We start from the raw sequence: 144,179 nt of genomic DNA, 5'->3' as shown, positions 1-144,179 counted from the left end.
AGTATGATTGTGGTTCGATGAACCCTCTGCCAAGCACTTAAATGTGAATTGCAGAGTAGTCATGTAGATGTAGATGTAGATGAATAGTATGTAGAATTTTGGGTCCCTTTCTGTTGTTCTATACATGAAAGAACCCTGGAGATACTAAAAAGGTATCAGATAGATTATATAATGGTAAGACATTTCCAGGGGCAGATACGGACTCTGACCACAATCTATTGCTTATGACCTGTAGATTAAAACTGAAGAAACTGCGAAAAGATGGGAATTTAAGGAGATGGATAAACTGAAAGAACCAGAGGTTGTACAGAGTTTCACGGAGACAATAAAGGAATAATTGACAAGAATGGAGGAAAAAATACAGTAGAAGAAGAATGGGTAGCTTTGAGGGATGAAAAAGTGATGGCAGTAGAGTAGGTAAAAAGACGAGGGCTAGTAGAAATCCTTGGGTAACAGAAGAAATATTGAATTTAATTGATGAAAGGAGAAAATATAAAAATGCAGTAAATGAAGTACGGAAAAAGGAATACAAACGTCTCAAAAATGAGATCGACAGGAAGTGCAAAATGGCTAAGCATGGATGGCTAGAGGTCAAATGTAAGGATGTAGAGGCTTATCTCAGTAGGGGTAAGATAGATGCTGCCTACAGAAAAATTGAAGAGACCTTTGGAGAAAAGAGAGCCACTTGTATGAATATCAAGAGCTCAGATGGAAACCCAGTTCTAAGCAAAGAAATGAAATCAGAAAGGTGAAAGGAGTGTATAGAGGGTCTATACAAGGGCGATGTACTTGAGGCCAGTATTATGGAAATGGAAGAGGATGTATATGAAGATGAAATGGAGATACCGTACTGCGTGAAGAGTTTGACAGAGCACCGAAAGACCTGAGTCGAAACATGGCCCCCGGAGTTGACAACATTCCATTGGAACTACTGACGGATTTGGGAGAGCCGTTCCTGACAAAACTCTACCATCTCGTAAGCAAGATATATGAAACAGACGAAATACCCTCAGACTTCAAGAAGAATATAATAATTCTAATCCCAAAGAAAGCAGGTTTGGACAGATGTGAAAATTACCGAACAATCAGTTTAATAAGCCACAACTTCAAAATACTAACACGAATTCTTTACAGACGAATGGAAAAAACTAGTAGTGGTCGACCTCGGGGTAGATCAGTTTGGATTCCGCAGAAATACTGGAACACGTGAGGCAATACTGACCCTACGACTTATCTTAGAAAATAGATTAAGGAAAGGCAAACCTACGTTTCTAGCATTTGTAGACTTAGAGAACGCTTTTGACAATGTTGACTGAAATAAACTCTTTCAAATTCTAAAGGTGGCAGGGGTAAAATACTGGGAGTGAAAGGACGTTTACAATTTGTACAGAAACCATATGGTAGTTATAAAGAGTCGAGGGACATCAAAGGGAAGCAGTGGTTGGGAAGGGAGTGAGACAGGGTTGTAGCCTCTCCCCGATGTTATTCAATCTGTATATTGAGCAAGCAGTAAAGGAAACAATAGAAAAATTCGGAGTAGGTATTGAAATCCATGGAGAAGAAATAAAAATTTGAGGTTCTCCGATGACATTGTAATTCTGTCAGAGACAGCAAAGGACTTGGAAGAGCAGAATGGAATGAACAGTGTCTTGAAAGGAGGATATAAGATTAACATCAACAAAAGCAAAACGAGAATAATGGAATGTAATCGAATTAAATCGGGTGATGCTGAGGGAACTAGATTAGGAAATGGGACACTTAAAGTAGTAAAGGAATTTTGCTATTTGGGGAGCAAAATAACTGATGATAGTCGAAGTAGAGAGAATATAAAATGTAGACTGGTAATGGCCAGGAAAGTGTTTCCGAAGAAGAGAAACTTGTTAACATCGAGTGTAGATTTAAGTGTCATTAAGTCATTTCCGAAAGCATTTGTATGGAGTGTAGCCATGTATGGAAGTGAAACATGGACGATAAATAGTTTGGACAAGAAGGGAATAGAAGCTTTCGAAATGTGGTGCTATAAAAGAATGCTGAAGATGGGAGGGGTAGATCACATAACTAATGAGGAATAATTGAATATAATTGGGGAGAAGATAAGTTTGTGGCACAACTTGACCAGACGAAGGGATCGGTTGGTAGGACATGTTCTGAGTCATCGAAGGATAACCAATTTAGTATTGGAGTGCAGCGTGGAAGGTAAAAATCGTAGAGGGAGACAAAGAGATGAATACACTAAGCAGATTCAGAAGGATGTAGGTTGTAGTAGGTACTGGGAGATGAAGAAGCTTGCACATGATAGAGTATCATGGAGAGCTGTATCAAACCAGTCTCAGGACTGAAGACCACAACATCAACATTCTGTTGTTGATTTCTGATAACAATTACTTTTACATTGTTTGTTTTGTACTTGTGATCCCTAACGCAGTGCATTAATCTGAATCAAAATATTTTAAGGCAAAACTTAATTTGACGTTTTCCGTTTACATTTATACGTTTTACTAAAGAATTGTGTATAGTTAGTTTCGAACCACCAAGAATGCATTTTGTGTTGTTTGTGGTGCTCTTGTGATCCCTACTCTACTGCATATCTCAGAAATAAAACAGTTTCATACTATCATTTCACATCTTACTCGTTTTTTGTATACATTGCAGCCCTGAATTGTGTGCAATTACTTTTGAATCACTATCTATATGACCAAACAATTTGCACAGGTGTCGAGCATTTTACTGAACACAAGCGACCGAAAGGGAGACTGACAAAGGGAGCTTGACAAATTGGCAAAAGCTGAGCGTCGCCGGAAAATGGACACAAAATTAAAAGAGAAGAGTCTTATCTCACACGTCAACATATTAGGATTACATTATAAAGGAGGCGGCCGAGACTAGGATAAATAGCAACAATTTTAAGTTACTGGTGGTACATACTTCGCTGGGCGTAGGGGCGGGCTATGGATATTGAAAGAAAGCAAAGACGGTGACTTAGGACTTCTAGGGAGGCGGGAGCGGCAGTGCTTACATGAAGACATAAGAAAGAAGGGCGAAGAGAGTAAGATATCTCATGCTTCAATTACTTAAAAAACGAAAAAGGAAATTACTTAAACCGTGACATACATTAGGAGTAGTATAGGGTACTATTTACAGTACAAATAAATCTCAGTTGCGATAAAGGTTCAAAGGCTTTATATCAGTTGCACCTTTCAGATATAACCTGGAGATTGAATAACCTACTTTAAATGACTACGTCGTTTTATGTGGAGATAACAATAAGGAAATTATCGACGGCCATTTTGGTACCCACAGACGTCATCACATGTATTGGTAGTATCGGGAAACAATTGAAAACTTCAGGCAGCAACGTGCAACTGAAGACCGACAAATGATATATTGTGTCAATTGTGCGAATTATTCATTTTTGGGTGAGGAGTTTTTCCCTTTACTATAAAGGACACATGATAGTGTATCAGCGCCAATGTCAATAGAAGGGTAGCAACTAACCCCGTAACAATCTCATTTTCCAATATAGAATAATGTCATTCATCTAGCATAATTAATTCATTAGGTTGTTCATTGATATGCCTCGATGCTGATCATTGCTTATTTTTGAATGTTATCTTTCCATATTGCAGCGAGGCGAGGTCGTTCGTCTGTATTGTTCTTGGTAACCCTGTCGTTCAGTCCACCTACCGCGATAGGATTCTTCCCGGTGTCCCATCACTCTGTGGTAGCAGATACGTGCTAGGGAGTGTGAAGCAGTGTTGATGAAACCACTATCTAATAGCTGCTACACAGAAGCCGCATAAATCTAGTTCAAATCAGTTCCTGAAATTTCATAATTAAAAAAGCGGGCGTTCGGGATATTCAGTCTACTTCCAAAAATGCGTTTAAAATTAGCTTAAGTCTGTTTTCTATTTATATTGAAACACATGAAATGGCTATGAAGTTGGTATTTAAAATGATGAAATGTTATCATTGAAAGCGCACTATCTGTATAACAAATAATCACTAGAAAAGCAGGCAGAATTTTAGCTAGTTCAAGCCGACTAATTCCCACATTCTACCAGTCACAGACCCACAACTATTCGGTCGTTTCAGTGGTCTTCTTCGTAATAAGTGCTCCCCAAAGTATTCCGTACAGAGCCAGAAACACCCCACACGGAGGTGCTACTACGACCAGAAAGTACACACGCTCATATATTTCAAACTATTTAACTTAGAAACAGCAAACTTTCATTAAATGCTCATAACTCCAATCGCTTCAGTCACAATATATTCGAATCGAAATAAGCTCACTATTTCCTCATTAGAGAGTATTTTTAAAGAGCGATCTCACATAATAATATCCGTAGGCTGGCTAGCAAGTGACTCCCTCGAGGTACTCTCCTCTCTGCCCACTCCTCTACTTGCGTGGAAACGGGTTGATTCTGATTGGCTGTTGATCTAAACGACCAATCAAAACGTTCCTTCCTGGTCATTCTCGTGGCAAATCTGACCTTATCGGTCAATAATTTGACGGTAACTAATGTCAGCAAAACTTCAATTCCTTGCTTTATGTTTAATCAAATTAAGCAAAGAGCGAAATATTCTTCAAATTGATAAATAAACCTATTCTGCCACTAACCTCCATTTTTGCTCCTTCTGTCTAAAAGCTGCTCACACAGACATATGTTACCTGAATTCTGGTTAAAACATAACTTTCCGACAGTTTGTTTCTACAAGGTTTCACCTAATATGAAATATTAAATTTTTATGTATGTCCCACATCCATTCTCTGAATCATTCCACTCGTGCTCACACAGCAAAACATAATCAAATAACAATTTTGACCCATTTTTCTACTACATAATCCAATGAAACACAAGTATTAAAAATAAAATTCTAATTAATTGATATTTAATGGACTGACAACTTTGTAATGGCTAAAAATGATAATGAAAGTCAATTAGTTGCTATTCATAACTTTGTTTTAATGAACAAGCGTAGGTCTTAGGACTTTTAGGTAATTTTCTTTATCTCCTTAAGTATAATAAACAAAAATCCGAAATTTTGACAGCATCACTCCATTTATAAAAAAAGGATGTGTACCAAATTTGAACAAAATCGGACTATAAATAATATGTATTATTTAGATTCGTAGAGGCTGTGATCTTCGTATTGACTGAATGTTACACTATGCAGTTCTCAAGCCAGGCAGTGTCAGCTGTGCTGTGAGGAAAGTGCAAAATAAAAACATAGTCATCATGCACCCACAATGCTAGATGGCTGCATGCCTTACTACAGCAAATGTGATCTGGTAGTAACTTGCTGTGTTGCACGCCCGCTACGAATCTAAAATTACCTTTAAGTGCGTTTTAGGTTCATATAACGGCAATGTTATCACTGAATTCCTTAACTGAACCGACAAATTTAGCTATGGGATTTTTAATGAAAGTTGTTCCTACCTACAATTTTTTCAGATGAATGAAATATCGAAAATACATTATAGTTTTACAATTGCATATCAGATTGCAAGGGCTTCGACTTGATATTGATTTATATTAGCAAATATTTGTGTTTTCCTCTAAATTAAATTTTACTTTAAACAATTACTTTACAAATTTCTATATCGTTTTGAAATGAAATAAACCATTTAATGCCCTTTGTGGTCACAATGTTAGCATTCATGAAACCTAATATATTATTGTACAAGATTCGACTTAATCAGTGTTATTCCACAAAATTTTCTAGCAGAATAAGACTAGTTTTAATCATCGTTGTGGATAAAATGTTTCTTTCGTTGTATTATTAAAATCAAATTTTATTCTATTATTCTTAACTTTCTCCCTTTGGGGAGCGTCTTTATTACATACTTTAGCAAGAAAACACTTACTTTCTGTAGCAGCACTGGGTTAGAACATTTTTCTTCCTCATATATACATTTCGGTTGCTTCAAAGGCACTTCACTGTGATACAGCCTTCAGTAATCTGTCCTAGACCTGGTTTCTTATAGTCTGGCATCAGGTTTATCAAAATTTCGCACCTGCAAAATACAGTACGTCTAAGCCACCATTCTCAATTTCTGCACCCTAACTTCACACATATACACGTATCATAAATCGTATTTTTGTTCTCACATATAAAGGGGAAACTTTCGAGGAGTTTTCCAGAATTTTTGTGTAGTCAATATTTACTGCTTATTTTCACAAGACTCTTTCCCAAGCAAATTCATTATTCGTGGAAATTCAACATTTTGCATCAAATAGTCTTATACAGTACTAATTATTCTGAGTAAAGAGTGATTGCCACTATTACTTTATTCTTTTTCAAAAATCTTATATGCATTTTATAGTAGGAGAAGGCCTACGCCAGTTCTTGCTGAAAATAATGCTTATTCGTATGCAAGCAAGCCAAGAAAAAAACTTTCTTTTTAAAAAATGTACATACATTTCCTTTAAATTTTACTAAATATCTCATGACTTTACATAAACGAAGCTATTGTCCAAATAGAATGCAAAATTAATGGAAATGTTGAAAATATTTAACTTATGTGGCTCTCAAGTAAACTTCAGATACATAATCTATTTACTTACTTATACTAGGTACTTTCCTTGTGCCTCTTACCACTAACATCTTCTAACATCATTTCTACATGTTCTGAAAATGGCTTAGAAATCACATGTTAAGGAGTCACATTACATTATTTTTTCTTTAGACCTTTTTACATCACTTTCACTCCTCATTCATTCGTGTTAGCCTTTAGTAGTCATACACCTCCAAAAATATCTTTCTTTTATCAGTTCTCTTATTTTCTGATGGTATTCATTCTCTATGTACATTTTATATACATTATTTAGTACGATAGAGAAAGAAAATAACAAAGAAGTTCCGAATGATGAAGAGTTTGTATGAATGCAGAGTCTCGCGGCGATAACATAGAATAAAATGTTCTCGGGTTTCCAACCGCGTCAATTGGTTAAGCTTTCGGCCAAGCACTCCTTGGCCATTGTCAAGTGTTATGACTGCTAGTGGGCTGTTGGTGCGCCATTATATACGCTAGCGGCCGGCTGTGACGTCACTGGTGCCCGTGACATTGCCCTCTTAAACCGCGCGTTCGCTTAATCCCGCGCAGCGCTGAGCTGTAAGCCACCGTCTCTATTCAGGGCGTTTGTGGTGATTTTTTTTAAAATAGCTTCCTCTATTAAATTGCCCCATAAGCCGTTTGTGGGAGCCACGACAGAGGTATCGTCAAATTTCATGTGGTGACCGTTTTCTAATGCAGGCTGAGCTAACGCATATTTCACTGGAAGGCCGTTGAGCTCAGCCCTGGTTGGATGCTGGTACCTTCGCCTTTGTCAGTATACGGCTGGTTTCTCGCCGTATTTCGTCATCTGTTTCATGTGGGAGCTTGTGGACTGCCTGTTCAACACCGCTTATTATTTCAGACAGGAATTTCCCACAGTGAAGGTGCGAAATTAAGTTCTTTCTTAAGTGCCGACATTGCACCCGCGTCTATATGTCTCGCCGTCAAGTTGATGACGGTGCGTTCTGAAGATCTGTGGTCGGCACCATGTTGTTTTTGCGAAAGGCGGCCGAACTTTCCTTTCTGCTTCTCCGTAGTTCGTTTCTGTGCAGACAGGGACGCGAGAAATTAGACGACTTTTCGGAACACCTCAATGGCATCAACATTAATATCCAGTTCACCATGGACGTGGAAAAAGATAATGCATTGAACTTCCTCGACGTCCTTGGCCACCGTAAGCGGAATGTGTGCCTCGGCCACAACGTCTTAAGAAAACCCACCCACACACACCTGTACCTGCATGCCACCGGCCATCATCCAGCACAGAAGCGCAGTGTTACAAACATTGGTGCACCGTGCGAGAGTAATAACAGACAACGACAACCTGCCCCACGAACTGAGCCACCTGCGCAAGGTTTTCAGGAAGAACGGCTACATGGCCCACCAAGTGAAAGAAGTGATTTCTGGGAAATATCAGAATAAGACCAGCGACGAAGAGCAGGAAAAGAAACTACCTTTTCTGCCATTCTGTGGCTCTGTGTCGGGCAAGATAAGCCGCCTGTTGAAACGACACAAGATCAAATCGATCTTCAGGCCTTCAACGAAAATCCGCCAATTACTGAGACCAGTTAAAGACTCTGTAGGTCTCAGAACACCTGGAGTCTACGAAATACGTTGTGAGTGTGGCCAGGAGTACATCGGACAAACAGTGCGCACCGTGGAACGACGCAGGAAAGAACATGAGAGGTATTATCGCCTACGCTATCCAGTGAAGTATGCGTTAGCTGAGCCTGCATTAGAAAACGGTCGCCACATGTAATTTGACGATACCTCTGTCGTGGCTCGCACAAACGGCTTATGGGGCAGTTTAATAGAGGAAGCTATTTAAAAAAAAATCACCACAAACGCCCTGAATAGAGACGGTGGCTTACAGCTCAGCGCTGCGTGGGATCAAGCGAACGCGCGGTTGAAGAGGGCAATGTCACGGCACCAGTGACGTCACAGCAGGCAGCTAGCGTATATAATGGCGCACCAACAGCCCACTGGCAGTCAGAACACTTGACAATGGCCAAGGAGTGCTTGGCCGAAAGCTCGTGTAGTTTTAACCAATTGACGCGGTTGTAAACCCGAGAACTTTTTATTCGATGAAGAGTTTGGTTGACAAAAAAGAAATAATACTGCCAACAACTCGAGATGCCTGTTGTTTGTCATACACCTGACGACGCTAAAATGCGCGCCCCTTGAGACCTATTAGCTATTTATATGCATTGGCATGACGCTTGGCTACAATTGTAAAGGGTTCCACCTTTTCATTTGTATACTTTTAGGCCTCTGCAATAAGCTTCTTAGATTTATCCTGGGTTTTCACCAGCACTAAATCGTCTACTTGAATACTTGTAGAACACCCTCTCACATCGTGTCTTCTTTTCATTCCCACAGCCTTTTTTTCTAATATTTGCTGTGCTATCCTCTTTTTCTGCTCCATGGTCCCTTCAGTAAGAGTGGGAAGTTCAATTAAGTCAAATAATAAGTTATTTGGTCAGATTCCACACATTAACTCTACAGGTGCAAAACCAGTTGCTTCATATTTCAGGTAATTAATCACTTCTTCAAAATATTCTAAGTAGTTTGCCCTAACTCAGTGCTTCTCGTGATAATACGTCCTACACAGACGATTTAGTTCCCTCATTATTCTTTCGCACATATTTCCCTCGGGAAAATAGGCTGAAATCTTTATATGTTCTATATTCCTATTGTTTAAACATTCCTCAAACGTCCTGGATAACATGGCTTTCGGCACCCCCGTGTTTACTAAATAACATATCCCTAGTTTACTGACAATTATTTTGGAGGAGTTTGCCTTTTTTATAGGATACAATCTAAAATACCTTGTAAATCCACCTACCAGTACAAAGACATATTCACAACCCCATTCCACCCTTCCCCCCTTCAAACAGGTAGAGTGCCAAAAGGGTGCACGGCTACGAGATCTAACCGATTTTGGGCTTCTACAGAATTCATTTGTCCCTGTACGATCCTACTATTATTTTCGCGCATCTTCTGACATGTATCACAAGATTCCAGCTTTTTCTGTACCCTGCGCCACATGTTATCGAAAATTACCACCTCATTCAATTTCGCAATACATTTTCTGGCTCCATCATGCCCATACTTCCTATGCACATAATATATCAGCAGGTCCACTTATTGTTCTGTGATAAAGTTGCGCCGTTTCTTTCTTCGCCTAAATAAGCTCATGTTCATAAATTAAGGATAATTGCAGAATGTGGCACCACACAACTTGGCACTACACAAAATTGGCCCTAATAGCATAGGCACGTAGGGAACACACGCGACACAAATCTATAACTCCACGGTATTGGTGATAAGTTGAGAAAACCATCCAAAAACACTTCTGCTACCAAAGGCCACTGTATCCTGTGTATGTATCACGGCAACAATATGATCACCATGCACACACACACACACACAGGCAGCGACTGGGATATAGCCTCCCAGTCAGGCACCAGTGCTTGTCGGAGCTCCTGAAGTGCCGTAGGGGTTTGAAGACGTGCAGCGATACGTCGACCGAGAGCATCGGAGATGTCCTCGATTGGTTTACGTCTGGAGAACAGGCCTCATATCTTCTGTTTCAAGGTACTCCTCCCCGATGGCAGCTCGATGGGGCCGTGCATTATAATCCATCAGGAGGATGCACCAATGAAAAGGCAGATATACTGTTGAAAAATGACGTCCCGATACACCTGACCTGTTATAGTTCCTCTGTCAGACAAGCGTGGGTGTATGTGCACCAATCATAATCCCATACCACACCATCAAACCACGACCTCCATACAGGTTCCTTTCAAGGACATTATGGGGTTGTTATCTGGTTCCTGGTTCACACCAGATTAAAACCCGACGAGAATCACCGTTCAGACTATACCTGGACTCGTCTGTGAACATAACCTGGGACCACTGTTCCAATGACCACGTACTGTTTTCTTGACGTCAGCCTCTACGGTCTCTCATGTGACGGGGGTCAGTGGAATGCACCTTGTAGGTCTCCGGGAGAATAAACCATGTCTGTTCAGTCGTCTGTAGACTGTGCGTCTGGAGACAACTGTCCCAGTGGCTACGGTAAAGTCCCGAGCAAGGCTACCTGCAGTACTCCGTCGTCGTCTGATGGCACTGATGGTGAGATATCGGTCTTTTTGTGGTGCTGTACACTGTAGACGTCCCGTACTGTAGCGCCTGGACATGTTTAGTGCCTGCTGGAATCATTGGCATAATCTTGAGGTCACACTTTGTGGCACACGGAGGGCCCGTGCTACGACATGCTGCGTTTGGCCAGTTTCCAGTCGCCCTAATGTTCTACCCCTCATAATATCATCATGTTCTTTGAGCCGTTTGCAACACACAGTTACTACTAGCACATCTGAAAACGTCTGCACACTTACTTGCTGCACTGTAATGTCAAATGCACAAACACACGTCTGCGTATGTGGGCTGCTGCCAGCGCCCCAGTGCGACGACCGCAGGTCAAATGCACCGCATGGTCATACTCCGATTTCATTTTAACCCGCACCCCGCCCATCAGAGCGTTGTTTCACTATGTATCAGCATAATCCTTCGTTTTTGAACATGTGGTATTTCTTCATGTATTTTGTAATATTCCGCTTCTTTTCGGAAGATCTGGATGATCTAGCGGGCTTTTTACCTGTTTAATATTGTCATCTCGATTTTGTTCACTCCTGAGGTTCTTACAAATGCGTTTAAGCCGTCCTTCTCCCTCTAATTGTTTTGTTGGCAGCAAAATATTACTCAAATCCCGTTGCCCTAAAGGATATACATCCTGCCCGTTTTCTTTCACATTTCTAGGCAATACATCGGCTACAATGTTGTCCGAGCCCTTGAAGTACATTATCTCTATATCAAATTGCCGGAGATACATTGACCACCTCCTCAGTCTACCGTGTCTTAGTTGACAAGTCAGCAAATATGTTAAGACCCGATGGTCACCGTAAACTATTACATTGTGGCCTAGCAGGTAATGTTCAAATTTCTGTAGCCCAAATATAATTGCTAGAGCTTCCAGCTCCGAAATGCCACAGTTCTTTTCAGCCTGTTGCAACGACTGACTAGCAAACGCCTTCGTTTTGTGATCTTGCTTTTCTCCTTCTGTTTCTATATGGAATAGTTCCTACGCCAGACCAGAACCACATGAATGTGCTCCAAGACATGAAGGCTTGGGAATTTCAGAATCGTTTAAGATCTGACTTCTTAGCAGCGCCTCTTTAAAATCTTCAAAGGCCGTCTGACACTCATTAGTCCATGCAAACGGTACATTTTTCAATGATACAAAGTCTGTTTTGCCTAGTTTGAGTTTCACTCCACTCCTTTCTATTGCTTCTAAAAACTTACGCAACAACATACAGTGTTCTTCCCCATTGGAAGTGGAAGTTAACAGATCACCGACATAAACTGTAATTCTTCTTAATAACTGGTCACCAAGCAGTTGGGACATTGCCCTAACAAATACAGAAACGCTGATGTATAACACAAAGGACATAACCTTGTAGAGACAGCACCTTCCCTCGAACAGGAAGCTGTGTATTTCCTAGATTCTTTCGCTAAGGCTAGCTTCCAGTAACCACAATTTAAATTTTACATGTTAAAATATTTGCAATAATTCTTCTTTATTTTCAGGCCTCTTACTTTCTTGCAATATTATTTTGTTCAAAGCTCTATCGTCCAAAACGAGCCTAATTGAACCATCCTTTATAGGCACACAACCAATTCCCATTTCTATAACGTCCCATTTACGCAATTTCTGAATCATATCTCTCCGCAAAAGCGATTGGCTTTCGGAAGAAATGAGAAGCCTCTTTTACACTTACATAATATTCGTAATCTCGAACTAGTCCTGGCTGGTCAGCAAACACTTCCTGATGCCTGCTAAAAATTTGTTTTTGCTCATAGTTTTGTATTTCGCTCAAATCCGACAATCTCTGTACTTTTTCGTTATTCTTATTCGGATGTTTTCTATCTCTAAAGGATCTACTTCCTTCCTTTCGCCATACTCATTTTACCCCACAATATCATCTATCTTTCTGCAATAACGTATGGGCTTGTCACTTTGCTCGTCGTATTCACATTGCCTTTACCAATAAAAGAAACAGCTACCTTTCTTACCTGCACCACAACGACCGCTTCATTACGTCCAAAATCCACTTTTCTTTTGTAATTTTGTGAGATATTTGCTCGCACCAGCATTTCCAAGCTTAGGCCATTTATTATCAGAAAATTCTCGTCCAACTGTACATCACCGATCATGGCAGTTAGTATAACTTCATGTTTAACAAGTTTCATACTTTTCCCTGTGGCTGTGCAATAGTTGTTATGACCTTTTCTCTTGCAAAAATCTACTAGACTTCCCTGAAAAACACATATTTTAACAGTGTAACTCTCCTCCGCAACATCCGTTTCCACTATACCAACCTCAAGATTTTCAGCTGGTGGCTGCCATACAAAAGGTTTTGCTAGTGGATTTAGCCTATGCTGCCAGACTGCCATTAGTTTTCCCCCTCTCCTAACCGGTCACTGCCACTCACTTTTCTTTCTGCTGGTGGTCTACACCACTCCACTCGGTCAGCGGATTTGTCTACTTCCAACAGGACCACCTTGTCCTCGGAACCCGCCTCTGTAATTACTGGATTTTTGCACTCCTGTTCTGTTTACATGTGCCTCGGCTCTGTTATCATTTTGCTTAACGGGAAACAAATATTGACTCCTAACATTTTGCTCCACCTTTAGAAGAATTTCTACCTTCTGAAGATAATGAATAAATTAATAATATCATCCCTAGTTACCGAGATTATTTTATTACGCCAGTACAAAGGCAACTTTTTCTCAATCCTCATAATAATCTGTTCCGTCAAATGTGAAAAAAATGTGGCCCATTTTTGCACAAACCTCTTAATGGTATCATTCTTTGAATTGTATTGTTCACCTGACCAGAATTTGTTCTAAACTTCCATCTGCTTTCGTTTGCCCCAATATTCCTCAAAAAATACCTCTTTAAAAATCCTATATCTTGTTATACTTATATACTGCCCAGTAGAGTACCTCGAGGGAGTCGCTTGCTAGCCGGCCTATAGACAGAACTGTGTTAGATCGCTCTTTAAAAATATGAGGAAATAGTCAGCCAAATTCGATTCGAATATATCGTGACTAAAGCGACTGGAATAATGAGCATTTTAATGAAACTTTGCTGCTTGTAAGTTAAATAGTTTGAGAGATATGAGCGTGTGTACTTGCTGGTCGCAGTAACTCCTTGTTGCGTGTTTTGAGCTCTATACCGAATAATTTGGCAAGAACATGGCATCCTGTAGCCACCGTATTAGACGGCTGCGTGCCTTACTGCAACGAATGTTATCTCTTAATAACTAGCTGCATTAAAATATTACATTGGGTCATCGCAAAAATTTTTCTTTGTTTCTGACAGAGTCAAAGAGTACATTCTTGCAGTCGCCTTTAGAGGAGTCCTATCCAACTTCGTTTCAGATTTGTTATAGCCTTAGATTGGTTTTCCACACCACTCCCTTCTCTGATCGATTAGTTTTTTTTCTACAAATCTCTCAGTAGTTCTTATCATGTATGTCGCAAATGCACGCACAATGTCTTCAATTTTTTATTGATTTTTGGTTCAAAATTTACTTCCTACTGATAGAAGTAAATATTGCTAGAACTCAACAAGTGTAAAATTTCAATTTCCCTCTCATCGGTGTCTTAGTTTTGAAAACTCTAGTTAGATTACTAAAATACGCTAGAACACTTTCAATGCGATGGTTAGTCCTTTACCTACCTATCATGTCCACGATGCCCCTAAATGTAAATCCTGTACAACTGAGTCTAAAGATTCATTGTTTACATGTACTATGTTCTTTTCGTTGTGTTGGTTGTACTTTGAATCTTAGTGCAACTGATTGTCAGTCCCATTTTCAAACTTTTCCCATTAAGATCACCCCTCGTTTCATCAAATTTATGTGTAGTGGAACAAAATGTATAATAGGTACCATGGCGTATTTCTGGCAAATTTGAATGTCATTCTACCTATTCATACAACAGGCAACACAAGGAACAATGTAGAGAATAATATTTGAGGAAGATAATTCAATCCATTCTGAGCTCTAACATGGGTAGTATATGGCATTGTGCGGAGATGTGCTTGTAGAATAACTACTCTCATCTCAGTAGCAATACTTTGCAAAGATTATCGACACAACCGTCAGGTGTAATTATTACCACCTAACACACGGTTTAAAATATAGAAACGTAATCTACTCAGCAAGCTTAGGTGTTTCATAACACACATGCCCTACATGAAGTGAAGTGATGCTAATTTGCATAGTACGAAGAGTAATCATGCATACTTGGCCAAAATGAACTCGATACTAACAAGCATTCCCTACTTTGCATGTTAATAGTCACATAGTGTGGCAATCACTTTGAAGTGAAGTGGATGCAGCGAGTTCCCAGCTGTAAAGAAGTAGAACATGGAACTCATTTCAAGAGGGGCAATAATAGCCGACGCTTTCCAGCGGGGAGGTAGGCAAAATTAGGTTACAATAAGCAATTACACGTTGTCTAACGCTTTATTCAGATCGGCAAATCCTGGCATCGTCTACATACCCGAAAAACCACGCAGGTTTCAAACCCATTATTACAAGACATGTTCCACGAAGTGCTCCATAAACAAATTTGCAAAATACACGAAAACGGGTTTCCCATAGCAACTCTCTGCTCACAGTACTGTCATTGAATAAAAATTAAGTGGAAGACACCACATGTCGAAATAGATTCTTTAATTCATCACCAAACCTAATCTCAGCCAACCGTAAAGAATCAGACAGCAGAAGTCGAGTGAAGAGAAAGACCACATCAGAACATATTGGAATAAAAAATCATTCAAACTAATTCCCTCTAGTAGACTATGAAATTTGTGTAGCTGTTAATGTGATGCTCCCACCAACCTGCTATTGTGCTCAACAGAGTAGAAAGGTATTTTGCTACGCGAGAGCCCCTGTTACTCATAATTGCCCTGTGAGGAATTTTTGCTTGTGGACTTTCGGAAGGTCATATCACATAGGCGGTAGCATTCCCGTAAGGTATTTGAACATTGTGTATGCTTTAAGAAACTCAGGTCTCACATAGTTTCTCATTCTTATTAAATATAAATTAATGAGCAGTTTTGTAACCTATAAATATGCATATATAGCAGTAATCACATAAAAATCATTTACGCAGTCTGTAAACTGACTCATTTCATATTATTTCGATAATATTTATTGAAATTATCTATGGAAGATGTATTTAAATACATAACAGTATTTTCACGGTATCTGTGTCTCCTGAATACTGCATGTCTTCATTACCATATAACAGTGTCTTCCTGAGTTTGGAGATGTTTTTGGAGGAGGTAAGAGAGTTTTATCTAGGGAAAAAGATTTATTTCACGACGTTTGAGAATAATAACTCATCTCTTATCAAGGAAACTACGAGGGACGTTTGAAAAGTCTGAGCAGAAATAAAAACTACTTACGTGTTTGGGGTAAACCGTTTTGATTTTTCGCGTAGTCTGCCTCTAGCCTTATGAACTCCGTCCAACGCTGTTCTAATTTGTTGATGCCTTCCGAATAATAGGAATTGTCGAAGTCTGCAAAATAGCTGTTGGTTGCTGCAATCACCTCCCCGTTTGAATAAAATCTTTGTCCCTCCAGCCATTTCTTCAAATTGGGGGAAAAACTGTAGTCCGAGGGAGCCAAGTCTGGAGAATAGGGGGGATGTGGAACGAGTGGGAATCCTATTTCCATTAACTTTGTGACCACAACTGCTGAGGTGTGTGCTGGTGCATTGTCGTGATGGGAAATGACTTTTTTGCGTTTTTATTGCAGCTCGGGTTTCAAACGGTCTAATAACGATGAATAATATGCATTTGTAATAGTTTTACTCATTTCCAGACAGTCGATGAGGATTATCCCTTGCGAATCCCAAAGTACAGTCGCCATGACCTTTCCCTCCGAAGGACTGGTCTCCGCTTCTTTTCGTAACCCATTTTTTAGACTGTTGTTTGGTCTCAGGAGTACAGTAATGTATCCATTTTTCATCCACAGTGTCGAAACGATGCTGAAAGTCCTGCGGATCTTCATGAACAGCTGCAAATCACCCTTGCAACACTTTACACGATTCCGTTTTTGCTCAAGCGTGAGCAGTAGTGGAACCCATCTTGTGGATAGCTTTCTGATGTCCGAATATTTATGTAAAATATTATTGGCCCGTTCATTCGAGATGCCAACAGCACTACCAATCTCACGCACATTAAATCTTCTGTCATCCATCACCATATCATGGATTTTATCAATGATTTCTGGAGTGATAACCTCCAAAGGCTTCAAGAACATTCAGCATCACTAACGCCCATATGGCCACTCCGAAAATTCTGAAACCACTTATAAGCTGTTCTATTAGAAGGTGCAGAGTCCACGGAATGTTTATCACGCTTCTCTTTAGTCTCCTGATGCGTTTTGCCTTTCAAGAAGTAATGTTTAATCACCACACGAAATTCTTCTTCGTTCGTTTTTTGACAATCACTCGACTTCCTTGAGTCACACGAATACTAAACACAAAGAAATAGACCGTTATGGCTGAAACTTGGTGTGCGTTCTTTCCACAGATACTACTAACTAAATATGACCTCGATACACGCTGGTGGTACCATCTCTCGAACTCTGCACGGACTTTTCAAACGCCCTCGCATGCGCATCAACTGTGTCTAAATTATTGTTCAAATGAAGATGAAAACTAAGTCTCACGGAAGGAGCAGTTACTAGTTTATCAGCAGAAAACTTAATGTACTAGGAACCGTCACAGATTGACTACGTGGTCACACAGCAACACCATGCCCAGAGGGTATTCGACGGGGTGCACTTGGAAACTAGCATTGCCCATTATCAACAATCTGCTAATTATATTTGTGTACATGCAGGACCGTTATTTACTCAGGCAAGCTTCTCGTAATCAGGTACACAACGGAACATGGCACAGTTCGCAAACAGTATACGCATAACACAGAAACGCATTTTCTGGCAGTTTTAATGACGTTGAGTGTTGATGTTATTATTAACGTTGATTAAATTGTGATAACACCTTTGACGGTCAGTTTCACAATCTTAAAACTCCTGTCGCGGAGCGTGATGTTTCTCACTAACTGTCGAAGAAGGGAAAGAAGCAACACAAGAACTGGCTTGTGGAATGAATGCTGCCAAGATAATCTGCTACCAGATAATTCACAAAAACTTAAAATTTATCGGTTTAAATTAATTTAGTATTCTGCATTTCACTGCAAGTAGTTTGTCAAGTTTCGAGGAATTTTTGTGTAAGTTTGCTAGAAAATTATGAAATTCCCCCTCAAATGTGTCTCTCGCTCTTTTCTCTTTATCTAAACAGTTTACGCAGAACATCTCCGTCACGCTCATCTTACTAATTATAATTACAAAACTGAAACGATGAGATGACATGTAAAGACTGAACCAAATCAACATGGAAGCGAGAACTGGACGTTGAAGTCATTAATGAACCACGTTTGTCGGTTAGTAACTTCAAGCATTCATATTGCTTTCCGGCTACGGAAACGAATAGCAGATGTGCCTCTGCCCTGAAGTGGACCGTTGCTACTAGGTCGAAACGTCGGCACATTTTAGTATTTTAAGCACACTACTGGCCATTAAAATCGCTACACCACGAAGATGACGCAAGATTTAGCCGACAGGAAGAAGATGCAGTGATATGCAAATGATTAGCTTTTCCGAGCATTCACACAAGGCTGGCACCGGTGACGGCACCTACAACGTGCTAACATGAGGAAAGTTTCAAACCAATTTCTAATACACAAACAGCAGTTGACCTGCGTTGCCTGGTGAAACGTTGTTGTGATGCCTTGTGTAAGGAGGAGAAATGCGTACCATCACGTTTCCGACTATGATAAAGGTCGGATTGGGGCCTATCGCTATTGCGGTTTATCGTATCGCCACATTGCTGCTCGCGTTGGTCGAGATCCAATGACTGTTATCAGAATATGGAATCGGTGGGTTCAGGACGGTAATACGGAACGCCATGCTGGATACCAACGGCCTCTTATCATTAGTAGTCGACATGACATGTATCTTATCCGCATGGCTGTAACGGATCGTGCAGCCACGTCTCGATCCCTGAGTCAGCAGATGGGGATGCTTGCAAGACAACAACCATCTGCATGAACAGTTCGACGACGTTTGCAGCAGCATGGACTATCAGCTCGGAGGCCATAGCTGCGGTTACCCTTGACGCTGCATCACAGACAGGAGCCTGCGATGGTGTACTCAACGACGAACCTGGGTGCACGAATGTCAAAACGTCATTTTTTTTTTTTGAGGAATCCAGGTTCTGTTTACAGCATCATGATGGTTGCATCCGTATTTGGCGACATCGTGGTGAACGCACATTGGAAGCGAGTACTCGTCATCGCCATACTGGCGTATCACCCGGCTTGTTGGTATGGGGTGCCATTGGTTACACGTCTCGGTCACCTCTTGTTCGCATTGACGGCACATTGAACAGTGGACGTTACATTGCAGATACGTTACGACCCATGGCCCTACCCTTCATTCGATCCCTGCGAAACCCTACATTTCAGCAGGATAATGCACGACCGAATGTTGCAGGTCCTGTACGGGCCATTCTGGATACAAAAAATGTTCGACTGCTTCCCTGGCCAGCACATTCTCCAGATCTCTCACCAACATCTGGTCAATGGTGGCCGAGTAGCTGGCTCGTCACAATACGCCAGTCACCACTATTATTGAACTGTGGTGTCGTGTTGAAGCTACATGGGCAGCTGTACCTGTACACGCCATCCAAGCTCTGTTTGACTCAATTCCCAGGCGTATCACGGCTGTTATTACGACCAGAGGTGGTTGTTCTGGGTACTGATTTTCAGGACCTATGCTTCCAAACTGTGTGAAAATGTAATCACATGTCAGTTCAAGTATAATATATTTGTCCAATGAATACTCGTTTATCATCTGCATTTCTTCTTGGTGCACTAATTTTAATGGCCAGTAGTGTATTTTGTAAGATGATGCTGCAACATACCCAGAATCCTTTTTGTGACACTGGCACAGGAAGCAGGAGAGCATAAATCTATATCATTTGCTGATAGTGTGCGGACGCCGTTAGCAGGACAGATGCACACTGTGATACGTGACTACTTCCTTCACTGTGATTTCTATCTCGAGACCGATCGAACATTAGTAAACGAACAGTCCTCGTATAAACGTTGGGCACGTCGTGCGATAACTATATCAGTCACTGATAGGCTTCCCAAGGAGGTGATCTAGAAAGGTCCTCAAGTAAAACGCTTTCTTCTATCACAAAACAAATGAAATGATTTCAAACCAGAATGGCAATATGACAACATACGTGGATTAGGAAGAAATTAGCATTTTTTTTCCATTTGGGGGCTTCCGAGGACATTCCTGCAATTAGTGAGACAGGCTGCGTCATGTATTAGAACACCTGGCGCTTGGAAAATACTCTGCTGGTGCTGCCAATCTTATATTCGACAAGCAGTGAGCAGCATAGTGCAGTGGAGGAGCATGACTGGTTTTTTTGCCATGTCTACCACGAAAATGGTCCTTAGATCATGTCTGACATCACCTGTGTTTTGTCTCGCACTAAAAACGTTTGGGAAATTGTGGTTAATAGAGCATTTCATATGTGACTGTCAAAAACTGTTGGATAATTAGAAAGAAGTATATATACGCCGTTAGCAGTAAAAACTATATGTTTATTCCCTAACCGTTTCGGTTATTACAGTCACCTTCAAAGGAAAGAAATAGTGTACATCAACGGATGAAAAATACATGTTTTTGATAAATACGCCAACCTAAAAGAACGTACAGGATCCTCACAACCATCTAGGTACACTGTTTTTCTTCAGTGAAGATGATTGTATTAATAGATACCGGTATAGTATAAACATACAATTGTACAGCTGATGGAACAAATATGCTTTCTTCACACTGTAATTAAGGAAGCTGTGGTAAAAACCACTGGCAACGCTCTTGAAAGGGTTAGTGGGCTACAGCTCGGAGCAGCGTGAGATTAGGCGACCGTTAAGCTCAGGAGAATGTCTTAGACGTGAAATCAATGTATGTCCATAAATGGCGATACCGATTGCCCCAGTAACGTCACAGCCGGCAGCTGTATAATGGCGTACCAGCAGCCCACTAGGAGCCATTTCTCATGACATTGCTCAACGAGTAGTTGGTCGAAAGCTCGTGGCCTTTTAAGCACCTGAAGCTGCTAGTAGCCCGAGACTTCTTCATTGTTAGCGCTGTGACACTCAGCATTATTATAGCCTTCTAATTAGAAGTCACTTCGCACACTGAGCAAGCACAAAGTGCAGTGGCGTGCGGGGCGGCATAACAGTCTTCATAAATGACAGCAGCCTAGATTTTCAAGCCTCAGTTTTCCTGAAATACGCCAGTGAGGACGTCAGACTCGTCACGTGCGAGCGGCCTGGCCGCTGACAGGTGGAGCCCCGAAGCCGGAGGCGGCACCTGCGGCTTGGCGCGGCTCGCAGACCGCAGCGGCGGCGGCGGTGGCGGCGACGGCGCCGGGACGGTCCATGTGTGCAGCCGGCGGAAGGCGGAACAAATCAAACTGACTGCAGCCGCTCTGCCGGAACGAAAATTTTCCACTCGGCAGCACGGACAGAATCCTGGTTACAACAGTTGGCTGCGTGCTAATAAATTGCGGATTTTCCGCTCAGGCGACGTAGTTGATAGCCATTCATCCGTTCCGTTAAGAGTATGCACCGACCCTGGCTCTATATGGAGTTCTTCGAGCAGTATTTCTTCCTTAGCGCATCTTTTGTACAGAAAATTTCTGTTTTAGAGGACAGTTTTGTTACTGGACCGTATTATGGCGGTTACCCTATTTTTTGGAGATTCCCAGTAACTTATTGTGGTAACCACCACTCTGTTCTTGCATTATGAACTATCTTTGCAAACGTTTCTGCTCTTTCCTTGTCTTCGAGGCTGTCAGCTTCACCAGTGATGTTTTTTCAACATTTCTGGTCCACAGTACTGATAGCAACTGTGGTTCTAATAGAGTTACAGGCTACAATGATTCGGGGTTCTACTTAAGACATAAATCTTTTATACGGAAAAATTCGTGTGTTGTTAAGAATTATTCGTTCAACGTTCTCGTATAGAGGAACAAAACGCCTGTTATGGTGGTGATAATACATACTAATCACGGAAAAGGAAAATAAACTATTCGTGTCTGTACATGTGTCATATATGAATCACTTAGTTGGAAAAAATATATCTTTGTAGCGTACTCAGTTTTGCACAGTGATTTCAAAACACACCCTCAGTCTCAAGGAAGTAACACGATTAAAATGTGCACATAATTATGCGAACACCGCTTGAATATTAATATGTGGCTAGTTCCGCTAATTGCAAGAAGTAAAAGTATAAACATAGCACAGGAATTTTTATCCTCGCCCTTCGTTTCTCTGGGCGGCAACTAAATAAATCGCACATTGTTCTACGATGCCTACCAAACCTACTGGAACACAAGATTAATGTGAAATAAACATCTATGAAGGTACCATAGATAACGGAACTTAAAATTACTTAGTATTCGATGAAACTATTCAGTTCACTGGAACCTCTTGGGATAACGTATTCTACTCATCTTTTTGTAGTTCTTTTGCAACTTCAGAGGCTACTGTTCTTGTAATTACCTTACTAGAAGCAGTGGTGGTGGTGCAGTGCAAATAACGAAGTAAATTATTCATAGAGTTAAGGGACACGGAAATTTATTTATGACAAATGAACAGGATTCGGCAGTACAGAAACAGTATAATGAAAAAAAAGCAGTTAGAGGAAATGGACTAGGAATGAAAGAGGGATACCGCATGGCACAATTTACCACAATGGATAATTTCGCCATCGCTACCGCTTGATTTAACCCCTTGACCGTGCTGAATGAACTGAGTTCGAGCTGCCTGGCTTTCAAATTCGTTTTTTACCACAGGTTGTTAACAATAACAATTAGTTAGACAAATAAATATGCTGAACAGTTTCTAAATTCTAATGTGGGTCCACTGAAACAACGATCGATGTGCAGAGATGGATATGAACCAACAATTGAGGTTCCCATTCTTTCTTTGCAGTGTTATTTCTACGAGACATAGCTGAGACTCTCTATTTTGAAATCCATTTTCTTAAAATATGCGCTCGCTCTTCTACTAAGAACCTCCATGAATATCTCAAAATAAATCAATTGTAATAAACGTGGTATTCAAGGAAAGGCAGGATTCGGTTACGGTTGTAGACGGGGCGGTAGCCAGTTACTATTGGTGGCCTTTTGCAGTTTCACACAATTTCTTTTAAACCAGTAATTCCAGATTCAACAATAAAGAAAAATACCACACGTTATTAATGAAGGAATAAACAACGGTGTAAATAACAGTGTTTTCAATAAGTTACAATTTAGCAAATCACCATTAAATACAGATACAGCAGATAATGTTTTAAAAGCAAGCCACTGTGATCTGGGCAGAAGGCTTTACACGCCAGGAATGGCAATAAATAAAGAACTGTTTAAAACTCGCTGCAACTTACAAATTACAGATATTGAAATATTAAAAGCAAGTCGGCACAAATACAGCAGAAGGCATCAGACGCCAGGAATGGCAGTAAAGATAGTTTTAAGGCTTACTGCTAAACTAAAAAATACCAAATTGGAATTGTAAGGCAAATAACCACAATGCCAGGAACGGCAATAAAACAAAAAAATTAAGAAACCTTCCGTCAAAGAACAAATACAAAAGCAAAGATTAGTTAAAAAACAAGCAACTGATCACCAAATGGGTGAAATAAGATGGTGGTTAATTTTGTAACACAACCCAATAGATCCACTGAACACTACACTACAAAGCGACCAGAACTATTAACTAGATATATATAACCATTAATGTAGGTATTACAAGGTATTTTAATAAATAATACAATAACAAAACACAAGCAACAATACATAAGTTCCTTAAAGGGCTGTGGCAGATTATACCCGCAGAAGGCGTGGGCTGAAGGAACTTTACACTAAACTACTGGCCATCAGACCTCCGTTTAGAACACATATGTCTTACAAGAACCAAGGGGCCATAGACGGAGCTCCAGCAATCGACCCCTGAGAAGGTCTGGCAACAAACACTTTCGCGATGAGATAGGCAAGCAAGAGTTGCATTCTCTTCACAAGATGGTAACTCACACTAGTGGCAGTCTAACGAACGACTAATGATAAACTTACTAAAGCTACCTGACGTCAGATAAACCAAATGGAACGATGGAACAATACGCCAAAGCTGGAACCGGAGGCCTGCACTAGGTCCCCAGAATACTAGAGCGTCCGGAACGAGAAAGGAATCCCTACCACCAGAGTAGAAGAATCACAAACCGGCCTACAATCAAGAATGCTGTAAAAACTGCACGCCTCACTGGGCAGCAGCGGCAAGGCGAGGACATGTACACTGCCATTACATTTACTAACCCCCATGGCAGGTAACTGGGCAATTAGCGGTTACCAGGCAAGAAAAATTACCGCTGGTTGAACTTTACAAATTGTAACAAGTTGAACGCAGTAAACAGTAATAAGAAGTCAAGGGAAGCTAATCAGATCCGCCTTCCTCAAGTACTCCACTTTCTGCTCTTCGCCTCGGCGACTACGAGCAGCAACACTAACCCAGGTCACTGGAGAATCGCGAGATATCACAATGGTGGAGTTACTCTACTTGGATTGAAATATACTCATCTTAAAGCTTGCTGAATCTGGTTTACAACGAGGTCGTGCACCTTTGTGACCACAGACCTTCCATCCGGCAGTCCATGCGTGCCGCCAGCGGTCCCGGCTGTTCTGCCACTCAGCGGACCTGGCTCCTCCTGAATCCCCAACCGAACTGGCCCACTCACACGATCCGGAAAAAAAAACTACGTCGCCCCAAAGATTGGGCAATATTTACTACACATCGATAATCGCCGCTGATGCCACTAGCGCACAGGCAACGTTTGCGAAACCGAGTGGCGCGAGTCAACACGAGAAAAGGCAAACAACCGCAGCCATGCCAACTAAACGATACCGTGTGGTCACCAACTGAGGGCGGAAACCTACAAACAGCACCAATGCGAGCAGCAGCACGACTTATGTGAAGTGCCTATTTTCATAGTACACATTCCTACTGCAAAAAGCATTGAATTGACAACTTACAGTCGCAACCATCGTTTGATCCCAGAAAATTGGCCGAAACGTGTCAGACGACGTCCCGCTGCAAGAAACCGTCGCGACACGCGCCTGGGAACACATGGACGCTCAAGCAAGAGTCTAGTCAAGAGGTTAACAATCATGAAACAAGATGGGAGATACCTAGGGATTTTGGATGGTTTTAGGTTGTTCACGTAATCGTAAAACAGAATATTCGAAACCTGATTTTAAAGTTTAAGATATTCCCTCGGGCAAATGAGAACACTGATTAGAATAAATTGGTTAGGAATTGCAGATTAAAACTGAATAAATTCGAGAAATTGGAAATTTACGGAGTAGGGGATGGAAGTTTAATGACGGACATCAGGCACTATTCATTGCCGGACCGAAAAGGGGTAGCTCTAAGAAATGAAATAGTGAAGGCAGCAAAAAATGGTTCAAACGGCTCTGAGCACTAAGGGACTTAACATCTGTGGTCATCAGTCCCCTAGAACTTAGAACTACTTAAACCTAACTAACCTAAGGACATCATCACATCCATGCCCGATGCAGGAGTCGAACCGGCGACCGTAGCAGTCGCGTGGTTCCGGACTGAGCGCCTAGAACCGCAAGACCACGGCGGCCGGCAGTGAAGGCAGCAGAGCATCACAAGCGAAATATAAACGTCAAAACGAGACTGACAGAAAATGCAAAACGGCGAAGCAGGAACAGCTTGAGGATAAATGAAACACTTTAGAAACGTGCATGGTTGGGGGATGACACATACTGGATAAGTAAGAGACCTTTGGGGCAAAGAATAGAAGCTATATGAACATAAATACCTCTTATGCCAAACCAGTACCGAACAATGAAGAGAAAACTGATAGATGGAAGGAAACACACTCTGAGGTATGTTACAAAAAGAGAAGATGATGAGGCAGATGTAAAATATGATGTTGAGAGAGTATTTGACAGAGCATTCATATACATAAGTAAAAACAAGGCCCTTTGAGTAAATGACATCCCACAGAGTTATTGGCATCTTTATAAGAATTAGCGATGACCTACCTATGAAACAGGTAAAATAACCTCTGGCTTGAAAAAGAATGTAATAATGGTGGTTCCAAAGAAACGCTGGCGCCAATGCTGGCACTTATTTTCTTCTTTTTTTTTTTCATGCGTCCCAGCACGAATTCCTCTCTTGTGCTAACCGCTTCATCTTAGAGTAGCACTTGCAACCTACGTCCTCAATTATTTGACGCTACACCATTTATAAGAAAACAGTTTGAAGAGCGGCAAACATATCATTTATAGACTGATTGGACTGGACTACATAAACTCTCTGAAATTTTTAAGCTTATGGGGAAAAAATGCAAGTAGCGAAGGGCTATTTACAACTGCTAGAGAAACGATATTGGAGTTAAGAGAGTCAGTTGATACAAAAGGGAACTACTAACTGAGAAGGGAGGGACACAGGATTGTAGCATATCCCCGATGTTACTATATCTGAACATTGAGCTAGCAGTGGAAAAAAACCAAAGAGAAAATTTGAAACGGAATTAAAGTTCAGGTAGAAGAAACAAAGTCTTAGAGGTTTGATGATACTGTAAAGGAAAGGTCATGGAAGAACAATTGAACCGATGTCTCGAAAAGCGGTTGTTAGGCGAAAATCAACGAAAGGCAAACAAAATGGTGTATTGTAGTCACATGAAATCAGGCGATTCTGAGGAAGTTCAATTAGTAGTGGGATGTGAAAAGTAGTACCTCCGTTCTCCTATACTATATTTTATGAAGGTGGAACACTAGGCACTGCCCCTTATCTCAGATCTCACTTATCATCCTTTCCTATCACTAATTAGTGGCAGCCTATATCCGCAGTCTAAATCAACAATGCTGATCTTCTTCAATAGAAGAATACTTCATCGTTTGCTTAAAGATGTATCACACTTAACCACGTTCCCACAGTCTCCTAATCAACTCCTCTAAACAAAACTTTTCCCAAGTCTTCCCTTGCATGTTTTTCAACATTCTTCTTGGATCAAATTAATACTTGAGATCAAGTTCTCACGTAACCAGATTAAAGTTTATGACCTTAGCAAGCACCATTTCACTGCAGCTTTCACGCGCCAATACAGTTACCAACAGTCTGTTACTTTGTGTTGCTGTTACAATGTAATTTTTCACATCTTAGCAAAATATGCTACATTACTAGGTCATCGTATTACATTAAATGCTGAGTAGAACTTTTCCATCATACATTACATGCAATAAAAACGGACTTTACTGGATTCCAATACACGACACTATTTCACAATCTACTTTCTGAAAAACCGTGTTTGTCAACACAAACTCTGTGCAATCCGACGGCCTTACACCAACTTCCTGGGAGGGCTGGAGTGCCCACATGGTACCACTCCACTAGTCGACGTTGCAGACACGTTATTTTCTGTATCAATTAACATCCCCATCATAGAAGTTGTGCTGCCTATGGAGTGCATCCTTCATTGAGCTATGTAGATAGAAGTCGAAAGATGCAAGATTCAGGCTGTAGGTTGGATGAAGAACAGTCCAATGAAGTTTTGAGAACTCTTCTCGCATGTTCATACTAGTGTCAGAAACTGCGTAGTCATGAAGAACACGAAGTTCGTTTGCATTTTTGTAGCGACGAACATGATTAAGTCGTTTCTTTAATTTACAGAGGATGGCACAATACATTTCAGAGTTGATCGTTACGCCATGAGGGATGACATAAAACAAAATAACTCCTTCAGAGTTCCACAGGGCCGTCACCACGACTTCTCCGGATTAGAGTGTGATTTCGAACATTTTCTCTTGAGGAGAGGTGTTGCGGCGCCGCTCCATGGACTGCTGCTTTGCTTCCTGCTCGAAGTGCGAACCCGCGTTTCACTCCCTGTGTCACGATCAATGTCTCAACGCGCAAGAAACTGCGCTCAGCTGGTCCTTCGTTTATCTTTACGGGTTCTTGTCAGGCGACAAGGAATCCAGGGGGCACATACGTTAGAGTACCCCAAGTGGTGAACGCGTGTGTCAGCACTACCAACAGATACGTCCTGTCGTGTAGTAAGGTATCTGACTGTGATCGTACTCGTATGAAAGAGTCAGCACGTTCCAATATTTCAGTAGACACAGCTACGGTGAGGCCGGATGGCACGCGGAAGACTGGACACATTAGATCGACCTTGTAGCAATGACACATGAGTCGGTCAACGACTCACTCTGCTTTTGTTCACTGACAGGTCTCCGTAGACATCCTACAAGCGTCTTTCCTATGATTTTCCGCCAAAATAAACTCTATGTCAGCTCTCTGCTTGGAACACACCTCTTTACAGACGCCATTTTGAACGCAATGTACAGTGCTGCCACCTGCCGCTACTTAATGAAACCATAGGGGCTGACACAGGAATATCCCATGACATACCACAACGCATACCGCATTTTTATCCTAAACTGGACTAGAAAAGAATGTGTTGCATTAGTTATTGAACGCTCCTCGGATATATAATGTACATAACAGATTTAAAAACTGGAGACATGAACAGGGTAACACATAAAAATGTTTTCTGCAATGAAATGAGAGCAAAAGAATAAAACACATATGAAGACAAATGGTTAATTAGATGCAAACATATGTTTAAAAAAATTATCTCCCTTAAGGACCACTTTTTGAGACAGTCACCATATACGTGGGGATGTTTTGTGCCTCAGATACATCCTATTACTTTAAAAAAAAGGATATATAGAGTTCTGAAGTGCCTTAAGAAGCAATTTGAAGTTCGTGCCTCTCTCGTTCTAGCCTCCTCCAATGGAATGTGAAGAGTGAAAAACGGTTTACAGGACACTGAGTGATACTGGAATTGCCAGTCGTGATACAATTAAGAAACTAGAGTGAAAGCCGTCACCGGTGTAGGCCTTTGTGAGGTGCAGGCCTGATGGCGGTGCACCTCGTGGCACTGCGCTGGGTGGTGCCGCATGCCGCGGGCTCAGCGTCCACTCCCTGCCGAGATTTAGCCTGGGCTGTATGTAGTCGGGCGGTCACAGCTGGGTGCCACACAGCGCCGCTGTCCACAGACGCCCTGCTGTCACCGGACACAGCGCAATCAATCACGACGCCCTGACGTCACGTTACACCCAGGGGCTTCGGGGCGCTGTCCGCGACCCCTAAAACCCCTTCCACTGGCGCCGCCTGCCTCGCAGACAGGTGCCTGCTCTGCGCAAATGTGATGCGACTAGCTCCACTAACGCTGCTGTTATTTCAGACCACTAAAGCTGAATCACTAACTGCTATTTGATTACATTGACAAGATCACTTGTGCCTGCTGTAAAATGTGTTATCCCACCACAAATAGGAGTAAAATCTGCGCTGAAGTGACAAAAGTTATTGGACAGCGATATGCACACATGCAGAGGGCAATGTATCCTGTACACAAGGTGTAAAAGAACAATGCACTGGCAGAGTTGTCAACTGCACACAGGTGATTCGTGTGAAAAGGTTCAGAAGTGACAAAGGCTGCACCACGGGAATTCGCAACTATAAATGCGGGATGGTAGTGGAGCTAGGCACATGGGGCATTCCATTTCGGAAATCGTCAGGAAATTCAGTATTCTGAGAGCAAGAGTGTCAAAGGCCACAGTGTACTAGAAAACCAAATTTCAGGCATTACCGCTAACCTAGCGCAAAACAACAGCCGAAGGACTTACTTAATGACCGAGAGCAGAGTTAACAAACAACATTTCATGAAATAGCCACAGAAATCGATGTGAGGGGTTCGACGAACGTGTCCGTTAGGACGTTGTAATGCAATTTGGCTTAAATGGACTATTACTCGAGTGCCTTTGCCGACAGCACGATATTGCGTACAGCACCTCCCCTTGACCCGACTGATCGGATAAGTCCAGATTTGAGTAGGTGCGAACTGAAGTTAGGGTTCGGGTATGGCGCAGACCCCAAGAATCCATGGACCCAAGTCGCCAACAAGCCACAGTGAAAGCTTTGGTCCAGCCAAACCGAATATTGACTGTAAATGTTCGGGTAATTGTAGACCGTTTGCAGATATTCATGGGCTTCCTTTTTATGGAAGACAGTGCGCCATTTCACTGGGCCACAACTTTCCGCGATTTATCTGAAGAACTTTCTGGACAGTTCGAGCGAATGGTTCGGCCACCGACATCACCCGACGTGAGGCCCATGGAACATTTGTGGGACACATTCGTGAGGTCAACTCATGTACAAAATCCTGCATCGGCAATACTTCCGCAATTATGGGTGGATATAGAGACAGCAAGGATCAATATTCTCTGAATATACATGTAGACCACATAATGCTCAGGGTGTATTAACCAAAAATCCACCAGATCACAGCGGTAAGATGCCTGGTCTCAACAATGTTCGCGATGTGGCGTGTACCTGACGCAATTAGATGCGGCATCTCACCCCTTGCTGACACCATTAGACGCTGCATATCGTTCCATTCCCTTCCTCCTCTGAAAAAGAATTCAAATCTCCCTGGGGGACATCAATGCATTGCTCTTTGCCTCCCTTCTCAACCTGGCTCATCGTGGACCGAATACTCTGCAGAAAATATCATATTCTAAACAGACACTAGGAAAAAGAAGGAATTAACATAAGAGTAGATGGCTTGTTCCTCACTAAAACTGACATTTTTTGTTATAATCATTATATACATTACTGACAGGAATAGAATTCAGATAGTAATTAATGTATCTGCATAGGTGGCACGAAGAAAACACACCCATGTAAAATACGCTTTAAAATATTGTTAAACAATCAACTCGAAAGAGAGGAGCTGTTAAACACAAAGACTTCAGTAAGTTCCGTCTTGAAAAGTAATCGACTACAAAAAACTCTCCAACATTGAATACTGAACTTATCAAATATACAGCCTTAAGGCAATAAATTATGTTATCTTGATTATGTTATCTTGACAAAAGAAAAAAGGCAACTGTCTCCATCTGAGATTTTCATGAAACACTTATGGAACCAAACTACTTCTTTGATAATTAAAGGAGACAAGGTTTTTGCCACTGATATTTTCACAGTATTGTAGAAAATTTCTCATTGTGAACTTAGCGGGGAAAACATCGAGTAGGAATATCACAAAAATACAGGCAGTAGGAATCGTAAGCTCGGTTAAGGGTGCAAGAAGACGAGCTACTGTCAATGTTCAGAATTTATGACAACAGTCTAATTCGTGCGTGATGTGATTGGTCAGCAAGAGAAAATATTATAGAATCCGATGGCCAGTCAAGGTGAATGTGTCCGTGCCTGCTGCATTAACACATCGAAGATTCTGGGTTATCGCGACTTATGCAGGCAGCAGTGATGGCGTAGTGCTGTCTCTGAGTGAGTACCTCATAGGTGAATTGCAAGGGTATTTGGCTCCTGGCCTAGAAAGCTCACTCTGAGTGAACTGGTTCCTACAGCGCAGGCACAAGTCTAAGTGCAGCCGTTGGCCGTGTTTAGTGTGGCAGACCTTGAGTGTCATCTGCTAGGAAGTCAGTTGCTGTGTTACTAGGATATAATTAGGTTGCTGACCGGTAGGTGTAAGCCCATGACGCTGCATACCGCCCCTCCCCCAAAATGGGAGGAGAAATGATGGCAGTGCCAGACATAAATGGATGGTGTAGAAGGCCCGCCAGTGGCCGGGATGGCAAAGAAGGTGAGGTCCACCTCCACTCGCACCAGTACTAGACAGGTTGACAGAGCTGAAGAAGGCCCGTCCTCGGAAATGGCGGCAGTCTAGAGATGTTTCCCGAGAAGGCGCCGCCGAAATTTGGCAGTTTCCCATGGCTACATCGCCAGACATCCCCAAATAGGTTAACAATGCCCACTGCACAATGGACGAGGGTGGCTCCAGTGAACCTGGCAAGATATCAGGAGTGGTCCAACTGGAGCCATTCTGGAAGGGGACCACACAGAGTAAGAAACTAACGGAGCTGACCAAGCCAGTCATTGTGTAAAGGCTCTTCGAAATGGGTATGTAAGAATCTAAGACTGATCACCTTGGGACGTATCGGTCGGTGGGAATCAGGTATGAAAGAGTGTGACAGAACATGAGACATTCATGATTGAAGCCTGAGAGAGTGCACAAGAAATGGAGAAAGAAGGATCTGGGGGCAGGCCACATCAGGGATATGCAGTCATGATACCCATAGGACAGAGTCGATTGTGGGAGCCCATGAGAGGGAAAAGGAATATGCCAGATGACGTAGATGATCGCAGTCCTTTTTGAGGGTGCATCCCTGAGGCCCAAGCGGTTATCTCCAGCAACAGCTATGGCCAGCAAAGAAAGACAGATGATCCAGGAGGTTTTAGAAGCAGCAGCCAGAGAAGAAGTCTTGGAATGGAACCAGAGCCTGAGAGCCACAGGCTGACAGAGAGTCATGACAAGCCATCCTTGGGTTAAACAAAAGGTTCCGAACGCGTTGCACATTTTTTTGATTTTACTAAGGAATTTGATTGTGTTTATCACAAAGGTGGGGGGGGGGGGGGGGGTGCCCCAGCGGTCAGTGTTGGGGCCACTAATGTTCCTTATTTAGACAAATGATATTCCCTCTAGTATTACAGGTAACTCTAATAAAATATTTCTGTTTCCTGATGACACTTCCTTGGTAGTAAAGGATGTTGTGAGCAACATTGGCTCGTTTTCAAATACTGCAATTGAAGACTTAAGTTCATGGCTTGCAGAAAATAAACTAAATCACAGTAGGACAAAATTTTTACAGTTTCTAACACACAATTCAACCAAATCTTACGTTATAATATCACAGGATGGGCATATGATTAGTGAAACTGGACAGTTCAAAGTTGTAGATGTTCACTTAGATAATAAGCTGTCGTGGAAAGCCCACGTTCAGGGTCTTGTTCAAAGACATAATACTGTCATTTTTACTATTCGAACGGAATCTGAAGTAAGTGACGGTTTGAGACTAAAATTAGTCTACTTTGCTTATTTTAATTCACTTATGTCGTATGGTATTATATTTTGGGCTACCTCTTTCCATTCTAAAAGGATATTTTTGACTCAGAAACGGCGGTTCGGGCAATAAGTGGTGTACATTCACGAACCCTTGTCATGAGCTGTCATCGAAGATCAGGATGGCGCCCCTGTGAAAGTCTAACGCACGAATCACATACTGCACCTGGCCTAACTAGCCTTTCCTGATGGGCCAAAGAAGTCATCAGTGGAACCACAGCTGGAGACCGGAGAGCGAAATCAGTAGGCCGAAAAGCCACATGTGACAAGCTGTAGACTCATCACCCATGGCTTCCTAAGTGGGCTGCACACACTGAAGCATTGGGAGGCCAATCGTCCTGTGTCACTTGTCACTGTCAGAGAATGGGTGCTGGGTGAATGACTCAATAATCCCATCACCCCAGTTTACAAGCTGCAGGAATAAGGACCAGAAAGGTAGCTGCACCACAAGAAAACTCATGAGCGACAAACCTGAACACAAAAAGGGACAGTCTGTCATAGTCATTTTACGTGGAATAAGACACATCATTCCAGACATGAGTGGGGCTGAGATAATGGATATATGTGAATTTGGGACCAAAATCAAGACAATGATTGAAGACAATGACGATGTAAAGAAACTGCACACCACGGATGCAGGCAATGGTGCGACCAGGGAGGTATATGATGGGAAATAAGCAGCCCTAGTACCCTCAGGTAAGGAGGCAATGTGGGTGCACTAGCAGGGCGAACGAAAAGAACCATGATCTGAAAAGTGGTGAACTTGACACACATAGGGGGTGTGTGGCAGCCTATAGCAGCTGAATGCTCCCTAAATTTTTGTTAGCACAAAAAAGTGCTGTAAAGTGAATCAGCATAATGTTTGCCACTGATCATTTTCATATTCCTTGCGAGTCAAGAGTTTCTTGTAGGATTTAAGCGGCTACATCAGACCGCTAATGCATTCCAGTTCGTTGGTCATCTCCACTTGTCATTCATTTTATCAAATTTTTACTTTTCTTGCAAAAAACTTTATCTCTTTCTATTTATTCTCCTTTTTATTCTCATAATTAATTTTTAGAGTTCCTTCTCTCTATCTCCATTCTTCTTCCATTTGTCTATCTAAAATTATCTCATCCCTTTCTCGATATGACTCGGAGATTGATAGTTTCACTTTATCTGTTTTCTATGAGCGTATGTTTTCCCACGGGTACGACACCTACTGATGTTTCCTGTTTCTTGCACTGCATCAACATTGTCAATTGTCGCATGACACCAGCCACATGTGGGCCTTATCTTTGTCTTTCCACTTACATTTTAATATGAATACTTTATGCTTCGCCCAACATCCATGGCAATATTTTTAATGCAGTTTATCTGGTTTTACTAACGGTTACATGTTAATTGATGTGATCCTCTTGACACTGAAATTTGTAGTCGCTAATAAGTGCTTTTAAGTGTAAGCATTTTTAATTTTTTATATCTTTGTCAAGTGGTTTTGTACAACATTTACATCTTGATAATTTTTTAACTATGGTGTTAAAAGTATCCTCGGCAGGTCCATTATGAATAAGGCGATTTTACAGTTGGTGAAACCACGGCCAAGGGTTGTTAATAAACCTTTATTGCCGCAACTGGTTGGCTGATTTTCTAAAATAATTCATTTAGTTTGTAATGTTCTACAGTTCCTTGCCATTTGTTTTCTTTCTACACCATTTTATGAAAATTATCTGTGGAACGTGGTAAGTGAGAACCACAAATATATATACTTTCATTAAAAAGTTCTAAGGGTGGGGGGGGGGGGGGGCGGGGCGTATTCTGACCCCCATGACGTGTCACGACCCTCCCCATAGGGTCCGACTATTGTACGAAGTTTTCGATGTGAACAATGACCGCTCAAATGTACGTAATGTGCAAGTATATTGTGGAGAGGATACATAGCTTCGTGTACTGTAATTGCGACTTGAAGTCGTGCATTAAGTATGACCTTTGTAATTAATCCAATAAATATATACAATGCTGATTGGTCGCTAATAACAGATCTTGAGTGTGCCATGTGTATATAATAAACTTGCATAAGCACTGACAGACACGAAATATCATAGAGAAAAGCAGTCAAGTGCAATGGTTGAACATGAAAACTAAAGCGAACAAATCATGCTAACCAGAGCGAAGTAAACTAAAAGCCCGCCAAATGTCGTGCCGAAGTCAGCGCTCCAAACGATGTGAATTACAAGAAAAATTACAGAAAGTAACAAAAAGGCTGAAGTTAGCCATGTGTGACAATAAATAACATCAAAATTCACAACATCAATAGGAATAACCCGTATAGTCAGTAAAATACATTAAAATAAGTAAGTATTAAAGGGGAATAACGAATAGTAACAGTAGCTTATACAGACTACATGATTCAAGCTAGAGTCAGGGATACAAGGGCTTGGAGGGAAGAGGATGATTTACAAACGTTTTATTTTTACGCAAGTAGACGTAAAATCTCTTCCTTCCTCCATATTCTTTTATCCTTGGCTCAAGTTGAAACAAGTATTCCGTGTATGATGCTGCTATGATTTGTTATTGCTATTTAATACATATGTATTGTAATTTATTTTATTGTACTAAACGGGTTGTGGCCGCTAATGTTATGAGTTTCGAAGATATTCATTGTCACACATGGCTGATTTTAGTGTTTTTATTACTTTCTGTAATTTTTCTTGTATTTCATATCGTTCGGAGAGCTGAGTTCGGCACGCTATCTGGCAGGCCTTTAGTTTACTTCTCTCTGGTCAGCATAATTTGTTCGCTTTAGTTTCTATGTTCAACCCTTGCAGTTGACTGATTTTCTCTGTGAAATCGCGTGCCCTATATATCAGGGCTTACACAACTTTATTATGTGCACTGGTATGTATTCTATAAATCTGTGTGTCACTCATTTTGCTTTGTTGGCTGAGTGGGTTTTGAAGTTCTTTTGTGATCATGAGGTATATATTTTTTAACACTTTGTTCGATGATGGACGCCCCCCCCCCCTCCCCAAATTCTGTAAGTCCCTCCAGATCCTCGAGTGCCATGCACTCTGCCTTGCTTTTCGTGTACGCCTCCCCTCCCCCAGATGGATCCTCTATGACATCATTCCTTTCCCCCATCTACTCCTCTTCCTCGAACATATCCACATACTCTACACCTCCCGCCACCTTGTTCCCCCTCCGCCCCCCCCCCCCCCTGGTAGCTCTTCTCAATCCCCACCCTCTGCCTTGCCTTTACTGTTGTGTAACCACTACCCTCCATCTGTACACCGTTCATGTCGTGTCCCAAGAACGCTTCCGTCAACTCCCCCTTCCAGATGGTTCCCTCTGTCCCTCCATTTATCCCTCCTATCAACCCTGATCCTCACTCCCCTCTTTTCCTGTCCTTTCCCTGGGCTCCCTCTTCCCCTCCCCCCTTCCTTCCTGTTTTCTCCCCACATAACCTCTCCCTGCCTCCATTCTACCCCTTCCCCAAGTCGTTTGGCATTCCCCTCCTCAGCCTTTCCCCACTCCCTGTCACGTCTGCCCAGCGCCCGCCCCCCTGTTATGGGTCTTCGTCATCCATCGGCTCCTGCCACTAAGATGCTGCCAGCTCGCTCCCTTTGGGGGGAATCGAACTTCAATAAAAGAAAAAAAAAAAAAATGATGATGGGCTACGTACGACAATCGTAGTAAAGAGTTTGGATACGATACAATATATCTCTGACACAAGCAAGATCTGTTATTAGCGACAAACCATAATTGTATACGTTTACATAACTAATCTTCATCACTATCCGTCGTAGATACCAAGTTACATTACTCATAGTAGTGCATTAAAAGGTTGGGAAATCTGCTAAGCGATTCTGAATAATTGTTGGCGCGTTAGGTTTTACACACAGACTAAGCCGCTCGCAGCGCTGCAATTAACGGACGGACGGCCGCTGAAATATTTATTAGACGGCAGGCAACTGGCGGCTGGCTGGCTTGGGCGGGCGGTCGGCGCGGCGGTCGCAGTGAATGAGAAAGCGCCCGCTCGTTCGCTCGCTCGCTCGGCCACCTTTCGCAGTTCGCGCTCAATTAGCCGCAATTTACTGTCGTCTGGCAGCCGGCTTAATTGAAGCGCGTCCGTCTGCTGCAGGCCTCGCTCGCGCGTACACGCACACTCTCTGCTGCCGCGCCCCACTGCAGGTCCTGATGCGTGTAAATCAGCCCAGCCGCATCTACAAATCCCCGCGCATGGAGCAAATTAAACCTTTTTATGCGTTCGACACGAAAGTAATGGAGTGAAATCACAAGCTATCTGTATGTACCTCCATACTGCGCGTGTTGTGTGACGCACTATGCTACGACAAGGTGTAGAGCTCTTTGCAGTCATTGCAGTGATCACGTTGACTTAGATGAATTCCTTTCATGTTGATATGTGTTACACAATAACATAAACCGTTACTTTGATCTGCAAACATGTTTGTGTGTCTCATTAAACTAACCGAATTTTGTGTGTTTGTTTACAAAGATGAATTGGTTCAAAAATGGCTCTGAGCACTATGAGACATAACTTCAGAGGTCATCAGTCCTCTAGAACTTAGAACTACGTAAACCTAACTAACCTAAGAATATTCGTAGCGGTCACTCGGTTCCAGACTGCACCGCCTAGACCCTCTCGGACACTCAGGCCGGCAATGATGAATTGGAATATGTAGTAGTTAACTAAAATTAAAATAAAAAGAAAAAAAAACTTTGTCAAATACTTTGTGAAATGGTTTGTGTAACAGCAAGAAATGGAATAGGTTGGAGAAATGTTTGGCACCCATCAATGATGTTCGTAATCGTTTACAGCAAATGAGATCCTTCAAACGTTTCTATAAGCTACTTTCTTATTTTTAGACATCGAATTCCAAAACATTTGATAATTTCTTTTTAAATTTTTGCTTTTAATTTCCGAGTTTTATTCAGAGAGTATGTTGTTATTGACACCTCATCTGATTTCCTTGCGTCATCTGCTCCCGAAAAGTCTTCAAAGCAGTGATTCACTCGATTGACAGTTAAACCATTTTAAAATTAAATATGACACCAGTCTAACATTCCATGAGCAGAGCAGCTACACATTGAAAAAGATTAATTTTGGAAACATTGTTTGTCTTCCTTTTGTCTCCTCATCTAGAAAGGTCTAAATTTATAACTTGATTCGAAGGAAATCTGTTTAAAAGTCAAACAGTTCATCATTGTAGTTTTTATAAGCGAAATAACTGCTCCTTGAAGAGATGAACACCTTTGTAACCAAGCGTAGCGAGAGTAAGGACGGATTGGTTATTTGGGCGTTCTTATGAACCCTTATTAAAACGAAACATAGAAATCTGTAAATATCTCGCATTGTTTCTTAAATAACAGTAATTGATACAGGAAATGAATTCGCAGTTGCGGACATCAATCATCTTCGGCCATATGCTGGAATGGCGACAACGAAGATGGCGATAAAATATTAGACTTTCTGGTGACAAACAGACCAGAACTGTTTGAAACAGTTAACGCAGAACAGGGAATCAGCGATCATAAAGCGGTTACTTCATCGATGATTTCAGCCGTAAATAGAAATATTAAAAAAGATAGGAAGATTTTTCTGTTTAGCAAAAGTGGCAGAAAGCAGATTTCAGAGTAGTTGACGGCTCAACAGAAAAGTTTTGTCTCAAGTACAGGTAGTTCAAAACCATCATGTAATATGCATTAGATGAGTATGTGCCAAGGAAGATCGTAAAGGATGGAAAACAGCCACCGTGGTACAACAACCGAGTTAGAAAACTGCTGCGGAAGCAAAGGGAACTTCACAGCAAACATAAACATAGCAAAAGTCTTGCAGACAAATAAAAATTACACGAAGGGAAATATAGTGTGAGGAGGGCTTTGCGAGAGCGTTCAATGAAATTGAAAGTAAAGTTCTATGTACTGACATGGCACAAAAGCCTAAGAAATTTTGCTCTTATGTCAAAGCTGTAGGTGGATCAAAACAAAATGTCCAGGCACTCTCTGACCAAACTGGCACTGAAACGCAGGATGACAGACTAAAGGCCGAAATACTAAATCTATTTCTCTAAAGCTGTTTCACAGAGGAAGACTGCAATGTAGTTCCTTCTCTAGATTGTCACACATATGACCAAATAGCAGGTATCGAAATGGATGACAGAGGGATGGAAAAACAATTGAAATTGCTCAAAAAAGGAAAGAGTTCCTAGATAACAGAACACAGCATTTCATTCTCAATGGGGAGAAGTATTCCGAGGTAAGAGTGATTTCAGGTGTGCAGCAGGAGACTGTCGTAGAACCGTTGCTATTCACAATACACATAAATGACCAGGTGGATAGCATCGGAAGTTCACTGAGGCTCTTTGCGGATGATGCTGTAGTGTATCGAGTGGTTGTAACAATGGAAAATTGTACTGAAATGCAGGAGGGACTACAACGAACTGACGCATGGTGCAGGGAATAGCAATTGAATCGAAATGTAGACAAGTACAATGTGCAGCGAGTACATAGAAAGAAAGATCCCTTACCATTTGGCTAAAATATAGCAGGTCAGCAATTGGAAGCAGTTAATTTCATAAATTATATGAGAGTAGGCATTAGGAGTGATTTAAAATGGAATGACCATATAAAACTAATTGTCGGTAAAGCAGATGCCAGACTGAGATTCATTGGAAGAATCCTAAGGAAATGCAATCCGAAAACAAAGGCAGTAGGTTGCAGTGCACTTGCTCGCCCACTGCTTGAATAGTATTGATAGAAGAGATAAGGAAGATTCAACGGAGAGCAGCGCGCTTCGTTACAGGATCATTTAGTAATCGCGAAAGCGTGACTGAGATGATAGATAAACTCCAGCGGAAGACTCTACAAGAGAGACGCTCAATACCCCGGTACGGATCTTTGTAGAAGTTTCGAGAACATACCTTCACCGCGGAGTCAAGCAGTATATTGCTCCCTCCTACGTATATCTCGCGAAGAGACCATGAGGATAAGAGCAGCGAGATTAGATCTCACGCAGAGGCATACCGACAGTCTTTCTTTTCACGGAGAATACGAGACTGGAACAAAAAGGAGAACTGATAGAGGTACTCAAAGTACCCTCCGCCACACACCGTCTGGTGGCTTGCGGAATATGGATGTAGATGTAGATGTCGAAAGTTTGTGCCAGACCGGGAGTCGAATTCGAATTTCTTGCTTTACGCGATCGGATTCTTTAACCGCTTTGTCTCTCCGTGCATGAACCACGGCCACTTCCAAGCCTCCTATGCCACCGTGATTGTGTCGAGACCTGCAACCGTAAGTTACACGTATTCCCGTCCAGGAAGGTCATTTATACTGAGAATCGAGGTCCTGATAATGGCAATAACTACAGTCTGGAACCGCGTGACCGCTACGGTCGCAGGTTCGAATCCTGCCTCGGGCATGGATGTGTGTGATGTCCTGAGGTTAGTTAAGTTTAATTAGTTCTAAGTTCTAGGGGAATAATGACCTCAGTAGTTAAGTCCCATAGTGCTCAGAGCCATTTGAACCATTTGAATGGCAATAAATATGGCATAAAAGTGCGTGTGTTATTATGAAGTGCGAGGCAATGCACGCAACCAAGCATGCCTGTCCGAAGCATCATTACATTGCACTTCTTCATAACACAGGCACTGCTATTCCGTACTCGTTAAAGTAAATGAGTGTAATTTTGACTGATTAGTCGCGACAGCCATTTTAAATAACCAAGTGTTAGGGTTACCCATATTTACAACAACAAAAAGTAAAACTGTGTAAGTGGCCAAGCATTATGGCAACTTCACTGAAGCGCTGAAGAAACTGGTGTAGGAATGCCTATTCAAATACAGAGATATGTAAACACTGTAAGTAGGCTGTTTAGGTTTTTTTATTGGTAACGCCGCCGCCACGTAGCGCTCTGTAAGAAAATCACTGGCTGTGCCGTGTGCAGTCTGTGGCTGGTTGGCATTTGTTGTAATACTCGCCATTTTAGTGTTGGGCAGCGGCAGCTTGATGCTAACAGCGCGTAGCGTTGGCAGTTGGAGGTGAGCCGCCAGCAGTGGTGGACGTGGGGAGAGAGATGGGAGAGTTTTGAAACTTGTAAGAATTGGTGTCATGAACTGATATATATATTATGACTATTAAGGTAAATACATTGTTTGTTCCAACAGGCAGAATACGGCGCTGTGGTCGGTAACGCCTATAGAGGACCACAAGTTGTTGGATCGGTTACTGCTGCTACAATGGCAGATTTTTAAGATTTAAGTGACTTTGAACGTGGTGTTATAGTCGGCGCAAGAGCGATGATACACAGCATCTCCGAGGTAGCGAAGAGGTGGGGATTTTCCCGTACGACAATTTCACGAGTGTACTGTGAATATCAGGAATCCGGCAAAACATGAAATCTCCGACATCGCTACGGCCGGAAAAAGATCCTGCAAGAACGGGACTAATAACAACTGAAGAGAAGACTTCAACGTCCCAGAAGTGCAGTCCTTCTTCAAATTTCAGTACTGGGCCATCAACAAGTGTGAGCGTGCGAACCATTCAACGAAATATCAGCGATTTGGGTTTTCGGATCCGAAGGCCCACTCGTGTGCCCTTGATGACTGCACGACACAGAGTTTTAATCATCGCCTGGGCTTGTCAACACCTACACTAGACTTCTGGATGATTGGAAACATGTTGCTTGTTCGGACGAGTCTCATTTCAAATTCCGTCGAGCGGATAGACGTGTACGGGCAAGAGACAACCTCATAAATCTATAGATCCTGCATGTCAGCAGCTAACTGTACAAGCTGGAGGAGACTCTGTAATGGTGTGGAGCGTGTGCAGTTGGAGTGATATGAGACCCCTGATCCGTCTAGATACGACTCTGACAGGTGACACGTATGTAAGCAGCATGTCTGATCACTTGCATCCATTCGTGTCCATCATGCATTCTGACGGATTTGGGCAATTGCAACAGCACAATGCGATGTCCCATACGTCCAGAACGTGTACAGAGTGGCTACAGTAACTCTCTTCTGAGTTTAAAAACTGCTCCTTGCCACCAAACTCCTGAGACATGAACATTATTGAGCATATCTGGGATGCCTTGCAACATGCTCTTCAAAGGAGATCTCTCCCCCTCGTAGTCCTACGGATTTATGGACAGCCCTGGAGGATTCATGTTGTATGTTCCTCTCAGCACTACTGCTGACAGTAATCGAGACCAAACGAGGCCGTCTTGCGTCTCTTCTGAGTGCTCGTGGTGGCCTACACGATGTTAGGCAGATGTACCAGTCTCTTCCGCTCCTCAGTGTATAACTAGAACAGCAATACAGGAGGTTACGCCAACCGTTAAATTTTATCGGTTTGCATTTACACGATTAGGCGGAAAAAAGTAAACAAGAAGGACGATGGTTAGTTCAAAAATGTTCAAGTGTGTGAGAAATCTTAAGGGTCTTAACTGCTAAGGTCATCAGTCCCCAAGCCTACACACTACTTAACCTAAATTATCTTAAGGACAAACACACACACCCATGCCCGAGGAGGACTCGAATCTCCGCCGGGACAAGCCGCGCAGTCCATGACTGCAGCGTCTAAGACTGCTCGGCTAAGCCCGAGCGGCATGGTCAATTCGATAGCTGGAATCATAGCAGATGAGATCTTAGCAGACTAAATTTTCAATTGCTACAGCAATGTGATCGAAAAGAACGAAAGTAGACTTCTGGGTTTCCAAAATTTACCTCAGGGTTCCTGCTGACCAGCAGCGCAGAAAGATCCCGTCATATTTGGTAACACGTCCAAGTGTGACCAGCGATCACGGAGGGCCGCCTAAACAATGATGACGATGAGCTCGATCGCAAGTGTAATTCTCGGTTTGTCACAAATATTGAGCTTTCTCCCTGATGTATTTCAATGCCATCTTGCATCTAATGTCATTATTTTCCTTCGTCAATATTCATCCACGATATTGGAGGTTTGATGTTTTATTAGATTAATAATATTCACGTTACACTCGTGAAATGGTCCTAAGGAATAATCCCCACTTCATCTCTACCTCGAAGATGCTGTGACCCATCTCTCGTTCGCTGACTATAACATCACTTTCAATTCATTTAAATTTTGATAATCTGCCATTGTATCAGCATTAACCAATCTGGCAACTGCGCCAAACCCGTAGGTCTTATGTAGGCGTTGTCGAACGCAGCACCGTATTCTGGCTATTTAAATATCTTTGCATTTGAATATGGATGCCTGCACCAGTTTCTTTGACGCCAAATTGGGTACTGAAACATTTACTGCAGGTAAAATGCCAACGTCTTTACAGTTAAAACAAAGCTAATACCAAAATTAGTAATGCAAATACAATTACCATAAAAGCGGAGATACGAACTGCCCATCTAGCCTTGGTCTTTCCAGGATACAGTTAACGCTTGCTTAATACCTTTTAGAACAAATGCACAGTGTTCCAGTTCCTCAACTGCAAACAACACGGCCAATGCTTCCAATGCTTTAATCGATAATTTAGTGTATAATCTTGACAGACCGCGATAGGAACAACCTATGGTTTTTCTCCCAGGTTCTTCCTTTTATAAAGGAACAGTCGACACACCTGATATACAAACATTTGTCTCAATTACAAATCCTATAGTGAAGCCAGTGGTCTCTTGCACGTGTACTTTTGCAAACGCCGTGTTAAGACCCTCAGAGGCGGCGTTTTGGGAAGGACCCCATTGAAATTTCCTTCCGGAGCTGCCATTAGTTAGGTAATAACTTACGAAAAGATTTGATCATGCAGGTGAACTTGCAACAGCCTTTGGGATCTTAGGCAGTAGAGAATTCTGAAGAGCGTTATTGCGACTCTGATCTACAGCAATATCGTGGGCAGAAACTGTGTGTCCAAAAACGGCACTAGTTGCTAATTAAATTTTATCTTATAAGGGTTAAATGTGAGACCTTTCCCCCTTAACCGGCACAACGTTTCAAACGTCCTCGAAAATCTCACACTGAAGATGACGAAGATATGCAGGTACTGATCGACGATTTTAAGTGTGACATTTGGAAAAATATTATCCTGGAGACAGGACAATACCGTCTTCCCATTCAAGAGCTAAAATGGGACGTGGTTAAACTAACATGGATTGCTATCGGTTGCAAATTTTGCTACCGGGTTGGGACCTGCGGAAAACGAAATCAGATAATATGCCTGGTTGTGATCGAGAGTAGTGTTAAATTCAGCTTCATGAAGCCACGAGAAACAGGAATCTAAATTGGGTAACGGAATGTACCGGAAAACTATCTTTTTGTTCAGTGCACAGCACTCTACAGCAGGCCAAATTTCCTTTGAGAAAAAAAAAATTATTTCGTTATTAAGCTGCTCATCAACAACCAACTCCATCTAATTGGTACTCGGAGGAGAAAGCGCGTAGGGTTGATGCCTTAGAGGAATACAGTCGGTAAGTTTGATATTGTATTCGCCGAATTTAACAAATTCCAAAACATTAGTAAGCACATCCGGATATGCCCGGCAAACGCGACGCGGCCTGTTCGTAAGGATTGGGTAAAATTATCTCTCTCCAGCTCCTCCGTTTCCGTGACCGTGCTAATCAGCGCCAGCGGTTACAAAATTATAAGCTCGCTCCCTAGCGTAACGGAATGAAAATTCCCGTTTCGACCAATTAATAATGAGGCACATGTGTTGGATTAAGTCAGAAACAAAAATCACAGGAACAACTAATCGATACGCTACCTCCACCTTAAATTTCCAAGTGAAACCCTAGATACTCAGTTTAGTGGGGTATTACCGCCCCCAACCACTCACCCCGCACGCCCTCGCACGCTGATTACAAGAGTTGGACACCCTTGAGTTGCCAACTCAATGGAGGAAACCTACACGGTGATTAGCATTTGTTTTACCACCCTTCACGAATTATTGATAATGATCTATGCATGTTAAGTAGTACACAAACCGGTTCTTCGTTGACACAACTGCAAAAAAAAAGAAATAAATGGAAACGAAAAATAGGCAAAGCCACTATCCTACACACTACAGGTCCTGTCCCCTACTCCTGTCCTCTAGTCAGTCAGAATTTTCTCTGTTGATTGGAAGCCTCGACTGTCGCGTTTAAAATAGACAGGACTCTCACATCTAAATCACCAACACGGCGCCCCATTTGATACCCCAATTGTCTATTTCTCTTTTTTCGTTTGATTATGAAAATTTTGACAAACACCTATTGCGTAATATATAGGGAGTGATGTTTTCGTTCCGGTAAAGCATTTGTCAAAAACAGGCCTTATTACCTCTCCGGAACTTTATTTATATAGTAACTGTATGCTAGATGCTAACATCGCTACAGTTAAAATAGATCAAAGTATTGCAGTTACTAATGAAAGTGGTACCACCTTAAGGAATTTTGTTGCTACTGGCCGTGACGCTTGTAGTGAAGCCTTCCTTCTCGTCTATTTGCGGGGCGTCCAGAATCAAAGCACTCACAACGCCTATCTGTGCGTGAGAGAAGTTATGCGACCTACTGCTAGGTCATCTACGTTGCAAGGATTGTTGCTGATGAGCATAATTCCTCTGCACTGATAGAAATATACAATCAATGTAAGTCCCTCTCTCGCTCCCTCTCCGTTTGGCGGCCACGTAACCAGGTACAAGTCTTCTTATGCGACGCCATTTAGACGACTTACGTGTCAGTGATGTTAGAACGATCATGAGTACAATACAAGTGGGAAAAATCTCTGAACCGGTCCAGAATGCCACCCTGAGTCCCTCGGCTAGAATCTGCCAAACTGACCTCACAGCTACGGAGTCATATGTCACTCTAAGTAAAGTGAACGACCCTCTAATGTATGCCGTTGTTGTGTTTTCGTTTCTTTTTTCGGTTTTCCGAAAACAAAGGAAGTACGTTGCAGTATACTTGTTCGCCCACTGCTTGAATATTGCTCACCAGAGTGGGATCCGTACCAGATAGAGTTGATAGAGGAGATACAGAAGATCCAACCGAGAGCAGCGCGCTTCGTTACAGGATTGTTTACTAATCGCGAAAGCGTGACGGAGATGATAGATAAACTCCAGTGGAAGACTCAGCAAGAGAGACGCTCAGTATTCGGTACGGGCTCTTGTTGAATCGAGAACATACCTTAACCGAGGACTCAAGCAGTATATCGCTCCCTCCTACGTATATCTCGCGAAGAGACCATGAGGATAAGATCAGAGAGATTAGAGCCCACACATAGGCATACCGACAATCTTTCTTTCCACGAACAATACGAGTCTGGAATAGAAGGGAGAACCGACAGAAGTACTCAAAGTACCCTCCGGATTATCGATGTAGGTATATGTAGATGTTGTATTTGGTGTACTGAACAGAACTGGGCGGAAGGGGAAATTGTGGCACTGTAAGTAGGCTGTTTAGGTTTTCTTATTGGCATGCATGTAGCGCTATGTATGAAGATCACTGGTTGTGCTGTGTGCAGTCTGTGGCTGGTTGGCATTGTTGTAATTCTTGCCATTGTAGTGTTGGGCGGCTGGATGTTAACAGCGCGTAGCGTTGCACAGTTGGAGGTGAACTGCCAGCAGTGGTGGATGTGGGGAGAGAGATGCGGAGTTTTGAAATTTGTAAGAATCGATGTCATGAACTGCTATATATAATATGACTACTAAGGTAAATACATTGTTTGTTCTCTATTAAAATCTTTCATTTGCTAACTATACCTATCAGTAGTTAGGGCCTTCCGTAGTTTGAATCTTTTATTTAGCTAGCAGTATTGGCGCTCTCTGTATTGCAGTAGTTTGAGTAACGAAGATTTTTGTGAGGTAAGTGATTTCTGAAACGTATAGGTTAATGTTAGTCAGGGCCATTCTTTCGTAGAGATTTTTGAAAGTCAGATTACGTTGCGCAAAAAATATTGTGTGTCAGTTTAAGCACAGTCATGTATAATTGTTCGAAGGGCACGTTTCATATGTCGACCCTTAGCCGCGGGTACCTCATTGGAATATTCTGATTTTGTTCTTGTACTTTGTGTGATTAATGTAGCTATTGTTTCTTGCTAGCGCGTAATCATAGAGAGAATTTCCTTTGTAGTTGCAGTTTTTCATTGTTGTACAGTAAAACAGTTGTGGCATGTATGTAGTTTTGTGCGAAGTATTTCGCAGCTGCGCTTGCAATTAAGTAGATATTATTTTCAGTGCTATGTTAATGTGTTCTCTTATTTTTGCTCTTCAAATTGTGTTTTTCTGTGTTGTCGTGTGAAATATTATGACAATAATGGTGTGTGAAAAACGTAATACTAGGCTCCAAAGTAAACTGAGAAATGACAGTGAAGACGAAAGCAGTGGGTTAGCGCCACCATGTAATGAATTAACTAATGTTCAAAGTAGTAATTTGGTAATAGTGCATAGGCAAATAGAGCGGGCTGCAAATAAAGGTGTAGGCAGTGAAACAATTAGTGAACAGTTAAGCATTATCGATCGATCGGTCGGCAACAGCTCGCCTCATGTTTCCGAAATGACAGGACACAATCTTGCAAATACTGTAGATTCAGATTTTGCATCCTCGCCGTTTTCTCAAATAAATCAAGACACATTTTCTGCTTTTCAAAATGCGAATATTGCCGGTTCAAATGCAATGCCGAATAGCACTGAGGAGCATGTTTCAGACACGAGTGCACTGTTATTACAGTTAATGCGAGAAATGGGACAAAGGCTACAAAAGTTAGACACAACGCTTGAACAAAATCAGAAACAAATGGGACGAAATCTTCAAAAGTTAGACACAATGGAACAAAATCAGAGACAAACACAGCAAAAGCTTCAAAAATTAGAGACAATGGAACAAAATCTTCAAAAGTTGGACACCTTGTAACAAAATCAGAGACAAACACAGCAAAAGCTTCAAAAGTTAGACAGAATGGAACAAAATGTTCGGAAGTTAGACACCACACTTGAACATGCACGTGAAGATTTAACTACTGAGTTATATAACATTGGTTCGAAATGTAAAAAAATCTGTAATGACGTAAATACACAAGTTTTGTGAGCATTTTCAACCTATTTTTTCGCGGCATGAAGATGCATTACAGAATCACGAAGCAGCCATAAAAGAACTGCAAACTATTGTTCGTAAAAATCACGACACATTGCAAGCTAAAATGGACTCACCGATTCGGTTACGCAACTTGCAAGAACTCAGGAAAACTTAAAGGACACAGTAGATTCGATTTCAACACAAATAGGCACCCTGAAACTTGGTTCAATAAGATACACTGAGGAAATGTGTTCACTATCGGAGAAAGTAGCCGATCTTTCGGATCAGTTCACTAATTTATCTGCAAATGTAGATGATGATCTGAATGACACAAGACCCGTAGCCTTCACTGACACAGAAGAGCATAAAAAAATTTGAAAATTCAAACAAAATCAAAATCAAATCAATACTCAATACAAAAGAGAAATACGGGATGTACAAGATCAGTTGACGCAGGTAATACAAAAATTACATATTTTAGAGGACACTCGCGCTCCAACACAAAAGACGAACTTATAAATACGGAAAAGCCACAAAATTATAACATAGGGCATTTCAGAAATCATGAAAGAAATTGGCAAGGTTCACCACATTTTGAAATGGAGCCGCCGATACGACGTAACAATGACCGATATGCTACTCGCCGACACAATGATTTTGACTATAAGCTGTTCATTACTGCACGTAAATTCAAAACATTTCAGAATTCTGGCAACGACATTCATCCACAAGTTTGGCTCCATCAATTCTCTCATTGTTTTCCTCCCAACTGGTCATTAGAGCAATCATTAGAATTTATGTGTGGCTACTTGGAGAATGAACCAGCTGTAAGAATGCGATCGGTCATTCACGATTGTCACAGGGAAGGAGATTTTTATCATGCATTCCTCTCAGCGTATTGGTCTCAAGCTCCACAAGACCGAGTAAAACATAGCATCATAATGATGAAACGTTTCGAACAATCTGAATTTTCTAGCCTTGTGAAATATTTTGAAGACATGTTGCACAAGAATCAATACATGTCAAACCCATACAGCCCCTCAGAAGTCATCCGCATTTGTTTATTTAAATTACCTAAACATTTACGACATATTATTTTCGCAGGACGTTGCAAATACGACAATGAAGCTTTTCAGGGACTGTTACAAGAACTGGAAATTGACATTGACAATTGCGGAACGCAAAAACAGGAGCACAACAATTACAGGTCACATCTGTCACAATTCCGCGAGGAAATAAATAATAACTGGACACTACAAGGTTATTCTTACAACGTAAATCGTGACCAAAACAGACACCACCCGTATGACAACCGTTGGCAGAGTAGTAATAATTACAGGGAAAGATCATCTCTCCGGGGTAATGACTATCACAGAGACTACCATAGAAACAGATAATATGGGAACCAAAATAAATATTATCAAGGGAGACAGAATAACTTTACACGCAATGGTCCAGCGCGCAATTACGATTCAGGAAGAAATTCTCCACCACATGACCGACTAGAAATTTATTACAGAAATTACCGACATGACGACAGACGATAAGATCGTGACGACAGACCTGAATTGTAACAGAACTGGCGAGCTTCAAACAGGGCAGGGCCTTCTCGTCAAGGTGAATTTATAGATGTTAGGTCTCCTAATCCCAATAACGACGCGCTCCAACAAATAGACAGACAATGACAGCCACGTGCGCCGGCTGGCTCAGCGAAAAACAATATAGACGCTAAGCTTGAGAAAAATTTTAGCATTCCTTACCGACGTATACAACATCATAATTGCTTTGAAGTTGAAACTCTGCGCACTAGAGAGTAAATGATTGCCCCACATTTCACATGTAAAACCATTTATTGAAAGATAATCTGCTTTTTAACTTTGTCTTTGCCAAATAACTTTTCACTTTACATTATTAATATGCATTGTCAGACTTAGAATCTGTTAACATGCAACAATGTTTGAAGTGAAATTTCCAGTCAAGAACCAAGAGAACTTATTTAAACAGAAATTACGAATGCATTGTTATTGTGAACAGACGACACGGTGTTATTGGGTGTGTACATTCTTGCTTGTTAGTTGCACGATTACGTAACGACTATAAGGCTCACATACTTCGAACATACTGCCAATGAGATTTTAATGCAACATTTCGTTTTACTTGAACATACATTCTGGATTTAAAGTACTTTCTGTGAGATACCAGATAACACAGTGTTTAGTATATGTGACAGCTACACGATTATATCACGACGCTACTAATGAGTGACAATTTACAATGTTGCTTTTGCGGTGTATCTGTTTTATATCTGCACAGTTTTTCTGAATTATTCTGGAAAGTAAAACATGTTTTACTAGTAACGTTTGTGGTATAGCAACAATGAGACAGCCTTTTCCGTAGCACAACAATAGGTAACATTATAGTACTTTCTTGATTACGATAAGGTACGTAATAACTACGATATCTATACGCATTGCTATCACTTTTGTTTATCATGAGGTAAGTACATTGACTTCTGCAGAACTTAGCTTTCGAAGGACGATAACTACGACACTTCCACAAAATTTCTTACAGCAAGACGCACATTTAGCGCTATAGGACACGCATTTGAGTGATTAATTTTGTTCTTAAACCTTTTATTTTTCAAGATTTTTTAATTACAAAGAAAATTTACCGTGATACATTTCATTCCATTGCTGTAATCTGCAACACCTGAGGATATAATTACATTAATTCTCAGGGGGGTACACGCTTTCTTTGTGTATCATGTGCTTGGCAAGCACAAGAATCCCTAGTTAATATGGTATTTACTTATACAACTTTACACATTGGTACCATATTTCTCTAACACGTAAATTACACAGATATCTGGTCATTTAACTGAGAGAGACAAACTTTTTTTTTACTACATCAGTGACAGATGTTTACGCAATTACACAGTTGGACACTTACGAAATTGTATTTTGTCTGTAGTTAGTGAACTGTTCATATTTATTCAGATCCATTGTGATAATATGAGAGCTTTGAATGTCGTATGGGATCATGATTTTTAAAGTACGTTTGAGGGAGATGGCACTTTGGACATGAACAGAGCATTTTTTTTTACGTTTTGAAATTATTGCAGAAAGCTACGACGTTCTTGAGATTTGACTGAAGTGTTATGATGTTGTTATTACGACGACGATGTGAATTATGCTGCTGAGGTATGTTTCAGCTGATGCTATATGAGTTATTTGGTTATGCTATGTATCTGTTATGATGAAATATTGAAGAAGTGTCGACGAATATGAATATGTGTAATAAGGTATGGAATAATGAGTAGTGGTTAGGGACTCTGGTTTGTGAAAAAGGATGTAGGAAACCGAGAATCGTACTTTAAGAGTTATGAAATGTATGTAAGTGCGTGAATGTATTACAATGCTGACGAAAATTTTTGGACACAGTTATATTTATAGAATTTTATTTTCTACACATTTGTAACGCAAATTCTCAACCTGTGAAAATACTTTTATATGAGTCTGTCACTGTAGCGGAAACTGCTGTCGTATATATTTCAGTAAGAAAGGTAAGTGACCACCTGCACATAATGCGTCGTGGGCACCCAGCTGTGCGACAGACGCCTGAAAAAAAAGGATTAGTGTGTGCCTTTCAGAGGCACAGGTGCAGAGAAGCACCGCAAATACGACATTCTCAAACTTGAAAACATATGATTATGCTGTGGAGCTCTTAATTTATGATATTTAAGAAAATGCCTAATGAAACGATGAGAAAAAATTCATGGCTATTGTCCTGCTAGTTGAGAGAAATGCCATATGGCTTGCTTTATGTATTTATTTACTCATTTTGTTTAATATCTACTTTCTAACTGCACTGCAGAATTGGTTAAAATAAATTTTATGGATGTACTAATATAAATATTTTATGCCTACAGATCCAGTAAATAATAATTTTATGATGTACTTAAAAAAAAAGAAAGGAGCACAAAAAGACATTTCCCTTCACAGGAATCGCATACAAAACTTTCTTTTCAAGTACAGGGTAATATTTTTTTACAATAAGTTTTTGTGGTGCACAACTTTAATTATATAGACATTAAGATGTGAATATACATTTCCCTTATCTGCGTTGTTGTCTTTCGTGTACTATTTTTTTCTGCTTGTGCGTTTGTAAGGTTTAGGTATAGGTTATTACATTTATTGCTGCTTGCTTAGCTTACTTGCATTTTTTTTGTCATTGCTGTTTGTATTAATTGTTTTGTGCTGCTGCATTGCCTCGTCCCTTAGTTAAGCATCTGAGCTCAGCAGGTTTAAGTTAGCTTAAGAGGGGGTAGCCTATATAAGAGAATGAGTTGCGATTGATTTGAAGAAATGCACTGAGAGGTTATATGAGAAAAGTACAGAAAGCAGGTATAGATAGGAATTTTTGGAAATAATGAAGAACCAAGGGAGATTTCGGAGAAGTAAAGAATGTTTTGTTTGCAAAATACTGCAGTAAAACAAACCCTGTCCTTTCCTTGTGTTATCCCACTACGTGTTTGTGTACCCTTGTGTATTTATGTTCTTCCTGTCTTTATATGTTCATCTGATACTCAGCTACATTCACTATGATGAGGAATACTGTTATCCTCAAATATAATTTGCATTTATAATATGTCGTTTTCTTTGTAAATATGTTTAGAAATTATTTATTCGGTTTTGTTTTAATGCTCATGTGTGAAGTTGATGTTTCAACAGTTATTCTGATCTTTTATGTATGTACTTATGTCATAATTCTTGTAACACTGATGTACATGTTTATTTCTATTCTTTTATAAAGCCCCTATTACTAGAAATGTTATCTGTATTATTATGTTTTAATGATTTATTTTGTACCTTGGTTATTTTATTCTTATGTTATAAAATTGTAATTGACACCAGTTCATCAAATTAAGTAACTTGTAATTTACATTTCACTGCACACATTTCTGTTGGTCATAGTATATGGACAGTATGTGAGAAGTAGGGACTGATAGTGTTTGCGTCTGTGTTAACAATTCAGCAAGGGACTGGATAACAGCATTGCTGGTTCTAAGAACATTTGAAACAAATTTTATGTGAGTGGACAAGTGGTGGTTTATGGACTCGCTATATTTTCCGCAAGACTCTTCGATGGTGACTGTGCAAACGCACAGTCGCAACAGATGTCTGCTGGCCGTCTCTACAACGACTGCAGTGGCACTGCACCTCTGGTGGCCCACCAATACCACAATCTCTACCAGGACTACAATGGGTCTACTCTGTGACGACCAACCTACCAATATTCTTCAAAACTTCGACTGACTTTGCTGTAGGTTTGCTCTGTTGTGGCCCATTACCTGTCAGCATGTCAAGAGTCAGCACTGTCTTTCCGTTGGAAGGACAACACTACTTCTTCAAGACTGCGTGGTAATCCACTACTTCCGTGTGCATTTTCTTTTACTTTCTCAGACATTGACCGAAAACACTGCTATTCTACTGTGATGAACGATCAGGACTGTCTTTATGGAATGTGAGAAAATTTTAGCTTTTGACCAACATTGTATCAATAAGTGTGTGCATTTTATTTCTTTGTTATTGTAATTATGAAAAAAATTTTCAAATCTGTGTTGACCACTGCCCAAAACAATTTGTAAATTTTTTTGTGGGGAGCATGGGGGCTATGTAAGTAGGCTGTTTAGGTTTTCTTATTGGTAATGCAATGTAGCACTCTGTATGAAGATCACTGGCTGTGCTGTATGCAGTCTGTGGCTGGTTGGCATTGTTGTAATACTCGCCATTGTAGTGTTGGGCGGCTGGATGTTAACAGCGCGTAGCGTTGAGCAGTTGGAGGTGAGCCGCCAGCAGTGGTGGATGTGGGGAGAGAGATGGCGGAGTTTTGAAATTTGTAAGAATGGATGTCATGAACTGCTATATATAATAAGACTACTAAGGTAAATACATTGTTTGTTCCCTATTAAAATCTTTCATTTGCTAACTATACCTATCAGTAGTTAGTGCCTTCCGTAGTTTGAATCTTTTATTTAGCTAGAAGTATTGGCGCTCTCTGTATTGCAGTAGTTTGAGTAACGAAGATTTTTGTGAGGTGAGTGATTTGTGAAACGTATAGGTTAATGTTAGTCAGGGCCATTCTCTTGTAGGGATTATTGAAAGTCAGATTGTATTGCGCCAAAAATATTGTGTCAGTTTAAGCACAGTGTTGTACAATATTTCGAAGGGGACGTTTCAACACAACTTAAGTAGAAGAAGGGATTGGATGGTAGGACATCAAGGGATCTTAATTTAGTATTGGAGGGCAGCGTGGAGGGTAAAAATCGTAGTTGGAGACCAAGAAATGAATACACTAAGCTTATTCAGAAGAATATAAGATGCAGTTGGTAATTGGAGATGAAGAAGCTTGTTAAGGATAGAGTAGCATGGAGAGCTGCATCAAACCAGTCTCTGGACTGTAGATCACAACAAAAACATTTGGTGTTGCAGTCTGTAAATCTGAATAGCAGTCTGTCTTAAAATCCTCTCGGTCAAACTCCAAACTCGTCCTCTAATTTGTTGTGGAGATCACAACTGGAATTACCTCGATGAACAACTGTACACTTTTAATATCTCAATCATCTGAATAGGTGATGAGTCGTCGTGTATATAATGCAGTTCGTTGCGATGTCTTTAATTTATCTCCGATACGATATCTGCGAAGAAGGTCTGTAACTGCTCCGAAAGACCGGAAGTAACTTGATATGAGAGTTGTTAACATCGAGCCTCACGTATCTTTCGAGGTGGGCACCGATTTACTCTCCAGTTCTTGATCAAAACACAGAAGAAGAAATTGTCTCAATTACTTCGTCACCGTGTTCCACAGCCGCAGAGAAGTAAATAAACTCTTTTTTAATAATGTGTGTGGTTCATTACTTTCGCTTAATAACGCAGTCGCTGCTTTTATTCAACAGAGATAACATACAGTCCATGCATGTTACATTACTCCTCACTTTCACTCTCGAGAGAGATTATATCTATCACTATTCCTGTAGCACTACATGTAGCTCTTTATCTACCTAAATACTTTCAAAATACTCTCAGACGGGAATACGAGATAGGAAAGTAAGCTCCGCAAACAGTCGCTAACCCCTCTCCAACCGCATCTCTTCCGTGAAAGAAGCAGGGAAGCTGTGCATAGCCAAACGGGTGAAGGACACATCTCAAGTTTCGGTGGAACAAATGGTATGTATTGTTCATTATAAGCCCTCGTGAAGTCCTCGTTGCTATCAAACAATCAACCCACCACCACCTCCCATCTCGCTCTGGTTCCACTTTCAGATACATTACTGTACCTACAGGGGAAGTGCTCACTCACTATGTCACACTCTTGCTGACAAAAACCAGAAATAACGAAAGACCTGTCTATTTTCTCCAGGATGGACATTAGTCGTCACACCCAGGAAATTGGAGAAGCGTGCTCACGACGGCGACGAGGAGCATCCGACGCGGTTTGCAGAAACTTACGTCTTTGGTTTCCACATCATATTACACGGAGTTTGAAAAAAAATCATCACATTTCAGAAGTCTTTGTCCACTACGTAGATCAAGACAGACACCTATGGTTGGTTTTAACTTGTGTACTGAAACTAAAAGTTTGCCTTGGTGCCAGTTTAATGTTCTCTGTCCACTTGCTTACCACTATGAGCCCCCCTTGTACATGTACAACGCTTACTAGATTGTTCATAGCAAAACTTATATCAATTCGGAACACCACCGCATTGTAATCTGCATGCAAGGATATTTCTTAGCAGTGGTATGCCTGGGCGACAGATCGACTGTAAGGGTCCAAGGAATTTTGCATTGTATCTTTCGTTTCAAGTAATTTTGTAGAATTGATAAGTGGTTTTTATTTGTGAGAGTTTATGGAAAACTCGGCCTCTCTGCAATGATTTGCTGTGAATTATGTCACTAAAAAATGTCTCTGAGCACAATGGGTCTTATCATCTTAGGTCATCAGTCCCCTAGAACGTAGAGCTACTTAAACCTAACTAACCTAAGGACATCACACACATCCGTGCCCGAGGCAGAATTCGAACCTGCGACCGCAGCGTCCTCGCAGTTCCAGACTGAATCGCCTAGAACCACTCGGTCACTCTGGCCTGCGAACTATGTCACTACACAGCAACAGTAATGAATGCTAGCTAATGTATACGTTGATATTATCGCTAGTATGTTTGTCCTGCGTCTGGTCGAGGGTAATTAGTGCAGGGTGAAGCCGAATGAAAACTTTCTTCTGAAATGGAGTTACAGAAAAGAGCGAAAGATGTTATGAGCATGCCAGAGAAAGAAATACTTTTGTACAGTCGGATAGTTCTCTTGAAAATAAGATCATGTTGCTCCTATGAAGGTAAAAAGTAAAGCTCCACTTTCTGGCTACAGACAGGACAGTCGGATCCGACCGACTGCTGTGTCAACTGTTGTCAATGATACCATTGGTTACGATATGGAGGGGCATATCATCGGTACCCGGTTTTTCCAATCCTTGTCGTGATTCTTGGCTTTCTTTCTTTGTTACCAGTCTTCTGACTAGTTTGATGCTGCCCGCTACGTATTCTTCTCCTTTGCCAATCTCCTCATTTCAAAATAGTTTCTCAATCCACGTCTTGAATTATTTGCTGCGTGTTTTCCAGTCTCTGTCTTCCACTACCGTTATTACCCTCTACAGCTCCTTCTAGTACGTGGAGGTTATTCCGTGATATCTTAAGAGATGCCCTACCTACAGATGCATTCCCATATACTCCTTTCCTCTCCGATTCTGCGCCGAACCTCATCATTCTTACCATATTTTTTTATCTGATTTTCAACGTTCTTCTGTAGCAACACATATCAAACGCTTCGATTGTCTTCTGTTCCAGTTTTCAATGCCAAACAATGCTCCAAAAGTAAATTTCGAGAAACTTTTTCTCCAATTAATGCCTCACTTTCATACTAGTAGAAGTCTCCTGTTCAGGATTTCCTTTTTCCCATTGCTAGTTGGTTTTTATGTCCTCCTTGCTCCTTCCTTCATGGGCTATTTTCCTTCCTAGGTAGCAGAATTCCTTAATTTAATTTACTTCGTGATCACGAATTCTGATGTTAATTTCTCGTTTTTCTGTTTTTTGTTAAGCCTCATTACCTTTGACTTTTTCCAGTTTGCTCTCAATCAACATTCTGTGTTCATATACAGTTCATTCCATTCAGCAGTTCTTGTAATTCTTCATCTCCTTCACTGAAAATAGCAATGTCATCAGCGAATCTTATCGTTGATATCCATTGACCTTGAATTTAATCCCACACTTTGTTATATTTCATCTTTGCTTCCGAAGTATAGATTGAACAGTATGTGCGGAAGACTATATTCTTTTCTTATGGCTTCTGTAATTCGAGCACTTCTTTCTTAGTCTCCAACAGTTATTGTTGCCTCTTGGTTCTTGTATATGTTGTATACGCCTGAAATCTGGTTTCGCAGGATAGAGTGGAGCAGGTTACGGTTGTGGAGGGGGCCGTAATCAGTTACTATTAGTTGCACAGAACACACAAACGTTTATTTTCTGAAGAACCATTTAATTACACATTACCTTAAATGTATCAAATTAAAACAATATGGCTGAAGGCCTAGTTAAGAAAACGTGCGATATCTCCTGGGTTGAAGGCCAAAAACCACACCAAAACAAGAATGGCTGAGGGCCTGAACACAAGTTATAAAAATTGCTATAAAGAATACACTCTGCTGAAGGCCATATTAAAAAAAAAAGATATTTCAGGTAAATACTCGGATGAAGGGCACCCAAAAGACATTGAACAACTCAGGCCTTAGGGCCTGGATAACAAGAATTTCAGATAGAGCAAATTTAAAAAAAGAGAATTTAGTTTTAAACCAATCAATTTCCAAAATTTTAATTTAAAATGGGTCAAAACCTTATCTTAATAACATTTCACATAGGACACATTGGGCATTGAACAACTCAGTGCTTAAGGCCAGGATAACAAGAATTTGAGATAGAATAAACATTAAAAATATAGTTTTCAAACAAGCAGTCTTTAAATTTTAATTTAAGTTGGCCTTATTTTAAAATTAAAGCAAATTAAAATAATATACAGCTGAAGGCTTGGCACAGTACATCAGATTAACATGAAAATGACAATCTAAAACCAACAGAACAGTGGTGCTCCGAAGTGTTTGAAGGGCCTGTCTGAGGAGGTTGCTGTAACGTAAGATGAGGTGAGACGGGCAGCTAAGAGTAAGATTAAATAACCGGATGGCAACCCAACCAAGGAATGGCTGAAGGACTGCCCAACTACCTAATCAATTTCCTTCCACCCAACGGTACGACAACATAAAATGTCAGCGGAGGACGAATACACCAGCCGCACTAATTGGCATCAAAAATTAGCCAAGGCACAATAACCACTCTTAAGAAAAAACAAGTAAAAGGCTGTAGAACTACACGCCGTGCCGGACAGCATCAACACAGTGAGGAAAAACACACTGCCAGTAAACTACGCTACCGACTAGGGTAGGTAACTAGGACATTAACAGACACAAGGCAGAAAATACTGCTGGTGCACTTCACTGATAAGTAACAACCTATTTAATATTTAAGACTATTCAGGAAGATGGTTGCAAAATTTCGCTAACTCCAGCACACCATACATTTCTGCTAGCCAGAATGGCCCAGGAAGCAACAACCAGCAATGAACGAAGAGACATTACAGCAGCTGAGGTTTCATGACAGGTTAAGTGATTACTCAACTTCAGTATTGAGGTTTGGTGGTTTAAGAACTTTGTGGCTCTAGCAGCTAGCGTCTCACATTCCGACCGTGCTTGCATGCTGCCAGCAGTCCCAGCCTCACCTCACGCCGCGGAGACTCCGTCGCTGCTCTGTCTCAAACGACCGACTGCCTGGAGCATGCAGACAACGTTAAAATAGCTGCTCAGTCATAACCACACAAGCTACATACGGTTCCACGAAACACTTCCACTAACAACTCGAACAATACTAAAAACAGTGAATGTGGAACAACAAGGACGAACCTAAGTCGACAAACACACAGAGAACCCAGAAGCGGTCGGCGACCAAATACACGTCGTCCGATGAGACGACCGACTGAACGACCAACCAAGGTCATCCCCACTCAAGTCATGTGTGCCGGCAACAGCCGGGTGATTCATGGCTGTCTGGCCCTCACTGCTGCTCCCCGACTCACTTCCGACAACCTGCAAATACTAGAGTCGCTCCAAAGATAGTACGAAAGTGCTCTTATCGATAAGTGCTGCTGCTGCCACTTATGAGCAGGCAAGACCACAACTTAGTGACGCCAATAAATCGAATAAGAAATGGGATGGCAGTATTGCAAGAACTATATTTCAAGCAATAAACGGTATGAACACAAGCGGCGCACAGCTCAATTCCCTGTAGCTTAACTCATTTTGTCAGTATTTCGAATATCTTGCGCAATTTTACATTAACGAACACATGTTATAGGTTGACAAATACTATGAACTTGTCTTGATTTTTCCTCAGACTTTTTTCCATTATCAATCAAATGTCATAACAGCCTCTCTGGTGCCTTCACTTTCCCTAAAACCAAAATTGTCCTCATATAACAGATCCCCAGGTTTCCTTTCCATTCTTCTGCATATTATTCATGTCAGCAGTTCAGAGGCAGGAGCTGTTAAGCTGATTCGGTGATAATTCTAGCACTTGTCATTGCAGCAATCTTCAGAATTATCTGGGTGATATGTATCAGAAGGTATGACGATATATCGCCAGTTTCTTGTAGTTTGTACACCAGTGTGAATAGTCGTCTCGTTGCCACATCCCAAAATGACTTTGGAAATTACGATGGAATGTTTACTATCCATTCTGCCTTCTTTGACTTCAGTCTTTCAAAGGTCCCTTAAATTCGGATTCTAATACTGGATCTCCTACCTTTTCTTTGTAGTCTACTGTTTCTTCATCTGTCAAGTCATGTGACAAGTCGCCCCAGTCACAGAAGCATTAAATGCGCTCTTTCTACTTATCCGTATTGTCCTCCACATTTAACAGTGGAATTCCCATTCCTCTCTTAACGTTACTGTCCTTTTTACCGTTTTTAGTTTTCTATATGCTGAGTTAGTCTTTCTCACAATAATTTTCATGCAACCATTTCGCCTTAGCTTCCATGCATTTCCTATTTATTCACTATCTAAACGACACGCATTTCTGTTTTCCTGAATTTCCATGAGCATCTATGTGCTTCCTTCTTTCGTCGATCGACTGAAGTGTTTCTGTTCTTACCCCTTGTTTCCTCGCAGTTACCGTCCTTGTACCAACGGTTTGCTTTCGAGTTTTTGTGGTTTCTTTTATCGTAGATGTCCATTCCTCTTCAACTAAACTTCCTATTCAGTTATTCAGTATCGCAATATCTGTAGCCTGGAGGAATTCAAGCGTAACTCTTAATTCCTTAAATTTCTGTGTCACACTCTTCGCGTACTGATTCTTCATGGCTAGTCTCTTAAGTTTGAGCCTACCGTTCATCGTTATTGGAATGCGATATGACTTTATATTTACCCCTTTCGTTGGTTATTCGTCTTTTTCTCCTGAATGGGGGATTAGCCTGGAAGCTTTTCCCAATGGAGAGATATTCATGGCACGTTTTCAACTACAGGCCACATATCCTGTGGAAAGACGCTGTACATCTTTGATGCAGTTGCTTCCATCAGCTTGGAACCGCTAGCAAGTGGTCCAGTGTATTCTCATTTTCTCTCATTAGGCTCAGTGCACCTATCAGCAAGCAGTCCCCCCACCAAGAAAAATCGCCTAGCAGTACTGGAAATCAACCTCGCGCCCCGCAGCCTCAATGACCGCTCAGCTACGGAGATGGACTGCTTAGTTCTGCAAGTAAGTTAAAATACGTATGAAGTTTCTGCCTTCATTCGTGTAAAAAGTATAAGTACGCGTAATTAACTGAATCTTTTTGAACACCCATGTACTGTTATTATTGACAATCACGCAAATCTAAACTTCCGCAACCATCATTAATATAGAACTGAATTTTAGCTGTTGAGTTGAACCACATCATAGCTTAAACTCGTGTAATGGGTGACCATACAGCTGTGACAACGTCGGTATTACCCACCTTGAGAGTTCCATAGGTGTAGCAGATAACGGTTCACTGAAGTCAGTGGGTCCAGTTGAGAACTGAAACGTAGCCACTTCATAACGACCACCTTTTCAGTCCTCCTTAATCAGCAGTATGGATTGTGTTTGTTGCTTGATGAGTGTCAGCTGTAAAACACGGGAGCAATGCATGTTGGCTATTGTGAGAATGCATGTAATCACTTCTAAGACACTAAGGTGTTTTAACCCAGAGCCTCACATAGGAATGAGAGGCGGTAGTTTAACTTGTCCTGCCCACGTGGCAAAGCACTCTGCCACTTGTATGATCTTCGTTTAGTGGAAGAGGAGTCTTGGCTCTTCAGTAGTAGCTATTTGTTGCAAGCCATACGCAGAGTGAAAAGAAAATTCCACACCTTGAGGTCGGCATGCGACTCCTCATTCACATTCAGGACAAAAGTTTATTTAGGAAAATCAGATAGGCAGCATTTTGAAAACAAATGTATGAAATTGAGGAGCTGGCAACACTGCCACATAGTGCACCACATTAGAATGTATAAACGAATGGGTGTCACCCCACACTAACGTACCAGCCAACGTAGTTCATTATTGCCGCTTGGCGAGTCAGTGTAGTGGACTGTCCGAGCTCTACCTTTTATCCTTTGCGCCGCATGTCTGACTCGCTTCCGCTCAGTGTCGTGTGAGTAGTCGTGCTAGTCGCATTACTGTTTGTCGTCCACTGTCTGGAGTTTGAGAGGCCCTTCGTGACGCGGCCTAGTCTCACGCCATGATGTCCAACATGCTTCCCATGTCTGTTCCATGTACAGATACTGCCCAGTTTTGATAAATGCATGTGGCCTGTGCCGTACAGAGATTTTTAGAGATTATGGCTGGGTGTTGGACAAGATCAAGATTACTGAGTTGTGTGCATCTCGTGTTCATGCCCTTTATTGTTTGTCATCTTCTCTTTACGCTACTACCACCTCGTTTTCTTACTCGATTTACTGGCATCACTAACTTCCTGTCCTAAATGCCCGTGAATGGCAGCAGCAGCGCTTATCGATAAAAGCATTGTCGTATTATGTTTGAAGCGACCGCTAGTATTTCCGGCTTCTGGCATGCTGGGAGTTGAGTCGGGAGGCAGCAGTAGTGAAGTCGAGGACGGAGCGCCAGTGAGGTGCCGACAGCCAGTACTCGCCGACCGCCTTTGCCACACATGCACTTTCGGACATAAGGAGAATTGACCGGGGACTACCGATGGTTGGTCGTTCGGTCGGTTGTCTCATAGGGCGACGTGTATTTTGTCCCGATCGCTTCTGGGCCCCTTCAATTGATCGTAATGTGGGACTTTGGTCGGCTCGTTCCTTGTGCAGAGATGTCGGGTGGCCTATGTGCTGGTGTTCCATCTGCGTGCTTGGGTCCGATCCAGTGTCTCCAGGACGTCGTCCGTCCGAAGGCTGTGGGGACAGAGTGCCAGTGAGCTCCGGACAGCCAGTACTCTCCGACCATTGGCGACACATATGCACTGTCGTACAGAAGGAGACTTGAGCAGGGACTACCGATGGTTGGTTGTTCGGTCGGTCATCTCATGGGACGACGTGTATTTCGTTGCCGACCACTTCTGGGCCCCTTCAATTAATCGTTTTGCGGGACTTCGCTCGGTTCGTTCCTTGGGCAAAGATGTCAGGTGGCCAATGGGCCGGTGTTCCTTCTGCATGGTGTGGTCTGAGGTAGAGTCTCTGGGACGTCGTCCGTCTGAAGGGAGTCGGGACCTCCATTATTCACCGATGGCTGGCGATACACATGCACTGTCCGACGCAAAGAGACTGGAGTGGGAACGAACATTGGTTGGTCGTTCGGTTGGTCGTCTCATCGGACGACGTGTATTTGGTTGCCGAACTCTTACGGAAACTCTGTGTGTGTCGACTTGTGATTTCTCCTTGTTGTTCCACAGTGATTTGTTTTACGATTGTCGGAGTTGTTGGTGCAAGTGTTTACGTGGAACTGTCTGTAGCTTCTTTGATTTGCATTGACCAGTTAAGAATGCTCTTTGCGTACTGGAATAGGCAGGCGGACGGTTGCGACAGAGCAGCGAGTGTGTGTTTCCTCGCAGTGTTGATGCTGTCGGGCATGGCGTGTAGTTCAACAGCCGGTGGCGTTTGTTCATATTTTTCAGGAGTGGTTATTATGCCTTGACTGTGTTTAGACGCTAGTTATTAAGACGTAGTCCTGCTGCGATCCTGGTCCTCACTGATATTTTTGGTTGTCGTCCCGTTGGTCCGGTGGAAGGGAATTGATTAAGTTGTTGGTAGGTTCTTCAGCCGTCCCTCGGCCTTGCTGCCTACAGATTATTTAGTATTACGCTTATCTGCCTATCTCACCTAAACTGTTGTTAGAGAATTCCTCAGCAGGCCGACCCTTGGAACATTTCTGAGCACCACTGTTCTTTTCTTTGTGATTTTTTTTTGGCACAAGTACTGTGCCAGGCATGTAGCCGTGTACTAATTTTGTCTGTTCTATGTTCAGTATATGGCCTTCAGTCGAACCTCACGTGAAGTATTTTAAGATTAGCCTTCAGACCTGTTTTATTCAAAATTTTGTTTGCTCTGTATTTAGGACATAAGTCGTGTTTTATTTAAAATTCTTGATACTCTGTATTTAGGCCTTCAGCCACGTATGTTTCAGAATCTGTGGCTTTAATATATAAACCTTTGTCTTCTCTTTAATTATACTGAATTCTTGAAATTACCTTCACCCGTGTTCTGGAAGTGTTTATCTTAAGGTAGTCTTTAATTATTTTTGAGTATTTGGTTGGGTATTCAGCAGACAAGATACTTTAAGTTTTGTTAAGATGTTTTTCTGTGGTATTGTGTAAAGGCTTATCCTTAAAGCCTGTAGTATATTACGTAAATTTTTTTTTACTGAGCTTTCGGCCCAAGAATTAATTTGAATTTTCCATAATATGGCCTTTAGCCGAAATTTGTATATGCTTCGTTTTTAAAGAATATTTTAGCTGATCTGAAAGATTACTTCGGCCTTCAGCTGAGAAGATATTGCAATTTTACTTAAGCAAGGCTTTCAGCCATTTCTTTTTGGAGAAGTTACTTGGGCCCACAGCCGGGAATTGATCTTTGTTGTTTTAAAGAGAAAACTGTGCATTTGTTTCGAGGAATAAAGTTGTGTGTTTTGGTATAACTAACAGTAATTGATCTTGGCCCCTTTTCACAACCTAATCCACTCTGTAATGTGAAACACCAGGTTCCAATTACTTAAGGTCAGATTCATACTGCGAACTTTTGTTCGGAATTACACGTGCTCAATCTGATAACGCTCCCGCTGTCTCAGACCTCCAAATACTTCTGCACCGTGTGATGCAGCCTCCACGTCACAACCTCTTGATGAGCATATCTGGATTGATTCCCAAGAGCAAAAGGTTTCGTCGCTACGAAACAAATTGCTATATGGGAACCCCTGTCCGTCTCTGTCTGAAACAGATTTACTGCATAACTCACCCCCCCCCCCTCCCAATCGTATGGTGCAGCGGCAGTTCAGAGGACAACAGTAAAGAATGTATCCCACTTGAGAGAATTGCAGCAGTGAAGAAAACACTTATATGATGAAATGTTTGCACTTTTTCTATCTCTTTATCGTCTACTGATTCTGCCATAAATATTAGTACATAGCTCCGTTCGATGATGGGTTTATAATTTTGTAGTTTTTGTTCCAGTTCAATTGTCTGTGCACGCATACGGTTTCCTCACTTAGAACGTTAACAGTATTTGTTCTGATTTCTTGCTCGCCGCTTTACGACAGATCACACACGACTGTGGTGCAGATATAATCTTTTACATGAAGTATTATTATTTCAGTTCTTGGGCTCAATGTGGGGCTTTTTTCAATGCGGCTCCTGAACTTTCTGCGGGCTCTGTCTTTTTAATAGGGGAAAAATTACATTAAGAGATTTCGAAATTCTCGATGGTAGTAGGCGTATGGGATGCAACTTTTGCGAACCCACTTTAGTTCTTCTCTTTGCCGCTTCTATCTTTGGACACTCTATGGTACGTTCTCATGTCTACAACGAAGTAGTCCTTCACCTACTTCGGAAACCCACAACTAAGTTCTATTGCCTGGTGATTTTAACTGTGCTGTCCAGCCGATGAATCAATCTCGAAATTTTTGTTTTAGGAAAGAAATCGGTGACATGATAGGCTCTTTGCAATTATGTGACGCATGGGTTTCTCGGTATTCTTCACTTGTCCGATACACTTACTTTACTGCCACATCTAGCAGTCGACTTGATCGCTTTTACGTTTCTGTTTCCATGGGCTGGTAGCTTTTAGACATTGGAGTGATACTCGGTTGTTTTACTGATCATTGTGCTGGAGCCATCACAATTTCGTGTAGCAGCCGGTAAAATTTCGCGGACTTTCTTGGATACTCGACATAGCCTCTCTACAAGACCGTTCCCTTGGTGTTGTCACCGCTACGGTGGCAGCTTCGAATCCTGCCTCGGGTAGGATGTGTGTGATGTCGTTAGGTTAGTTAGGTTTAATTAGTTCTACGTTCTAGGGGCTGATGACCTCAGATGTTAAGTCCCATAGTGCTCAGAGCCATTTGAACAATTTTTTTTGGTGTTGTCATTCAGTTATTGTGGGGCCTTTGCTCTCGTGCTACAGACTGATACTCTTGTATTGTGAAGCGGTGGACATTGCATAGCAGACCACAAATTCGTAAAGCTCTCATGCCTTTTAGTGCCTTAATGGTGGCAGGCATCCAGTGGAATGAAGAATTTTGTAACTTCGCATTTCGTTAAGTTTACGATAACGCTTGGCAATCTCCTCTATCGATTATGGGTGTACACTAACTAAAGCCAAATTACTACAGTAAAACAATTTGAAACGGAGGGACTGGGACCTGATCTCAACAACGTTCCTTTCTGCAAGACGAAGTGACTTCACAACGCCATATTTTCCTTATGCGGGAGTGTAGGAAACGCATCAGCATTGCGTCACTTTAGGCACCGGTGGTCGAGTGTCGATGTCCCACCGTGACATTTTAATTTTTAAGTTTCAAGCCCTTTCTCCACTGTTGTTTAACGTGTACCTTGAAGAAATTATTATAAAAGGCTTAGATAAGAGAAGAGAAATGTGTATTGGTGGAAAGAGCATAGAAAGTATAAGATATGCTGATAACATGGTATTAGTGGCAGAAAGTGAGTGGACAGTTAATAACATGCTGAAAGATCAGAATGAAGCTTGTATGGAGTATGGGGCAAATAAACACAGTAAAAACAAAGAGCATTGCTATCAGTGCAAGACGCAGACTGTCCAATATTAAAATAGGACAATCTACCATTAGCCAATTAAGTGCATTTAAATATCTTGGAAGACAGTAGCTGAAGACTTCAGATGTCACCAGGAGGTGAAAACTCGAATGACCATAGCGAAGGAGGCATTGAACAGAAAGATGAGACTCTTATATGGCAAATTAGATAAAGGGCTAAGGAAAAAGCTTGGCAAATGTTTTTACTGGAGTGTGGCACTAGATGAGGCAGAAACATGGACGCTGAGACGAGAGGGTGAAAAAAGGTTAGAAGATGTGGATGTGGAGCAGAATAGAGAGAAGAAGCTGGAGGGAAAGAGTGAGTGAAGATCGAGTACTGCATAAGGGTTGGTGGGAGAAGATGTCTGCTGAAGGTTCTAAGAGAAACGAAAAAGAACTGGTTGGGACACTCATTGAGAAGGGAGTGCTTGCTAGCAGATGCTTTGGAAGGATTCGTTTATGGGAGAAGACTGAAAGGAAGAAGGAGATACAAGATGATAGACGACATAAAGAGGAAGTTATGCAGACCAGAGGATGGTAGAAAACCGGACAGTCTGGAGAACTGCCATGTAAAAACCTGTCTTTTGGCAGAACACTGATGATGATGATGATGACTGAAATTTATAATTCCTACATTCCAGTGGAAATTTTCTAAACGGCTTTTCCCCTTCGCTGGATTGCTCCATCACCCCTAAATTAAATGATGTATTTTGAGTGATGTCTACAAGGACGATTTATAAGATGTTATTACCTGGTTTCAATCAAGCAGTTCACCTAAACTGGGTGGTATTCCTATCTTGTAGTACACAAATGGTTCAAATGGCTCTGAGCACTGTGGGACTTAACGTCTGAGGTCATCAGTCCCCTAGACCTTAGAACTACTTAAACCTAACTAACCTAAGGACATCACACACATCCATGCCCGAAGCAGGATTAGAAACTGCGACCGTAGCGGTCGCGCGGTTTCACACTGTAGCACCTAGAACCACTCGGCCACACCGGCCGGCTTTGTAGGAGACACAGAAAGTCGATGGCTAATGAAGTGAAACGGTGTGTCTCGCTTCCTGTTCCTTTACAGGAAGGTCAAATGGTCCTCATTCCAAAAATCAAGGGCAAACCTGATCTTGACTCATTTCGTTCGATTACTCTCCTGCTCTTCGACTGTAAAATTGTGGCTCGAACTATAAGCACCAATCTCTCGTAATTGCTAGACAAAATTATTGACGTCTACCAATGCTGTGCGCTTGACATCTACATCTATATCTACATGGATAGTCAGCAAATCACATTAAAGTGCCTGGCTGAGTGTTCATCGAACCACCTTTACAAATCTCTATTATTCCAATCTGGTATAGCGCGCGGAAAGAACGAACACCTATATCTCTCCATATGAGCTCTGATTTCCCTTATTTTATTGTGGTGTTCGTTTCTCACTATGTAGGTCAGTGTCAACCAAATATTTTTGTATTCGGCTGAGAAAGTTAATGATTGGAATTTCGTGAGAAGTTTCCGTCGCAGCAAACAACGCCTTTCTTTTAATGATGTCCAGCCGAAATCCTGTAACATTACAGTGACCCTCTCTCCAATATTTCCCGATAATACAAAACGTGTTGCGCTTCTTTGAACTTTTTTATGTACTTCTTCAATTCTATGAGGTAAGGATCCCACACCGCGCAGCAGTATCTTAAAACGGGACCGACAAGAGTACTGTAGACAACATCGTTAGTAGATTTATTACAATTTTTAAGTGTCCTGCCAAGCACTCGCAGTCTTTGGTTAGCCTTTCCCAAACATTTTCTGTGTTCCTTTCAATTTAAGTTGTTCGTAATTGTAATACCTAGTTATTTAGTTGAATTTACAGCCTTTAAATTTGACTGATGTATCGTTTAACCGACGTTTAACGAATTCCTTTTAGTACTGATGTGGGTGAACTCACACTTTTCATTATTTAGGGTCAACTGCCATTTATCGCACCATTCAGATATCTTTTATAAGTCGTTTAGCAATTTGCTTTGATCTTCAGATGACTTTATTAGTCCATAAACGACAGCGTCATCTGCGAACAACCTAAGACGGCTGCTCAGATTGTCTCCCAAATCCCTCGGGCCACGATGTGTGTGATGTCTTTAGGTTAGTTAGGTTTATGCAGTTCTAAGTTCTAGCGGACGGATGACCTCAGATGTTAAGTCCCATAGGGCTCAGAGCCATTTGAAACATTTTTCTCCCAAATTGTTTACATAGATAAGGAACAGCAAAGGGCCTATAACACTACCTTGGGGAACGCCAGAAATCACATCTGTTTTACTCGATGGCTTCCCGCCAATTACTATGAACTTTGACCTCTCTGACAGGAAATCACGAATCCAGTCACATAATTGAGACGGTATTCCATAAGCACGCAATTTCACCGCAAGCCCCTTGTGTGGTACAGTGTCAAACGCCTTCCGGAAATCCAGAAATACGTAATCGATCTGAAATCCCATGTCAATAGCATTCAACATTTAATGCGAGTAAAGAGCTAGTTGCGTTTCACAAGGATGATATTTTCTAAACCTATGTTGACTGTGTGTCAATAGACCGTTTTCTTCGCTGTAACTCATAATGTTCGAAAACAATATATGTTCCAAAATCATACTGCATATCGAGGTTAATGATACAGGCTTGTAATTAAGTGAATTACTCAGACTACCTGTCATGAATATTGTTGTGACCTGTGCAACTTTCTAGTGTTTAGGTACGGACTTTCGTCGAGAGAACTGTTGTATATGATTGTTAAATGCCGGCCGGAGTGGCCAAGCCGTTCTAGGTGCTACAGTCTGGACCCGCGCGACCGCTACGGTCGCAGGTTCGAATCATGCCTCTGGCATGGATGTGTGTGATGTCCTTAGGTTAGTTAGGTTTAAGTAGTTCGAGGTTCTAGGGGACTGAGGACATGAGAAGTTAAGTCCCATAGTGCTCAGAACCATTTGAACCATTTTGTTATTGTTTGATATGGAACTAGTACATCAGTATACTCTGAAAGGAACCTCACTGGTGTGCAGTCTGGACCAGAAGACTTTCGTAATAAGTGATTTAAGTTGCTTCAGCACCTCGAGGTTATTTACTTCTACTTTACTCATGTTTGAAATTATTCTTCATTCGAGTTCTAGAATATTTATTTCGTCTTCTTTTGTGAAGGCATTTCGGACGGCTGTGTTTAGTATCTCTGCTTTGGCAGCACTGTCTGCGATAGTATCTCCATTGCTATCGCGCAGACAAGGCACTGATTGTTTCTTGTCGCTAACATACTTCACATACGACCAGAATCTCTTTTGATTTTGTGCCAGGTTCCGAGACAAAATTTCGCTGTGGAAACTGTTATAAGTATCTCGCATTCAATACCTCGCTAAATTTCGAGCTACTTTAAATGATCGCCAGTCTTGGAGATTTTGCGTCTGTTCAAATGTGGCATGTTTGTTTCGTTGTATCTGTAACAATATTAACGGAAATAGTTGATGGAAATTTTTTATAAAACGGGAACATATGTAGAAATCAGGAAAAATTTCGGAGGAGGGGGAAATAGATGAATTATGTTCTGAGAAGGATATAATGTGCATTTAGCAGGACAGGGTTACTCTTGTCTAACTTCTTACCTCTTCGTATAATGCGATCGCAAAGACATTAAGACCCTCTGCGGTGTGCAGTCGGGTGCGAGCGGAATAGTGGTGTGCCAGGATTTATCCTTTATCAGCCTTCTGCAGCGTGCCACATCTGTGACCTTTGGTGAAGGGGGCGGGTGGTGGTCCGCATTGATATAGGTAAGAAACGAGGGTTGCCTTGCCTTCAACTACCTCGTATCAACTACTTTTCAAGGTCATCCAACTACCCACATCACAGACAAACAGATCTTTGTATTATTTGGTAGGGTACAAAGAATTTGAAAACTAATATTCCTGTACATACTCGTCATTGCTTTCTACGTGCGCATTCATATAGAGAAAACATCTCTTTCCTTATTTTTGTTTCGTGCGGTATCAATAACATCTACCTTCATAATTGACTTACATCTTAAATCTCTATTTGAATTTTTTAATTGTTTCTGCAATCAGTAACTTTACAGATGCAAACAAAGGTTGTTCTCGAATTACAAAACATGTCTCCTATTTCCCCGTACATTATGTCGTTTACGACTTTAACAATTATCCTGTTCCCTCCATGAGTTCTTCTAGACAACAGGATTCCGCGATTTTAATCTTGCTTCATATTTGTTGCATGATACTGTTGTTGTAAAACTCTACATCATCCTGGGTGTATGCTACCTGATCTTCTGCCAGACAATCAATGGGATTCTCGTGTAGAACTTTATGTTTAAAACTTCTGCATATAAGTGGTCAATAAATGCCGTCGGATTTCAGGTCAGAAAATGGTTATTCTGTTGCTAAATCCACAACACATAGTCCAGCACACTTAGATACAATGTAACCATCCTTTTTAAGCAAATGCAGGTCGTAATTCAGCTTTAGAAAGAGGTTCATCGTGTGCAGTGTGGTACACATGCTCCAATCTATAAATTTCGGCCATTATTTCAACGTGAGGCCACTTACCATTGCTATTAACGGTGAAGTAACAGCTTGCACTTTACATGCTTCAGCAATGTCCTGCAACATGATGGTCAGGTCTTGCAGACAGTGTCATCACTTCTTTCTCTAAGCTGGTCGTAGGTTGTGTTCCAAAAATGAACAGCTTAGAGACGCAATTGATGACACTTTCTGCAGGACCTGAACATAATTACGCAGGACAATGCTCAAGCACGTACAGCGCAAGCTGCCACTGATTTGTTTGACTGATGGTGCTGCCAAGTACTATACCACCTACTGCACTCCTCTGACTTAAGCCCTCGTAAGTTCAACTAAACTGAATGAAAATCTTGACGGTATTCGCCTGAGAATCGCTACAAATTCGCCGGGCAGTAGACCGTGCCGCTCGAACTGTCAACACAACTAGCACTACTAAGAGTATTCTACGACTTGCACATCGTTGGCAACGGGTATACACAATGCTTGTAACTACTTTGAAGGTCAGCAAAACTTTGGAACACATATCTATCTTGTACGTGCTGTTAATAAATAGTTGCCGCTATTAAAGTTCCAACCCTCGTACTCCAGGTTTCGGTTTTAGGCTTCGATCTCTTCCATTTACAGTTTTATTTTTCATACACACACCACATTAACTGCACTTCCTAGCACAATTTCGTTAGTGGGGAATAGCGGAAGTCTATTCGGCACAATGGTACTTTTCCCTAAGTTTTGTGGAATAAGATTCTTTGTGGATGCCAGTCCTAATTCGGCGATAACTACATCTGACTGTATTGTGGAGAACAATGTTGTAGACTGACAAAAATAAGTTTCTCTTGCTAGAAAGTAACACGTTTGTGTAATTCTTACTTTGTCTCTGTTGGTGTCCACAAGTTTAAGGGACACTCCCAATGTGTCGAATAGACTTAACGCCACTCCCAATTAAAGAAATTATGCCTCTAACTGCAGTTTATTTGGTGTTTGTAAGAAAAATAAAACTGTAAATGGAAGAGATCGAAGCCAAAAACTGAAAACTGGAGTATTTGGCGACGACAACTGCCATGAAGGAAGAATATAACTGCAATAAGTAAGATGAAGAATCTATTGCAAATGTACAGACAAGGCTTACACACTGCTTCAAACACAGTGTGTGACGAAATGTGGCCACCATTGCGGAACATAAAATATCTGCCTTTACCGATAATAACAATGGTGAATCGCTTCTTGTAGGAGTTCTGGGCGAAAAGGATGGATTGGATTACATGTACTACATTGTACACAGGAAGCCTGTTTATATAGCAGAACTCCTACCTAAATTTGCTTAAAAATGATGGTTACGTTGTATCTAAGTGTGCTGGACTGTAAGTTGTGCAGTTAGCAACAGCATAACCAGTTTCTGAGCTGAAAACCGACGGCATAAGGACATTTATTGACAACTTATATGCAGAAGTTCTAAACATACTGTTCTATAAGAAAATACCAATAAATGTCTGGCAGACGACATGGTAGTGTAAACCCAGGATGATGTAGTTTTACAACATCAGTAATATGAAAGAAATATGAGTCAAGATTAAAATTGCAGAATCCTGTTTTCTAGAAGAAGTGATGGAGGGAACAAAACTAATTGTTAAAGTCATAAACGATGCAGTTCACGGGAACAAGAGATATGTTTTGGAATTCGAGAACATTCCTTCTTGAAGCTGTGAAATTACTGGTTGGACGAGGAATTAGAAGCTTCCAATGTAGATTTACATTATAAGATAGAAATTTAGGTGGGTGTTATTGTAACCACACCAAACAAAAATAAAGAAATAATTGTTTCTCATGCATATATGTACATATAGAAGGCAATAAAGATTTGAAGAGCAATATTTGTTTTTTAAAAAATCTCTACCCTACTGTATGGTACCAAAAGTACAAAGATCTTTTTGTATGAATGTGGGTGGTTGGATGACCCAGCAATGTAGTGGAACTTAGGTGGTTGAAGGTAAGGTAATTCTCGTATTTTTACCTATATGACCAACATCCCCTTTGTGCCTTATTTTTACCAATCTGTGTGTTGTGGGAGCTGCAAAGTATACACCATGGAATTTTCAGCTTTTTGTTAAATACAAAGGATCGAGATGTGTTGATATCGGTTTGGCAGCTGACACTAACTTACAAGTCATGGTACAGAAACAGAGTGTCTGGTAGTGTACAAAACTGTAGTCACACACTGCTTAGATGTGTTACAGGTGAAAAACAATGTCCTCAACTGCTTCTGAAGGAACAATGCAGGAACCCCTTCTTGTGATTGATACTCTGTTTGATATGGTCATCCCCCAGTACAGTTGATAAAATTTGTTGGGACCTGTGCAAGCAATATCAAGCACTGGCCACATGCTGCAATAGGGCGATATGTGTGTATGTAATATGTTTGTTACCCACAAGCAGACAGTGTTTGTTTTTTCGATACATCGGAAGAGAGAGATGTAGTAAAATCTTACAGGAAGTTCTGTTGCAAGCAGTGGTATAACTGATTAAAGTGTGGATGCTGATAGTTCTCTTGAAACTGCATCTATTTCACTCATAAAACTAATAAATAAAGGATGTACAGATTCTCATTGAATCATGACTCTTTTTATTATAATCGTGATGACTGCATTATAAACAATATTTGTTATCAGAAGTGCTGTTTGTTGTACGTCATAACCTCTAATTTTAAAGAATAAACCACTTGAACAATATCTCATAGGCAAACCTAGAGATAATAGTGTTTTTCCGATGTGTGAGTAGATTGTGTGAAACAGGCTGTGTTGATTAATTTGCTCACAAAACTAGAACACCAGAATCGGCTGCATTATAGAAACTTTACAGGCTCTTCAGTACAGGGAAGCTATTGAGCAAAATGTGAAATGTAAGCACACAGACAGTAATTGTTTTCGATGTAACTGAAGACAGAGAGACATGGTTAAGTCTTATAGGAGGTTCCATTGCTAGGCAGGCTCTCGTGATTCATTTCGTAAATGCTGATGTGATATAGCTTTGCATTGGTAAAATGCTATAATGTGCAAAACATCACTGTCTTCTTGAATTAGTCTGTTGTCATCGAACATAACAACTATCGTTTTGTCTGTCATGTGAGCCAATGCCTTGAAAAATGGAATTCTATAATATTATTTCAAGGTCTGAAACGTTTTTACTACACAGGTGCTTGACAGTTTATTTACAGACACTTATCTGAATGCGACAGACACTTTCAGGTCATTTAATTTCTCCATTAGGCTGAAAGAAATTGCTCAGCATACATATTTCTTCTTCCGAGATCATAGTATCACTTTTTCTTTACTCTAATGACTGATTCAAAATGATGTTGACATTCTGCACTGATCGGCAATTTTCGCAGGGTAGCGGGTGTATACACTGACAATTTGTAATCGGTCGTGGTGCACTTTGTTGGATGTCACGAAACACTGAGATGCGATTTGTGTTCTGCAGTCAAACATAAAAACTATACCCATTTTGCTCATAAACTAAAAGAAAATTGACTGTGCCTATTTTCGTGGAAACTACATTTATCATCGTCGCAATTATGTTCTCCTTTTTAATAGACATTCTATTATAAGAAATGTGCTGATGTAAAATACAATTGTTCTCCATCGCAAAACAGGGATCACTTATGGTGGCAGTGTAGGATATTTATCTTTTGTGTTGGCGAAGGGGAATCCCCTCAAGAAGAGCACAAGCTTGTGCCAAGCCAAGGGCCACAGGCTGAGGAAGACTCTGCTATCAGATAATACAGGGGTTGCAGTTGCTTTGAGTGGAAAACTTCCTGATTTTCGATCAGTGGACATTTGAAAAAGATATCTGTAGAGTTCTACGGAATTTCGTTGTTGGTCCAGAGGGATCCAGTCTTTTAGAGAAATACGTTTAACAGATTGCAACAAGAGTGCTCTTCTAGCGTTTTGTCTCTCTGTGCCACGAGAAATATCGCTTTGTGGACCACCGATGGCAAGACAGAACAGCCTTCTTTGCCCACTTACATTACACAGTAGGAGGGACGGAAGAAGAGAGGGATGAGTGGTGGAAGGGGAGAATAAAACCACCTACAAGGTGGTAGTTCGTGAGGGCTCATTGAGGAAGACACAGCTGCTACTGCAGCCATTTGCAATGGTCTGGAGTCACTCTTTGAGGTAGTTGTGTCATTATGATGTTTTCTTCCCAATCCCCGGCACATGTGTTGCAGTATGCCACACTCATTATGAGTGCTGTTTTTTTCAGCCAGTGATTGTCGAGTAGACATCTGTAGCGTTCTCTGTTATCAGACAGCAGTAGATACAGTGCCCAGCTGTATGCTTACAGGTAATACACTTATTGAACTCCTCTCTATCGAAAAACACTATCTTGTCAGTTGACATTTTTCCATCAAAATGAATAAATATATTACCGTACACTCCAGCCTTTTTCCCACTAGATTGTAGGTGGAGGGTAGAATTTGGGTGTCTATGTCACTAGATTTGAGTGGTATTGTGAATTTTTTTCACAGTAGGATGGCATCGTCAATTTTTGACCTCTATTGCGATTTTAGGCAGTCCTGTAGCGCTATCGATATAGTTTTATAATTAGGACGGATTTGAATAATTAGTCATGTAGTCAGGACCGTTCTTTAGATCAGTTTCCCAAACAAAATAAATAAAGTACACTGACCTAATCCTCCACTCTTGCATTTGGGAAATTTCCAAGCATTGGGGTGGGGGAGGGTTGGGGGGGGGGGGCACTTTGACTTTCCATCCAGAAAGACCTGGTTTCGAGTCCTAGAAAGGGCACTACCATTTTTGATTTCCTTCCTATTCCAAGTACGCCTGGTGATGTAATTGTTTTTTTATTGGGGGGGGGGGGTTGCATGTGAGCTTTCGAACCAAATGGACCATTGTTGAAGTCCAAGAAAGGCTACTGCCATTATTAATTTTCCATCAATTCCTGAGTATGAGGAAGGGTGGGATGTCAGCACAGCACTGGGACAAGGAAATTCTCTCCAAAATTAGAATTTCCCACGAAAATTCGAAATTCCTACCAATAAGGTGGGTGAGGGTGGGGGAAGTAGGGATTGGGGAGGGGGCTGGGACCCATGGGCAGCCTGAGGAAAACCCATGATTTGATGAGCGTAGGGGTGGGTATGGTTGGGGTGTAATTAATTTATCAATTTAATTAATTTACATACCAATTTGATATCAAAGGTGGGCTCATTCCCCCATCTCCCTACTACTATTCAGTTCTTGTAGAATTCATATGGGTGAAATAAGGCAAACATGACTAGTATTACTTCAACATGTTACTGACTATACCGAATATTAATATTATTCCAGGGATAATAAGATTCAGATGCAGTGGCCCAGCATGTTGCTTACTGAAGCTCTTCTACTTACAATGTTAGGGACCATATGGAGCAAGAGGGATGATACAAAGACAGTAAAAAATATGCTCTGTCCCTCTCTATGCAGAATGGCTTACAGGCCTGCCTTTCTACTTGAACAGTACCGCAGCCTACTCTATGCATTAAAATTTTGTATGTTAGAGTTTTAATTTGTATATTGTGGGTGGTGTATGGTATCTGAGCAGGATTATTTAAGGCTTACCATTGAGCGGGTCGCTACAGAGGTTATGATACTGGATTTGCATTCGGCCACCCATATTTAGGTTTTCCGTGATTTCCCTAAATCGCGAAGAAAGTTGTTCTTTATCAGAGCACTGATGATTTCCTTCCTCATGCTGCCATTGTATGGGGTTATGCTGCGTCTCTAGTTGCCTCAGCGTCGACAGGACGTTTAACCCTTATCTCCTTTCTTCTTTAAAATTTTCTGCTATTCACAAACTTTACTTCAGGCCATAGAGCGCAGACACCACTTTATTGCAGCATTCATTAATTTCAAAATTTTTTCAGGCATGCTATGACCATGTTCTGATTAACTGGAAAGGATACAGACATATCGAGAACTGTGTGAATAATTTCTCAAGAAGATCGGAAGTTAAACAGCACTCATGATAGAGGCAACGAAATGTTATAGAAGTTTCTTAGTGTTAAGGCAGAAATGGCAGGTAGTTGAAAGCACGCTCATACATATTTGAAGCACGTCAGTCCAGTAGCAACGAGTTCGAAATGTGAGTTCACGAAAGAAAAATTTTGTCAGTCGAAATGGGAAAATGGTTCAAGAAAAAGTACTTATCTGAAATGTTAATAGAGAAGGGAATGAGGTCACCGTGGAAATTTCAGTGGATAGTTTCACAAACAAAGTGGTAACTGAACAGACTGTTTAGATACTCGTTTAATGACTACAAAGATGATACAGACTTAGCGGCTGAAGACATCGTCACTGAGACACTTACGGGAATCAGTTCAGAGGAAAATTAGTGTACGCACGAATTTAATAAGAAAGTTCATGAAACCCACAGAACAAGAGAGAGCCATTTGGAGGACTTCACGTAGATATTTCACAGGAAATGTAGACCCTATGAAAAGAGAACTACATAATTAAATGTCATGCATAGCACGCCGAAGAAATACAGTGGTGTGATGATTGCTAACTTTCTCAGCGAATTAAGTTAAGTATAAGAAGAAATAATAAATGTTACCAACAAATGGGATGGTACAAGTGATAGAGGCAGATCTACGTAATAGAGTATTAATAAATCTTGTAGGTGAAAGATAGAGCGTGCCTGGCTAGCCACACGGTCTAACGCGCTGTTTCCCGAGCGGGAAGGCGTGCCGATCCCCGGCAAGAATCCGCCTAGCGGATTAGTGTCGAGGTCCGGTGTGCTGGCCAGGTTGTGGATGGTTTTCAAGGCTGTTTTCCATCTACCTTGGCGAATGTGGGCTGTTTTCCCTTATTCTGTCTGCTACAGTATGACAGCGATTGCTGTACAAACACTGCCTCCATGTACTCGTACACCATAATTACTCTAACACGTAAACATGGGGGGTGTCCACTGGGGTCTGAACCGCACAGTAACCCTGGTGTCGGTGTGGGGCAGCGGTCGGGTGGGTGGACTTCTGTGACCTGTTGTTGGGTTGTGAATCACTTACGTCTATGTTGCGACAAAGCCTCTCCATCATTTCTAGGTCCCCTGTTTAATACACACAGTAGGTGAAAGATAAGCAGTTAACTGAAATGTTCCATTAGAGTGGAATGACACCACTGTAGCCATTTCTTTGAATGGTGTGATAAACAAATCAAGAAGTACTGTTTAAATAGTCACTGAGATCACTTTAGCCATTTCGTTGAATGTTGTAAGGAACAAATGAAGGAGTAGATGTACTGTTTAAACAGCCACTGAGTCACTAATGTAGGCTATACAGAGTAGAACTAGTGCGTGTGAGAATTTAATAAGAAGGTGTATACAATACACGTATCACAAGAAAGCTGTCTCAAAACAATTCACGTCTATGTCTGAGAAAATATGTGAGCATAACAAAGAGAACAATGTGTAGCTTGTGGAAGAGATGAAAGGGTGAGATGATTACTAACTTCTCCAGCGAATAATATCTGCAAGAATAAGTAAGTCATGTTTCCGTCACTGGCAATGGTATGAGCGACAGCCGTAAAACCTTGTGATTCCTTTGGTGCCGGAGCATGTTTCCTCCCATGTCTGATGAAAGACAGTGTGATCAGACATAGGTCATTTAATGCGGTAGGTACGATAATTCGTTTTCTTTCTGTTTTTTTTTTCTCCGTCGGTCTTTTCAAGGTTTAATGCAGCCTGTGACGACTTACTCTCCAGCACCAAGCTTTTTATCTCTGAATGGCACTTGCAATCTACGCCCGTAAATGATTTCTGGACGCATTTCTCTACAGATTTTACCCTCTACATCTCCCTCTAGTACCATGGAAGTTATTTCCTGATGTTTTAGCATATTTCCTCTCATCGTATCCCTTCTGCTTGTCAGTGTTTTCCATATTTTCCTTTCCTCGTCGATTCTGCGGAGAGCGTCCTCGTTCGTTGTCTAATCAGTCCATCTAGTTTTCAACATTTATTCGTAGCACAATATCCTAAATTCTTCGATTCTCTTATTCTTCGATTCTCTTCTGTTTCGATTCTATCACAGTCCATATTTCACTATCATACGATGCTGAGCTCAAAACAATCATTTTTAGAAATTTCTTCGTCAAGTTAAGGCCTATGTTGGCTATGTAGCAGAATAATTTAGCTTCGTCTACATCGTGATCCTCAATTCTGTTTAGTTACTCGCTGCTCTCATTTCCGATACTTATCGTTACTTTAGTCTTCCTTCTCTTTATTCTTCATCCATATTCTGTACTCAGTAGGCTGTTAATTCGATTTAAAAAATTCGGTAACTCTGCTTCACTTTCACTGCGGATAGCAATGTCAACAGCGAACTCTATAATTGATATGCTTTCACCTAGAATGTTAAGTTACTGCTGGTCGACATTACGGAGAAATCGGTTACCATTTCCCACAACGATGCTATCGAGTGTTTCACTGTTTTTGACACAACTGACCTCGTCCGGGAAGACGAGAACTGCAGAAGAGCTAAGTAATGCATCTTCAAGTGGCGAAAATTTACTTGCAACGTCGTAGGGAGAACAAAGCGTGACATGTCACGAATATGATGACAAAAGACTTTCGGAAATGGTCCTTCATATGAAAACGTCAAACCAGAACAAGATTTATACTGAGCAGACAGTAAGTCGTGGGTAGCTAAATGAGACACAAGATACCAGATATATTAAAAACTGGCACGATAGGAATGACAGAAGAAAATTGGGCGAAATTATCTAAATCGAGCCTATTTACAAAAGTGGAAACAATAAATTTAAGATAAAGAGGAAAACTATGGCAAGAGTGTACTTCGACCTTTTAGCTAGGGATACAAGACGTGGCAGATACTCCTTCTACTACAGTCATGGATTATTACTGAAAGAAGCATTATTTTAAGCGATAGCAAACTATAGTGGGCCAGCCGTGAGGTAGACTGCATCCAATATCAGAATTGTTGGTATTATTACTGTTATTGCAGCACTGTTTGGCATCATATGGAGACTAAAAACATACAGTGTGTCTTATACAGCCAAACTGGCTACACGATACATTAGTGAAAAACAGTACCGAAAAGCCAGCAGCCCTCCTTCCGGACTACTTTGCATGTAAACAGTTTTAAAGCCCAAAGAAGATAACAGAGCTAGTCCGTGAGCATTATACGGCCTCCAAGGGATGGAAGTTAAACTGAACGACCGCAGAGTCGGTTCCTAAAAATTACAATCCTCTTCAAATGAATCAGGAAACGATAATTGTAATCCTCTTTTCGCTTAGCGGATACACATGGTAGCTGCTGCTTAAGTCTGCTATTTGAATATCCCTTGCCTCTATGCCGGCTGTGCTATTTTTGCAGCACCTCCGTCGACAAGAGCACTCAGGTCCTGGATGCAGAGACTGCAATGTGGTTTAAACCCTGGAGAAATTAAGCTGAGGGAGCAGCGGAATGGACTTTCATGCCACTAATATGCTTAACCGTGTATTCAAAACAACACCTGAAGTCTTAATTCTACACTTACTACTCATATGAAAGGAAAAACTCGGTGTGAAAAAAGAATCCATAGTCGCTATTTTCGAAGAACATACAAGATAAAGCAACACACAAGAAAGCTCTTACACGTAAGAAGTGCTATGAAGTCTCTTATCTATAAATAACACTTCATATTTGAAACAAATATTATGAATTAGTGCTTGCGAAACTTAGACGAAAATGTCGTAGGAACAAAGAACAATCTTTGTATTACTCAAGAGAACGCTAAATCCAATGCATTAAGTGGGTCTAAAACTATTATGTTTAAAATAGTTACTGAACATAAGCAAATACACAATGATTTTGAGTTGAAGCGAATATTAAACATAGTTACATCACCAGTGCACCTTACCAAATCACCACGAATAGGAGGCCATGGGATGAGGCCAACAGGCATTTGGGGTGAAATCTGACGTTTAACATTTCACATTGACCTCTGTCCTCCTCCCTCTTCCAGCCTCCATCTCTCGTTACATTTATCTGCTACATCCGTCCCCCATTTCCCTTGACCATTCCTAGGTCACACTCCGTCCTTTCTCCTTGCCTTCCTTAATGTCTTGGAAATGGCTCAGTCAGATAGTAATTAAGCCAACACACATACTTCTACTCGTAATAACAACTTAGTATATTTGTCTCTAAGCCACATCCATTTTTTTAATTGGTCCAAAAGAGAGCTTCCTTTTGCAATGATGGTCAGGGTTATGTCATCATTCTCAGTGAGTGGTGTTGGCACATCCATAATTGTATACCATGCAAATAAAAATAGGCATATCTTCGCATGTGTGCACACGGCCATCTTCCCTGTTTCCTAAGAAATGCTATCAAAGACTTGCTGTACATCCGCAATTGTAGCGTTACGGACTTCAATCTTGTGTATGGCCTCTGACATTTGACACAAGAGGCGCCATGCTTCATCAAACTGGTGCCATCTTTCGTCTGCTAAAACAGAAGCTTTAAGTATTTCATTGCACTGCTCAGTTGGACATACAACATTTTCTAACACAGCCTCTTGTTCTTGATCAAACTGTCCAAGAAAATCACAGTACCTGTCCAACGGAAGCTTTACGGTCAAAGACGTATGACCATATATCCCCTTCCGCTTTGTCATAAATAAAACTTGTGAGATGCGGCGCCCCTTTAAGAATTTTACTATTATCTTTCCAAGAGGGAAAACTTTTACAGCGTTCTCAGTGACGCTGTGTTCCTTATTAATAGATTTAATATATTTATTTGACAAGATGTGTGTATATAATGCTCCTCTACTGTTTTTCACGCAGCACGCGTATTTCGCACATTGTGTGTTACTACTTCTAAGTGCTTCTCAGCACCAATTTCACTTAGTTGCTATGCAATGTACTGTGCCGTGTCCCTTCCCTCGCCAGGTTGAATGCTTTTATAGAATGGTAACTGCTCCCCATGATAATGCCCGCTATTAGATAGTAATTTATAAACGAAAAATTGTTAATGCCGAAACTCAATGTTGAAGCGTATGCGCTATGGCAGAAGATGTGGCGCGAGCCGTTTGATGACCATAAAACCGCGTTACATCGAAAAGTCACCATCGAACTGCCACCCCAATTTGAGACGATGGGAAAAGCTGATTCTGCTCACGTCGCTAGAAACTTGCTGGATTAATCCATGGAAATCATTTTTACGCTACCAGGTAGCGAATTATAAAATACGCCAGAAAAGGGAGGAAATGATTGCACGACTGTTTGCGACATGCTTAGATCGTAAAATGTCATAACTACGTCGGATTGTATGAGAGCCAGAAATCTACTGCAGTACGCCACTATAAACAGTGTCACCTATCTCCTCCTTCATCCTCTCTCTGTCAACTTCCTCCTTCACCACTCACTGCTCATCTCCACCATCCGCTGTCTCTCTCCAACTCTCCTCCTTCTGCACTGTCATGTCCTCCACCTCCTCCTCTCTCAATCCTTCTCCACTCTCTCGCTGTTGACCTTCTCCACCCCCACTCTCTGTCCAACACCATCTCTTTCTTTTTTTCTCTCTTTTCTCCCTTCTCCTTGTCCATCTCCTCCTCTTTTCTTTCTCTGTTCATTTCATCCTCTGCCCTATTTTTCTCCATGTCCTCTTCCCACACCAAATGTGTTTGAAATCATTCCAGGGGCTTAGGGTGAGCTTTTTACCTGTGCCTTTGTCCGTGTGCACACATTTCAAAGCAATTTCACCCACCCATACCCGTCCACACCCGTCCACACCGAACCTACACCCATATTCACACCGACACACGCACCCGCACCTACGTCCGCACACACACACACACACACACACACACACACACACACACACACACATCCACACACACAGACGCACCTACCTGCACAGACGCACCACACACACAAACACTTCACATAATTTTTACATATAATTAACCTGTATCTCCAGCTATAATGTCGACTCCCCTGAATCTTATGCCTTTCAACGATATATTTTCGCGGGTACATCCAGTAGTACATGTGTGTCTTTTTTGCGAAATGTTTTGTGAATTGAATCAGTAGAAAAAAAAGGAACAGATTTAAACATCATACATTACGTGGTATTTTTTCACATGTCTCATTGTTTACAACATCATATCACCTGAACAGTATGTTGTAAAAGGATATAATTTTGCTTGCACATTCAGTGGTATGTAGAAATACTCTCTGCAAAATGTGTTGCGAACACAGTTAACCGTAAAGAAGTGATAAATGTAAACTTCATACTTCATGTAGCAGTTTTACTGGGTGGACTACGAAAATGACACGCGATTAACTTTTTCCTTTAACAATTGACAGCGACAAAAATTTCGTAAAAGTTCGGCATTATGTGTAAGATTTGTTGCAAGTCACTAACTCCTCTTATTCTCAAACACTGTATAAATGAAGTAAGGAATTCGAGAACCGTAGAATACACTACTTTTTCATCTCGACCCCCACTCTTCCGATATAAACGGTAGGGTTTGTGTTAACTAAGGGTGTAAGTTGTCTCCATTTCAAATTTCATCTAAGCCCATTCTTCTCTTTCAGCGTGAAGAGTAACAACGAACCTACTAACACACGCACGAACTACTGCCTTTATAATATACACTTGATTGGCTGAAGTGCTGTCACGATAAAGTTCCCTTTTTTCCCTGATGCATCAATCCATCCACTCGAAATCGGTGTTGTAGCAGCTGAGCAAAGCAACTTCTTTGTGGCAAATGTCCTCACACAATGGTATTTGGCAGAAAGCTAGCTGGTGGTGATAAGCAGGTTCATAGCCAAGCCGTATTTTTTGAAATTTTTTTAGCAAATATGCTGTTTTATTGTTTGATAGAGCACAGCGGAACGTCAACTGAAGTGCATTAGCACTGTCTGACTTTAAATAGACCCATGGGCAGTGACCGTAGTTCTGTTCTACGGGTTTCCAGGTTCATTCTGTTCAGTCCAGCATGACAGTCCGCGACGTGTATGCATAATGGTGTAGACGAATACGTGACAATTGAGATGAGATTAACCATTCCTAATATTCTTACATAGCTTTAACAGTTTCAAACATTATACTTTTTGGTTCAACGGTAGTAAACGGTATTATTTCTATCTCTACTCACAATTTCAAAACATTGCCAATATTCTACTGCCAAACCAATTTCAACTCACCCACCGGCCGGAGTGGCCGAGGGGTTCTAGGGGCTACAGTATGGAACCGAGTGACCGCTACCGTCGCAGGTTCGAATCTTGCCTCGGGCATGGATTGTGTGATGTCCTTAGGTTAGTTAGGTTTAAGTAGTTCTAAGTTCTAGGGGACTGATGACCTCAGATGTTAAGTCCCATAGTGTTCAGAGCCATTTGAACCATCAACTCACCTAGTGTTGCAGTTACAGCTGATGACTAGTTCAGTATGCTCGAAAATGATCCCAAGTCATAGTGCTAACTTTATCATCGGGTATGAAGCGTTAACTGTCTTTTGTGGACACTGCTAGTTTGCATTGCTTTATAGTCTAAACTGTATGTAACTTGGATTAATTAGATACAGAAAAGTCAAAAGAACAATATTTGAGTACAAATTCTCCGTAATCATCACTGTTTTCGTCAAATGGGCTTCGTACCTTCTCTCTACGACGTACACGTGTTTCGCTTTAGAGATCACACAGTTGTGTTCTCAGTCTTATGAATTCTCTAATAATGTCCTCGAATAATTCATCTTTCACTAAACCGACTTTTTAACGACATTTGAACTTTTTTGGTAAGTTCCTATTCGACCAAACTGCTGAGGTCATTGGTTCCTAGGCCTACACAATACTTAATATAGCTTAAACTGACTTACGCTAAGAACAGCTCATACAACCATGCCCGAGGGAGGACCCGAACATCCGACTGGGGGAGCCGCGCGAACCGTGCAAGGCGCGTTAGATATCGTGGCTACACCACTCCTCACACATGAGCTGTTAAAATGTTATTATCCAAGTAATCCGAAATGTGAAACTACCTATGCATATCCCTTTTAATAATTTCATTAATATTTGAGGTGGTTACGCGACATACATTATGAAATCAAAAATATTCTGACACCCCCAGAAACGTACGTTTTTAATATTAGGTACATTGTGCTCCCACCTACTACCAGGTACTCCACATCAGCGACCTCAGTAGTCATCAGACATCGTGAGAGAGCAGAATGGGGCGCTTCGCGGAACTCAAGTGCTTCGAACGTGGTGATTTGGTGTCACTTATGTCGTACGTCGGTAAGTGAGATTTGCGCACTTCTAAACATGCCTAGGTTTACTGTTTCCAATGTGATAGTGAAGCGGGAACGTGAAAGGGCACATACAGTACAAAAGCGTACAGGCCGACCTCATCCGTTGAGTGACAGGGACCGCCGACCGTTGAGGAGGGTCGTAATGTGTAACAGGCAGACATCTATCCAGACCATAACAACGGAATTCCAAACTGCATTAGGATCCACTGCAAGTAGTATGGCAGTTAGGCGGGAGGTGATAAAACGTTGATTTCATGATCGAGCGGCTGGTTATAAGATGCACATCAGTCTGGTAAAAGCCAAAGGACACCTCGCTTGGTGTAAGCAGCGTTAACATTGGACGAATGAATTGTGGGAAAACGTTGTGTGGAGTGACGAATCAAGGTACACGATGTAACGATCCGATGGCAGGATGTGGGTATGGCGAACTCCTGGTGAAGGTCATCTGCCATTGTGTGTAGTGCCAACAGTAAAATTCGGTGACCGTGGAATTATGGTGTGGTCAAGTTTTTCATTTAGGGGGCTTGCACCCCTTGTTGTTTTGCGTGGCACTATCACAGCACATGTCTAGATTGATGTTTTAAGCACCTACTTGCTTCTTACTTTTGAAGAGCAATTAGAGGATGGCGATTGAATCTTTCAACACGATAGAGCAAGTGTTCGTAATGCACGGCCTGTGGCGGAGTGGTTACACAACAGTAACATCTCTGTAATGGACTGGCCTGCACAGAGTCCTGACCTGAAGCCTATAGAACACGTTTAGGATGGTTTGGAACGCCGACTTCGTGCCAGGCCTCACAGACCGACATCGATACCTCTCCTCAGTGCAGCACTCGTTGAAGAACGGCTGCCATTCCCCAAGAAACCTTCCAGCAACTGACTGAACGTATGCCTGCGAGAGTGGAAGCTGTCATCAAGGTATTGCCGATGCTGGGTGCCATGAATTTGTAACTCATTTTCAGTCTAGTGTCCGGATACTTTTGATCACATAGCGTATTCAGCTACCCCTGTTTGTGTAACACATTTTCACATTTTTACCAAATATTTGATCAACATATACCCAAATAGATAAACAAGAAGAGCATTAGAAATATCTAAAATAGCCTTCCATACAGATATCACTTTGTCAAAAATAATAATCTCCTTAATTTATTAGTAAACTAATTGCTCTAAATCCCTCACAGCGCTTGAAATTAGGTGTTGCAAACGAAACAGCAGCTCTTTATGTTTATTTACAAAGTTTTAACAACTTCACATTGTTCAATTTTCACTCACAATTTTTGTCAAAAAATTGTTTTTCATAAGACTTAAAAAATGTACGATTTCATCCATGGTGGCTATTGGAGTGATAAGATCCGCTGAATTTTGTTTAGAGTAACGGTATTCTTCAGACATTGTATTAAATTTCTGTGGTTAACAACACAACTTTTTAATCGTCCAATGGAGATACCTGACATATGAACTCTTTGTTGATGTTTGGTGGTACCTTTTTCTCTGAGTATATTTGTAGATCTGAATCAAGTTCGTGGATATTTTCTGGATGCCCAAGATTTACTTTTAAAGTGTAACCTAAGTTTGAATCACTTGGTATACTCATTACATCAAAACTGTACAAAGACAGCCACGAACAGAGACTGGTAGAGTACTGATTACGGCTCAACTGTACAGACTATTAATACCCAGGAATATAAAAAAACATTTATCATTACTTTTATTCGAAAAAAGTTGATCGTATTGTTTACAACAGCATCTCTAGGCGCACAGTGAACACCACCACCTCTGACTCCATGTTAAACAAATGGCATTTATTCTATGTCTGTAATTAGCTACCCATTCACATTACTAGCCTTCAGCAAAGCATTTCAAGCTAAACGAAGCTGAAGGATTGTTGTGGCATATGAGCTCAATCGTTAGATGTAGAATTAATCTCATGGATGCTTGTTTGATATCTAGACCTGCTATGCCCTTTGGAAGTGAAGTCTGGCTCACGCCCGCGCTCTTCGCTAGCTCGTAGGACCATCGACAACGTTCAATATAATACATGGCTTTAATGGCCCAATTAGACTACTAATCACGAATTCCTGTAGCACAACGGTTAGCGACTAGGATTCCACTGGACCTACTAAGGGCCTGAGGGCTTAAGAGAAAATCAGGAGCCATACGATTAATCTAAAATTTACATACCAATACTTTTGAAGCTCATTATTATTATTATTATTATTATTATTATTATTAGTAGTAGTAGTAGTCATAGTAGTAATATCTTACGGGTATCCATAAATAAACGACTGGGACACAGATATAACATCGAAAGGCAGGGTCCATTTACTCATTTCAAGATTTCTTGGTTTCACTGCTTATTTATTACATCAAATTGACTCTATCGTCTCATTAGCTGACAGATATGATACTCATTTCAAGATTTCCTGGTTTCACTGCTTATTTATTACATCAAATTGACTCTATCGTCTCATTAGCTGACAGATATGATACAAAGTCAATATGATTCTGAAACTTATTTAATATTATTCAGTGCAAATCAATGAAGCAGCTGGTTTGTGATTTAGTCAGATGCAAGAAGCTTTCTCGGGGTTTGGGGAGTGAAACATATATAAAGGTTACATGTAGCAATTAATCTACAGTAATGTGACTAAACTGAACATTCGATAGGACACAGGAAGCTTTGTGAAATGCCAGGGTGGTGCGTGGTGCTACCCCTGCGAGTTCGTCACTACTACATACAAAGCTACAAAGGTGTTACAGACGCTGAAAGGCTGACCTTTTTCGAAATACGTATGTAACCATCTCGCTCAATAGCTCTCTCCTGTTGTACGCTCTGATCAGGATTACGGGACCATGAACATTCATGAATGAACATGTCTTGACTGATGGCCCCAATCTATCAATTTCTAAAAATTCTTTAAATAAGAAATTATTCAAATTCGAAGGAGAAGATCTGTGCATAAAACATAATTAAAATGAACTAGCATTACGTTGGTGGACATATGGTGACTGATGGCCAAACTCCATCAGTTTCGTAAAAATTCTGTAACTCCGAAGTTATTCAAGTTAGGCAGTGGTACGGGGATTCACTGGACAGCGGGAGAGGAAGGTCCGTACACTGAACATGGCTGAAAGGATTTATTTTGCAGTGGCAGAGCGTTTCCTGGCATATGGCCGAAATCTATCAATTACACTATAAGAACAATATCTGATTTTAGACCAAAGGAATAAATGAAAACAGTTTCTGGACACAAGGAAAAATTAATCTCTTCACAAATAGTCCCATCATATTTATACAGCAGATTGAAGCAGGTAGCGCAAAGTCTAACACATTTCCTGTAAATTCGTAAGGCACACGAAGTTCCTTCAGTCCCCTGGATTCTCACCAGAACTCTGAATAATCAGTATTCACAAACAGTATTCACTGTCATGATGAACAACCGATATGAACTGATTGAAATACCAAGTCAGTACAAAATTGCAATCTTTGTTCACGGTCTCAGAGATGAAAAGGTGTGCATTCATTGCTTTCGAGCCACGAATGAACAGTGGAGAAAGCTTTGTCTTTTACATACCACGGGCAGATATGTTGGTGTCACGAAGAGACACTTCTTGCTAGCACCCGCACTTCATAAGTAACAAACTTCTGACAGCACGTTGTCGCACAAGTCGCACATAGTTTTAATGAAAGCTACACCTACCGTCCGCTTTGAAGGTGACGTCACGTAATGGGCTGGTTTCCAGTTCGTATGTTTTGGGAAAGAATGCATGGAAATATGTAAAGACATCGGCAAATATCATGACATCGATTTTGAGAAATATTACACAGTGGTCTATTATCTTGAATTTAGATAAACAGCATACGTTGCTTGGTCTTTGATATTTATAGTTCACCACTCAAATTCTTTTTGAACGGTTGATTTGGCAGCAACTGTTCATCCAACAAAACTGGATCTTTAGTCATACACTCATATCGAAACACGCCTTCCTTGTAACTCAAATGAAACTGTTCACTGTCGGAAAAATACTTTGTTGCTGTTTTCAGCTCGTTAGTTTCAAGATATGTTCCGGCCGTCCGTTGTAGTGCAGACGCACGTCAAATCGACGCATTGTGCGTGCAATGGTAGTCTACCGAACATCAATCATGGAAAAAACCGCCGTGCATGTTGCTCCTGCTCCATTGCCATGGATCACTGGGAACCGTCTGCTAACAGCAAGACTAAAATCATGTTTGCTCCCTGGCCAGACTACCTCAGACCCACAACTCCGCTAAGCACAGCTACTCTGGTGTCATGAGAGAGTTGTCTTCAGTGTTGACACAGGGTCTGTCTGCAAGCGGGTGATGGACATACACATGTGCGGTGTGGACATCGTAGAAGCCAATTCCGAAGTTAATTTGCTGTAGATACACAGGTCCCACAGCAGGCTTGATGGTGTGGGGGGCCATCAGTAGATCGTGGTCACATATGGTCTTGCTGTAGGTAAAAGTAACCAGTGCCCGCAGAATTGCACAGGTTCTTATTCTCTTGCTACTGCCATTTCTTCCATAGGAATTTACATGAATTTTCAGCATGACAAGTAACGTTTACATGCGGCAATATCACCAGATCTCTCGCCGAAAGAACACATATGGGAGATGTTGAAGTAAGAACTTGCTCGTTCCTCAGAGCTTGCAAGAAATATTACAAAAATGCAACAAAAGGTACAACAGATTTCTGACAGTCTGTGAGGCAGGACGCCATTTGGTATTTTATAATTGTCTGAATGCGAGAATATTCGACTGCATTGTCAACAGATGCTGTTGTTTTCACTCTCTTTATTGTCACGCGTCTTGTTGAATTTGCTTATCACATACGCATAGAATAACGAACTACCCGTCACATCACATGCCAATAAAATGACACCGTCCTTGAGTTTGCTGCGTTTTCTTCCGGCTTTGAATTTCTAGTGAGCATGGCAAAAGTTGAACGAATATGTAAATGATGTTTCACTGAGACAGTTTTGGCAAATATTTTATGCTTTTCCATGTTCGCAAAATCATAGAAATACGGCATAGATTTATTTTCACGATTTCATTATGCTCATATTCTGCCACTTCTTCGCACAGGCACACGAAAATAATATGAGAGTCATAAATGGTTAGTTTGTGAAACTCTGTAGACACTAAAAAGTGATCTACAATTTAAATTATAGCGAACACGTCGGTTCATCTGAAACTCTAAATATTTCTCAAGGTAACTACAGTGTATGTAGGAAGCAATACTGCATGGTTTATCCACTTTAACGTTGTCAGTAATAACAATTTGTAACAAGCATTCAGTATCTGCATGTATGAAAAACCGCAATGCTAACTGTTTTAATGTTAATCAATTTAAGTGTACTGTGCCTCCGCTTTGGGGATAACAGTGTCAACTGATTTAAGTTGGGAACAGTCAGCTTCTAAGTTTTATTTAGTTTGAAAATAGGGAAAATATTGCTCACATACTTTCATTAAATTTGGAGAAGCTGTCACACTACCTTCTACTGGCTTCTTAAGATTTTTTATGTACCTGAAATATTAAATTTTCGTTTTTACAACCGGCAACTTGGAAAAATGTAATGATTCTTAAGAATACGATTTTTCAGTATCTGCAACGGAACCTCTTTGTACCCTTCACGTAAAACTTCCGGTCCGATAGGTCGCTCTAAGCTTGTTGACAGCAGTGCCTACCAATGTAAGTTGTTTATTACAGCACTGAGGATGGTCACTAAGTGACCAAAAATCAATTTTGGGTTTAATAAAGCAAGAAAATTCGACCAAGGCTGTCTCTCCTTCCAAGTATATTACATTTACAAGCTGTTGATGGTGCTATCGCAGTTGGCATAATTTTAGCTTGTTTACTGGTCGAAGAAAGAGGCGTGTTTGGGACTGGGGCGTCACATTGTTTATACAGACATGATAAGTGGAGACCAATGAATTTGGTTGTATGTGGTCTACGATATGATGTGCTATAACACAGCTGTTCAGTAAGCGTTAAAACCACAAAATACACTCCTGGAAATTGAAATAAGAACACCGTGAATTCATTGTCCCACGAAGGGGAAACTTTATTGACACATTCCTGGGGTCAGGTACATCACATGATCACACTGACAGAACCACAGGCACATAGACACAGGCAACAGAGCATGCACAATGTCGGCACTAGTACAGTGTATATCCACCTTTCGCAGCAATGCAGGCTGCTATTCTCCCATGGAGACGATCGTAGAGATGCTGGATGCAGTCCTGTGGAACGGCTTGCCATACCATTTCCACCTCGCGCCTCAGTTGGACCAGCGTTCGTGCTGGACGTGCAGACCGCGTGAGACGACGCTTCATCCAGTCAGAAACATGCTCAATGGGGGACAGATCCGGAGATCTTGCTGGCCAGGGTAGTTGACTTACACCTTCTAGAGCACGTTGGGTGGCACGGGATACATGCGGACGTGCATTGTCCTGTTGAAACAGCAAGTTCCCTTGCCGGTCTAGTAATGGTAGAACGATGGGTTCGATGACGGTTTGGATGTACCGTGCACTATTCAGTGTCCCCTCGACGATCACCAGAGGTGTACGGCCAGAGTAGGAGATCGCTCCCCACACCATGATGCCGGGTGTTGGCCCTGTGTGCCTCGGTCGTATGCAGTTCTGATTGTGGCGCTCACCTGCACGGCGCCAGCCACGCATACGACCATCATTGGCACCAAGGCAGAAGCGACTCTCATCGCTGAAGACGACACATCTCCATTCGTCCCTCCATTCACGCCTGTCGCGACACCACTGGAGGCGGGCTGCACGATGTTGGGGCGTGAGTGGAAGACGGCCTAACGGTGGGCGGGACCGTGGCCCAGCTTCATGGAGACGGTTGCGAATTGTCCTCCCCGATAGCCCAGGAGCAACAGTATCCCTAATTTGCTGGGAAGTGGCGGTGCGGTCCCCTACGGCACTGCGTAGTATCCTACGGTCTTGGCGTGCATCCGTGCGTCGCTGCGGTCCGGTCCCAGGTCGACGGGCACGTGCACCTTCCGCAGACCACTGGCGACAACATCGATGTACTGTGGAGACCTCACGCCCCACGTGTTGAGCAATTCGGCGGCACGTCCACCCGGCCTCCCTCACGCCCACTATACGCCCTCGCTCAAAGTCCGTCAACTGCACATACGGTTCACGTCCACGCTGTCGCGGCATGCTACCAGTGTTAAAGACTGCGATGGAGCTCCGTATGCCACAGCAAACTGGCTGACACTGACGGTGGCGGTGCACAAATGCTGCGCAGCTAGCGCCATTCGACGGCCAACACCGCGATTCCTGGTGTGTCCGCTGTGCCGTGCGTGTGATCATTGCTTGTACAGCCCTCTCGCAGTGTCCGGAGCAAGTATGGTGGGTCTGACACACCGTTGTCAATGTGTTCTTTTTTCCATTTCTAGGAGTGTAGTTGTGATGCAGGGAATAACTCTTGTGTAAGGAATTATCATCTAGATATTAAATTAACGCTAAAAAGGAAATGTAACAGAAACAGCACCTAAATTCCATAACCAAATTTATGTCCTAGATCTAAAGATAGGAAAACCGAACATAGTTGATGTAAAAACCTTCACATTTGAGCTCAGAATAACTTGTTCCAACGTGTGAAGGGTGTTTCAAGAACGAAGAAGACATTGAATGACGATTATTTGCTCTAAATATTACAAATGAGGAACATATACACTACAACTAAAGTTAGGACGATATAAGGGTATTGTTATTTCTCCTATTTAGTGCCAGTACGAGTATTACCTACTGAAAATTACAGATCGTTTCAGAACTTTTAGACGATGATACTGATATACTGAATCGGGGGAATACTCCCAACTTAATGAAAATAGCTGAAGACATTTATTCGAACATTTACATTCTGGCTGAAATTGGTTCCATGTTAACTAGCTGCATAACATTTAAAAGTGATTCCATGAGCATATTATTTTTTAATATAGTTATGTATGAGGTAATAAAGAGGGTATTTCCTGGTAGTGGTCATAAGATGGAGGACGAAGAATTAAAAATCATTTGTTATGCTGATGACTCAGTTCTCCTGGCAAACCTGGAAGAAACCGGTAACCGGCAGAAACGTTTACACATGTTTAACGTGGCAGGCAGAAAACTAAATATGATCATATCAACTCAAAAAACCAAATGTAAAAAATCACGTGTGAAACGAATTACATGAAAAAGGGAAGTGGATGGAAACAATATTCTACAGGTAATGACATTTAAATGTCTTAGTATTGAAATGTCCAGCAGCGGAAAGTCGAAATTGAAGTTAGAAAACAGATAGTAAAACAAAGAAACAGGCAAGTTGCTTAAATGACGCCGTCTGGCAATGAAAGTATATTCAGAAACATGCAAAAGCAACAACATAAAAAAGAAATAGGAAGATCTATTAAGACATACACGGATTCGACTTTTGGAAACCACGAAAATGAAAATTGTGCAGAATTTTACAGGGACCCCCCCCCCCCCCCCCACACACACACACACAGAGAGAGAGAGAGAGAGAGAGAGAGAGAGAGAGAGAGAGAGAAAGTTAGGGAGAAGTGAAAGCAGTAGAAAAGCAATTAAGATTCCAATGTGAAAATCGTAGGAAATAAATTAGTCATTGGAAAAAAGCGATTTTGACTGCTCAAAGGAAAAGCTGGAGGTATAGCCTCAGGGTAGACTGAAGCGTACTGAAGGAAAAAGGCTTTGTCCTACCAAGGAGAAGAAGAAGAAAAAGACGTTGTTACTGAAAAATGTATAGTTTCTGTAACAGTTGAGTGTAATCAGGTTTCATTAATAATAATCACCAATATTTTAAACAAGACAATTTTCTTATATCTAGATAAAAATATTACACAAACTCCATCACAAAAAAAATTTGAAATTGCTTGACCACAACAACGAACAGCTAACTTGCTTCCTCTGTTAGTGAGAACTGGTAGTTATGGGAATGTAGCCGTTTAGGAACTTTAAACTTATCATTACGACAGTTCATAATCTTTTAAAAGCACAATCCTTAAAAATCTGTTCAACAGTATCATGAAAATGATGCATATGAACACGTGCTTTGTTGATAGTTCACCCATTATTGATAATCTCATACGAATACCCAGACTTCTGAATTATCTGAAACACCTAATTTTCTTCAGTAACAAGTAGCAACTGGATATGTCACAGCATTCCAGAATTTCGTTGGTATGTTTTGTTTTGCAGCTGCAAAATAAAGAATAGTATGTTCTATATGAACACTCTAGTAGAAAAATAAGGGATGCCGTTTTTGGTAATAACATTTTTCCCTTACATTTAGAGTTTGAAGGGAGATACGTATGTGTGTACCGAAATCTCTTGATGACCCATGTACACAGCACATTTTACTGTACTACACGAACGACACTACTAGACTCTACTAATAGCTGCCTGGCTGGTTTGCTTTTAGTATCTATTTGCCAGCTTAGTCGGCAAGGTCCTCCAGAAGTGGGGATCTGTTGGTGTCTACACATAAACATCCAAGGAGTTGTGGACACAATCTCCAAGTGTGTTATATTTCGCGAAGTCGACTTAAATGCAAATGCGATAAGCGTTTGTTTCGTCATCTGCGAGACAAATGCCTTCGTGGAACAAATACGTATCAGACATTCATAAAAAATTCCTGTTATTTCCGCACTTTCTAATCCTGTTTGATACTTTCAGTAACTTCTCTACTTCTCGCTATCTATGGTTCTTTGATAATTGTCATATCCTTTCAATACTTCCGAATTTTTTCAGTGTTTCTCTTACTTTTCGACATATTTGATTACTATTTATATGTTTCTATACAGTCCGAAATAGTTTATAGGGACCTCATAAAAACGTAGAAATTTTAATGGGAGGTGTGGCTGACAAACCTTGTGATTGTGTGACAGTGAATGAGTGGAAGTTCTATGGCATGTTTGTAACGTCGGCCTATTGATGAATTGTGGATATCTTACGCTAGCGAATTCATGGGTTCTGAAAAACTCTTTCGTGTGAGACATAATGTTCTCTGTTCGTCCACGGGACTCAATAAGAATTATATACCAGCGCTCTATAGTTTATGGGGTGTTCCTCGACTTCCAGCTTTGATATAGTTCCGCACAGCCTCCTTATGAACGAAATAAAAGAGTATGGAATACAAGACCAGCTGCATGATCGAAAAATCGCTGGCACAAAAACGCAGCATGCCATTCTCAACCAACAAAGATTTTCTGAATTAAAAATAACTTTGGGCGAACCCTGAGAGAGTGTTATAGAGCTATTGCTTTTTACAAGGTAATTAAATGACCTTGTGGATTACTTCTAAACTACCTAGAAAGATCAGTTATTATAAAGCTATGCGATTGCAGAACGTTTAGTGGAAGTAGTCACGTTGTATTATTTCTAGGAGTAGGTCTCTGGACTGGTTTAAAGTTGAAAGAACACATAACGCTAATCACAGGCAAGACAACGTCAGATTGACAGTCATCAGAAGAAACCGAAAGCAATGTGGTCCATCCACGATATCGGCTAGCTTACAAAACCCTCGTTCTATCAATAGGTGATTATTATCCGCCCATCTGGGCTGTGTAACCGATGCTGTTGATGCAGGAAATAGAGAGGATACAACGAAGAGTAGTGCGTTTCGTCAGAGGAATATTTAGTAAGCGCAAAAGCTTCATAGAGATGATCAGCCAATTCCAGTAGCAGACGTTCTACATGACATTGTTAGAAGAGTCGACCAATATATTGCTTCTTCCTACGTATATCTCAAGAAAAGGCACTCTGATAGTAAAATCAGAGTGGTTCCAGCCCACACGGATGACTACAAACAATCTTTCTTCCTGTGAACCATTTGCGACTGAAACAGGAGAGGGAAAAGGTGACAGTGGTACACAATTTATCTTCCGTTACACACATTAAGGTAGCTTGTGAAGTATATAAAAAGATTCTCTTGATGAGAAGAATCAGGGATCCGCCTCCAAGGCTGTAGCTATGGAGTACCTTCATTCTTTACTAGTGTCAGTGACTGGTTTGATGAGGATCAAGGCTTAAATGGCTCTGTCAGAGGAGGTAATGCAGGAAAAATATTCCGTCATTGTCCAGGAATTTATTCTTGCCTTTTCTGCAGACTGCCTTTTCTCATTACACAGTCTAGACGAGTAAGCTCAAGTCCACTTTTTTGGTTCAAAACAATACTTCTTATCACTAGATATGGCCAGTCACTGAAAAATAACAGTTTTCAGCTTGGAAACATAGGATTCATCATTTCAGAACCCTGGAAAGAGTGATGGAATTGCTTCAGTTAAGTGACATTTCCCATTATCTCCAACCCATTCAATCCGCAGCTCGTGGTGTAGTGGCTAGCGTTGCTGCCTCAGGATCACGGGGACCCTGGTTCGATTCCCGGCCGGGTTGGGGATTTTCTCTTCCAAGGGACTGGGTGTTCGTGTTGTCCTCATTATTTCATAATCGTTATCATTCGAGACAGTGGCTAAACTGGACAGTGTAAAAATTGATACTTCGTACGGGTGCTGATGACCGCGCAGCTGTGCGCCCCACAAAACATCATCATCACCCAAGCCATTCAGCCTCATGTGGTCTGGAGCAAGTACGTAAGGAGACGGATATATTCGACAATATCATAATAACTCGGAGCTGCAGCATTTCTATTACAGTTAGCAGCCTGTCATATATGTTCTGCAGGGCCATCTCTAGAACTTTCTTTTACATGATGTGCTGAAGGTTTGTGTTAGACACAATGACTACATGCCACAACTGGCAATCACATTTAGTGGATAACAGCTCACAAAGAAATATAGTACAAAATATGGGAATCATCTGAATTTATAATGGAAGGTAATGGTACCGCATCGTATTAATCAATGACACAAGAGTTAAATAAATGTTTCTTCCTGTAAGTTAACAAGTACTCTGAATGTCTTGCAAATCTGGTTTCTCATATCTCATGTTTAAGGTGAGTTGTTCACGGTCTGACAACCCACAAGTAATCACAAGATCCATAACGGGTAGTTAAGAATGAGACATAAGTGAGAAAAACTGTCTGCTCTTGTACTTTTGCATTCCTCTTTTAACTGCTGATAAAAACGTAACTGTAAAGTAGTTAGTTATCTCATTCTCATCTGTAGATTTTATAAATTCAATAATGATAAAAGAATGCACAAGACTTAAAAAATCACGAAGTACTGTGATAATGTGTGCCCAAAGAAAGTCGTAACTAAATTATAAGGCGTAACACGGATAGAATTTGTACAGAAAACGTAGACAGGTGCCTTGCATAGAACCGTGTTCCGCTGACCGTGGCATATGGAACACCTTGTTCTTGCATGTTAATACTAAATAAACAACTGCTCTCACATGTGTAGTTATGGCTGTCCAAAATGACTTCTTGTATCGACCAACGTTGTCTGCAGGTCTGCAGTGACGGCTTGCAAAAATGCATTATGTTATTCATCAGACTCGATCAGCGTCAGCAATAGTCAGTGATGTCCGTGATAGTCCTACAATACCTCGGTCAGAGGTTTTCCATGCAATCAAAGTTAAGAAAGCGAGATACTCTCGTATGGCATATATTAGAATATAAGACAGAACTTTTATCGTTTGTCCTTATAATCCATCAAATGAGACTCAGACTCATGCAAGACCATCTATAGGAATTGTCAACATAAGCAGGATACACTTTCTCGTGATGCAGTGATGCTTCTGCATAGAAAGACCGTGTCATCGTATTGGTTACTTTCCGCGATACTGACATGATTATATTGAGTGCCAAGGGCACCCCAGAACAGACACCGAAAGAATATATACAGTATGAATGACGCCTCATCTTCCTACAAGGCAGTGCTCCACTGCACATAGGGCTATGCACAGTGGGATAGACACTACTGTAACTGGTTAGCAGTCACCTGGCAGTTTCCAGTGTGTGCTACATCTATTTGTAAATGTGTGTGTGGTAACTGTAAGCCTTGCTACAGATTTTGCGCAATACTGAATGTGCGTCTGATTGACCTTGACTATTCAGGCACATGTGGCTGATACGGATCATTTAAGTGCAACTGGCTGATGTTGGACATCCAACTGCAAATGACAAACATTTTATTTTACATCTGGCAGCAATTGAATATCGTGTCTGAGTAAGGTTAAAATTTTAGAGCTTAATGGATAGGAATTGTATCTACTGACACTAAAGATGCACAAAAGACAACGTCATGACTTGCAATGAAATTACCTTATTATTCCTTGGCCAAAAATGTGAATCGGGTAACGATTCTGAGTATAAAACTACCCATACTATCTATTCTACTGTCCGGTGCCTAAATACGTCTGAAACATTTAACAGCGCTGCTGAGCTAGAGTTCAATTTTCTGTGTACCTGTATTCTTGCTAATATACTACTTTAGGTTAGAAAAGAAAGCTGAAAGAAAAGCGATGCACCATTTCTTCTATAACCTCAACAATTGATCATGCAATAATACAGTAGTTTTCCGCACCATATGCTTACTAAGATTTTGTATCTTCCAATTTGAACATTCTTAGTATGAATCCGGTTCCCTTGCCAAAGTAAAGATCTAATTTTGAAACAGCACTACGTTTTAAAATCAATAATCGAAAGGACATAGATGGCATGAGATGAATATGTGGAAGGCATCCTGGTTTCACAATAAATCAATAGACCAAAGCACATAGTTTTTCTACTCCAATTGTCAGCAAAAAACCACTATTAACAATAAAGTATTGCAAGCGCAGGCATTAATATTGATGAACAGATTCCTACAGTTTTAATTGATACATGTTGTCATAATATAATTTATTTTAAGTCTTGAAGATCGCTTAAAGTGTTATAATGGCATCGTTTTATACGCTTTGTCACATATGTAAATATTAATACCTCATTACATTGAATGTCAAAGAAACGTCTTGTATGTAAGGGAATTACATTATCTAAAGTGATTAGTGTTACACCAGGGAAAGTGTAGCTGACTTGGCAATGGAATATGGAATTGCGGGAATGAAAGAAACTCTTTTCAGAACTGGAAAATATTAAAATATGCAGAGCAGCTGTCTTCAATCACGTTCCACCATGTGTGTAAAAAACTGCGTTTCTGTATCAGAGTAACATGTTTTTTTGAATACAGACCACGTCATTTACTTGAAAATAACACGACCATTTGCATTTATGCATTTTGGAGAATCAAACGAACTAATTCACCAGTCTACCACATATACTGGAAATGGTTTATTTTATCTGTGTTTCCTACAGGAACTATTTACAACGATCGTCTTTTGCGCTCCCCTCCTTAACCATATTTCTGGTGTAACAGCATTCAGCTGAGACACATTTGAATATTAGCTTGCTCAAATCTGTCTCTTTCTGATTACGTAAATACCTTCGATTTGAAAGTTCATGGTCAGTGTAATTTCACTTGAGATGTTCTTCTTTTCACTTTAGAGCTGTAAAATCTCTGGCTCTTGCGTATACCATGTGCTAATTTGTAGTATGTACTGATGCTTTTTCGTTTTTCTGTTGGTATGACTGTGTGGCATACTGGATGAACAAAATTGAATATTTTAGGCGGTGCTAGTACAGAATAATCAAACAAAAAGCTCCCTGGTTACAGTGTTTCTAAAACCCCCTGCCCCTTAGCAGACTGACAATCGCCGATAATGTTCACCTTCTGTGAAAGGTTAGCCTGACAGTTACTGTACCTTATGACAAAGAATCGGACTATAATTTCGTAATCAAGAAGTAAATGAAACAGTAACACGAGTTTTGAACCTATGATCAATTAATAGGAAAGTTAACTCGAATTAAATATACACTCCTGGAAATGGAAAAAAGAACACATTGCACCGGTGTGTCAGACTCACCATACTTGCTCCGGACACTGCGAGAGGGCTGTATAAGCAATGATCACACGCACGGAACAGTGGACACAGCAGGAACCGCGGTGTTGGCCGTCGAATGGCGCTAACTGCGCAGCATTTGTGCACCGCCGCCGTCAGTGTCAGCCAGTTTGCCGAGGCATACGGAGCTCCATCGCAGTCTTTAACACCGGTAGCATGCCGCGACAGCGTGGACGTGAACCGTATGTGCAGTTGACGGACTTTGAGCAAGGGCGTATCGTTGGCATGCGGGAGGCCGGGTGGACGTACCGCCGAATTGCTCAACACGTGGGGCGTGAGGTCTCCACAGTACATCGATGTTGTCGCCAGTGGTCGGCGGAAGGTGCACGTGCCCGTCGACCTGGGACCGTACCGCAGCGACGCACGGATGCACGCCAAGACCGTAGGATGCTACGCAGTACCGTAGGGGACCGCAGCGCCACTTCCCAGCAAATTAGGGACACTGTTTCTCCTAGGGTACCGGTGAGGACCATTCTCAACCGTCTCCATGAAGCTGGGCTACGGTCCCGCACACCGTTAGGCCGTCTTCCGCTCACGCCCCAACATCGTGCAGCCCGCCTCCAGTGGTGTCGCGACAGGCGTGAATGGAGGGACGAATGGAGATGTGTCGTCTTCAGCGATGAGAGTCGCTTCTGCCTTGGTGCCAATGATGGTCGTATGCGTGTTTGGCGCCGTGCAGGTGAGCGCCACAATCAGAACTGCATACGACCGAGGCACACAGGGCCAACACCCGGCATCATGGTGTGTGGAGCGATCTCCTACACTGGCCGTATACCTCTGGTGATTGTTGAGGGGACACTGAATAGTGCACGGTACATCCAAACCGTCATCGAACCCATCGTTCTACCAATCCTAGACCGGCAAGGGAACTTGCTGTTTCAACAGAACAATGCACGTCCGCATGTATCCCGTGTCACCCAACGTGCTCTAAAAGGTGTAAGTCAACTACCCTGGCCAGAAAGATCTCCGGATCTGTTCCCCATTGAGCATGTTTGGGACTGGATGAAGCGTCGTCTCACGCGGTCTGCACGTCCAGCACGAACGCTGGTCCAACCGAGGCGCCGGAAATGGCATGGCAAGCCGTTCCACAGGACTACATCCAGCATCTCTACGATCGTCTCCATGGGAGAATAGCAGCCTGCATTGCTGCGAAAGGTTGATATACCCTGTACTAGCGCCGACATTGTGCATGGTCTGTTGCCTGTGTCCGTGTGCCTGTGGTTCTGTAAGTGTGATCATGTGATGTATCTGACCCCAGGAATGTGTCAATAAAGTTTCCCCTTCCTGGGACAATGAATTCACGGTGTTCTTATTTCAATTTCCAGGAGTGTACGTGCGGTCGCTAGCCTAATTATGCAATGCTGTATCAAGTTTTATTGCAAAGCGGAAATGAACTTCACCTAAGAAAACTAACCCCACTTGACACACTAACTAATCTCTTCTAACACAGTAACTCTCAATATAATACTGTAACTTGTACTAGCAAACAACACAATGCCTACACCTTATGTAGAACACAGAATGGCCAATAAATGCAGTAGTACCGCTGTCTCACAGTAACACTTACTATTAGCAAAACTACTATGCAGTATAGCAGACAAATGCAGAAACGCAGATGAATCTACTAAGTTAGTCAGACTTGCAATAACATGAACTACTATTATTTTAACTAAATATCACTAAAAGATCCTGATGTGAAAGAGTACCGATTAATAAGGGCTTTTGAAAATTGCACAATAAGCTACTCTGTACAGATGGGCAGTACAGTTAATATTTTTAGGAAAAGTTTTGGTGCAGAATAAATGATGTACTAACTGCTCAGAAGGAGCCTTTACTTTCATTTATCACAAAAATCAATGACCATTATCCATTGTAAATGGTAACACAGACAATTAAGAAAATGGCAAATACCTTTAGTAACATCTTTAAGGATAATGAATATTGGAAAATTAGTTCAACAGTCAATAAGGGGATCTAGCACCTACGCTCTCATTGGACTCAAAGTCAAAGTGGGTTTGTAAATGACTACACAACTTGAAAAACTACTTTAAGAAACGTGTACAAAGAAGCAAACCACTCAAGTTTACAAACCTCTTCAAGGTGAAATAATACTATTGTGTTTTTATAAATTTTACTTACAGACAGCTATCAGCATTTTATATTTTCATCGTTGATTATTTTAGTGGCAGCTTCTTATTTTATGAAAAGCTTTCTTTATGAAAATGCTTTAGAAAACCTTAAGATGAAAAATTATGTGGAGTAAACCATTTACTACTGTACAGAAAACTAACCAATCCTTATACTCCAAAAAGTTTATGAAAACTACAAAACGTTTTGCGCCCAGAATTATCAGTTTAATAAGAATCGGATACTCGGAATTAATTCACTTGGAAAGGACCCTGTTTACGAATGTGACAGGATAATCACCGACATGCACACGTAAGTTAGAAGTTCCATAAAAGTGATTATTCAAAACAAAATACGTCGTCCATTGTATGTACATATTTAGATATTTTCATGCATCATAAAATCCTTAAAAGCAATCATCACAAAATCCTTAAAATTTAAGCATTCCAGTTGCTATGATAACATATCAACGAAGGTAATCAGTTAGTGCTCATGCGAGTTGAGTTCTATCTTGAATTATTTGTGTAATCAGTCTCTTATAAGCAGGAACATTTTCAGACTGTCTAAAATATGCTGAAGTTAAGACTCTTTACAAAAGTGAGAAAACGGATTCCATCAAACTAACGACTAATTTTCCAGCTTTCTTAAAAATATTTGAAAAGGTTGTGTTCAAGCTTCTCCTTAAGCACCTGATTGTGAATAATATATTGTCCAAGTCACAATTTTTTTAAGTGTTATGATGTAGAGAAAGCTATTTGCTCTTACAGTGAGAATGTACTTAATTCATTAGATAATAAATTAAAGGCTACTGTCATTTTCTGTGACCTGTAAAAAGCCTTTGATTGTGTGAACCACAGCTTCCTCTTAAGTAAATTAGAGTATCATGGTGTCACTGGAAATGCCGATAAATGGTTTCAGACTTATCTGTCTAACAGGAAACAAAGAGTGTCGTTGTGAAATAGCTGTGCAGTAAGCAGTGAGTCTTCATCTGATTGGGAATTAATTGTATGTGGTGTTCATCAAGGATCCATTTGGGGTCCATTGCTTTTTCTTGTATACATTAATGACCTCTCATCTGTTACATTGCCCGATGTGAAGTTTGTTTTGTTTGCAGATCATACAAACATGGCAATTAGTAGCAAGTCAAGTACAGATTTAGAGATAGTTGCTAATAAAATTTTCATTGACATTAATTTGGGTTTCAAAGGTAATTCACTGTCATTAAACTTTGAGAAGGCCCACTATATGCAGTTCAGAACATGTAAGAGATGTCCTTCCAGATTGTGTATAACATATGAAGACATGCAGTTCGATAATAAATTCAGTTAGGAAGAGCATATCACAGAATTGCTTAAGGACCTAAACAGGTCTGTATTTGCCATGAGAATGATGTTAGATGTAGTAGATATAAATATAAAGAAACATCCATATTTTGCTTACTTTCATTCTGTTATGTCATATGGGATCATATTATGGGGCAACTCATCAAACTGAGCACATGTGTTTGGGGTGCAAGAGCATGTGATAAGAATCATTTCTTGTGTAAATTCAAGTATATCATTTAGAAACCTGTTCAGGGAAATTTGTATTCTAACCACTGCTTCTCAGTATATTTATTCCCTAATGAAGTTTGTTGCAAGTAATACATCTCTGTTTCCAGCCAATAGCTCAATACGTAGTATCAATACTAGGAATTAGAAAAATTTACATAAAGACCTAAAATCACTTACCTTGGTCCAAAAAGCAGTCCAATATTCAGGAACACACATTTTCAATAAATTTTCAGCCACCATTAAAACTTGGTTTCAGATAAAGCACAGTTTGAAAAGAGTTTGAATGGCCTTTTGATAGGCAACTCCTTCTACTTCGAAGATGAATATCTTAGCAGAGAATGTTAAACCATCTTAAGTATAAATGTCTGTTAGATTTCAGCTTTGGCAGCACTTGGCCAAAACAGTCAAGATCAGCTACTTTGTGTATGATAAATTTATTAATAGTGCATAACAGTGTTTCGTTCTCAAAGCATATTAATTCTGCAAATATTAGCTGTTCTAGTTTACCGAATTGTATCCACCTGTTTCGACAATCTCCTGACAAATAATCAGTTTAGTATGTATTTTATTCAAATGTTTTATGTTTTTATGCTATATTTTCTTTCATATTCCTCATCCACGAGAAATATCTAAATTTTTTGGTCTTCAGCACGAAACTGAATCTAATGTAATGTGACAGCTCAGCACCTCCTACAGTGGCCATAAAACTATTACTAAAGCAACTGTGGTTCATCTTGTGAGCCAATCCCTGGTATAACTCTTCTTGGCATAGTAAATTTAACCAAATGAGGCCAATAACGTTACCATGGTCGATAGGCCACTTAACATTCCATCCGATATACACTCCTGGAAATTGAAATAAGAACACCGTGAATTCATTGTCCCCGGAAGGGGAAACTTTATTGACACATTCCTGGGGTCTGATACATCACATGATCACACTGACAGAACCACAGGCACATAGACACAGGCAAAAGAGCATGCACAATGTCGGCACTAGTACAGTGTATATCCACCTTTCGCAGCAATGCAGGCTGCTATTCTCCCATGGAGACGATCGTAGAGATGCTGGATGTAGTCCTGTGGAACGGCTTGCCATGCCATTTCCACCTCGCGCCTCAGTTGGACCAGCGTTCGTGCTGGACGTGCAGACCGCGTGAGACGACGCTTCATCCAGTCCCAAACATGCTCAATGGGGGACAGATCCAGAGATCTTGCTGGCCAGGGTAGTTGACTTACACCTTCTAGAGCACGTTGGGTGGCACGGGATATAAGCGGACGTGCACTGTCCTGTTGGAACAGCAAGTTCCCTTGCCTGTCTAGGAATGGTACAACGATGGATTCGATGACGGTTTGGATGTACCGTGCACTATTCAGTGTCCCCTCGACGATCACCAGAGGTATACGGCCAGTGTAGGAGGTCGCTCCACACACCATGATGCCGGGTGTTGGCCCTGTGTACCTCGGTCGTATGCAGTCCTGATTGTGGCGCTCACCTGCACGGCGCCAAACACGCATACGACCATCATTGGCACCAAGGCAGAAGCGACTCTCATCGCTGAAGACGACACGTCTCCATTCGTCCCTCCATTCACGCCTGTCGCGACACCACTGGAGGCGGGCTGCATAATGTTGGGGCGTGAGCGGAAGACGGCCTAACGGTGTGCGGGACCGTAGCCCAGCTTCATGGAGACGGTTGCGAATTGTCCTCCCCGATAGCCCAGGAGCAACAGTGTCCCTAATTTGCTGGGAAGTGGCGGTACGGTCCCCTACGGCACTGCGTAGGATCCTACGGTCTTGGCGTGTATCTGTGCGTCTCTGCGGTCCGGTTCCAGGTCGACGGGCACGTGCACCTTCCGCCGACCACTGGCGACAACATCGATGCACTGTGGAGACCTCACGCCCCACGTGTTGAGCAATTCGGCAATACGTCCACCCGGCCTCCCGCATGCCCACTATACGTCCTCGCTCAAAGTCCGTCAACTGCTCATACGGTACACGTCCACGCCGTCGCGGCATGCTACCAGTGTTAAAGACTGCGATGGAGCTCCGTATGCCACGGCAAACTGGCTGACACTGACGGCGGCGGTCCACAAATGCTGCGCAGCTAGCGCCATTCGACGGCCAACATCGCGATTCCTGGTGTGTCCGCTGTGCCGTGCGTGTGATCATTGCTTGTACAGCCCTCTCGCAGTGTCCGGAGCAAGTATGGTGGGTCTGACACACCGGTGTCAATGTGTTCTTTTTTCCATTTCCAGGAGTGTACATGCTCGCAAGCTCTCCTTGCCCCAATTTATACATCCAAATGAACCACAATAGCTGAAGTAGGTTACCACTGGCCACCCAGTACCACAGACATAGCTCGAACTGCCACTCGCCACAGAGGAATCAAGCGCCTTGTGCGCCAAGTCCACCTTTTGCATCCGTAGCCATGGGGCTTTACTTTACTTTTGCATATAGCTTCCCTTTAGTTTCACATTTAGCTTCCCTACTTAAGGATGAATAAAAAATACAGATTTTACAAATTATAGCATTCAAGAAGTTTACACATACATAATTCGCATAATTGTTGCATAATTACACAACCAAAGATCTTCACAATGCAGATACACCAGTGTACAATGTCAGCAGAGACATTATACGGAATGTACATAAATCTAGCCAATATTGGTGTTACAGGTTAAGATTTTACTTCGCATTTTGGTACTCTTGTACTGTAAAATTTTTCTTGGAGAGTCGTTTAACTCGAGGAACACCAAGGTATTTTACATTACACAGAGCATGAACCAAGAGCAATTTTTTTCCATGCGTCAACAAGCTGTAAATCGTAAAACATGTAATTATTTTGAGTTCCTCTGTTTCCAGCGTGAAAGAGGACATAGTGACAACATAACTGAAAAGATAATTTTTTCAGCACACAGGTTGAATATAAGAAGCAACAGTGGTCAAATCTTGGCCGATGAAAGTTGGTATAAACCAGAAACATAAACAGTCTGTCCAAAGTTTCTATCCAATTTTTGATCTAATAACTGAATAATACAGTTTTCTCCTTGAAGGAAAGTTTCCAAAACAAAAATAAATACTCAATGAAAAAATTAAAACACAACTAAAGAAAAATGAAAACAAGCAGAGATTACAGAACCCCACAAACACTAGAGCACACACAGAAACACAAAACAATAACACTCATGACATGAATAACAGAAAAAAATGGTATACTCTCACATACAAACACAAAACAACACACAAGATAGCAAATATATTAAAGAAACAGGGATTACAAATAGCTTACAGAACAAGAAACACACTCCAATCACATTTACAAACAACAGAAAAACCAGACAAATACCAAGGAGCAGGTATATACCAGCTAGAGTGCCAAGAATGTAAAGCAGTATATCTGGGGATGACAAGCAGGAACTTTAGAACTAGGTATAAAGAACATATAAGAAGTTGGAAATATGAGAACAGTCATTCTACCTTTGCCGAACACCTGATAAAACATGGACATGAACCATCGAACATGGAATGTGACATGACAGTTATCAGAGTGAATAATCACAACAAAAACCTCCTGACATTGCAAGAAAACTTCCACATACAAAGAGCCATTGCAATGGAAAAGAAGGTACTCAATGACCAAATACATATAAACAATAACTCGCTGATCATGCTAGCCACCAAAACAACAACAAACTGAAGTGCAACCAGGATAAATAATTAATGAATATCCTTCCCCTCTTCTCTCTCTCTCTCCTTCCTAACCCCCCTCCCCCCCCCATACACACACACATACTCACAGACAAACGCATGAACCCACAGGGAAAAAAAAAAAAAAAAAAAAAAAAAAAAAAAAAAAAAAAAAAAAAAAAAAAAAAAGATTGCACACACACACACACACACACACGCACACAGACACACACAGACATACAACAAATGAAAACCACAAAACACAACAGAAACAAAAGACAAACACATAACAACAGTTGGCAACACTACACACTGCAAACACACATATGTTGATCGCCAAATGGCAGTGAAAGTGAAATGTGATGTGACAAGTGGCTAAACAACACCTGATTCGGCTAACTGGAGCATGAAGACCAACAAATACATCTCCAGAAACACATATATGTGTTAGCAGTGCTGGAAATCGTAAGTAAAACGAAACATACATCATTTTACGGAACTTGTGCTACAAAAGTTGCTTCTAACCTAAAAAAACCCTACAAAATGTAAAATATCAACCTATTATATCTAGCAGATAATACGCTTATTGTATATATAAAAAGAAACATGTATTTCAGGCCACTGATGATGCTTCCCAAATAAATGAAGCGAAACGCGTATGGCAACAAACAAACTGCCTTCATTTAGTTGCATAGACGGCACATACCTCCACGAATTTAAAGCAACTAAAGGATAAGACGGAAAACAGTAAAAATGACAAAAATAAATACCTTTGCACAGGTATCGGTTAATGTATATTGAAAACTTCCAAAAAAATCTCATCACTTGGAGCGAAAGCTGTCGTTTACAGATGACATTTACTTCCTGGATACACAATGGATGTGTCCAAATGACTCTTACACAGATGGAGACCACAGTTTTCACACGTTAACTTAGTTTTAATGATGTTGTTCTTGGTCTCTGCTTACCTACGTTCTTCAAGAATATGTAGCCTCCTGCTTTCCTGGTTGGTTCCTCATTTGCAGCAGTTTTGGTCACCTCTACTTTCTTTCCAAGGATCACTCACAGCGTGCAAAATAGGCACTTAGAGCTCTTTCTAGTCCTTGGATCGCGTTTCTACATATGGTTTCAACAGTTCAAGGCCTACGTCATGGAGATACAGCTCTCTGGTGTTTGATTTCCCTTCGTTCCACACAGGCACATTAATCTTGAACGATATCAAGTAGGCTGTAGAACGTTGACAGTGGCCATCTTCTCTCTTCTCGAAACCCTTTTTGTAGAGTTAATTCTACCCATTTGATCTATGGCCACCATTCCTCCCTTAGTAGAACTATGGTATAGGTTTATAGGGGTTTCCTTTTTTTGGTGTATCATCTTCTACTCCTGCATTAAGATGTTGTGTTGACAACATCAACAGACTGTTTATGTTTTCTATTTCTGATGTAAGAGACAATTGTTACACGAGGCGTCTTAGTAAATTGATCTGTTAATGCAAAATTGGAAGAGTACAGCTCTCTGCCTACTCTACATAAGTTCTTGCGGTATGTGTTTCCTGTTTGATCTGAGAGTCTCAATCAATGTAAGTTTGTAATTATAGTATGTCTGCCTATTCCACAAAAGCGTGGGTGCGGTCAGTTGTGATATTGTTGCTGTATTCTCCAACAGCATTTTCACAATCTCAAGAGGACTCCGTTCACAGGAAGGTCTACTGTCTTTTCCTGTATACACTTCCATGTTTATTATGTATCGTTCAGTTGTACTACCAAGAATTTTAACAAGTGTACAATATTTTCCATGTTTGTTTTTTCGGATAACTTTAAAATGACAACGGCCACTGAAACGAAATTGCATTTCATCAGTTGTATTGTGAGGTCCACTTGTGAAGTACCTTGAGATTATTCCACTAAGTTCTTAAATTACTTCACGCAGAGGCACAAATTTGTCACCTACAAGTTTTTCTTCCCTGGTATCTTTATCGTCAAAGCGAATAATTTCGAGTAGCTGATATACTCTTCTCTTACTCATAGTTCAACTATAAATTGCTCTTCCAACAAATTTGACAATAAATCAGATCACGAAATATTGGTGTCCAGGTAAATTCGCAATAAAATCAAATTTCCCAACAAATCATGTATTTCAGAAACGCTATTAGGAGATACTTTTATTTTTTTCCAGCTACATCATTTGTATGGTCTACAATTTCCTTGCTATTCAGGAATGAATGATTCACATATACTTGTTACTTTCGCAGGAGTAGTTATTTCCTTATCCTCACTGTCTATACTGGTACAGCCCCTATCACGATGCCTTGGTGTTTCTGCAAGTGGCCGCACGGGGTAGCCACGCTGTCCGAGGCGTCTTGTCATGGCCGTGCGGCTCCATCCCGCCGGAGTTTCGAGTCCTCTCTCGTGCATGGGTGTGTGTGTGTTGCCCATAGCGTAAGTTAGTTTAAGTTTGAATAAGCAGTGTGTAAGCTTAAGGACCAAAGACCTCAGCAGTTCGGTCCCATAAGATATTACCACAAAATTACAAATATTACAGCCTGCCGCTGTGGTCGAGCGGTTCTAGACGTTTCAGTCCGGAACCACGCGGCTGCTACGGTCGGAGTTCGAGTCCTGCCTCGTGCGTGGATGTGTGTGATGTCCTTTGGTTAGTTACGTTTAAGTAGCTCTAACTCAAGGGGATTGATGACCTCAGATGTTAAGTCCCATAGTGCTCAGAGTCATTTGAACCACTTGAACAAAAATTACAAATTTTCTGCAAGGTAGACTCTACCAAAACATATTTGTTTGGAACATTGCCTAAATGGTTGTTTCATCATTTTCCTCCTCTTCTTCATTTGAATTCTCTTCTAATTCTTTGTGATCAGACTCAATACCTTTGAAATCTGATGATTCGTTGCCTACGAAAAGTTACCATAAATTTATGCGTCTTTCAAGCCTCTTTAAGTCATTTTAGGAAATCTGCTTTACAAGAAACGTGTTAGCTCTTCTGTGACAAACTGGTAATAATAATCGTTATAAGAAGTTAAGCAATACTTCTGATCTATATTGTAATAAAGTGCACTAATATTCTATATGTTACAGTATCAATTATTTCTCTCTCTCTCCACCAGTGAGTGTATTTTCTTCCAGTACAATACATCAACCAAGGAAATGAACTTCATGCAGGAAACTGCCTTCATCAGAACCTCCTCTCGGCAGACTGTGTCGTATGTAGACAGATTTAGGAAAACAGCGACACCTTTTTCCTACTATTGAACGTGTTTTCCAAGAGAAGATGACTCTCATAACATATGAGCTTCATGAACGGTAAGACGTCCTTCACATATGTTATGCTGAACGTCCCGTTCTATCGAAATGTGAATTCCAGAATAAAATATAAAGATAAGAAACATTTAAGAGCGACGAGAATATGAACACAGCGTAGAGTCTGCAGAATAAACTGCAGCGATGTACCTTAGGTCTCTAGATGAGGGTAGCGTTCCAAAGAATTGGAAAAGGGCACAGGACATCCATGTTTTCAAGAAGGGACGTCGAATACAGGTGCAGAATTATAGACCTATATCTCTAACGTCGGTCAGTTGTAGAATTTTGGAACAAGTGTTACGTTCGAATATAATGACTTTTCTGGAGACTAGAAATCTACTCTGTAGGAATCAGCATGGGTTTCGAAAAAGACGGTCGTGTGAAACCCAGCTCGCGCTATTCGTCCACGAGACTCAGTGGGCAATAGAAACGGGTTCGCAGGTAGATGCCGTGTTTCTTGACTTCCGCAAGGCATTCGATACAGTTCCCCACAGTCGTTTAATGAGCAAAGTAATAGCATATGGACTATCTGACCAGTTGTGTGAGTAGATTGAAGAACGCAGCATGTCATTCTCAATGGAGAGAAGGCTTCCGAAGTAAGAGGGATTTCAGTTGTGCAACAGGGGAGTGTCATAGGACCGCTGCTATTCACAACATACATAAATGACCTTGCGGATGACATCGGAAGTTCACTAAGGCTTTTTGCAGATGATGTTGTGGTGTATCGAGAGGTTGTAACAATTAAAAATTGTACTGAAATGCAGGAGGATCTGCAGCGAATTGACACATGGTGTAGGGATTGGCAATTCAATCTCAATGTAGACCAGTGTAATGTGCTGCGAATACATAGAAAGGTAGATCCCTTATCATTTAGCTACAGAATAGCAGGTCAGAAACTGGAAGCAGTTAATTCCATAAATTATCTGGGAATACGCATTAGGAGTGATTTAAAATGGAAAGAGCATATAAAGTTGATCATCGGTAAAGCAGATGCCAGACTGAGATTCATTGGAAGAATCCTAAGGAAATGTAATCTGAAAACAAAGGAAGTAGGTTACAGTACGCTTGTTCGCCCACTGCTTGAATACTGCTCAGCAGTGTGGGATCCGTACCAGATAGGGTTGATAGAAGAGATACAGAAGATCCAACGGAGAGCAGCGCGCTTCGTTACCGGATCATTTAGTAATCGCGAAAGCGTTACGGAGATGATAGATAAACTCCAGTGGAAGACTCTGCAGAAGAGACGCTCGGTAGCTCGTTACGGGCTTTTGTTTAAGTTTCGAGAACACACCTTCACCGAAGAGTCAAGCGGTATATATCTCCCTCCTACGTATATTTCGCGAAGAGACCATGGGGATTAAATCAGAGGGATTAGACCTCACACAGAAGCATACCGACAATCCTTCTTTCCACGAACAATACGAGACAGAAATAGAAGGGAGAACCGATAGAGATACTCAGGGTACCCTCCGCCACACACCGTCAGGTGGCTTGCGGAGTATGGATGTAGATGTAGATGTAGATCCAAAGATAAAGAATTAGAACATATCGATGTAGTAAGAGACCTTATGAGAGCGCTTTGAGGTAGTACAGACTAAGCTCTTTGCTGAAAAGGAAGAAAGGTATCAATGAAACAGTTCTTATATGACACTGCGTAATTATCTGGGATACGAAACTTGTTGGCTTATTAAAACGAAAGCAGGAAATCCAGGTTTTGCCCCCAGGAGAGGAGCTTGTGGTATGTTTTTCAGCAATGAAATTCTTGTTACGTCCTTGATGCGTACTTTGTAGTTCAAGTTGCTGTCAAAAGCAGAAAAATGCGCTGATATTTTGGTAGTAGGTAATGATTGCTCTGTATATTGGCTGTGGCAATTTCTCTGGCTTCCCCACGGAACTCACTCTATAAACGTGTTTGCCTAGAGTCGGGGACGTCCCACAGGCTTCGCCGTTTAATTACTTGCACACACCCCTTGTTGCTCTTGTCGACATCATAGCTGACGCCGAAGTTTCCGGCAAGGAGCTGTCAACAAGCACAATATGGTTGCCGTATTAAATAACTTACGAGGCTTGACACGCGCAGATATATACACACTCACTCCTGTATCCGAGGAAAGATTTGCTTTCAGTCCACTACTTTCGTACTGACATCCCCATCTCTTACCCAGAGATTAATTAAAAACGAATTTTTTCACGGTATTGACGGTTGTTATTAGTCTCATTTAATTGGAATGCGACATTATATGCGCGTAGGCAATGTTGGCATGATGCCCACTTTGTGGCAGGAACAAGTAATTTAAGTAAAGGAAATCGCAGATCTCAGTCAGATACACAGTAGAATGCAGGGGTTCCCATTCTGTGATGCGTCATTACAATTCTAGACCAGTCGAGGAAGGATCTTTTCGTTACTCTCACTCAGCTAGTAAAACTGCAGGTCCGTATGTTGGATATAGTTACCTCAAGCGTATAGTATAGGAACCTTTTCAGGGCAACAAATAACACTTTAAAATCAACATAGGTTAGTTCCAGTAACGTTATGGTCGACGCGTGTACTTTAATATTTAAATATAATTTCTCGTCGGTTGCTTTTCGAAAATTTCTTTGTCTTCATCTTGCCCCGTACTAAAGATATCATACATAATTAATACGTCTCAAGCTCTTCGTACATAGTACCTCTAGGTACAATTGATATCTACAGATTTCACTGCATATACAGGGTGAAGGTTTAAGACAAAAGACCAAAAATATCTGTAGAAGAAGAACGTATTTCCAAACGTGGACTCCACGAAGATGTAGCTTACACATTTCCGATATACTCAGGTAAATTCCTAAGTTTGTAATTGCCAATTTATGACACCGCCCTACTTTTCTTTTTGAATCTATATGCAAGGATTTCTTACGAGCATTGTAAACAGCCTTCACTAAGGAGATAAACAATATAACTTCACCTGACTGTTACACGGCAACAGTACGGCAAAACCATTGTGCCACGTACAGGAATAGAGATAATACGAGAAACAGCTCAGTTGGACGAAGTAGCAGATATCTCAAATGGCTCAACAGCTGAAAGGCATCTGTACCGAAAGGTATGTCAGTGAGATTCAACGGAGAATTTTGTCCCATTCTATCCTCAGTTTTGTCGTACATTTTAGCGACCAAACTAGCACCTGCTACAGAAAATACCTGGTTAAATTTCTACGAGCAGCTGAGCAGATATACGTAGAACCCCAACATACGATCACGTAATGCTCTAAAACACTAACGAAACAGTCTCTCTAAATACCAAGCGACCGAAAAAAGCCATAAGTCATTCCCACTGTCTAGTAAGGTCGTCGTATTGATGCATATGACTGTAACACCACACAACTGATGTAGCAATATTATTGATCACGCATTATACCGTTTTTAGAGAAGGATTTCTCCTTTGTGCAGATCAGTATGGATTCTATTAGCATAGATCTAGGGGTACGGAAGTACAGAGACTGAGAGGTGATCCGGTACTTAAAAAAGTAACGTTTCAGCACAAATGGAAGAAAGTGCGCTTTATTGTTCCATGGCATTATTAGCGATGAAGCCAAGTTGAGTATCACTGAAACAATATTAGAGAGATATAATTCATCCAGCAAGAATCGAATTACAAAACACTTATTTGACCAGTATTTTGGTATTTCTCTTCAGTTTGGGACCCCATAGCAGGTTGGATTAACAAAAGAGGTAGAGGAGATCAAGTGAAATATGGCATGTTACGTCTTGGGATCGTGAAGGAAGCGTGAGGACGTTACAGAGATGCTCAACAGATTATTGCAGCAGACGTCACAAGGAAGGTGTTGTATAATGGGGTGGCTTATTGTTCAAGTTCTTTGATCGTACTGTAGCTGGCTGGGGGTGCAATGACAGCTAAGGAGGAATGGAGGAGCCGTTCTTCTAGTGGTCAGGACGGCGGTGTCTCACCCAGTGGGTTCGAATGGTTCTCATGGTCTATGGGAGTTCCTTAGATGTGATGGTAGCTGCAGGTGGACGGACGGCGTGCATGTAATCTCTTTAATTATTCCAACAAGTTAAGTCAGATGGCGTGGCATGGCACCGAATCAGGGCGTCCAGGTCCCATAGACCGTGATTAAGAGACGATCTCATTGCCCACAGCAGCGACAAGAGGTGGCACGGAGACAGTAGAAGCAGTTGTCCCAGTACTGCCCACGCGTTGCTTGTTCAGCACTGGGCCTATATCGGTGGAGTTGTGTCACATGTGGAGGCCTAATGTAGTTGTTACACTGCTGACGAGTCTGCTGCTTCCCGTCCATGTGAAACGAGTATCGGGCAACTGGAGGGGCTCTGCGGCTCTGTGAACAGGAGGGCGTCGGTTCAACCGTCGCTCAATCTGGCAGCAGCTTTCACCAACAAGAACGTCGGTGGCCTCATGGCGAAAGCCACAATTCAGCGAATGCCGATTCCAAGCACAGCCCTGCCGATATGATGACCCTAGCCGAACAGGAGCTTCTATACAAGGTAAGTCTTCTTGCAGTTGAGGTCTTCTACTTCTCGCCAAGCGCCGTCGAAATGTCTGTGTTATTTCGTCAGCGATTCATGGAGTTGCTGAAGTGGCTCAAGTGATGTCAGTAAGCGTTCGAAAATGTTCATCGGTCCCCGTGTTTTGACCACACCACTGTGGTGCATTCCAGGAAGATTATGGTAACCTACACCTCTCTCGCGCAACGACCTCAATGATAAATTAAAGAAATGTCAACTCATCTGAAGGTTTGTCGACATTCATTGTTTTCACCCATAATTCACTTATAGAACGGGAAGAGACTTACTGGCACCTGAAGTACCGTCAGCGATACAGCTTAAGGCGGCTTGCGTAGTGTGGATGCATTTGTTGTTTCCAGTGGCTTCGAAAGAAGATAACGTTTCCATTAATAATAACAGTAAAAAATGCGGTGTCATATTTCGACAGCTATGAAATTTAAGTATTACCTGCGTACCCAAAAAATTCGACCGTTGTCAATACCTCGATATATTTATTATATTCGATGGTTCAAAAATGGCTCTGAGCACTGTGGGACTTAACTGCTGAGGTCATCAGGCTCCTAGAACTTAGAACTACTTAAACCTAACTAACCTAAGGACATCACACATATCCATGTCCGTGGCGTGATTCGAGCTTGTGACCGTAGCGGCAGCGCGGTTCCAGACTGTAGCGACTAGAACCGCTCGGCCACTCCGGCCGCCTATATTCGATGAATCAGAGTATTACAGTGCAGGCTAATCTCCTTACACTGCACCATTAAGGAAAGTAATTGAAAATGTGTATGTAAATGGCTACATCAGTGGGATATTTTATTGGAAAGCATTTTAATTTACCAATGGGCTGTATGAATTATGTTTATTCGATTGGTTTTGGTTATTCCAACAATCATCAACTAGAAGACTGAACAAACAGCGTTCGCTGTATTGTGGCTTTCGCCATGAGGCCACCGACATTCTTGCTGGTGAAAGCTGCTGCCAGATTGAGCGAAGGTTGAACCGACGTCCTCCTGCTCACAGAGCCGCAGAGTCCCTCCCGTTGCCCGATACTCGCTGCACATGGGCGGTAAGCAACAGACTCGCCAGTAGTGTAACAACTACATTAAGCCTCCACATGTGACACAACTCTACCGATATAGGCCCGATGCTGTCATAGAAGACACTTTGATATACCAAATGTTGCAATGACAAAACGTAAAATACACCATAAACAGAATTAGACATAATCCTGAAAGCTTGGATAAGTTATACACGTATTCGCTGCAGATATCAAGCGACTAACATCTCAGTGTCCCAAGAGTCTAATACTAGTAAAAACTCAAGATCTGTAATAAAATCATTGATGGAATCCAAGGGAACACTTCTTGGCAAGACTCATTTCAATCTGAGCACCATGTGATGCTGTTAATAAGCAACATTTTATGAGTGTTGTCAAACAAATGAATTGTCTTCTTAAGAGCCATAGGAGCGATTCAAATCGGTGTCCAAAACTCTGCTTAGCAGGTGGTTCTGTAGGTACATGGCGATGGATGGCCTTTGGCCTAGCCTGCAGTTCGTGTGATGTTATTGACCCATGAATATGCTCTCTCAGACATACAGTTGTTACCTCGCTTTCTCGACGTCGACTTTTATTTTGGAGTACTATAAATGGTATGTCTGTTTTTTTAATAATAATTTGTTCCACACGGAATTTGCAATCGTACTGTCCGACCTCTACTCTTGATTCGGATACTGACTGAACGTCGATCTTTTTTTTCTTTTTCTGCACATTACGTGGTCTGCTGCAGTGTTCGGTCACGTTGGCGAGTCTACGAATCAAAATATTGAAGTTTAACTAATTTGTCTTTGAGTTAATAAATTTTAAGTTGATGACAAACACGGATTAGCCCACTAGCGCACGCCAGTATTCGGTGAAGTGACAGTAATGCAAAGTGGGGAATGAAGTTAATGCTTAATGTGTTATCGAAGACAGTAATGGATAAGTAGAAGAGGAAGTTAATGCTTAATGCGCAGTCGATGATGAGGCAGCTGTATTGACACAAGCTCTTATAGGATGTAGATAAGAAAGCAAACTGGCATTCACCTTTATCCCCTCATGGAAACTGCACAAAACTTTAGTTTTGAAGGTCAGGAGATTTGGACTCCGCTGCTGCAGAATGTACGTCCAGTGCCTACTTCGCTCAGTTTGACAGAAAAGGTCGCTTGAAGCCCAAACTTCCGAAGATCATTATGTTCTGTTTGAAACAGATAAACGCATATACATTTTGTCATTATTTGAATGTTGTTCTTTGTTAGTGCTATTCACTTTTGTGACTGAATATACACGACAGTTGATAACACATTTTCAGTAGTCCACAATCATTTACATCAAGAGTTTCAGTTAAATGTGCACTTTGCAAAGTCTAACGCAAATGACAATGCACGGTCACGTAAATGAGTTGCATTACTTGTTTTGATTTATTTTTATATTTCTCTACTACAACGAGCGTCCATACTAGGCTTGAATACTTCACCTCACGTACCTACCACTGTTCTGTAACCTTCTGTTCTCGTCCAGTCCCTCGAAGGAAAAGCTACTGATGTTATTTTTAGAGTTTTTGATGGCCATTTAATGTTGAATTGAACAAACAATCCACCGGTTACGAAAGAATTTGATAGAGAGGCCGATATGAAAATGTAGTGGAATGCGGAAGAACGTCGCATTCTGTGTGGCCAACGCAACAGCTGAAACTATTCTGATTTAGTAACTGACCTGAGCTCTGAGATAACAACGTGCGAGCACTATTCATTAGTCACTAAGCTTAACAGCTTTGCATACGAGGTAATACTTTCCACTCATAATTTGGCCACTATACATAACGGAATCTCCATCACATTGAAACAACAACTTAGTCTAGTCCTGATTAAAACTGTTAAATAAAGGTCGCCCAATCTTTGAAGCAGTTCTAGGAAACAGAAGTCGATTTTAATATTATGAGATGTTTGTACAGATCTGAAAACCCACATGGAATTTTACTGTAATGTTAGTCTAGAAAAACTAAAACGAAGAAAACTGATGTGCAGTATTAAAGCTAATTTCTTGGCACTTTGATTCACATCATGAGGATCACTCGTCTGTGTAACCCACATTTTCTAATTAACAAGATAAATAATCCGATCAATTTCGCATAAGGGGCAGAATGGATCAGTTAAAAGTTAGCTACTCAGAATTGGCGCTCTGAAAGATGAAATTAACACCTCATATTACTACACTTACATCTTGAAACTACATAGTCAGCACTGGACGGCAGCCAGGAAGCGAATAATTATGAACAGTTAATATCTCATTTCTCCGACCTCACCTTGTTGGAGGGGAAAGAGTATGCTGGTAACTGGAGTTATAAAACTACAATAGGCTACTGTAGACTATCATGAGTTTGTTTGAGATACCGTAGTTTTCCTACCGTAGTTTTCCTGGTAGCGTTGGCCAATTAAGGTCATAGCTGTTTGATCTGTACGTTAGACTTTTTGCATACATATCGCGTGTTACCTCATATTGATAACTTTGTTTGCGTATGCGATCAGTGTTTCACTATATTCCCCGACAAACTGGAAGCAGCGGGCGATGCACAAACTGAGTAAGGATATACAAAGGGCCGCGTAACCACGAAATATTCTTATTATACATATTTATCCTCCTATCTGTTGCTTAAAAATAAAATTATTGAAAGCAAAATTGAAAATGTCAACGTTTAATTCAGGTTTTATTGGAAAATTTTTGATTTGTGACGTGAATCAGAGGCAGAGTGTGGCATAAATTAAGAGAAATAAGATTTATTATGTAGCGCTAGAAAACACGATTTCCACAAAACAAGTAAAATTCAAGAATAACGCAAAACAAATCTCTCCTCGATACTTCGTTGTTCGTAAACAACTTTCTCGTTTATCAGCAAGTACAAGAACCCCTTGCCTTTGATAATGATGAAGAACCTTTCGTTAAGGCCGAATGACAACATTAACTACATAATTCTCTTTTGTTGGTGCATGTAAGCTGACCTTGCAGCAAAGGTATTTGCTTTGGTTACATAAAAGAGCCTAAGTTATCTGATCAACTAACTTTTATTAATAATAAAATGCAACTTTAATTTTTAAGGACGTTAAATACACTGTGAAGTAACACTTACTGATGTGCAAAGCAAATAACCAAAGAAACAAAGAATAAAATAGAGGAACCCAATTTCTCTCTTTCGCATTCACTGTTTTTCTTTCCGTAGCAATGCTGCCATTACCACCGGTAACACTACGGTTTTCTACGTCCCTTATATACTGTACGAAAACTATCTAACTGCAGTTTTGGTACAGCGGAGGTCTACTTTTGAATCATACTCCACAGTGCTTCTTTCCAAATAATAAGTAGTTTATGTACCAAGTTTTGTTTAAATCGGTACAGGGGTTTAGGAGGAGCGTTTTACGTGCGGCTTTAAAAAAGTACACGCATGTCACATATATTTCACATAATTTCAACAAATTTCACACACGCATATCTGTACACATATTTCATCATTATCTGTAACTGATTAGGCCCTGTAATTTCTTTTTTGCGCAGGTTGATCCCTGTGAAGTCGAATCTCCAGAGTTATTGGTCGTACAATGAAATAATTTGGCAGGCAAATCCGCTGGTATATGTAGATACTGTCTGCAAAATGCGTTGTGAATAGTAGAAGTAGTAAAGAAGTAATACATTAAAACTTCATTAATAATACGTCAACTTTTCACATATCGCGGAGTGAATAACGTCAAATCTCCCGAACTATGTGTTGCACAATGATACATTTTTACGGGTTCATTTAGTGATATATGTGAATGCTGTCTGCAAAATATGGCACGAAGAAAATTACTAATAAAGGAACAGTAAATTAAAATTTCATGCTACGTGGCAGTTTTCACAAATCTCAGTATTTACGACTTCACATATCCTCAATTACGCATCCTACAGCAGTACTTTCAGTGACATATATGGATACTCTCTGCGAATTTTTTTGCGAATATACTCATCAGTAGAGAAGTAATAAATTTAAACGTCACGTATGATGTGACAGTTCTACTGTAGCAAGAGCGAAAATATAATAACTGGCAAACTTAACTCCTTTCGCCATTTTATGGGAGATATTAGCGAGAAGAAGTGTCGTAATGGCCTCAAATAACCTGTAACGTTTGTTAGAAGTCACTAAGTGCTATCGTTCTCAAATACTGGATGAATAAATTGTACGAATTCGTGTTTTGAGCTGCCCTTTATTTTCACTCCCATTCCCTCACTTTTCATAGGTACACTGAAGAGCCAAAGAAACTGCTGGATATGCCTAATATCGTGAAGGAACACCGCGAGAACACAGAAGTGTCGCGACACGACGTGGGATTGACTTGACTAATGTCTGAAGTATTGCTGGACAGAACTGACACCTTGAATCGGGCAGGGCTCTCCATAAATCCGTAAGCGGACGAGGGGTCGAGATCTCTTCTGAACAGCACGTTGCAAGGCATCCCAGATGTGCTGAATAAGATTCATGTCTCGGAGTTTGCTGACCAAGGGAAGTGTTTAAACTCAGAAAAGTGTTCCTGGAGCCATCTTGTAGCAATTCTGGACGTGTGGGGTGCCGCATTGTCCTACTGGAATTACCCAAGTCTGTCGGGATGCACAACGGACATGAATGGATGCAGGTGGACAGGATGCTTATGTACGTGTCACCTGTCAGACTCGTATTTAGACGTATCAAGGGTCCCATAATACTCCAACTGCACACACCCTACACCATTCAGAGCCTCCACCAGCTGGAATAGTCCCCTGCTGACATGCAGAGTCAATGGATTCATGAGGTTGTCTCCATACCCGTAAATGTCCATCCACTGGATAAAATATGATACCAGACTTGTCCGACCAGGAAATATGTTTCCAGTCATCAACAGTCTAATGTCTGTGTTGATGGGCCCAGGAGGGCGTAAATCTCTGTGTCGTGCAGTCATCAAGAGTACTGGACTGGAGTGGACCTCCGGCTCCGAGAACCCACATAGATGATGTTTCGTTGAATGTTTCACACACTGACACTTGTTGATGATCCAGCATTGAAATCTGAAGCAATTTGAGGAACAGATGCGCTTCTGTCACGCTGAACGATTCTCTCCTGTCGTCGTTGGTCCCTTTCTAGCAGGATCGTTTTCCAGCCGCAGCGATGTCGGAGATCTGATGTTTTACTGGATTACTGACAGTCACGGTACACCCGTGAAAGAGCTGTACTGGAAAATCCTCCCTTCGTCGTTACCTCGGAGATACTGTGTCCCATTCCTCGTGCGCCGACTATAGCACTTCACTTAAATCTTGATAACTTGGCATTTTAGCAACAGTAACCGATGTAACATCAGTTTCAGACACTTGTCTTACATAGGCGTTGCCGACTGCAGCGCTGTAGTTTCCCTTTTTACATATTCCTGTACTTGAATACGCATGCCTATACCAATTTCTCTGGCGCTTCAGTGTATATGCTTCTTACCCCAATAGCAATTCCATCCATATGGTAAATGATATATGTGCCAAGATCGGCGGAAATTGGTTCAGTGGTCTAGAAGGAGACTTGGAACGAACATACATACACGTAGACTTAGTTGACAAATGTCATATCTCCAAATATGGTACCTGACCTCAGTTTACCACGACGTTGCGCAGTAACATGGCATGAACGCAAGAAGTAGTTGGAAGTCCCCTACAGAAAAAATGAGGGATGCTGCCTCTACAGCTGTTCATAATTGCGAAAGCGTTGCAGGGTTTTCGGTTCGAACTGACCTGTCGTTTATGTCCCATAAATTATCTCCTTCCGGGCGATGAGGGTGGCCATATCAGTTTCTCCAGTTGTCCAGAAGGTTCTTCAAACCAACTGCGAAAAATTTTTCCCCCGTGACATGGTGCATTGTCATCCATAAAAATTCCGTCGTTGTCTGGGAACATTAAGTTCATGAATGCCTACAAATGGTCTTCAATTTGTCTAACATAACCATTTCCAGTTATTGATCGATTCAGTTGGGTCAGAAGACGTAGTCCATTCCGTGTAACACAGCCCACACCACAAGTTTGCCAGTGCTTTGCTGACAATCCGAGTGCACAGCTTGATACGGTTTGCGCCACACTAAACCCTACCATGAGCTCTTACAAACAGAAATCTGGACTCATCTGAGCAGTATTCTAGGGTCCAATCTATATTGTCACAAGCCTAGGAAAGGCGCTGCAGTCGATGTCGTGCTGCTAGCAAAGGTACTTGCGTCGATCGTCTGTTGCCATAAGCTACCAAATTTCGCCGCATTGTCCAAACTTTGATTTCTGGGATTATTTCACGCAATGTAGCTTGTCGGTAGCCATGACAACTAAACACAAACTCCGCTGCTCTCGGTCGTTAAGTGAGGGCTTTAGGCTACTGTGTAGCTAATGACTGAAATTTGGAATTCTCGGCACTCTTTTCACCCTGATGATCCCAGAATATTGACCTCCGCAATGATTTCCCAAAAGGAATATCCCATGCGTAGTGGCTTCATCTGGAAGCCTATCTAATATATGACGCGATTTATTCAACCGATATGAAGGAAATTCAACATAAGAAACTAATATCTGTAACATTATACGTCATTTTGTGGAGTATGATAATGTTTTGTGAGAAATATTGGAAATATTTTCAGTAAGGAATACTCTATTTCAATACGTTCCATGAAAGCATGGAACTTCAAGTGTAATGTATATACACAAGAGCCATGTTGCTTGCTCCTATTTGTTCTCTATCTTTCACTTGCTCTGTCTCTCTCCTGTGGGTCGATGTATGTATAACTAGCTATCTGTATGTACTTTAAGGTTACAATACATTGTTAATCGAAAGAAGATGACTGGGTGATGTGTGATGTCCTTAGGTTAGTTAGGTTTAAGTAGTTCTATGTTCTAGGGGACTGATGACCATAGATGTTAAGTCCCATAGTGCTCAGAGCCATTTGAACCATTTTAATCGAAAATATTTCATTTTCCTTTCAAAAATACCTCTACCTTCGTGTGAAATGTATTTAAAGATAATAATAGTATTGCTGCCGATTGCCCATCTGGCTTCGACTGTTTCGGTGGTGCTGAGTCCGTCATTACGTGTACCAAAAAATATATCACGCTTTGCGATCTTCACTCGTAAAGGAAAATAATTATAAGTGCTTTTACGGATTTTCAATTTTGAAGTTAATTAATATTTTGATTACATATCTTATTCAGAAATTTAACACCACAAGGCTTAGGCCAGGGTTCACCTGTGGTTTAAAATTTTTCATTTAATTCAAGGGATTAAAAGTTAATTCTTAATGAGGTAATGTTAAAGATATTTTCAACAATTATCTTAAAATACCCAGGTGTTTGTACCATTCTCGATTTCCGTGTAACGTTAGGTTAATTTGCTGCGAAAAGAAAGCATTTCACGCCCTGTATTATCACTGGGTCCGTTGCAGGCTACATTACGTTGTCATTCATTTAAAGAGAGCGTGACTTTCCTATTAATAACAAGTAACATTTTTGCTTGCGTATTGAAATTAAGTCACGTTACTTATATTTAAGATGAATTTACTCACGCTTAAAATGTACGTGGCGCTCCCAAAAAGAATATTAATTACTTTAACTGCAATGATACATTATCATAGCTGTAGGTTGTGACTAACGCCTGCGCGCGTATTTCAAACTGCACGTAGCAATCCGGACTGACTTATACGGAATAACTAAACTACTTCAACACCACAACAATTATGCAGAAAGGAGGTAATGGTACAGCGTGTAGCTCCAACTACCATTCCGCGTTCAAAGTCTGTGAAGTCCCATCGTGCTGCCGGCCGCTGTGGTCGAGCAGTTCTAGGCGCTTCAGTCCGAAATCACGCTGCTCTACAGTCACAGGCTCGAATCCTGCTTCGGGCATGTATGTGTGATGTCCTTATGTTAGTTAGGTTTAAGTAGGTATAGTCTAGGTGACTGGCGACCTCAGATGCTAAATTCCATAGTGTTTAGAGCCATTTAAACCATTTGAACCCCATCGTGCGGCTACAGTCAAGTCGAAAACCTTTTCACATCAATCGCCTAAGTACAAATGATAGCTCTGCCAATGCACTGCCCTCTTATACCTTCTGTACGCGGTACTTGTGCCATCTTTATATCCCATGACTTTTGTCACCTGAATGTATACATACGTACATTAATTTTTTAAGATTTGTATGGATTTGTGTCGATTTTTGAGCGAGTTGTTTCCATTATTATAAGGAAAAACCATATGTGTATCCTTGTTAAATACACCTGTATAAATAAGTTTATAAAAGGTATATTAAATATGTTGTATTTCCAGTACTGAATGTCGTGGTCAAGAGGCCAAATAGACTAAAGAAATATAGCCTTGGTGCCACAAAATAGAGAAGTACCAATGCTTGTCTGACCACTTGTAATTCGGAGGAACCTGCCTGACTAACATCACTGGAACAGTGGAAATTGTATCTGAGGGTTGTTTACAGCTATAAAAGAGAGTTTCACAGCATGTGAGCATTTTTCATCCAGAGAACCTCCCCAGGGGAGTAATTTTTTCCGGAATTTGAATACCAGCCGGGAAGCAGTTCTCGGGATGAGTCGGACGAGTGGTCCCGTGCAGGTCTCGCTCCTCGGCACGCCGGTTCGCTGGCGTGTCGGGCCGGGCCGGCAATCTGTGCGGGGGCGGCCTGCGGTAATTCAGCGCCCGCCGTGTGATAAGCGGTCTGCGCCGCCGCAGAGCCGCCCTCCGCCCCCCACCGGCCTCACCGCCGTCCCCGCCGCTTAATTTCTCCAGGGGCTCAGCTGTTGCGGATCCTCGTTACTCCCGTGTCGGCACCGGAGGCGGAGCAGACCTCCATTGCCATCAACGCCGCAGCACGTCCACACTTACTTACGTGTACTCGTTATGCGCACGCTCTCAAACACACACACACACACACACAGAGAGAGAGAGAGAGAGAGAGAGTGACAGAGAGAGAGAGAGAGAGAGAGAGAGAGAGAGAGAGTGAGAGTCTCACAGTACGCAAAGTCTTAAACACACTGAGGACACTTATTGGATACCTAACAAAATATGTGAGAGAGGTTACTAGGCCCGAGCATTTCGTTCGTGTACACTCATCCTGGCTGCCCTAAAACAGTACAAACTACTTGTATGCGCTCAGTTATTGGTCATGATACTGATAGAAAAGCTGTTGGAACGAACATAAAACGATGTTATAGGAAATAGAATATTTGGTGAGATATCCTAGTTCAAGAGCGCTAAAATTCTTTTTCGATTACTAGTTTCAACTGATCGACGAGCCTCCTTCAGACCAATAGAAATGGTTGATAATTGTGTATCATCCTCGAGGCATTACACCTCATCGTAATTTGCTGAGCAGAATCGCTGTTGTTGTCATGCACACACACACACACACACACACACACATGTAAATGATGGATACGTGAAGATCTACTTTAGAATGTACATCATAATGAAAGCGATTCAGCTCAATAGTTTATGACGATTTGTAATGCCTGGTGTCCTCTACACACTGAATTAAAGAACGCTTGTTATTGATCTAAGATTACCTTTCACTAAGGTGTACCTAGCAATCAATAAAGGAATTTTAGCGATCTTGATCTAAGAACTGTGTCCACACATTGCAGCATAACAGATCGCAGGTCCTTCGATTTGACAGTGTCATCTAATGACAAAATAGAAAATACAGTACCGGAGAACCCAGCAGCACCACTCAAGAATTGTGTTCTGTGGTACTAGCGTATATGTGCTTATAGAACAATTGCATTGTTAGTGATTCATTTTCCTCGGTCACCGGCGAACAAATGGCGCCCAAGAGGCCTGTATGTGCACCCTCTGTTTCGACTGCTAAGGCAATAACTGTGCTTAGTTTTAAAATTCAATAAAACTGTCTTGATCCTAATTGATGTTTATTTTGGTTGGCAACCGGTTCGATCTATATTTTAGGTTATCTTCGGGCCATAGGGGCCATGATGGCGGCTGGTGTCGGAGAACAAGCCTAGTACGTAAGAAGATTGACGTCCATGTACTTAAGGGCCTTGCTCCGTCCTCAACAACCAGCTACAATTATAGTGCCTACGACCTGGTGATGGTCTACGTCTCATAGTGGGGCTTCACAGACAAGTAGAATTTTTTAATGGACGTCATTTGTGCCGCTGACTGAAGATATAGTTTAATTCACAACTGCAATTTCAGCCTTTAGGTTATACTGGAAATGTTCAAAGAATACAATTATGGCCGGCCGGAGTGACCGAGCAGTTCTAGGCGCTACAGTCTGGAACTGCGGGACCGCTACGGCCGCAGGTTCCAATCGTGCCTCGGGCATGGATGTGTGTGATGTCCTTAGGTTAGTTTGGTTTAAGTGGTTCTAAGTTCTAGGGGACTGATGACCTCAGAAGTTAAGTCCCATAGTGCTCAGAGCCAATAGAATTATGAAGTACAGTGTATATACAGACCACTGCTCAAACGTGTCTAGCAGACACCAGTACAGTAAAAAAAAATATTACATCACTTGTCCAACGGCCTTGGCGCAGTGCTAACATCGGTTCCCATCAGATCACCGAAGTCCAGAGTTGTCGGGCTGGGCTAGCACTTGGATGGTTGACCATCCGGTCTGTCCAGTGCTGTTGGCAAGCGGGGTGCACTCAACCCTTGTAAGGCAAACTGAAGAGCTACTTGAATGAGAAGTAGCGGCTCCGGTCATGAAAAACTGACAGTGATGCTGTGGACTGAGGATGACACGGCGGACGGTCGATAACGATTGGCCTTCATAGCCTGTTTCGGACGGAGTTACATCACTTAGATTTTTCTTCAGCACAAAAGTAAGCCGTTTCACCGTATAAATACAGTAATGTCGGACGTGAATGAAGCTCTGCCACGGCAAAATGATCTAAGTTACTTGAAATGTAGTGAATGTTTACATTCTTCACATAAATCACTACAAATAAGTACTCCAACACACTGTTTATATGTAAACAAAGGCCGTCGGCGTGAAAATAGAGCCTCAAGTCAAATTGTTTGTGCACTAATCACAGATAGTTCATTCCAGCGATAACAGTTGTAAGCTTCATATCGTAACATCTTTTTACATCTGTCGACAACATTCAGATTTCTAGGTGATGATAAAGTAGTAACATGCAAGGGAACAGGACAGCAAAATTTATTTATAACAGAGTAAATAAAAATGTTATCTGTTCAAAAATTCTCACACTAACTTTTGTACTCGTGCAGGACATGGCAACATATTACTTTATTTTGGTATGTTTTGCAAGTGGTGAAAAAACATAGAATCGCAGTGATACAGCTAACAGCGCAACACAACATATCAGGACTATACGCCATAAGACGCTATTTCGTAAACGCATGATATGTCTTGTTACTAATCCCTAAGAAGGGAAATGTAGACATGGGAAAATATATGTAGATGTAATAGTAAATTCGTAAGTGCGTAAAATACTTTCGTTAAAAGTGTAAAAATTAGTTGCAAAATAGTATGATGCACTGCTAAAAGAGATATGACAAGACACGCGCTAAGGATAAACTGAGATGTAGAGGACAAAATTAATTTACAAAAGTAAAACGTATGGAAGTGCACTTTATCCTCCCACTTTATCAGGTATACAACTTGCAGTACAATTGAAAACATCGGGAGCACTGATAAAATTGTTACATAGCATTTATAAGTAGTTGGCAAATACGTAACATAAGATACGGCATTCTAAAAATAAGTAAAATAAACTTCTGAGTAGCCTGATTTCAGAATATGTATGGTGCTTACTAAGTTTTTTTGGTAACAGGGAATAATTATATGCGCTACCACTTTTTGTTTTCATCTTTATTCTATTTATTTTTACGATGTCTTAAGTGAAGCAGTTGTAAGTTGTGTCTACAAGGTATACAAGAATAAGCACAAACTCTAGTACACATCTGTCGCCTAGAAATGCCTATTCATTGCAGCAAGTCTGAAAATCTCTCATAACTTATGAAGTACAGTGTTCAATCAATATAATTAACCTGCACATAAATGTGTAACCGCACCTGTGGTCTAAGGGTAGCCTTTACGGCTACTTACGAAAACGTCCTCGCTTCCGGCTTCGAAACCCGCCACTGCTTGAATTTTGAATGAACATTATCAGCAAATACGGCCAAAGACTTCTCGCCTATAAAGTTACCCTCCTCCTGCCACAATCGAATGAAAGAGAGCAGGGGGGCAGATAGTGTTTTAAGACACTCTCTGCTCTTTGGGATGGGAGACGGACCCTTAAAGGTGGAAGTATCGGCAGTGATCAATGGCAAGAGAATGCAGAAGGAAATGGAAACCACAGCTTTAAAGGCACATAACGTATAACAGTATAAGATGTGGTCTGCAATATTGGAGTTTAAATAATGGTACAACCTTTTGCAATGGATGACGGACTAATCAACCATTCAGACAGCAAAGGGGGGAGGTGACAATGAAAAAAAGATCTAATAACCAACGAAAAGATAAGTTCTACGTAACGGGGATTGGAACTTGGTAGGGAAGCTAGAAAATCAGTTAAGAGAAATGCTAAGGTTCAGTCTGGATATAGTGTAGCTCTGTGAAGCGGAATGGAGAGAAGATAAGGATTTCTGTTCCGATGAGTACAGAGTAATATCAAAAACAGCAGAAAATGCTAAAACGGGAGTAGGACCCGTTATGAATAGAAAGATAGGCCAGAGAACAAACCAAACCCGACAACGATAGTTTAGATATACGTAGCGGCGTCCCAATCAGAAGGTAAAGAAAAAGTACGTGAGGACAGTGAACAGGTTCCAGAATGAAACTTCCTGGCAGATTAAAACTGTGTGCCCGACCGAGACTCGAACTCGGGACCTTTGCCTTTCGCGGACAAGTGCTCTACCATCTGACCTACCGAAGCTCGACTCAGACCCGGTACTCACAGATTTACTTCTGCCAGTATCTCGTCTCCTACCTTCCAAACTTTACAGAAGCTCTTCTGCGAACCTTGCAGAACTAGCACTCCTGATTCGGTGCGTAAGGGTAGATGAAACTAGGAATAAGACAGGAGAACAATTACTTGAGTCCTGCAATAAATTTTAGCCTGTCATAGCGAATACTCTCTTCAAGAACCACAATAGTAGGATCTATACTTAGAAAAGGCCGGGAGATACGTCGAGATTTCAGAAGCATTAGATTATGGTCAGGCAGAGACTCCGAAAAAAGACACTGGACTAGACGGGCGTACGCACGAGCCGTTACAAACTCAGATCAACATTTAATAATGGTGAAGAGTAGACTGAAGTTTAATAGACTAGTCAGGCAGATCAACATTTAATAATGGTGAATAGTAGACTGAAGTTTAATAGACTAGTCAGGAAGAATCATTGAACAAAGAAGTGGGATACGAACATATTAAGAATGAAGAGATACTCTAGAAGTTCTCTGAGGCTATAGATACTGCGATAATGAGTGGCTCAGTGCGAACTTCATGTGTTTGAACAAGGTCGCGAAATATGGCTACGAGAAACTGAATGATTCTTCTGTCATATGGCAGAAAGCATTGGTAGGAATGTAGCGCATCGGTGGTCAGTAGAATGTGCGGTCGCAAGACGACTGGGCACGGGATGGCCACGTGGCACTACCGGGAAGGTAGGCCATCGTGTTCGGTGTATAGGTCTGGCGTGTCGTAATGCATCTGTGACAGCAATGTGAACAACAGTTGACAGCACAGTGACACAATTCTCTGTTACAAATTGGTTACCTCAAGGACAGCTCCGAGCCAGAAGCCTTATAGCGTGCATTCCATTCCCACCAATTCACCACCATTTGTCACTTCAATGGTGCCAAGCGAGAGCTCATAGCAGGTTGTAGGTTTGTTGTATTTTATGATGAAAGCTGATTCTTCCTGGTTATGGTCTAGGGTGCGATTTCGTATGACAACAGGAGCACTCTTGTGATTACCGCATGCACCTTGACTGCAAATTTGTGCGTCAAGCTGGTAATTTGACCGGTTGTACTGCCGTCCACGAGCAGCATGACAGGGGTGTTTTCCAACAGGATAACGCTTGCCCATCTACCGCTTTTGTAACCCAAAATTCTCTACTGAGTATCGACATGTTGTCTTGGGCTGCTTGGTCATCAGTCCAGTCTCCAATCGGGCACATGCTGTTCTTCATCGGACAAGAACTCTAGCACCATCTACAATCAGCATTAACCGTCCCTGGATTGACGACCCAACTGCAGCAGGCGTGCAACTGCATCCAACAAACGGAGATCCTTCACTCATACAACACAGTGAATGCACGTCTGCATGTTTGCATTCGACATTCCGGTGGTTGCACTAGTTATTAACGTGGAAGAATTTCACATTTACAACGGCTTTTCTCGTTCTTAAATTAACCTATGATCTTGCAGTGTTAATCACTGAAATATCTTAACTAGACAAATGATATTCCCGAAATTTCAGTGCTGTATATTAATTGCTTTTCGCCGTAGCGACTTTTTCATTCCCCCATGTACAGACATGTTGCCTTGGCCAGGTCGTCACGAGATCAGTCTGTATTCGGGCACATACTGGACGTGATCGGACGACAACATTCATAAACCGCAGTAACCATCCCTGTATGTGGATTCAGAAGATATCGATCCCCTGTCGACATGACCCTATTGGGGGCAGCAATCCGGTCGCTTTTCCTACGTAGACAACATCGTATAGAGGTACTTCTTGATACTTGTGAGCGCTCAGGCGCACACACACACAACACACAAACACACACACACACACACACACACACACACACACACACACACAAACACACACACACTATCTCTACCTCTGTGATGTGTATATTATTCGCTCCGACACCTTCAAGGGTAAACTGCAAGACTTAACTAAACTCAATACACTGGCGAAGGAATTCAACTAGGCAGTGAACGGAAAATTAGAGCTACTGCACTTTTGTTACAAAGCTTGTTATGGAAACTTCACGTATTTTGCCTAAACACCAGGGTTACTTACATCCACACGTGGCCAATAGCTAAATAATTAAAATAAAATGCTCTGCTACGTGTGATTTGAACAATTCAGATTTATTAATTACGTAGTCTTCCCCCTGCTGATCAATTGTACATCGAAGAATCAATGATGGAAATAAAAGAAATGTTCAGGAATGTAATTAAAATTCAAGGTGAAAGGATATCAATGATATCACGCGCGTGCACACACACACAATGAAAAAAGATCTAATTACCAACGAATCTGAGTGAAAGTGAAGAAGAATAACATGATGTGCTCAATAGGATGAATAGTCTAATGAGTATAGAATATGGATCGAGAGTAAATAGAAGAAAAACTAAACTAATGAGAAGTAGCAGAAATGAGACCAGCAAGAAACTTAACATCAGGTTTGAAAGCCACAAAGTGCATGAAGCATAGGACTTCTGCTACTTAGGCAGAAGAATAACTAATGACCGACAGAACAAGGATGACATCAAAAGTAGACTAGCACTGCCAAAGGTGACACTCCTTAATTTGAGTAAGAAATTTCTAAGAATGTACGTTTGAAGGATAGCATTGTATGTTAGTGAAACGTGGACTGTGGTAAAACTGGAACAGAAGAGAATCGAAGCATTTGATGTGGTGCTACAGGCGATTCTTGAAAATTATGTGAGCTGATATGGTAAGGAATAAAGAGGTTATCCGCAGAATATGAGAGGAAAGGAATAAGTGGAAAACACTGGTAAGGAGAAGGTACAGGATGATAGGACACCTGAGGGCAAAAGCAGTAGAGCAAGACCGAGAAAAAACTCTTTCAAATGGCTCTAAGCACTATGGGACTTAACTTCTGAGGTCATCAGTCTCCTAGAATTTATAACTACACTCATGGAAACGGAAAAAAGAACACATTGACATCGGTGTGTCAGACCCACCATACTTGCTCCGGACACTGCGAGAGAACTGTACAAGCAATGATCACACGCACGGCACAGCGGACACACCAGGAACCGCGGTGTTGGCCGTCGAATGGCGCTAGCTGCGCAGCATTTGTGCACCGCCGCCGTCAGTGTCAGCCAGTTTGCCGTGGCATACGGAGCTCCATCGCAGTCTTTAACACTGGTAGCATGCCGCGACAGCGTGGACGTGAACCGTATGTGCAGCAGACGGACTTTGAGCGAGGGCGTATAGTGGGCATGCGGGAGGCCGGGTGGACGTACCGCCGAATTGTTCAACACGTGGGGCGTGAGGTCTCCACAGTACATCGATGTTGTCGCCAGTGATCGGCGGAAGGTGCACGTGCCCGTCGACCTGGGACCGGACCGCAGCGACGCACGGATGCACGCCAAGACCGTAGGATCGTACGCAGTGCCGTAGGGGACCGCACCGCCACTTCCCAGCAAATTAGGAACACTGTTGCTCCTGGGGTATCGGCGAGGACCATTAGCAACCGTCTCCATGAAGCTGGGCTACGGTCCCGCACACCGTTAGGCCGTCTTCTGCTCACGCCACAACATCGTGCAGCCCGCCTCCAGTGGTGTCGCGACAGGCGTGAATGGAGGAACGAATGGAGACGTGTCGTCTTCAGCGATGAGAGTCGCTTCTGCCTTGGTGCCAATGACGGTCGTATGCGTGTTTGGCACCGTGGAGGTGAGCGCCACAATCAGGAGTGCATACGACCGAGGCACACAGGGCCAACACCCGGCATCATGGTGTGGGGAGCGATTTTCTACACTAGCCGTACACCTCTGGTGATCGTCGAGGGGACACTGAATAGTGCACGGTACATCCAAACCGTCATCGAACCCATCGTTCTACCATTCCTAGACCAGCAAGGGAACTTGCTGTTCCAACAGGACAATGCACGTCCGCATATATCCGGTGCCACCCAACGTGCTCTATAAGGTGTAAGTCAACTACCCTGGCCAGCAAGATCTCCGGATCTGTCCCCCATTGAGAATGTTTGGGACTGGATGAAGCGTCGTCTCACGCGGTCTGCACGTCCAGCACGAACGCTGGTCTAACTGAGGCGCCAGGTGGAAATGGCATGGCAAGCCGTTCCACACGACTACATCCAGCATCTCTACGATCGTCTCCATGGGAGAATAAAAGCCTGCATTGCTGCGAAAGGTGGATATACACTGTACTAGTTCCGACATTGTGTATACTCTGTTGCCTGTGTCTATGTGCCTGTGGTTCTGTCAGTGTGATCATGTGATGTATCTGACCCCAGGAATGTGTCAATAAAGTTTCCCCTTCCTGGGACAATGAATTCACGGTGTTCTTCTTTCAGTTTCCAGGAGGACATCACACACACCCAAGACAGAGATTGGAATACATCCAGCCCATAATTGAGGACTTAGGTCGCAAGTGCTACTCTGAGAAGAACATGTAGGCACAGGAGAGGAAATCGTAGCGTGCCGCATCAAACCAGTCAGAAAACCGATGCCCCCCCCCCCCCAAAAAAAAACAACAAATAATTATGGAGCGGAGTATTCACTTACATACTGCTCCGAAATATATGGAAAACTTACATGAACCACCATAAACTATGTTGTTGTTGTGGTCCAATTTCGAAGATCGATTTAACGCAGCTCTCCATCCTTGTCTGTAATGTGAAAGCCTCTTCGTCTCTACTTAACTACCTCTACTAAACTACTGCAAGCTACATAAAATTCAGCTTGCGTTCTGTATTCCTGCTTAGGTCTCCCTATACAACTTTTTTCTCCAGACTTCCCTCCATTAACAGGGTGACGTTCTCGGGGGCCCAGAATTCGTTTACTGTGTACGGGTTCGGCGATTCTGGGGTTCCTGAGCTGGCAACTAGTTAGCGCCGCAAGTCCTGTCGCCGTACGCTCTGGGCATACTTCAGTGACCACTCTGTAGCATGGCGGCGGAACACTGTGTGCCACAGGGAACGAAGATCTTGTCTTCACCGCTCGGATCGCACTCCTGGAAGAAAGGATACTGCGGAGACATGGCTTAGCCATATTCTGGGGGATGTTTCCAGAATAAGATTTTCACTCGGCAGAGGAGTGTGCGCTGATACGAAACTTTCTGGCAGATTAAAACTGTGTGCCGGACCAAGACTGGAACTTGGGACCTCGCCATCCAGAGGCAAGTGCTCTACCACCTAAGTTTTGCAAGGTTCAGAGGAGAGCTTCAGTGAAGTTTGGAAGGTAGAAGACGAGGTACTGGGAGAAGTGGAGCTGGGAGGAGGACGGCGTGAGTCGTTCTTGGGTAGCTCAGATGTAGAGCAAGGGTCCCGAGTTCTAGTCTCGGTCCGGTATACAATTTTAATCACCCAGGAACTTTCAGTACCTGCGTTTATCAATGACCGTGTGCTGCTGCAATTATTTAGAAGCCCATGCCACCCCACAGAGCATTATGAAAGGCCTTGGTTGCCAACGTTCGGAGATACCTGCCGCTCCAACGGTTTAGTCTAGTCCACTGTTGAGCGCTTCCACAATTCCTCCTACAGTTGTGGCTCCGAAGCCTCCCCAGACGTAAAAAATCATAGGCCAAGCATCAACCGTAGACAACGATGTAAGCATCCTGTTGATACCAATGCCACTGTCTTTTGCTTCTCTCACGATTCATTTCCAGAGCCAATGGACTCTGATGTCGGCCTTGGCACTCATCTGGCCCCAACAGTGATTATCCACCCACTGTTGGCTCCCTTTCCCAGTAGCAATACCAGGTGGGAGTCATTTAACATCTTCCGATAGATAACTCTCATACTACAGTGGAACACTACTGGATCCAAAAAACACGAAGAGGAGTTAAAACTCCTAGCTCAAGAATGCGTCCAGGTATTGTGTGTACAGGAACCTCATTTTAAAGCGTGGGGCTATACCTTCTAGGTATGACCTCACTCGAGAAATGGCCAAGGGAGGAGTCACTATATTTATTTATAATGCACAACATCCCTTTGCTTTACCTCTGGACACCTATCTGCAAGCGAGTGCGATTCAATTTCATGTGTGTAAGAGGATCACTGTTTGTTCACTATATATACCTCTGCAATATGCGATAGACTCTGAGAATCTCACAGATCCTATAGAACAACTCCCACAACTTCCTCCTGGGAGACTTCAGTGACTGACATCAGTTTGTCTTCAGAATCACGTTTTGAAGAGCCTCATAACGTCTCACGAGCTGTGTATTCTCAACACAGCCACTCTCACACCCTCATTTTTGTTGTGTTACTTGCTAATCCTCAGACATCGACCTTTATTTCTGCTCTTCAGGCATCATGGAACCTGTTCAGTGGGAAGTCATGGACGGCCTTCATTCCAGTTACCACATCCCACTCCAGATTCACCCGCTGGATTAAGCTCTACTGGAAAGGACACAGTCACAATGGATGATCTGCAGACCTAAGTGGGCGCTGTTCAGCCCCAACAGTGCCCAGGAGTGGGTGGACCAAATTACACGAGTGATCCACCATGCCACTGGTGTTTCAAGGAAGTTGTCAGGTTATCTTAGGAGGCAACCTATTCCTTTATTGGCTGATGAGTGCCATTCATTAATCTGTGCCAGGCATGTGGCTTTACTACGGTTTAACTGCAGCCCAATGGCGGGCAACCTTGCAGCCTTCAACTTGGAGAGGCCATGGTTCGACAGATCATGAAGGAGAACAAGAAAGGATTGTGGCAAGCGTTGTTGAACTTTATCAACCGTTACACTTGTTCTACAATAGCATGGGAGGCTATGAGGAAGATTTCTGGTTCAAATGGCTCTAAGCACTATGGGACTTAACATCTGAAGTCATTAGTCCCCTAGACGTAGAACTACTTAAACCTAACCAACCTAAGGACATTACAAACATCCATGCCCGACGCAGGATTCGAACCTGCGACCGTAGCAACCGCGTGGTTCCGGACTGAAGCGCCTACAACCACTCGGTCACAGCGGCCGGCTGAAGATTTCTTGTGAAGGTAGTTGGTTGCTTATAGTGGCGTTGCTGAAACAAGAATGTCTCCAAACAACACCTGGAGACATTACACAGACAATGACAGAGCGTTTTGCACTGACCACTGCCACTGCCGGACGGATCCGTCGTCCATCTTTACCATGCCACCAAGGGGAGGGTCGAGTTGGAGTTCCTCTCCATCACTTTGGAGCGCTACAACTGCCTATTCTCCATTTGGGAGCTGGATGTACAGCATGCTGCAGCACTTGTAAACGATATGAAAGGAAATCCTCTAACGATGTCTTAATAATTGGCTAACAGGCCAATTTCCTGATTCGTTGCGACAGGCAATATGGACACATCTCCTCAAACCAGGAAAAGACTGAACGTTTCCCCGCAATTACTGAAGCATCGCATAACCGCCATCTGATCTGCACATTAGAGACAAGGCAACCCCATAGCCGCTGTAAATGTTGATTCAAGTGGCTTCGTCTCTGCCACAGGTGGATATCCTCCTGCTACCCTACGTAACAAGCATTGTGTACAGCTGCACCATCTTGAACAAGATGGTGTACTTAGTATTGAAACAAAGCACTAGGCTCTGCCAGAATTATCGAATTTCAGACAATGTTTCTAATAGTGTATTTTAATACGACAGTATGCCATCTTAAACAATTTATAACAAACACTTGATAATGGCACTTTAAAGACGAAATCATTATTGTGTAAGTGTAAATGTAACATTGTAAATAGACCACAGTCTAATGGCGGTAGTGACATTAAAGAAATGTATTATGACTGTGGCCACACATTATGAAAAAATTATTACGTAGCAGTATGCTATTGATCACTTGCACAATATAATGCCGAAGTAAAAGAGTGGAAACTATAGCTCTAGAAACCCGAAACTAGAGCAAGGTGCAGCAACGTGGGACGTGCTGTAAACTGCTGAGTAAGTAGAGACTTATCTCATCTGCGGATATAGAGGAAAAGCTGGTAGTTCCACTAGTATGTCCTCAACGAATACCGAAGTCAATGCCATAACAGATTCCAAATCATCCTTCTACTTACAAAGTCAACAAATGTATTTCTAGAGAACCAGCAAAGGCCTCCTCCACTGTTTTCCACCATTTAGATGCACACAACACATATCACACATGATATTCTCTCAAGTAAATAAAGACAGGAAATGTGTAGACACAGTTAAACGGTCAATCTACATTGCAGGGAATAACTGTCCATCGCATGCCGGAATTGTTCATCATGCCGTCCGCAGGCTACCGCCGGTATGAACTCCACACAGGCCACGCAGAATCGTCCTAGGAAACCAGCCACATATTTATCACTTTATTTGTAACTAAATATTACGATTGGAGCCTCGATCTGACGATATCCGATGATGACCGAAGTCTCAGAAATACCCCCTCCTGACGACGGTGGCTCTTGATCCATCAAAATCTGTGGCATTCTTATCATAGGTAAAAATGTATTTCATTCACCATACGCCTATCACAATTTTCCATGTCAAATCCACACCTTCCTTACGGCAGGACAAATCTCATTTCTTTGCACATGTTGGAACACTGACCACACTACGCGTACTTTATAACCTTGATGACCACAGCGAATCTATCACACATTGACCTCTACTGAATGCTCGTGACACCAAACAATACTGAGCGAAACTCCGCGATGGATGGTCATGGCTGATTTAGTTTTCTTGGGAATGGTCCAGAGTGTTTTAGGAAGAGAGACGTAACAGCATTATAAGTGATTAGTTACTAAAAAGACGCGATTGAAACGACGGTGATACTGTCGCCCTGCATAAAAAACGATCTTGGCTCTCCCAGCCCACACCAGTATCACTGACAATATCCATGTTAGAAAACTAGACAAGCCTTATAAATCGAGGATTGAAGTGGTGTTCCACACAAACACCGCAACACTGAATATAGACGGCTATCGCCAGATTGAGTATTGACGGACCCAAAGTGTGGGTGCACATCGCCAGCGTCGTAAGCTCGTAATAAAACCACCAAATTTAGAAAGTCATTTGACTTAGGAACGTGATAAGAGGCTGGTATTTCCAACTACGTTATATATCTCTCCTCTGTTTGTAACACATTACATCCCTATGTCATGTCATTGGTTTTGCGTTATATCCACTAGGTTATAGGCGATGGAAGATGATGGTTGATCTAGAATGATCACATAAAGTATATGGTGTGCTGTGCGACGAATAACTTCAAAAAATGCAACACTAGATTAAGGTCATAAGAAATGTACAAACTCCTATTACTAATACACTATTTGTTTTAAATGTGCAGCGTTATGCGTTTTGGTAGAAATGCTGTATGAGATTTGGATTCAAGTCTTTCCATTCAACCACATCCCTGCGTTGGATCCTTAGGCGACGTCTTTCAATGAGTGCAGAGACTAGTGAATCATAATCGTGACAATCTCTCACGTCTCGAAACCAACCACCTTTTTGGAACCTATCTGCTGTAGTAAAACTACATCCTATAACTATTCCTCAGACTCTGCCCCGCTGTCCGAGCAGCCTTGTATATGTGATCATTAGAATTTAAGTCAGGAGATATCAGAAGTCGGAGACCGCTATATCTAACACCTTCTGCAACCTGTGCGGAAACACGGTGAGCTGCCTTCGTGTAACAGGATCTTGTTTTGACCACACAGTGGAAATGGAAACACCTCGTACCTCCAGCAAACGTGTACGTTGTGTAAGGTCAGCGACAAAAGAAGCCTGCTTCTTCAACAGAAAGATAGTATAAAAGACAGTACAAGCTGTTACGGGAACTGGAAGAAGGATGAGGATTTTGCTATCTCCAAATTACATGCAGGTACTGCAGTCCGATGAAGATCTGCGTCCCTCAGGGTACATTCACGTCTGTCACGCAAACAATTTCTCTACCACCGTTATTTTCTACTATCCAACAGAGAAAAAGACTACGAATTATAAAATCTCTGCTAATATCACCCGGTAAAGATCTCGGTATGTAAATGGAGTTGTAACAAGTTATGCTTTAATGGTAGACTAAAAGTGCATTCTAGAATGAGAGGGAGACGTTGCAGCAGGTCATTTAACCATTTTCCCATTGTTCTCTTGTTGTGTATCAGTTGTGTGGCATAACCTGCGCTTCACTCGTATTCTGTGTGTTGCTTAGAGAACTGTCACCCTGCGATAGTTGACAGCAAACCACTGCTATCAGAGGACAACCAACTGATGTGTGATGATGATGAAAGATGTCCTTGTGGTTTTTGCGCCCTCCTCCGCACGAACGAAGATTTATCTAAAGTCATCCATTCCTCTGCCTCATTTTGGGCTTAAAATTGTGTCTTCAGCTTCTTAACTACAGTGATTCTAAGTGACAAGTGTTTGTGAGATACTGCAATCCTCAGGTATACATCTGCTTGACAGATCTCCTCTTTATGGAGTTAGCGGTAGCAAGATGTGTAATTTCACAAATCAAACACCGCTGCTATGCTTTTGTTTCCTTGTAAGAGGCATTCTCCGTTACTAACAATAACTTTACGTAGGTATGGTGCAATCATAGTATATTTTCTGAACCATGATTGTATGTGAACAGTAGGCGCTATACACCTCTGGAAAGCTATACTGTCCCCGTGTCACAAATACACTCCTGGAAATGGAAAAAAGAACACATTGACACCGATGTGTCAGACCCACCATACTTGCTCCGGACACTGCGAGAGGGCTGTACAAGCAATGTTGGCCGTCGAATGGCGCTAGCTGCGCAGCATTTGTGCACCGCCGCCGTCAGTGTCAGTCAGTTTGCCGTGGCATACGGAGCTCCATCGCAGTCTTTAACACTGGTAGCATGCCGCGACAGCGTGGACGTGAACCGTATGTGCAGTTGACGGACTTTGAGCGAGGGCGTATAGTGGGCATGCGGGAGGCCGGGTGGACGTACCGCCGAATTGCTCAACACGTGGGGCGTAAGGTCTCCAAAGTACATCGATGTTGTCGCCAGTGGTCGGCGGAAGGTGCACGTGCCCGTCGACCTGGGACCGGACCGCAGCGACGCACGGATGCACGCCAAGACCGTAGGATCGTACGCAGTGCCGTAGGGGACCGCACCGCCACCTCCCAGCAAATTAGGGACACTGTTGCTCCTGGGGTATCGACGAGGACCATTCGCAACCGTCTCCATGAAGCTGGGCTACGGTCCCGCACACCGTTAGGCCGTCTTCCGCTCACGCCCCAACATCGTGCAGACCGCCTCCAGTGGTGTCGCGACAGGCGTGAATGGAGGGACGAATGGAGACGTGTCGTCTTCAGAGACGAGAATCGCTTCTGCCTTGGTGCCAATGATGGTCGTATGCGTGTTTGGCGCCGTGCAGGTGAGCGCCACAATCAGGAGTGCATACGACCGAGGCACACAGGGCCAACACCCGGCATCATGGTGTGGGGAGCGATCTCCTACACTGGCCGTACACCTTTGGTGATCGGCGAGGGGACACTGAATAGTGCACGGTAATCCCAACCGTCATCGAACCCATCGTTCTACCATTCCTAGACCGGCAAGGGAACTTGCTCTTCCAACAGGCCAATGCACGTCCGCATGTATCCCGTGCCACCCAACGTGCTCTAGAAGGTGTAAGTCAACTATCCTGGCCAGCAAGATCGCCGAATCTGTCCCCCATTGAGCATGTTTGGGACTGGATGAAGCGTCGTCTCACGCGGTCTGCACGTCCAGCACGAACGCTGATCCAACTGAGTCACCATGTGGAAATGGCATGGCAAGCCGTTCCACACGACTACATCCAGCATCTCTACGATCGTCTCCATGGGAGAATAGCAGCCTGCATTGCTCCGAAAGGTGGATGTACACTGTACTAGTGCCGACATTGTGCATGCTCTGTTGCCTGTGTCTATGTGCCTGTGGTTCTGTCAATGTGATCATGTGATATATCTGACCCCAGGAATGTGTCAATAAAGTTTCCCCTTCCTGGGACAATGAATTCACGGTGTTCTTATTTCAATTTCCAGGAGTGCATTATGTGTTTTAAGGACGAATTTTCACTTTCTGTGTGTTTGTCACCGTAGTGAGAGGGGTAGAAGACTAGTTGGGTGGATCTACGTCAGATGTTGCTTTTTTGGTACTGACCCCGGACACTAGTATAATACTTCCGAATTGATAGCTTATTTGATTTACGTAAAATGATTCAATCTCTGCCCTTCTGGAGCTCCTTCATGCATAAAACCAAATGTTTTCTTCGTCTTAATCATCTGTTACATCATCACTGTATTTTCATATGTACTATTCGCCGATAGGTTGTGCTAACCTTCTCAATATGCCCGCATCTGGAGATATTTTGTGCTCCTGGGTGAGTGGTGTGAGTAGGACTGGTGCAGAACGGCAGTTATGGACTCGGCTCGTTCTGTTCCCTCTTTAAGCATGGAACGTAGAAGTCTAGTTCTGGTCAGCTGCAAATTTACTCAGTGACAGTGTTCGAGCGAGGGTTGGTCAAATACAATAGTGATTTTCCCGGCTCTGGTAGCCAGTATTGTATCTTGCTAGAAGCTCGCCTTTATGCAGCTTGATGCACATGAAGTACCATATGGTACAAAATGGAGTGAGAGACAAACTGTAGATGGTGCAGTGTGTACCATTCCCATGGGAGAGTCCCCCAGCTATACTGAACTTGCTTCTAATTGGTCGGCCCATTCAGTTGTTAGGCGCCAACACGCCTAACTTCTCTTATTAATTGTTTATATACTCTTCACTGCATTTACACACTTTTCAGTATGACAGTCTCTCATGGTTACCCTAAGAGTCTACCATTTTTGTTTATTAAATTTGACCAGTTTTGAGAAACATAAGAGTAATGATATTACAGCCGAAGTGAATCCAACACCTTGAAGTTACTTTGGCGTGCCTGAGACACGAATTACTTCGGCTGCACTAGTCACTCTGTTTCGGGTGTTCGTCAGAGCCGGACGTAGATCTCTATTTCAGACGTAGATGTCGTACTCTATATCGGAAGATGTCAGAAGAGATACCGTACTGTTTAGAAAGCTATGTCGAGTGTTGTAGAAGACAGTGTACATAGCGATATTTTAAAATATAAACAAACAGGATACATTAATTAGAGGTGTCGCATAACATCATTGTCATTACTACAGACCTTGCCATCTGTAGATACAGAAACTAACGTGGGCAAGTGACATCCCAGAAAATAAGCACAAACACAGTTTCAAGTATGAGATGACAGCATAGCCACCTCCGCCGAAGAAGATCCCACGACCGATGAGCTGTCTTCTGTGTTGGGGACACAACTTTAGCCGGCGACAGGTGGTGGAAAGAGCTGTTACGGACTCTTATTCAATCTTTACACATCTCTCCAGCTTCCAGATCTGACTTCCAACACGGCAACGTATAATTTATACAATGCAAGGTGATCACTCACGCAATAAACTTATCCTAAGAATGCGAGAATATTCTGTGACTCCCATCCACAAAGGGAAAGATCGTGAAACTGTAATAGTAAATTATGCACTATGATCGATGTGCTAGAAATATGGAGATCGCTGTTCGGTGTATTTTGGTGTATACAATGAATAGACACACAGCAAAGTCAACTACCTACATTCACAATCTAGTATATTGTACTCGCAAAGTAGTAGAGGGGTGATTTAGTGATGATCCAGAAAATGAGAAGCATGCTGACATGTCAGGGGCCGGTGTTGAAAATCGGGTAAAATTGCTAAAACTCATCCCACTGTCAACTGTGATGCTTGTTACAGTACAGCAATGTGTCTTTTCCATCCCATCTCTCCACTGGTACGGTGTTGATTATGGCATAATGTGTAACTGACACCACTTGCTTGAGATGGAGAAAGAGTTTGAAGTGGAGAGACCAACACAATGGTTGCATACATGAGCGAAATATGAGTAATCACTGTAATGGAGCACTGAGCCATCTGCTACCCTCTCACTGTAAAAGATAATTTTAAATATAGAGGTTGTCAACCACCTTTGGACGTTTGGAAGTGCTCCACAATGGCGTAAAACTCTTCCAGTTTCCATATGTTGGGACTGCCTTTTATTTCAATCACCCTGTACATGAGTTTGTGTTCATGTGAATGTGCATGTGTGCATGTGTGTGTGTGTGTGTGTGTTTGTGTGTGTATGTGTGTGTCTCTCTGTGTGTGTGTGTGCGTGTGTGTGTGTGTGTGTGTGTGTGTGTGTGTGTGTGTGTGTGTGTGTTGTGGAAGCAGCAGCATAATTTATACCATGTGATGTCCAGCTTTGAGTCACAGCGAATGGATTGAAACATGTTAATATCAATTTAGAATTTGATACAGACCTCGAAGTGATGGTGGAAAATCCAAAATGTATGGCAGTGCACAAAACTGTGGTCATACACTAATTGTATGTGTTACAGCAGCAGAAAAACCAATGTAGCAAACCACAAAACAGGGACGCTCTTATGTGTCTGATAGCCTGTGAGGTATGGCCCTCCCACAGAACATGTGATAACACTTTACACTGCTCTATGTAGGAGACCTGAGTGCATCAATACGTGTATATTTAATAGGATCACCACATATGTTCAATGCCAGCACACACATGGTATTTATTTTACAAAGGTAGTATCTCATCGAGTTCTGTACTGAATGACGCTAGCATAGTTTTTATAGTTCATAGTCTTTTACTCTACTGTATGCTAAAAAATAACGATTGTTGTGCAAATGTGAATGCACCCTGAGGTGTGCACATCTCCTTCGAACTGCAGTACCTGTATGTAGTTTGGACAGGCATTGCTATGCTGTAGCGCAGTTCTCCTCCTCCTCCAGGTCCCAAAACTGCTTGTACTGTCTTTTTCTACTACTAGCTTGTGT

This window comes from Schistocerca gregaria, chromosome 4 (genome assembly GCF_023897955.1).
Source record: "Schistocerca gregaria isolate iqSchGreg1 chromosome 4, iqSchGreg1.2, whole genome shotgun sequence".
Classification (NCBI taxonomy): domain Eukaryota; kingdom Metazoa; phylum Arthropoda; class Insecta; order Orthoptera; family Acrididae; genus Schistocerca; species Schistocerca gregaria.
This window is presented reverse-complemented; position numbering follows the sequence as displayed.